Consider the following 144,179-nt stretch of genomic DNA (forward strand, 5'->3'; position numbering starts at 1 on the left):
CCTTGATTCATTGATCTTACATTCCAAGTTCCTAAACAATATTGTTCTTTACAGCATCGGATTTTCTTTTCACCACCAGACACATCCACAGCTGAGTGTCCTTCCGGCTTTGGCCCAGCCGCTTCACTCTTTCTGGCGCGACTTGGAAATTTCCTCTGCTCTTCCCCAGTAGTATATTGGACACTTTCCGACCTGAGGGGCTCATCTTCCGGCATCATATGTTTTAGCCTTGTGATACGTTCCATGGGGTTTTCTTGGCAAGAATACTGGAGTGGGCTGCCATTTCCTTCTCCAGTGGACCACATGTTGTCAGAACTCTCCACCATGACCTGTCCATCTTGGGTGGCCCTGCACAGCATAGCTTATGGCTTACACTGAATTACACAAGCCCCTTCGCCACAATAAGGCAGTGATCCATGAAGGGGGAACTTAAGTTAGTTGTGACTAACTTAAGTCTCACTCATTTTAAAGGGTCTACTCTATGTAGGATTAACATTGAATACTGCCCCAAAATTGACTCCTGGTTACCCCCCCAGCATTCTTCATTTCAGCAGTAAAATCGGGAGTGGGGAGTCATTTTGTTGTTACTATTGTTAAACAACGGGGAGTCAGAAATCTTTGCTTATCTGCTGCAAATCCCCAGAGATCTACCAGTAGTTCCTTATCTTCTGCCTGCTCTGTTCTAACTAACATTGACACTCAGACCTGGAGCCTTGACCTATGGTAGGTAGATCATGTTTGAATGTATCCTTTTATACTTTGGCAGTACCTGTGTCATTCATCTTTTAGTTATACTCTGATATAAAGGGCGCATGCCAACATGCAGTCCTCTCTGGTGGAAGTAGCCAGTATCATATGGGATCCTAGTTTCTTTTAAAAGAGGTGTTTTTAGAAAACTCATTGTCTTTTGCTTGACTGACTGACTGACTGACTTTGGTGTATGTAGTTAATGATGCCTCTGGATGTAGATGGGAAGGGACTGCTTGATCCTTGGCTGAGATGGGAGGTGTTTGCCAAACTCATGGAGCTGCAGTGATTAGTCCTGGAATAAGACTGTCAGTAATGCACTATATATGTCTGCTCAGAAGTAAGTTCCAGTGAGTTCAATGGGAATTACTCAGTAGTAGAGCACCTGCTTTGCATGCAGAAGGTCCCGGGTTCAATCCTTGACTTCTCCGAGTAGGGCTGGAAAAACTCCTGCCTGAAACTCTGGAGAGCTGCTGCCAGTCAGTATCAACAATACTGGGCTAGGTAGACCAAGGTTCTGACTCAGTATAAGGCAGCTTCCAAGGTCCCTATGGCCCTAGGTAAGTTGAGCTAGGGCTGCAAGCAGCACTAATCAGAGCTATAATAGCTTTAATTCAGTGCAGTACAAGTTATCTTTTATGTTTTGTGATTCTGATTTTCCTGTTTTCATAAATATTTTCCCCATTTAGTTAAGTCTAGCTGATCTGGCATTTCGCTCTGGGAATTCAAATAATTCTGACCCATGTTCTATAAGTCTTGTTGAATTGCTGGTGCTACCATCCAACATGTCGTTAATTCTTTGAGGAATGGATTGACAGAGACTAAAAACTACCCTGGTTTGTTCCCCAGGGCCCCTGTCAGCTGGGTTCTCAAACTAATGGTCAAGTGATGAGAGTGAACCCTCTGGTCTAAGGGACACCAGAGAGGGGACTAGGTCTGAACAAGAGAATTATGATTGCTTCATCTGGATTACATCCCTTCTCTACAACACTGCTAGTGCACAGGTTCATAATTCACTGGTTTTAGAGCTGACCACCTAATGTCCAATTACTACTGATAGAAGGGTGCCTTTGCAAAGGGGCCTTCTTCAGGGATTGCATATGCTTTGATCACTGCCATGTCACATCTGCATAGCAGATGTGGAAAGTAGGTGGATGAGTGAACTGCATCAGACCTTAGGCTGCATCAGACCTTCTGGTGACTTATTAAAGCAGAAACTAAAAGAGGCAGAGCCCCCCATGCAAATGTGACATAAGAAAATTTCAGAAGAAACTCCAGAGGAAAATGTTCAATATATCTCATTTCTGTGAGGAATGTGGATTATGGGTTCTGGAGAGCAAGGATAAATAGTCTCCTACCTCCCCACACAAAGGGCCTGAGATAGGAATAAACAACATAGCAGTCCTTTCTTCCTGATGGAGCATATTGCTGGCAGCTCTTTACACTTGCAGGACTACAATGCAAAGTGGATACATTAGAGACTGAATAATCTTCCACCAAAGTGCTGAAACTACAACAGTATCAAGGCTGCATTATTAGCTAGTCTTCTTCTTGGCTTTCTTGTGCCAGTCCCTGATTAATGCTGCCCATTGACAGAGAGCTGTGATGAGCAGCATACAGCTGTACAAGACCTCTGGAGCCATAATGATCTCTGCTGAAGGCGGAGCATTTTGCCTAACCTCTCTGCCTTTGAAGTGAATTCCCATCTGGATGCACTGAAACGACATATTGTGCAAGGTATGGGCTGCTCCTATTGATCTGCAAGCTGTGCAAAGGCTCTGTGAGTGCTTAGGTCAGATTGGGGCATAAATCCTTTCTATCTGTCAAAGCTCCCCAAATGTTTTGGAATTAAGTATAAAATGGAGACCTGAGCTACTGGAACTGGACTAAATTCCACTTGAGCCTACATGCTGGCACATTGTGTGGTTTAGCTGCTACCAGGGTTGTGTCTGCTCTTTAGACCAGAAAGCCGGTGATACACTTTACTGCTTGCCCACCATCTGCTTTTATGTAGTACAGTTGCTGTTGCTGTTATTATTTTTATAAATGGGACCCACCATAAACTGTTGCAATGGAATACTCCTGTTTGGGTTCCAGCCAGCCAGCCATACCCTCTTCCAGGAGACTCCATTCCACCATCACCCCTCCTCCCTGGTTTTCCATTTTCCCCAACAGACACCCAGCATTTTCTGGCCCACAGTATGCTTAGTCCTCCCCAGGCTGTTTTGGGGGGATACTTCCCCCTTAGGACTTTTTCCCGTAAGGATTTTTTGTACTTCTGAAAACCTTAGGATTCCCCCAAGCATGTTTATACCTCCCTCTTGTTTCTCAGTGGCCCTGTTTTGGCCACAGTCCTGCCACCATTCACCAGCTGAGTAGGCTATTGGAGAGAATTAAAAAGCCCCTAAAATGTTAAAGCACAGTATTCACCTTCTGAAGGACATTGGCTGCTTTGATTTGTGGGAAAATCTACATTTCAAATTTAAAACTGATTTAAAGCAGCTATAACTATCCTTGTTTCCCAAAATAATCTAATGAACTATAGTTCGGTGTGGGTGCTGCTGAGAATTCTCTGTTGGAGACTTCTAGGGGTCATCCCATGAAGCTGATTGGTGGGAGATTCAGGCAGTTAAAAGTGTGGCTTCTTCACACAGTGCATAGTTAAAGCTATGGAATTGGGACCACAGTACCTGACAGAACGCCCCTCCCCCAGCATGAAATGACTCGTACACTGCACTCTGCATCTAAGGCCCTCCTCTGGGATCCTCCTCCGAGGGAGGCTCGGAAGGTGGCACAAGGGAGAGTGCTTTTTCAGTGGTGGCTCCCCATTTATGGAATAATCTCCCTGATGAGGCCCGCCTGGTGCCAACACTGTCATCTTTTCGGAGCCAGGTTAAAACTGCCCTCTTCTCTCAGGCATTTGGCTGCATATAATGAGACTCTTGATTGTCTCTGGCTGATTGTTTTGAATTGCTTTAGATACATGTTGTTGTTGTGTGTTATTTGTTTGATGTCATTATGTGAATGTTTATTTTATTTTATTTATTTATTTCATTTCTATACCACCCAATAGCCAAAGCTCTCTGGGTGGTTCACAAAGATTAAAACCAAAAAGCGTAGGGTAAAACAATAGAAAATATAAAAGCATTAAAACTACAATATAACAATACAACCAGAATAAAACGTAGCAGCAATGCAGAGATTAAAATACAGATTTAAAACACCAAAGCTAAAAGACTAGAAAGCTAAAATGCTAAAATGCCTGGGAGAATAAAAAGGTTTTCACCTAGCGCTGGAAGGAATACAATGTAGGTGGCAGGCAAACCTCACGAGGGAGCTCATTCCACAGCTCGGGTGCCACAGCAGAAAAGGCCCTACTAGCCACCCACCTCACTTCCTTTGGCAGGGGCTCACGGAGAAGGACTGCTGAGGATGATCTTAAGGTCCGGGCAGACGCGTATGGGAGGAAGCAGTCCTTCAGATAACCTGGCCCCAAGCCATTAAGGGCTTTAAATGTTAATACCAGCACTTTGAATCCAGCCTGGAAATGTACTAGCAGCCAGTGCAGCTGGAAAAGTACTGGCATAATATGAGCTCACTGGTCAGTCCCTGTTAACAATCTTGCTGCCCTATTTTGGACCAGCTGAAGTTTCTGGACCATTTTCAAAGGCAGCCCCACATATAACGCATTGCAGTAATCCAGACGAGAAGTTATCAGAGCATGGATAACTATAGCTAGGCTATCTCTGTCCAGATAAGGGCGTAGCTGGTATAACAGCCTAAGCTCATAAAAAGTGCTATGTCCCACTGAGTTCACCTGTGCCTCAAGTGACAGTTCTGGGTCCAAGAGCACCCCCAAACTATGAAACTGATCGTTTAGGGGGAGTGCAACCCCCTCCAGAACAGATTGAATATCACCTAGCTGGGCTGATGAACCATTCACTAACAGTACCTCTGTCCTGTCTGGATTGAGTTTCAGTTTATTGGCCTTTATCCAGTCCATTACCATGCCCAGCCGCCTCTGCCTCACCTGGGTTTGATGAGTAAGACAGGTAGAGCTGGGTGTCATCTGCATATTGATGGCACCTCAGCCCACACCTCCAGATAACCTCCCCCAGCGGTTTCATGTAGATGTTAAACAGCATGGGGGATAAAATAGAGCCCTGTGGAACCCTATGGCACAATTGCTGTGGCAGAGAGCAATAATCCCCCAGCACCACCTTCTGGAATCGGCCATCCAAGTGGGAGCGGAACCACTGCAGTGCAGTGCCTCCAACTCCCAACCCAGACAACCTATCCAGAAGGATACCATGGTCGATGGTATCAAAAGCCGCTGAGAGGTCCAGGAGAATCAATAGGGTCACACTCCCCCTGTCCCTCTCCCAGCAGAGGTCATCCCACATGGCAAGCAAGGCAGTTTCTGTTTTTATATAATGTATTTTAATGGTTTTTAATTTTTGTGACCCACCCAGAGAGCTTCTGCTATGAGGTGGTATAGATATATAATAAATGAAATGAAATGAATTTGCTGCTACAAGATGCAGTGATGACCATGAATTTGGGATAGTTTTAAAAAAGGGAATTAGACAAATCCATGCAGGATACGGCTGTCAATGGCCACGTAGTCCTGATGGCTATATGCTACTTCCAGTATCAAAGGCCATATGCCTATGTACACCGGTTGCCAGGGAACATGATGAGGAGGGTGCAATTGCACTCATGTCCTGCTGGTTGGCCACTGTGTAAACCAAATGCTGAACTAGATGGTCCTTGGTCTGATCTAGCATGGATTTTCTTATGTTCTTTTGCTCTCCTCATAGAACTACAGCTCCCATGGAAATAAAACCAGTTGTTAAGTCTGTGTTGTGTACGTATGCTTCTATTCTCCTTGGTGAGGTAGCTGCCATAATAATAAGCAATGTTCCTGAGGATGTATAATACTGTCAACAGAAGACCCTGAAATGTGGATGAAAAACAGGGGAATTTCTCTATAAGGAGGAATGTAGAGCCACCCTAAGGATATCTAGGTTTGGCAAAAAATATTCTGTGTAAAGATGTACATAACTCACAAGAACCATAAACTGAATGTCCTCTTTTGAGATATCCCTGAAGTCTCCTCTGCTATTCCAACCCCCATAATTTCTCACAAGCTCTCACTTACAACACTTCAACCATGTGCTAGAAGCTGCTGTAAATATATAGAAGTGAAAAGAGACCCTGCCCACTGGGAATTGTCTTAAGTATATCTACTTTTTCCTGGTTTGCATCCATAGCTTTAGATGTGCATGCAGTGTTTGTATTCTGTGGAGTTTTATTGGATTTGGCTAGTGAAGAGTACTGAGCAAGGAAAGCTGTTGTCTGAGACAGTAGAGTTTAATTTGCACCTTGAAAAAGCTTGTGAGGCAGTGAGTCTCCAGCAAGTAGGTACATGGAGGAGGAAAAGATAGTGTTTTTGAGGAAGGAGAGCATAAGAGAAGGAAACAGGAGAGAGACACATGAGGACCTGTCAGCCTGTGCATGGAGCAGCTCACTGGTTAACACAACTCGGAGTGGCTGGTGATCTCTCAGCAAAGGTGATTCAATCAAGAATACAAAGTTTCCATTCAGCAACACCTCCCAGAGCCACTCACATGGGGTGGTGCTGAGTATGCAAAGTATGTGTAGCACCAGGCTGACTTTGAGAAGCACTTTAGAACATCTGCTACCTTGTGAGGTGCTGACTAGCTACTTTGCGGCTGCAGCCTAAGGGTAAAGATGTACACAAGATTTTAAGGGCAGTCAGAGAGGGTTCTTCACCTACAGTATGAGCCTGACAGTGCAACTTACCTTACAGATTGCCATTCCAGCAAGTTGAATGCTGGCTCAGCCATCAGTTGTGCACTTCCATTCATGCATCAGGTGGACTGTCCACTTTTTTTTTTAGCAACACATGTATATTTATTTGTTGATATATCCATCCTTCATTTTGCCAACTTTTTTTGGCATATTTTTTAAAAAGTTGCAAAACTGCTTTAACAATAGGCAGGGAAAGTGTGTTGGGGATATTACAGATATCCTATAGCCAGTAGGGGCCCTTCACAGGTGGGTTTTGCCCAGCTCAAAGTGACCATGCTAGGAATGTGTAGAACTGAGTTTTCAGGGGTCATCTCAAGACAGAAAAGGTTGTGTTTGTTTTGAATGCAGTGAGGGCACTTTCAAATCAGCCCCCAAAATGTTGTGTCTGTCTTCACCCCTTGTACAGGAAGTTCCTCTGTTCTGTGGTTAGAACAATGGCAAATGGGCAAGTTCCCTGGAGAACTTATCAGTGACTCAATGGCAGGGGAAGGCAATGCACTGCACCAGAATAATGGGTGAGGTGCAGTTGAGAAGCACCCTTCCTTCCAGAAAGGCATATTTCATTCAATTAGGGTTGTCAGCTGTCCTAATTTTGCCAAGGCAGTCCTGAAATAAATAAACTTCTCTTTCAGGACTAGCAGATGTCTTCTGTTTGTAAGGTTTGTACAGAAAATGAAATGAACATTGGTTGAGCTGTTCAGCAACAGAAATTCTATCTTCCATTTCCTAATGGAACATTGTGTCCTCATGTCTGCCCAATCCTACATGCACACACAACTTCAGAATCAATTACTAATCTTCTTTGCTCTCAAATAATCAGGTGCTTTGAAGAGGCCACTACCATTTTGCAGGGCTGGATCAAGACATGATGGTGTCTGAGGCAAAAGATGCCCTCCCCCATTCCAAGTACAAAACATGGATGGACTGGCGGTTGAATATTACTTCAACACTGGTAACAGGTCAGTGTCTTCCACTGTGCTGAAGGCAGCAGACTAGCTTAGGGAAGTGTAGAGAGGCTGTATGACACACACACCTTTGTTCTCCAATACCTTTCTGTTGCTCTGCCACCCCACCCAGCATCTACCGCCTGAGGCAGACACCTCACGCTGCCTTATGATAGGGATGGTCCTGCTATTTTGATCATTTGGCAGGTGAAATTCTATCTCCATGAATTACTACAATCCCCTCTAAAAACAAACTCAGTGATTTTGTGTTGCTGTCAGGCACTGGTTTTACATTTTATTTTAAATAATCTGTAGAAGTGGTGGTTGATATCATACTCTTTTAATAGATATGTATAACTAGTTCAGCCCTCATTCAACCCCCATGGCCTAACTCCATTACAGAATTCCGTAATCGGCTTAAAAAAAAGAAAAGACAGCAACCTTGGTCTGAATTAGAGAGACCCCACTGCTTTCTGCTTCCTACTTAGCCCTAGTTGCTATGGTCCATGAATTTTGATCATTTGGTCCTAAATTTTAGTAATTCCAGGTTGGAAATACTACTTGCACATTTTGTATTTCACCCAGAATTGCCAAGTCAAAATTCCCAACATAAAAAGTAACTATGGAGGTGTAGTATTCTGAAGCAAAAGCTGCACATTATGTTCTGTCTGGCTGTGCTGTTCTGGGGTACTGGACAATCCTTAAAATTAACGAACATCTGGCAATTCTCCTTTCCTCGCTGAGTTTCCAAGTCCCCCTGTGAGCCCAGCTCCCTTCTGCCAACCGGGAAAGAGAGAGGGCAAATGGTCCCATGTTGCCCTTGCTGCCCATATTTTTCTTCTGCATCACTTGCTGCTTTAGGAAACAAAATTAACTGTGGCGTTAATTGGTTGCTCAAATTCATTGAACAGACACCTAATTGTGCTGGAGGACTGATACAGACATCGTTTGGGAGGCCACTGTCATGCAAGCACTGCACCTTGCAAAACTTGCTCTTACTTCTGTTTGTTTCTAAAAGAGACCCCATAAATGAGAGCAACAGGAACAATTCTCCTTTCCCCACCATGCTTCCACCAGATCCACACCATTTTGTGAATGTCTTCAGTATCTGTACATTTCCTTGCTGTGCAAACATAGTGCTGGAGCAACTCTATTGTAAACAACAACATTGAGAAGAGTAATAAAGCTACCTTTCCACATTGCCCTACCATTTTATGAATTGTTAATCCTTAATAAATAAATGCTTAAAACTTTTTTCAGCAGCAGGGTGCTTCTCTCCTTTGGAAAGCCTTATCCAGCCCTGGGAGGGTGGGTGTGGAAATGTCCAATGGCAAAATGAATACCTGTGCCACCTTGCTGGAAACTCTTCGTCTCCAGAACTGAAGAGCACATCTCTCCCTGTTGTTTTCTAAGGGGCAGCTATTCCCTGCACATCAAAGCTACCTAGGTGTCCATTACATGGAACAAAATATCGTGCTACACAGTTTTGGTGAAGAATTGCAGAAAGGATAAAATGAGACCGGGGCACATTTTTTCTCATCATGCACAGCTGAATGGTGTTGCTCCAGTCATCATCATATTTATATCCCACCTTTTCCCCAATACTGAGACTCAAGGCGGCTTTACAACATTAAAACTTATACAGTTAAAACCTATAAATAGAAATATACAAAAGTTAAAAAAATAATTAAATCATCAGTAATACTAAAATTATATAAAATATCAAAAACTTAAAATACAACAAGAAATATAAACCATAGTATCCATCTATCATATTCTCACAGGTCCAGACTAGCTATCCCCAAAGGCCTGCCAGAACAAAAAAGTTTTTACCTGCCTGCAAAAGCATACCGAGGAGGGTGCCACTCTCCCCTCCCTGTCTTGACCTGCTCATTTCTAAGACCTACAGCAGGGATACAGAACATTGGGCCTGAGGGCCAAATCCAGCCCTACAGAGGTCCCCAGATGGCCACGCTCCCTTTCCCTGGCCCCCCTTCCCCCCCTTTCCCCCCCTTTCTTCACAACTTCCAAGCTTCGAAGATCATGCCTCAATTAGAAAAAAAAAACATTGCAGAGAAGCCCCGATTCTGCAAGGATAATGCCTTAATTTAAAAAAAAAAACATCCGGAGCAGGGGATAGGAGGGGGTAAAACTTAGTCTCATTTGAAGGGATACAACAACCCTCTGCTCAGTGCAGGAAGCCTGATTCCCAGGCAGTCGCCCATCCAACTACTGACCAGGGCCAACCCTGCTTAGCATCCGAGATCAGACAAGCGCACGCAGGAAAACAGCAGGCAAAGAGCACAGAGCTCAAGTGTGAACCGAGCTTGTGCATTCGATGAAACACTGCAACGGGGAAAATGGGTGAGTGTGAATAATCACGTTTTAATGCAAGAGCATTTAACCCGATGGGACACCGAATTCATTGCAATGGCGGGCACAATGTAGATCGGCCCACGCTCTGGAACACAGGAGGTGCCCTGGGGTGCGGGAGTTAGATTTTCTCTCTGTAAATTTTAAAATATTTGGTGCCACCTAGATGTGGTGTGGGAAGTCAGACATATATATTGTCTGCCCAGTTCTGTTTGTCTTCATGGATGAATGGTGTTTGCTAAGGAGCACTTCCTTTACAGTTCATCAAAGGTGCACAGCCACAGAGCAAACCATTCTGGCTAGTATTAGGCATCAAGTTGTTTGCACACACATAATTCTCAACAACAGCAAAAACTGTGCATCTTTATAGTTGGTTGATAACCTTGGGTAGGCCAATATTTTAGTTTTGTGATAAAAATACAGTTCTGGCTAGATTTTATAAAAGTGTGCACTGTAATTTTATAAATTATGATTTTACACCAATTTGCAGCTGCACTCAGAGACAACTGTCTTGCTGCCAGGTCTTCTGACACAATACAATGGTAGAGTAGACAGCTCCATTGATTGCTTTAGTATGCTCTGCCTGCAGCTGCTGTGTGCAAGTCATGTGACTTCCTGAGAAGCACTGAATGCCAGCTTTGATTTACACGGTGATAAAGTAACACTTTATGAGATACTGCGCTACAAACTCTACAGGCACAGGGAAAGAGATCCAAATAGAGAATACAAAACTAACAGTGACAGATTTATCCCCTAATAAACGTTCAGATGCTTTCTTAGAAGAATTGAGTCCACATTTGTGGTCAGACCCCACACAATAAATTGGATTTTGTCCCTCTGGATTTTGCATTCTGTTTGTTGAGATGAATTTCACAGGATCAGTAAATTCTGAATAAATATAACTAGAAAAATATTGAATTTACTTAAGCAAACAGAACCAGCAGCCTGGTTCTGACAGGGCCAGGTTAAGAAGCTTGGGGACTTTTTGCTGAGCCAGGTTCTGAGTCCTCAGATGAGTCTTCTCTGTCAGCATTCTTGTGCATGCATGCACATGCACACCAATGGAGTAGCACATCCTCTCCTTTTCATCCCATGTGTAAAAGTGCTGTTGTACAGAGAGCATGGCGTTTCCATTCAGAGGTAGCCTTACATGTATTTATTTGATTAATTGATTTTATTTAAAAATTTTATATACTACTATCAGGGTGGCTTACAAAAACCAAGATAAAATACACACGGGCGGTATTGGATACATAAACGGGAGATTCTAGCATGTGGGACACTGCCCACATGCTAGCAGGTTATACCGCTAGCGCAATGGGAAACTAGTGGTTTCCTAACTTATCCAAAATGAACAGAATACTCACTTCTGGAAAGACACAGATCAGTAGAGCTTGCAGAAGGGAGCTCTGCTGACCAGTCCCATTCTGCTTGTTTCTGTGGTTATTTTTAGAACCACTCATTCCCCATTGTGCAAACACTGGGTCCTGTGAGTACAATGGAGCCAGTAGGGGCGGAGCAGTAGTGTTGGATATTGCCCATAGATAAAATATAATAAATAAATAAATAACAGCACATTAAAAAATACATTAAGAGGGCTGGATGAGTAAAACAACAAGGCAGCAGATTTGGGGCACTGACACAGAATTTGTCTTAGGGTTTTTTATTTATTAACAAAAGTTTCAAAACAAAATCCTGCCCTTCCGGTGGTAGGGTTGGGGTACATCTCTGCTGTTGGCCATGTCTGTTTTGTCCAGGCTTCCTAGAACTCTAGGCTAGGAAGAGGCCATTGCTCAGTGGCAGAGCAGCATGTGGATCACTCCCTAGAATCTCCAGTTAATGTTCCTCAAACTGTTTGAACTGGGCAGCACCACAACTTGGACATCTGTTCCACAGGTGGATGTGCAGAAATCCTTGCTTGTCTCATTGTGCAAACAGGCTGCTGCTGCTATGTGCAAGGATCTATAGACTGAGGTAGTTATTCCATATGTCTACTGAAAGAGGAATAGAACAGGATAGCTGTGATGACCTCTTAAGGCCATGCACAAGGAAAGATAAGAACAAAGATCCCTTTTCCCCAAATCAAATTGAGACAACGAGGCTGTAAGGATGAAGTCAGCCACACCAATCCAATGTAGATCAGTGAGAGTTAATGGCCAGGGAAAACTTAATCCACTCAGGTCTTGGCTAGGGAAGAAGGAAAGCACTTCCTGCCTCAGAATCCTGCCCCTTCCTGAAACTTCACATGTATCCCTCCAGGTGCATTACAAACCATAAAGAGGCCCACCTCACCTTACAGGTTGAGAACTACTGAGTTAAAGGATCTTGAGCAGCAGGGCTTTGGAGGCCTACTGGCAGTCAAGAGTAAGCAACACTGGGCTATACCGCACCATCTTATAAGTCAGGGGTGTTGAACCTCTTTCAGCTTGAGGGCCGAATCAATGTCAGAGAAGCTCTTGGGGGCCACATTCTGTTGGTGCACACAGCCATAGGCAAAAGGTGCAGGGCCAAAACATCAAGAACAGCCTAGCATATTTTAGCTTAAAGGTCTTTCTACCCGTCACTAAGATTTAGGAGAAGCATGTTAACCTTTTAGGGCACAATCCTATACATGTTTAGACAGAAAAAAGCCCTACAATTCCAGCATGGCTGGCTGGGGCATGCCGGAAGTGTAGGACTTCTTTCTGTCTAAACATGCAGAGGACTGTGCCCTTAGAATGGGAAAAAATGCACAAAAGCCGGGAAACCACCAAACAATGGGCTGTTAGGGGAAAGGGCCCTAGAGGACCAGATTGGGACCCCAACCAGGCTGGATTTGGCCCAGGGGCCTGAGGTTTAATAACCCTGTTATAAGTTTCCCCCTTCTGCTAAAGGAGGGCTACCAGGGGCAGCAAAATGGAGAGGAGTCCAGAGAGAGGAGACTAATCATGGTGGGAGCGTAAACATTTTCCCCTTGAGGAAAAAAAGGGGTAAAGCTAGTCTTGCTTCCATGCCTCACCCTGAGCAGGTGACTGGCATTTCACATGTATCCATACCTAGCAATCCTGCCCACTGTTCCTCTGTTATAGAAGGTGGAAAAAGCATCTGTATTTAGGACTGTGATGATGCCTAGTTTAAGGAACAAGAACAGTGCACACTCCACACCAGGAGCTGCCCAGGCAATTCCACTTTAGCAGAGACTCAGTGCTGCTGGTTGATGAGGAAGAACATAAACTGAATAAACTAAATTAAAGCTAAACTACTTAATGGATTTTACAAAGGCTTGGAAATAATAATTCAGAGATTAGTTGCCCATCCCTGCTTCTCTTTCCTGTACCATTCCCCTGTCCCCCTTTTCTTCCCCTCTGCCTACATCCAACTACCAGCTATCATGCTTTCCCAAGAGCCATTCCTGGCTGCACACAGCCAGAGCAAGCATCAGGAATAGCCCTACATTTCTGTTTCCAGTTGTAATATATAGTGCAGAGTCCTGCCTGCTATGCATATGATTTCCCCTTTCTTCCCTCTCCCTTAAAAGGTCAGTGGCTTCTGTGCACAGAGCTGACATTGTCTTGTACAGCAGTTTTCTTAGAAATAAATCACTGTGCTATGGTCTCTCTCCCTCTCTCGCCTTCCTTCTTTCCTTAAAGGGCTATAAGCTGTTGATTATTAGTGTTATTGTACTGTATATGGTTTTAAAATAATGTATTATTTATATTGTATACTGCCATAGAATCTCATGTGATGAAGGGGAGGCAGAAGTAGCTGTGCTGTGCCATAGTTTTGGATTGGAAAATAAAACATGGGGCAATTAATGCTGCCACGCACAGTGTTAAACAGCAGAGGCATTCTCTTGGGACAGGATGGCAGTACAAGTAGGAGGAACCATGGCTCAGTGGTAAGAACACCTGCTTTGCATGGAGAAGGTCCCAGGTTCAATCCCTGGCATCTCCAGGCAGTGCCAGAAAAGAATTCTTCCTGAAACCCTAGAGAGCTGCTGACAGTCAGTGGGACTCATCACATGAGGCTGAAATCCCACATCCTTACTAGGGCTTTCTGTTTCTGACTCTTTGCCGGATTAAGATCGGCTACTTTACGCAGGCGGATATGTGCTTTGAATGGAGGACTTCCTTTCTTGGCAACCTCTATATGTTTCTCTATGTTTCATTTTACAGCCACTAGATAGCGCAGTGATTATTGTGCAATGCTGTCATTACACACAGCTGATAGAGCAGATTATTAGCCTTTATTGTGTTATCTCCAATCTTTTTAAAAGCAGACCTTTTTAAAAGGTCATAAACCGCAGGAGGGGCCCTGGAGGTTGACAACATCATGTAAAGGACCTGCGAACTTCCAAGAGCAACCAATCTTGATTACACAATATAAGCCCCATGTGGAGAAGCCCAGTGCCAACAATACTGAGCTAGATGGACCAAATGGTCTGACTCAGTATAAGGCAGCTTCCTATGTTCCAGGTTTGGAGGATGAAACAGAAGGACCACCAGATGGATGGGAAAACTACAGTCACAATTGGCCACTTGTCTGCTCACCTGGGGATCGGTTGCTACTCTCCACAGATGAGCAGAAGCGTGGCAAATTGCATTGTTGACTTAGCATAAAAGTTGAGTTTTGAGTTCTTTACAATTATTTGACCAGGGATCAGTTAGAAATATGCCATGTAATCTTGGTGTGATTCAAAATGCTTAAGAAAGTAAAATAAAGGAGAGTAAAATAAAAGGATAGTCATGGTTCAGTTCGTCCTTTCTGGGTCACGAAAGAACACCATGACAGCCCAGGGTATCTGCCACCCTGAACGGAGCAGGGGAAGGCTAAGTCAGGAACTGTGTGCAGGGTGCTGTCAAATACCAGACAGAAGCAGGAAGCGAGCACAGTCTTGTGCCCTGCTGATGAGTGCCCCTTGAATTGTGCTTTCCCAGGCAGCTGTATAGTTCGTCTGTATAGCTAAGCCACCTCTGCAGCTTTTTGGAAATCTTAACCATTGCTTGTTTTTTTTTTACATACAGGAGGTTTACATACAGCTGACCCTTGGGCCTAAATGGGGAAGGCAGAGGGCATACATACATACATATAAAAATAAATAAAATAAATAGTCAGAATGCCTCCTCTCCAAACCCCAGGAACTAGTGGGATTGGAGAACTGTTGTTGATGGCCTGATGCTACCAGGGAATATCCCTGGCAGCACAGAGCAAGGAGCAGGACAAATTTTCAGTACATAAAGTAGTAGGGAAATTCCCTACCAGCCCTCATGAATTCCTCACCAGTGAACTTAAACGTCACTATGACTAAAGTTCAATTCCCTCAGCCTGTTTGCTCCTCCATGTACCCTACTTGCCCCTCCTCAGTAAACTCAAATTCTCCCCCCCACGCCCCCATCCAAGGGTCCTTACCGCACCACTCCCTCCGAAACCTATTGTTCAGAGCAACAGACAGAAAGGACTGTGAAAACTGACTAGAAATTCCGTTGCTATTCCTGTTTCTTTCCTAGCTCTGAGCAGGATTCTTTTGCTCCTCTGCCAATTTTGATTCTTGAAATGTTAAATGTGATGAAAACCTGATGAAACGTTAACTGCACACTTGAATAGCTTTCTATGTTATTCAGTCACTTTCCAGGAAGTGAACAAAAGAAAGTCTGGCAAAGCAGTAGTTAAATTGCTCCTCAGTTCTCTCATGGTCCCAGCTATTTATTTTGCTAGAGGGGAATTTGGGTTGGGGGAGCAGGGAGAGTCTAACTCTGCCTTGCTAAACAAGAGAGTGTCTTGGGAGTCAAGTGGAAGAGAAAGAGAGAGCTTGCTTTCACTGAGTTTGGAGGTTCTCATATATTGCATTCCTTGAAACCTTTGTCAACCCCCCTTACCCTTGTTGTTGTTGTTCAGTCGTTAAGTCGTGTCCGACTCTTCGTGACCCCATGGACCATAGCACGCCAGGCCTTCCTGTCCTCCACTCTCTCCTGGAGCGTGCTCAAGTTCATATTCATTGCATCGGTGATGCTATCTAGCCATCTCATCCTCTGCCGTCCCCTTCTCCTTTTGCCTTCAGTCATTCCCAGGATCAGGGTCTTTTCCAGGGAGTTTTCTCTTCGCATTAGGTGGCCAAAATATTTGAGCTTCAGCTTCAGTATCTGTCTTTCTAATGAGCAGTCAGGCTTGATTTCCTTTAGGATTGACTGATTTGACCTCCTTGCAGTCCAGGGGACTCGTAGAAGTCTTCTCCAGCACCACAGTTCAAAAGCATCAATTCTTCTGCGCTCAGCCTTCCTTATAGTCCAGCTCTCACAGCCATACATTACTACTGGGAAAACCATAGCTTTGATCATACGAACCTTTGTCGGCAAGGTGATGTCTCTGCTTCTTACTGTGCTGTCTAGGTTTGCCATAGCTTACCTCCCAAGGAGCAAGCGTCTTTTAATTTCATGGCTACAGTCACCGTCTGCGGTGATCTTGGAGCCCAAGAAAATAAAATCTGTCACTGCTTCCATTTCTTCCCCTTCTATATGCCAGAAAGTGATGGGGCCAGATGCCATGATCTTAGTTTTGTTAATGTTGAGTTTCAAACCAGCTTTTGCACTCTCCACTTTCACCCTCAACAAGAGGCTCTTTAGATTCTCTTCGCTTTCTGCCATTTGCGTGGTATCGTCTGCGTATCTGAGGTTGTTGATAATTCTCCCGGAATCTTAATTCCGACCTGTGATTCATCCAACCCGGTGTTTCTCATGATGTACTCTGCATATAAGTTAAATAAGCAGGGTGACAATATGCAGCCTTGTCGTACTCCTTTCCCAATTTGGAACCACTCATTTGTTCCATGTCTGGTTCTTACTGTTGCTTCTTGACCCTCGTACAGGTTTCTCAGGAGACAGGTAAGGTGGTCTGGTACTCCCATCTCTTTCAGAATTTGCCAGTTTGTTGTGATCCACACAATCAAATGCGTTAGCGTAGTCAATGAAGCAGAAATAGACGTTTTTCTGGAATTCTCTTGCTTTCTCCATGATGCAGCGAATGTTGGTGATTTGATTTCTAGTTCCTCTGCCTCTTCGAAACCCAGCTTGTACTTCTGGTAGTTCCCGGTTCGCATACTGCTGAAGCCTAGCTTGTAGGATTTTGAGCTTAACCTTGCTGGCATGTGAAATAAGCGCAACTGTACGGTAGTTTGAGCACTCTTTGGCATTGCCCTTCTTTGGAATTGGAATGTAAACTGACCTTTTCCAGTCTTGTGGCCACTGCTGAGTGTTCCAAATTTGTTGGCATATTGAGTGCAGCACTTTAATAGCATCGTCTTTGAGGATTTTAAATAGCTCAGCTGGAATACTGTCATCTCTAATAGCTTTGTTGTTAGTAATGCTTCCTAAGGCCCACTTGACTTCACTCTCGAGGATGTCCGGCTCAAGTTCCATGACCGCACTATCATGGCTATCAGGGACATTAGGATCTTTCCTGTATAGTTCTTCTGTGTATTCTTTCCACTTCTTCTTAATCTCATCTGCTTCTGTTAGGTCCCTGCCTTCTTTGTCCTTTATCATGCCCGTCTTTGCACAAAACATTCCCTTGAGATCTCCGATTTTCTTGAAAAGATCTCTAGTCTTTCCCATTGTATTGTTTTCCTTGATTTCTTTGCATTGTTCATTTAAGAAGGCCTTCTTGTCTCTCCTGGCAATTCTCTGGAAATCTGCATTCAGTTGGATATATCCTCCCCTTTCTCCCTTGCTTTTCGCTTCCCTTCTTTCCTCAGCTACTTGTAAAGCCTCCTCAGACAGCCATAGTCTGTCTGAGACTTGAATTACTGTGACTTGAATGGTTTGCCTTGGATTCGTACTGAGATCATGCTATCATTTTTGAGATTGTACCCCAGTACTGCCTTTCCCACCCTTTTATTGACTATGAGTGCTACTCCATTTCTTCTAAGGGATTCTTGCCCTTACCCTAGTCCATAACAAATTATGGAGTGGTCCAATATGTATATAATTCCCTGCCCACTTTCAAACTGGTCTTGTCTCAGCTAGCTAGCTAGCTAGCTAGCTTGCTTGCTTGCTTTCTTTCTTTCTTTCTTTCTTTCTTTCTTTCTTTCTTTCTTTCTAGGCTTAAAGGCCAATAGGGAAGGATTCACTAGAATATGAGAGCCAATTAGAGTGCAAGCAAGCAACTGTATTCCCACTCTTCATATATGTGAGAGGGAGGAAGGCCCAGGCTGTGTCTGAGGGCTCCTTCATACAGAGCTTTTATCCTGCTATTGAGATTGCTCACTCAAGGAAGTTTGTGCGTCCTTTTCATGACAACATTAACCGCCAGAGCACATCCAGAGGTATTTTCCTGGTTACTTCGCTCCAAAAAGATCTGGAACTAATGAGCCATTTTTTAAAGTCGGCATGTAACGCGATTGAAACACCCCCTAGATGGCGAAGTTTCATTGCGTTCTATGGTACTTTGAAAATTAAAAGCTTCCCCTCTCAGCAATCACGTGGTTGCTGTCTGGGAGCCTGTGATAAACGTGGAAAGGCTCCAGAACGGGAGGACTATGTGTTTTTGTTTAGTGTAAAGGCAGCCTGAAAAGAGGGGTTAGGTCTGCAGCCAAGCAGCCAAGGAGGCTCGGTGAGTTGTATGCACAATGCCAAATGCTGAAAGAAATGTAAAAAGGAAACATATGGAAGTGTAGCATGTTGCTGCAAAATGTCTTAAATTATCAAGACTTTTCACCAAGCACTCTTCAGTTTTTGCTGCTGCTACAACTATTATTTCAGAGAAATACATTTTGGAACTAAAAGAGAGGGGTGATATACCTCAAAGAAAACAGAGAATACCTGGTCAAAATGAGGACAGACCATTCTCTCCTCCCTCAACAAAAAGTAGAATCCCAATATCAGAAGAAAGATATATTAAAAATCTGACCAGCAGTGCTGTATAAAAGAGGCAACCAATGAAAAGGGAGTGAGTTATCCGTCAGTATCTTGATATTACAGGGCTAAAGCTAAAACTAAAGGATCCTGACTGTACTGAGAATGATACTTTCCCCATTGGATATGTCATTACATGGAGGCAAATTCTGGAAAAGTTTTGTCTGTTTAAATGGCAGGTTTGCTGCAGTCCTATGAGGATGAACACTTACGGCTGCAATCCTACGCACATTTATGTGGGAGAAAGTCCCATGGTTGCACTCAGTGGGACTTAGCATCTGAGTACACATGTGCAGGCTGCACATTTTGCATCAAATTACCACAGCTGGCTGGAATTCATGTTAGTATAAAGTGGAATGAGGATAGGACTGAGGATTTGCACAGCATAGGACAAAAATATATTTCAGAAATGCAAATGTGGAATAGCTTGAATGTAACTACAGATGTCTAAAGGTATGGGATCTTACAATCCAGGCTGTTTCTGAAATGGTTTGTTACCTTCTTTTCCCAAAAGGGATGCTGTGTTCATCTCTTGCAGCAAGGACAACAAATATTTTTATTTCCCAGCCCAGCAAAGGTTGAGTCTATTTATCTATGGGCTTGTCAACTAAATTGATTGACCTGTATGGTATCTCTGCTTTCAGTATGTTTGCTCATCTTTTAATTGCATCTTGCAAAAAGTCCCACCCCCACCTTATGTCTCTCTCTGTACGTATATCCATTCTCTTCACTCTCTGATGAAGTAGACACTTGTCTCCACAAAAGCTCACACCACAATAAATCCGTTAGTCTTTGTCACAGGAGACTATGCTTTTTTAACCCATTCTTAGTGCTTTCATAGATAAAAAGCATAGAAGAAACTGAACTCTGGCTTGCAACCAGTCTGAAGAATAGCCATATGTGAACCTCTTGCCATTCTTTTTGCTGCTGCTGCTGCTGTTAGTTTTGGTTTTTGCAGGGCAGGGCTTTATACCTATTTAGCTTAAGTCAGAGATGACCATTTCGCAGCTTGCAGAAGCATCTGGCCAAGGATGTTGTTTTGTCTGGCTTCCAGGAGTTTTTGTAATGGGTATCACACATCATATTCCATGGGTGCTGTAGAGCTGAACAATGAGGTCTCACCCATACATAGGCAATGAAATTATAGCCAAGGAGGGAGCCAGTGACATGTTGTTAAAGGATCACAGCATCCACCTGCACACAAAATTATTATATCACCATCTCCACCATCATCTCACTTTCCCAGGAGTTCAAGGTGGCATATATAATTCTCCCTGCTTTCATTCTCACAACAATCCTGTGAGGAAGGCTAGGCTGAGATATAGTTACTGGCCCCAGGGCACCCAGTGAGCTTCATGGCTGAGTGGAGAATTTAACGTGGGTCTCCCCCGTCCTTGTCCAACAATGTAACCACTACATTGGCTCAATGGCAGTCCTCTCTTGCAATGGGTGCAAACTATCCTCTTGAGCCATTCAATGTGAAGGAATCTGCCTCGCCCAGAGTTTAAGATGTTGGACATCCCTACCTTATGTTGATGGGAAGCAGGCTAGTTAACATGGGCCAGGACATAATTTGAAGGCATAGGATACAGGAAATGTCTGAAGCCAAGAAGATCTGGGTTTGGTCAGTGCTTGGATGGAAAACTGCCCAGAAGCACCAGCAGCAACAACAAAAGGGAATGCTGAAATGTCTGAGGCTCTAAAGATCAGACCTGGAAGAGGAAACACAGTAGAATGAAGCCAGAATAATGTTCAAGCACAAGTAGGGTTATATATAGTAAGTGATGGAAACTAAGTGCGGGGGCGGGGGGGATGATGCCTCTGGAAGGGAACCAGAGAGGCTTTTCTAAACAAGTTGTAGGAATGTACCTTTGGCAATTAACTGTAATAATCTTGGCTATCAATGGTGTTCCATAGAATAAACTCTGGGAGGATGACCTAAGGATTGTTGATAAACAGAGAAGTAGTGAGCTAACACGACTTAGATTTCTGAGAGACAGGTTGTGATCCTCAAAGGACTAAGTGCAGGATAATACAATTCACTTCAAATTATTCTACATAAAATAGTATTATACTTGCTTTGACTAGCTGCTAAATTAATGAGAGACCACCAGATTTTAAATATAATAATGAAGCAACACTTAGCAATTCTGCTATTTTCTTTAGATTTGTTATCAACAGTGCTCAACTTGATTATCTGGCCTGTGTTGCAAATAATTCAAAGTAAATGCCATCTAGAAGAGAGAAAGTAGAACCCTTAGATCAACCCACCTGGTGCCTGGTACAAAACACATACACTTAAACCTACAGAATTCTGAATCCAGGAATTCATTTTGAATACTAGAACTGAACAGTGCTCCAGTCCTTTCATACGAAAATCCACTTCCCAAACTTTCTTCAGTTCAGCAGTATAATATAGGATGTTGTTGTTGTTTATTCGCTCAGTCACTTTCGACTCTTTGTGACTTCATGGACCAGCCCACGCCAGAGCTTCCTGTCGGCTGTCGCCACCCCCAGCTCCCCCAAGGTAGAGCCCGTCACCTCCAGAATATCATCCCTTGCCCTTGGTCGGCCCCTCTTCCTTTTGCCGTCCACTTTCCCTAGCATCAGCATCTTCTTCAGGGTATCCTGTCTTCTCACGATGTGGCCAAAGTACTTCAGTTTTGCCTTTAATGTAGGATACGGCAGTATAATTTAGCGAGCGGGAAAGTCATTTTGTCATTGCTATTATTAAACAAGGTGGAGTTAGAAATCCTTGCCAATCTACTGCATATCACCAGAGATTTACCAGTAGATCCTGATCTGATCTGCCCTACAGCTGTGGTATATACAGTGGAGGCTGGTGACTCCAATGTCAGTGGGGCAAAGAATCCGCTCCAGGTTTCAGTCAGAACCAGTTAGAACTCCAAATGAGCTATTCGAGGTGCAAAGCACCTTGGATAGCTCTTTTGGGGTTCTGACTGGTTCTGACTGAAACCTGGAGCGGATTCCCTGCCCCACTGACATTGGAGCCACCAGCCTCTACTGATATATGGAAGTTGGAAGATGGTTGAGATCTTAGCTCAGCTATTAACTCACTGGGTGGCCTTAGGAAGGCCATTATCACTCAGCTTCAGCTCCCCATGTGCAATAAAATTTGGGGATAATAATACTAATGACCTACTTTGCAGGGCCGTTGCAAGGATTACTGAGATGCGTTTAATATGTTTCTGCACAGAAAGATCTATTGGATGTAGTGAGAAAGAAAGCTCCCAGGAGCTCTCCTCAAAGTGTCCTGCTGCTGTGTAGTGGGACTTTGAACTAATTATTTGAATAACCATCTTTGGATTTGTGATATAATGATTCCCCCCCCCCCCCGCCCAACCCCACTCAACTTGATGGAAGTCTGGCTTAGGAAAGGCTAGAATGCAGATTTACATAATGGCACTAAAGCAGGATATTAGAAGAAAGGAGTGAAGCCTGGGGAATCCTGTATGGAAAAGGATTAGGGAAAAGGCCTGATGAGGGTGCATGTTTCTTTTGCCTTAGCGAGCCACTACTTTCAGAAGTAAAAGAAAACCTATCATATAGGCAGTTTCCCTCTCCAGAAACAAAGGCCAAATGCCTTAAATTACTCATGTGTTCCCCTCCTGTAGGCTTCCTGTGCTGTGCTGCTGTTTGCATGTAGGGCACAGGCTTGTCCATTCTATTCCAGGTTGGAAACAACTGCTGTAGGGCTGGGTTGTGATTCTGCGGCTTTTTTGTTGTTGCAAGTACGGGTGAAATCAGAGACATTTTCAACCTGCTGGTTCTTTTGCTTTATGTGGAGGAAATCTAGGAGCTGCCTGCAGAGATGAGGTGTATAGTTCTCCTGTCCAGTGGGCAGTTTAAAAAAACACACACAAACAGATGTTGCAGGGACTCAAGCCTGTCCGAACCTGCAGTCCTCTGATCCGGAAGCCCTACTTTTCAATCTCAGACATTACTCTGCGGTGACAGCAATGCACCCTGCACATGTTCAGAAGCACTGTTCCAGGGATGGGCCCGGGCTTGTAAAAGAGGTCCTGGGGTTAAGCTGCGGTGGACCCCTGCTTCTGGAGAAACCCGGGAGAAAGGCGAAGTAGGGCGCTGTATTTGTATGTGATTTGTTTGTTCAGCCAGGAGAGAAAAATTCTCCCTCGGCTCTCAGCCGTCCGGAGAAGGGGGTCGCTGTTGCCTCGAGGATCCGAGCGCCCCCTCGGGCGCCTCTCTCCGCCTTTTGTTCCCAGACCGTGCGCGTCACCGGCTTAGCGGCTGGGCGGAGATAGGAGGCGAGGGGAGGCAGGAGGCGGGCGGAGGAGCCGTGGCCGCTTCGAGAGACGACGACGAAGGAAGCATCATCGCGGCGTGGCAGCCGCCGCCGCCGCCGCCGCCGCTTAACGGCCAACCCAACCCGGTTTCGCGGGAGACCAGCGCACGCCTCACCCGCGGGGAGCGCATTTGGCGGCGGGGGCGCGGCGCTCCAGACGCAGCCGGGGCGCGCAGCGCAGCGAGGAAGGCTCGGCTTCCCGGGCGTGATCATGAGCGACTCCAGCCCGAGACGGCTCCGGGGGCGCCAGTGAGGGGCCGGCAGCGCGCCGCCCGCCGCCCGGGGATGGCGGCGCCGGCCGAGGCGGAGTCCAGCCAGCCGCTCGCCTCGGCCCCCGCGCCGCCGCCGCCGCCCGAGAAGAAGAAGCTGCAGCGCGCGCCGTCCCCGGCCAGACCCAAGGACGTGCCCGGCTGGTCGCTGGCCAAGAGCCGGCGCGGCAGCCACCCCGGCTCGCCCGCCTCGTTCTCCGGGAAGCCCGGCGCGGGGGGCGGGCACTGCCGGCGGCCGGGGGGCCTCAAGGATGGCCGCTGCGACAAGAAGGGCAAGGCCACGCCGCCCGCGGGGGCGAGGGGCGCCGGCAAGGGCTCGGGAGGCCGGGCCGGGGCCAGAGCGAAGGGGCGGAGCCGCCCAGCGGCGGCCGCCGGCGAGGGGGCAGCGGGCGCAGGCCCCGGGAAGGGCCCCGGCCCGGCGCGGCCCCAGCCGCCGCCCGCCCTGAGCCTGACGGACAGCAGCTCGGAGGCGTCGGACTGCAGCGCCTCGGAGGAGGCCAAGCTGCTGTCGCTGCTGGAGCTGGGCGGGCTGAGCGGCGGCGGCAGCGACACGGAGTCCCCCGCCAGCAGCAGCGCGCCGGCCCAGCCCGCCAGCGCCTCCGCCGACGGCGTGTCCCCGCTGCCCGAGGACCCGTCGACGGCCGCCTCGCTGGCCAGCAGCCGCCTGCCGCTCAGCGCTTCGCTGGCCTTCTCCGACCTCACCGAGGAGCTGCTGGACGCCGGCGTGGCCAGGGAGCTGGAGGAGCTGCGCTCCGAGAACGACTATCTCAAGGTGAGGGGGCCGCCGACGCCCCGGGGGCGGCGGGCGGCTTGTTCAGGGCAGCGGCCTGGCGGGAGGGCTCTGCACGAGCGAGCAGGCGCGTTGGCGCTGCGCTCCCGCGGGACACGCGGCCCTGTTTCGCGCCTGGCGACGGATTCGCGCTCGGCCTCTAGAGACCCTCCAAGCCTCGTGGACGAACTGAGCAGGCCCCCCCTCAGGCTCAGGAGGGCAGACAGGTCGGCCTCCTGTGGAGCAGACATCCCCTCCTCCCCCCCCGAAAGACGCCCCACAGGGAGAGCGGAGGATCGTAACGGGGATTCCCCATCGTAACGGGGAATGGAACAGGCGTCCCTCAGCGACCTGGAACATTTCTCTCACCTCTCTAGGGAAGACACCTTTCGGAATTAACACGCCCCTAGCCCTTTATCATTATCACACTGATATCCTGCCTTTTTCCTCCAAGGAACCCAAGGCAGCTTACATGATCCTCCTCTCAACTTTATCCTCTCAACAACCCTGTGAGATAAGTTGGGCTGAGAGTCAGTGACTGGCCCGAAGTGAGCTTCAGGGCCGAGTGGGGACTAGAACCCAGATCTCCCAAATCCCATTGCAACACTCTGACTACACCACATCGGCTCTTTAGATGAACATGTTGCTATTTCCCATACAAGACATCTGCCCTCAGTGCTGGCCCAGGGCATTTGGCTTCCTGAAGCAGAGCACCAAATGCTACCCCCCCCCCCAAGGCAGAACAAGCATTTTAGAACGTCTTGCCGCACCATTCAGATATCGGCTCCTGGCTTCATCTATCCCCCTAAATCCTGCTGCCTGAAGTGGTCCGTTTCACCCTGCAGCATGGGAGGGCTGGCCCTGTTTTCCCCTTGCAACAGATGTCTGCCAAATCTTATAGACCAGATACACTGTGTCGTTAAACAAGACCTGTTGCCACCCAGAATTTTTAGACTCCTTCCTTGGAGCAGCCAGTGTGGTGTAGCAGTTAGAGTGTTGGACTGAGACCCAGGAGATCCAGGTTCTAGTTCCGACTTGGCCATGAAGCTCACTGGGTGACTTTGGGCCAGTCGCTGACTCTCAGCCCAACCTACCTCACAGGGTTGTTGTGAGGATAAAATGGAGAGGAGGACGATCATGTATGCCACCTTGGGCTCCTTGGAGGAAAGGTGGGATAAAAATGTAACAAATAAATGATGAACAGGTAATAATGAAAAATGGTCTCCCCACCACAGCACCTGCAAGATGTTGGTTATGTGGAACAGACATTTTACATCCCTGAAGACACATGCCAGCATTGTAAAGCTCCTTGCAATTGGCATTCCTCTGCCTTGTGGGGCACACATGTGTCTCTAAGCAAGTTTTCCTCCCCCAGCTGAGCATTGACTCCTTGGAACAGATGCTCCATAGCATTGATGCCTTCCCTGTTCTAAAACCAAGTGAAAACATGTGAGGCCATGCATCACAGACCCAGCATATAGAATCACGTACCTCATAGACCCCCTTCTCTGGTATCATACAAAGCCATGATGGAACCAATGCTTCACATTCCCAAAGAAGATACCTTATAGCATCATGAAACCCCATGGAACAAATATCCCTCAGTTCCACCAGGCAGATACATCACATCTTTAGGGAAGGTATCTTCTTTCATGAAATTGGAACGAATTGGATTCCTCCCATCCCTGCATATATTGAAAATTTACAGCTACCAGAATAGCATTCTTTTAAAGGTGCCCAGGATTTTTTCCCCATGTAATAAACAGTTCAGCACTCTACTGCAAGTCTCACACCAGTGTTTCAAGGATGACTCTTCAGCCCTATTAAGCAAAAACCTCCAAGGACATTACAAAACTGCTTAGGGCTGGTTACAGGTTATTTTATCCCCATGGAAAGCTGCTAACCCGTGGTGACTCCATATCCAAGCTGTAACATCATATGGTGCAGCTCCTGATTGCATGGAGATTTTCCATGGCATTGCTGGATGCTTCTAGGAACACCTGAAACGGGCATGGAAAATCTAGGCAGAATATGGGGAATCTATATAATAAGAAGTGCTAGTTATGGCAGCTGGGGGGGGGGCATGAAGTAGTGCAGAAGTGGAGTGAATGTGTAGCTTGATATATGGACCTTAGGCGAAAATACACATTATCTAGAAAAAACATGGCCGCAGATCTGTGCTTGCCAAGATAACACAAATCCCCAAGGATGTGGGAAGGCATTTCCAGGGGAGGAATAGTGAGAACAGTGTGCGTATTAAATCATTCACATGTCTGCTGATTCTCCCCTGCAGCCCCCCTGCCCCGGTGACCATTTCCCACACCTTTCTGCAAGCTGGACTTCTGATTTCACAGCCTAGCTGGACAAGACATGATGAAAAATGGCCAGGGAGTGTGGGCATTTGCAGGGTAGGGGAATGCCTAACCTCTGGGGAAGCTGGGTGTGTGTGTGTATTTGCAGGGGAGAATCAGTGGGTGATTCTCCTCTGCAAGCATCCTCTTACCACTTGCTGATTCTGCACCCCCCCGTTGCATTATGAGTGAATTGTGGTTGGGAACCCCATGTTTCTATTGTAATGGGTAGTTCTCTTATAGCTTCACTTGATGGACACCTCCTAGTTCTGTATAATATTTTGTTAGTTTTGAACTTTGCAATCTGGCAACCAGAAGGCCCAATGTAAGGCAGCATTGTATGTATTCTTGATTATGGGAATTCGCCATTTTGAAAGGGACTGACTTTTTACAGGGTTTGGCATGATCTCAGAAGTTCCAGACACACCCTTTGTCCTTTTGGGTGTGCTCCCCATCCACAAAGGTATAGTGAATTTATATAGCTCTGGGCAGATTTTCAGAGCCCATCCACATGGATAAAGTCTTTTGGAAGTGCTTTCGATGTGCTTCTGAGCTCTCCCATACATCCACGTGTTGTTGCTGGAACTGTGGCAATCTCTTTAATGTTCCCAGTTGCAACACAGGACCAGTGGAGGTGGGGAATCCACTCCAGGTTTCAGTCAGAACTCTAAAGGGTTCTGTGAAGGCCCACTGATATCAGAGCCACCAGCCTCCATTGCACAGGACAATCAGATATCTGCATCAGCCATCCAGTCTACATGACTAGTGTACCTTCCGTCTTCAGAGTGGAGGAAATGTACCTACTTTGAGGGACTTTTCCAGTATGCTTTCCGTGCTTCTGATTTGGCTAAATTAATAGCCCAGAAAGCTATTTTGATGACATGCCCCCAGAGTGGTTTGGAAAAACCATTAGAGTCTGTTTGGGTGATGTAAGAATATTGCTTGACAGGTAGCCTTGCAGTGTTTGGAATATGTGGAGGGGGGAGGAAGGAGGGGGGAGTGATTGGGCTGTTGCCAGGTTCAGTTCCTGCCTTGATTCTCTTGCTAGTACTACTGAGCTATGATGGTTTTATTTTGCAGGATATGTTGGCATGGCAACAGTAGTAGGTGTTTATTGAATGGCTGTATATAATAACCAGCTCAGATGGTGGATTAGGTTCCTAGCTGAAGCAAGGGTTCTTAATGCCCCTGAGAAGTCTCCAGCAGGGTGGAAAGCAAAAGTCCCAAAAGTCCCTATATACACTTTTTTACAAAAAGGCAACCAATATGATGGTCTAATCCAGTGGTGGGCAGAAAGCTGATCAGGATCTAGTGATATGCTCTAGATCTGCAGCTGTTTCTTGGCTCCCAGTTGTTTAACAACAGCAACAACTAAAAGGCTCCCTGTCCCCTCCCCAAATTAGGCTGCTGAAATGAAGAAAGCTTGTGGAGGGCACACAACCAACTGGGAGTGGGTTTTTGTGTGAAACGACAGTGAGCTCTGTTCTGTTGCTGAAAACAAATTCTTAGTCTGAGTTACCTTGTTCTTTCATTCTGCTACGTGTGTGTCTGCCCACCACATTTTGCACCTGACTCTGGTTGGTGGTCCTTGAGGTTCTAGAAAAGAACCCAAGTAGATTCCAGAAGCCCAGCTACCCTTGGTCCAATCTGACCTTGTATAAACACCGTCTGGAAAAATACAATTAGATACAGAAGATGGTTGTGTTAACACTTTATCCAACCTGGTCAAATTCCTATTCTGCAGACCATTTGTCCTGTGCCTTTTTACTTAGAGGATGCATCGGTGGAGTTTTGTCTTTGTTTGAGATTTATCTTTCTTTTAGCATCTTGTGTCTGAGAAAGTCACTCACTGCCACATCCTCTGCTTAAGTACCCTTTTGGTGACCCAACCCTCCTCTTAGAATTGCTATGCTGGTCATTGTTGGCTCCCATATGTCTTCAATCTATGTGCTGGGAATGCAACAGTAATTCTAAATATCGTGTTTGGATAAGTATTGGTTCCTACTCTTCCTGTAGGCTTTCCATTTTGTTAGATAAATGTTGGGTCCATTAGAATCTAATTTGCCTATTTTGTGGGGGAAAATAAGAGTTGTTTTGGTGGCTTAAATTTGAAATGCCCAACTTCATATTCCTTGCTTATTTAGTATCCTCCTCATCCTAACTGTTGCAAACATTTCATGCCAGGAGAGACAGGGATGAGCTCAACCATAGAACTAGGCAGGTACATGGGGTGACATGTTTCAAGGGGCACCCACCTTGACACAAATCCAAGCTCTTGATCTGCCCCCTGCAGAAATAATGCTCTCGGTTCGTATATGCGTTGCTTTCCCTGGAGGCCAGCACTGTGTTCTTTCTCCCTCATCTGTTATGAGGATTTTGAATAATGTTCACACTGAGATTACAGACATATGGGGTGAATCCATTGCACTCACAAATTTTATGTTGGTGCAGTTCGTTCTGGTTTCAGAGGCTGGTGAACTTTTGGGCTAAAGGCTGGGGAGTGCTTATGTAAAGTCAGTTCTTGCAAATCCAAATAAAGTAGTTGATTATCCCCCCATCCCTTAACTAAAGGAAAATTGGCAGGAAGTCAAGACTTCATTTAGACTGGCTCTTCTCAGTATTCTGATAGAAAACGGCTGCGGAGATTCAAAATTGCCATAGCAATGTAACAGCATTTCACACTAACTAGAAATATACATGACACTTATGTTTAAACTATGGGCATGATCCAGCCATAGTTAAAAGTGCTCAACAGTGCAGTCCTGTACATGTTTACTCAGAAGTAAATTACAGAGAATTCAATGGGACTTACTTCCTAGTAAGTATGTTTAGGATTGCAACCTAATAGTGTGATCCTGTATATGTCTCCTCAAAAATTTAAGGTTTTGGTACTAGTGTACAAAGCTCTAAACAACTTGGGAACAGGATACCTGAGAGAGCACCTTCTCCCTTCCCAACCTAGCCGATCACTGAGGACATCAGAGGGCATGCTCCTGGTGGTTCCACATGGACCTATGTCCCGAATGGAGTCCACCCGGAGAAGAGTCTTCAGTGTGGTGGCTCCCGTCCTATGGAACTCCCTGCCTCTGGAGGTCAGGCAGGCGCCAACACTGGGTTGTTTTCAGCGACTCCTGATAACAGCTGTTTTCCAGGAAGCCTTCCTTGGTCTCATTGGTTTCAGTTGGAGAGAGTTAATTCTCTCTAATCTTTAGGACTTATTCACTCTTGTATGAGGGTTGATTTATCTTTGACACCTGCTAGTTCTACATGTTTGATGTTGCTCTGTTACTGTAAGAGCTCATTTATCTTCCTACTATTGACATTTATTTATCATCTTGTAGTTTGCTTTTGCTCTGGTCAATTTCAGCTATTTTTTCCCTATAGAGATTTCTTCTGTAATATTATTGGTAACTAGGATAAGGAAGATAAAGGTAGCAAGAGCTGAACTGCTATATTAAAGCAGAACTGTTTGCAGACACTCAGCTTCTATGTGCATTAAGTAACATGATCAAGATAAGCTTTACAAATATTCTAGAACATAAGAATGGAGTACTACAAATTAAAAAAAAACTTTTAGGCCATGTTAGTTTTAAAATATGGGAATGCAAAATTGATATTTTTTTTCTTCTAAAACTCAAGAGATCACAATGAATACACACCATTGGATTTACTTTCAGCACAGATCAGGAAGGCAGAGGTTTCTGAGTCAAGCATGCTTGAGCTGTCAATCATGGCACTCGAAGCTGATCTTACTTTTGATTCTGTTTTCAGTTCTGTGTACGTTGAATCATAGTCTGTAATTTGCTCCATCTGTGGGTAGTATCCCATGGTGTCCCAGTGCTAATGATGTTGCACTAGGATAAACCAACACTTGTTCAACGTATCTACCACCATGGGGAAAAAGTGGCAATATACCATCAAATGTCGGTGGTGCTGAATTTGTTCAACAGAAAATTGTCTCTTTCCCCTGTTGCGCTAGTTACATTGCGCAGTCGTTTGCTTTTGCTAGCACAGTGTTATTATTGCTAGCACTGGAACACTACTGGATACTACCCTTTGTTTACAGATGCAAAAACATTCACTGAAAGAACAGAGCATAGCATGTATGAGTGCCCATCCACTTAGCATACTTGTGTTCACTGACTTTGCTGCTCTCAACTGAGGGAACAAATTTTCCAAGTCATTTGATCTATTTCTCCCATTAGTGCTTTCTTGTGTATATTGTAAATGTGGTGCTGTTTATCCCCTGGAGCCATTTTCCAGGTTGGTAACTTAGCTGTCTAGTACACCTTTTGGGAATGGTGATGGATTGCTTCATAAGTGTGGAGTTGGAGGCAGAACCCTTCATCTGTAAGCAGGAGGACTGGATGGGTCAGGACAAAGGTGGAGGCAGCTTTAGAGTTCGATGTCCTACCAACCAGATGAGAATCCCACAGATAAATGATTAAATATTAAAATATTACTGGTTTTCCTTTTCATAATGAATTGTTGCACTGTGTATTTTACTTAGGCACCTCTGCACAAAGCAGGTAGTGCCTAGGTGCCCTCAGCTATGCCAACCTGATGGGCTGCATGGCTTGGACAGAATATCAACTTTTGAAATATTTGTAACTGTAAGAAAGAATGCATCTGCCATTAAACAAACAAACTTTCATCTAGACTGTATTGGCAACTGGTGGGAGCAGAGACAGAAAAAGGAATGCTGCTACTTTCCCCTTTTGCATGCCTTCTCTCTGTAGTTCCTCCTTGCATTTTGTTGAGATCAGTACATTGTTGTTTGCTAAATATGGATCACGGCTGGAAAGTCTTTCATTTAAAATAATGAGGGCTGGAAACTTATGGGGATTTTGCTGCAGAATCCATGCTCAGCATCGGACAGTCTCTTCTGTGAGTTTTGTGCTTTAAGCCATATTCAGGCATTCTATATGTGGATAAAGCAAATGAAACACTGGAAAATCTGTGTTCTGTCTCATGTGGAAAGCCTCCATGGATAGAGAAAACTGCCCTCTTCAGACTGCTGCCCTCCACACGTAGAGTGCAACGAATGCAATGAGGGAGAGAGGTGGGGCTGGAGCGCTCTCTCCCATTGCGTGTTTGATTTATCCACTTAGAGAATGCCTGAATAGGGCTTCTGAGAAACCTAGTTTCAAAATTGTAGGTGTAGCTAACTGTCCAGAAACATAAGCATTTTCCCACTGCCTCTTCCAACTGGTCAGAAACTGCAGATGGGCAGAAATGCATACTGTGCAGTTACATTTGCAAGGAAAGTAAGCAAAATGAAGAATTTTGCTTGGTTGTTTGAAAGAAAGTGAGAGGGTTCCTGGGATCTGGTTGGTAAACTGCTGTCTTTAAGATAGAGGGCTGGAGGTGAATTTTCTTGCCTTTAAAGGTCATCCCCCCAATAATACTTTAATAAATCACCCTTCCACAGCTGGCTTATTATCTAGGGCTCATAAAATATTTCTAAAGACCAAATGCTGTGGTTTTGCAGTGGTTTTTCTCAGTGGAAAATGTAGAACTGTAAAATATGATAATCCTAGGGGCAGTATCCAATACTGCCCACGCAGTTCCACTGATTATGTTTTACCAGTGGGAACCACTGCCAGCGCAACAGAGCAACCCCAGAAATGAGCCAAAACACTTGTCTCTGGAATGAGACAGGGCAGCACTGTTGTGTTCTATTCCAGAAATGAATATTTCAGCTTGTTTCTGGAGCTGCTTTAGGAAGCACTAGCTTCCAGTTGTTCAGGCAGTGGGTTCCACTGGTGCATAGGCAGCATTGGATACTGCCCCTAGTAATCTTTGTTGGGACTGTGGTGGGAGAGGAAACTTTCTTAAAAATCCTCCCCTCAAGCAACTTCAAGTGATGTATTCAGAGTTACATGTAGTTTGGCCAAAATTTTGATTGTTTCGTTTTTCCCGTCTCCACCCAAGTTACAAAAATGTGGACAAAGCAGAGTCAACATTACTCCAATGGGCTTGATTTAGAAGTCATTCCCTTGTTTCTTTTCATTTCTGAGGCTGTTGCTGGATTTTAGTTGTTATATCTTCTCTGGGAAAAATGCACAAGGTGGGCAGAAATGCCCATCTCAAAATACATTTCTCTGTGGTTTGTTTCCTTCTGTCTTACTGATCTCAGGAGCCCAGTGCAATGTGTGGGAGTCCTGTCCTAGCTCTGCAGCTGAAGTTTCTCTTCCTGTTTCAGAACAACTGTGCTGATTGGGGAAGAGTTAGCTGCTCTGTTTGGCTGTTGCAATAATAAACATAAAAGGATGATGCTGTGAGCACCTGCTTTGCTCTTTTCCTTCCAGGCTTTCCTCAGATATCAGAGACCTGTGAATGAAAGTGGACAGGAACATTTTCATACTTGGGAGCTGCTGTGCCTTTAAGAGCACAGCAGCTCACCACCTCTTTGTCATCCCAGTGTGTGGGGAACAAGAGCTCTGAGTCCCTGCTCAGCGGAATGGAAAATGTGAGATGTGATATGGCAGCAGCTGCAGGGGGATTTGAAAACAAAGAATGGGCACTGGAGATTCCATTTGTTGTAAGGCGAGGAGAAACCTTAAAGCCCATCACATTTCCAAATAAAAGGCATATGCCTCAGATAACTGACAGATGGGATTTGGACTGGCCTTAGCCCAGGGGTCCCAACTGGCCTTCTGCTCATCTTCCGATTCAGGCTTTTCCTGTTTTCAGTGTTGTCCTCCCCCACTCCTGTAATGGTATTGATCATCTCATGCCTCCCCCACCCAAACCTCCTTTCTTGCTGAAAAGCAAAACTTGGCTATGCGTCGGCCTTGTTTTTTCTTTTCCACCCAAACGTAGAGGGGATGTACAGTAGAAGAGAGCAACAGGAAATGTTCATCTGCAAATAGATAGTGCCCTATTTCTTGCTGTATTTATGCAGGTCCAAACGTCTGCCCATGGGAAGCCACAGTGGAAAAAATGATGAGTTCTGAGCGCCTAATTCACAGTGGCCACTTGTTCTTCCTATTTATGTTCACAACATGAAGTTGTGGAGCCTGGAAGATATGATAGGTGATACACAAAGCGTGGCCCTCTGCTAGAGCTACTGCTTCTGTACTCAGTCTGGAAAGCTGCACTTTAGAATTTGCCATCAGTTTGCATTGCATTTCATAATTCAGATAACTGGCCGTTGGTGTCATGGCACAACTGCAGTCAATATGCAATATTGATTTGGTGTAAAAACTTACTTGTGAGTTATATGTGTTCCTAATGCAGCATGTAATGAAAATAGCAGCTTTTGTCACCTTTTATTTTTGAGATGTATCAAGCTATTGGCACTAGGATTGCTTGAAAGGTCCTGGTTGTTTAACTGTTAATTTATACAGGAAGGTGTAAATCTGTGAGTTGATTTCCTCCATTTCCCCCCTTCTGCTCATAATAACATCTAAGCTGCCTGCTGTTTGTTGGCAAGAAAGTTGCAGGAGCTGTGCTGTGCACTGCAAGGCTTGATGGTTTGCATATTGCGTTACATGTCAGGAGATGGAAGATAGGCTCCTTGTATCCTGTGGCTGACCTCAGATGTTACACCAAACCATGGTGTGGGCTAATCATAGTTTAGAATTCAAAGTGTGGCTTGAGTTTCCAAAAATACAGGCAAGCTACTGTTTAGAGCTGTTTGTTTGCCTTTATTTTCTGACCCTGAAAACTCCAGTCTCTAAGTGGAGGAGCTGCTGTAACCATGGTTTGTCAACTCAGACATCACATCAAACCATAATTGTGCTTCCTTAATCATGGTCTAGCATGTCTGAATTGAGTCTGTGACCTGGTGTGCATGAGAAGAGGAGACTGAGGGGAGATATGATAGCGCTGTTCAAGTACTTGAAAGGTTGTCATAGACAGGAAGGCCAGGATCTCTTCTCCATCATCCCAGAGTGCAGGACACGGAATAATGGGCTCAAGTTACAGGAAGCCAGATTCCGGCTGAACATCAGGAAAAACGTCCTAACTGTTAGAGCAATATGACAATGGAACCAATTACCTAGGGAGGTGGTGGGCTCTCCCACACTGGAGGCATTCAAGATGAAGCTGGACAGCCATCTGTCAGGGATGCTCTGACTTGGATTCCTGCATTGAGCAGGGGGTTGGACTCGATGGTCTTGTAGGCCCCTTCCAACCCTACTACTCTATGATTCTATGAATAAGCATTGTGCCTGCATATTCCATCCTTGTGCTATCTCTTCCTTGCTTCTCAGCACACCATTATTCAACACTTCCAGAGTTAATTACCCATAGTTTCCGGTTATGTCTGAGTCGGGAAATATGGTTACAAGGGGAAAATATGGCCTGTTTCCCAGTTTGGACATCATAGGAAACTGTGGTTAACTTAAGCAGAAAGTGCTGAATGAGAAACATATTGTTTCTTGACATGCTGAGAAATGATGAGGGAAGGGTCAGCATAAGGATGGAGCACCTGGGAACAAACCTCAGTTTAACAAAATGAGATACTTCGAACTGGGTAATTATTATGTAGGCAAGGTTCCTAAGATAAAGCTACCAGCAAGGTTTCTGGTTTGTAGCTTTCTGCAGAAATTTGGAATAAAGGTATTATGAGAAAATATGCTTCAACTGTCTATATTTAATAAGGATAATCCTTTTTTTCTACTTCCTGTTCCTGGTAAATAGTTGGGGTATCTCTAATTTTGCCTTTTGGGGATAGTCTGTTTTTTTTATTAGCGTGATTTGCTAGTGTTGTCATTTTTCAAGGTTCAGCTACCTCCCCAGGTTCTTTAGACGTTAATCTTTAAATCTCTCATTGGGGAATGAATGCATCTTATTTGTAGTTCACATACATGCAAATGCATGCACATTAACACTAAGGCATCATGTAGTGCATTGGCTGCCAGGTCACACACTATACCTGCTGAATTTTATTTTGAACTGTAGATAACATATTGTAGGACATCTTTAAGCAACAAGAACAGTCACCATCTTGGCATTTATAACAGTGGATGACAACTATTGCAGAATCAATTGGTTGAATCCAGACCTAGTCCTGCTTAGGGTAGACCCATCGAAAGCAACAGGACAAGTTAGTTATGACTAACCTATTGATTTCACTGGGTCTGCTCTGACTAAATCTGGATCAAACCAAATGAATATAGCAGGCAGAGAAGAGCTTTTAGCAATGAGTAATAGAGGGTGAGGTGGCAAAGTGATTGATATAAGAATGCGGGTGTTACAAGTATGTCCCTATTTTCATTTTTGGAGAGGATACATTCACTCTCACAAGTTGCACTGCGTAGCCCAATCTGTTGGTCTAGCTAAGAGTTAAGAGTGCTATTGACAAAGCCTTTCTTTACACAGGTCTCTGCTGTGCCACTAACACAACCATCGATCTGTATTAAACCCCCTCTGCTTTCTCCCCAACCAGGATAAGCAGCGTTCTAGGAAATTAAACGTTGGTAGCATTTTTTGATGTCCAGTCAAACATTTATTATAAAATGCAAGAAGCTAAAATTGCATCCTGCATATTGGCATCTAGATAGATCAGAAGTTGCCACCTGGAGATACAACAGATTTAGCATTTCAAAGGCTCACCACAATGGCTGAAATTCCAAGGGAGGATCCTAATGACCACTTAAATATATATATATATATAGTAGATCTGACACAGATGGCCCCAAGGCTCTATAACGGTTCATGCTCCTTAGCAACAGAGAAAGCTCTTTAGGACGAGTCAGTCAGACCATTCATTTGTTTAGCACAGTATTGTCTCTACCAGGGGCCCCCAATCTTTTGGGGTTGGTGGGCACATCTGGAATTTTGAGAGTGTCATAGGCACTCACACAAAATGGCAGCCACAGGGGCCACCATGGTGGGCATGGCCAGTCACATAACACTCATTTCCCAGAAGACACACTGGTAAAAGAAAAGTAACTTGCCCAAGAAACTAAGTGCAAGGCAGAGATGGGGTCTGATCTCCAAAACATAAAACCACTCTTTTGAACCCAAATAAAGATGGTGCTGGAGGACAGCACCTTGCTTCACAGTGTGGCAGTGTCCCATATAAAAGAAGAAGTTAATTAAAACACACACACATAAAATAACAAGTAGAAGGGACAGAGAGCCTAATGAGCACCGAGAGGTGTCTGCAGGCATATTGGTGCCCACAGGCCCCACGTTGGAGACCCTAGGTCCACACTGACTGGCAGCAGCTCTCCAGGGCTTCAGACAAAGGTATTTTCCAGCCTTCCCTGGAGATGTCAGGGATGAACCTGGGACTTTCAGCATGGAAAGCATGTGGTCTCCTACTGAGTTACGGCCCTTACCTGAACCTCTCTGTTATTTTACTGGCCACCACAAAGTTATTTGTAACAGGCTCTGTTTGGGAAGCGGTTTGTTTTCGGGATCACATTAATCCACTTGGCCTGGAGATCCTGACACCGCTACACTCAGAGAACCATCGTAGGACTTCCCTGTGGAAATCTTTTCTTATTATGTCCTGGTAAATTATAGCACTGTTCCTTCTGTCAGTCTGTGGCTTGGAGTTAATTGAAAGCTGCTGCTTTTGTTCCTTTTAATCTCTAAGGAAAAGTTCCCCTTGTTATTCCCTGATGTCGATTTCCGTGTTACAGGGAGAGATCACAAGAATACCACTTCTGTACTAAGATAGATCAGTGCAGCATTTCAGCTTCCATGTTTTTCAAAATGTGGCCTCTCTGAAATTCTGTTGACATAAACAAACAAACAAACCCAAACCCTTATAAAAATGGCCTCACGATACCATAACTACTTTTCTTCTATCTTCCTACTTATTAGGCATAAGTCATTTTCACCAACATTCTGGACGTAAACTTAGAATCAGTGCAAAAATATTTCTCAGATGAAGGAGAACAATTACGTTCATTTAAACCAAAGTAGGGTAATTTTTTCTCATTGCATTAGTGTCCTGTCATGACCACAAGTGGGAGTCTACGGGGGCATCTGGCCGCCAGCCCTGAGTTACCAACGTGTCCATAGAATGTCTGGAGCCCAGCTGAGCCCTTATGTATACCACCTCAGTTTGACTATTCCCCCTAGGCTCCATCCACTTCCTGAGAAGTGAATAGCCTTAAAGGGGTAGATGTCTGGCCTAGAGAAGTCAAAGCCGGGGGGGGGGGCAGGATGGAACAATTCAGAAAAAAACAGTCTGCCTCCCCCTTTCCAAAAATCCCTGGAAAAACAATGACCCCCCCTTTCCCCACCATTTTTTCCTGTTTTTTCCTCCCAGGTGCTCTGGCTCAGAGCACAAGCTCCTTGCTGGCAAGTTCAGCCCCTGACTCTGTGTTGGGGTCTAGGTCTGGGTCCAGCACATCTGCGGCTGGTGCCCCTAGTCCTTCTGGCTGGCTTCTCTTTTGGGTCTAGCTCACTGCTCAGGGTTGAGGTTTTGACAATTAGGGGATATTCTTGTCATATAACAGCGTATTCAGCACTGGTTTATTAGCCCATAGCTGACAGTAACCCCCTCTGGGAACGAGGTAGCTTCCTGATTGCAGTATTGTTTGTCTTTTGTTGCTTAACACAGTTGTGACGTGCAGTATTAAATAAGACAGTTCAGTTATTCTAGCCCCGTGGATCTTTGTACAATTTGTCCTGACCGTTTCCCCAGTTCCTCTCCATTCTCCCCCTCCCCCCAGATATGTAGCACAAATGCCACTTATTATGGCCCATTTATTTGCCAAAAAGTTAATGGGCCATTCATGTGTAACATGCAGATCTGCAGATTGGAATGACAGTGATGTGGAGCTGGGGTTGTAGACAGGTTGATGGATTTATTATTGACACTTTGGAACACACCCCGATCCCACAGTCAAATTGCTGCTGCTAGGAGGCTACCTCTCCCCAGTGTGTCCTCCCCTTGACCCCTTGAGAACACATGCCAAGGCAAAGCAAACCTTGTCTAGCAAAGGAGCACTCAGAATTCTGGGTGGGTCTCTTGTGTACAGCTGTTTCAGAATATTCAGTAGCAGATTGACACTGCCTGTGGCAGTAGTCTAGCACATTAAATGTGTATTAGGTATGTACACGTAAATAGGTTTTAATATTCACAAAACCAATACGCCAGTTTCTGCTTAAACCCTTACTAATAGAAGGAAGACTTGGTATAAGTGTTTCTTAAGCAGCTAGCCCGCGGTTGTTAAAAGCAATACAGTTCTGAAATGGCTTTGATGCTCTGTGGGAGGTGGAGTGAGGAGTATTCCTTAATCTCATTTAAGTATAAAATATTGGATGCTAAAAATAAGCTAAGGACAGAATTGAATTATTTTTGAAAACACTGGAAGAGATTCTTTGCATTTGGGAGCTCAGAGCACAAGCTTTGTATGCATAACGTCTCAAATCCAATCCTAGCATGTCCCACCAAAAGGCTATTAGGTGACAGGGTTGAGAAAGGCTTCTGCCTGAGATCCATGGCCAATCACAGTACTGGGAATGCTAGGAAATGGATATATGCATGTTTAATTTTGGAAAAAGCTTGACAAAATGTATTTACACTTTTTCTGAATTATTCTAATGTCAGGCTTTGGCAGACCTCTTTGGGAATTCCATAATTGCAATGGAATTGATGGACAGAACTTGAAGCAGGCCTAGAACTCAGATCTTAATGGAAGGAGGAGTTCTCTTACACGTTTTGTGGTTATGGATGGAATTTTGAGTTAAGTGGAGAAAGTGCCAGTTTTCTGAGATATACTGAAGTTTTTCTCCCCCTCTCAATCCCAGTGTAACATGAAAGAGCATTTGTAAGCAGAACAGTAGCTGTTACCAATAGTTATAAGGCTCATTTTGGCATTACTAATATTTCATGAGTGCCAGAGACTACAGTATCTTAACAGTGACTATTTTATTAACTACAAATTAAAGAACAGTTTTAACAAACTCACTAGTGCAGGCTTCTATTTCTTGTGCTTCAGTCCTCCCGCTTTTAGTTTCATTGTTTCATATAAGGCAATGGTCTGGTTTGCACATAGCAACAACCCAGAGTATGGGTTGAGTATGGGTTGTCTTTGAATCGTGGGTTGTCGTTACATGTGAACCCTGTGTTATGATTTAACTAAGGGTTGTTAACCATGTACAACCCAGAGTTCACAACCCATCTGCAAATCATGGATTCTCTTCCTGGCTTGGTTGTGCTTAATAACCCATACTTAAACCATAATGTAGTGGTTCCATGTAAAGACAACGCACGATCCAACAACAACCCATGATTCAATGACAACCATACTCTGCCAATTCTTTGAGTTGCTGTTTTGTGCAAACCAGGCCTCTGGTTGAGTATGGGTTATCATTGAATTGTGGGTTGCTGCTGAATGCATTTCTAGCCATGAACTCTCAGAGTGGTTATTTACTCTCTTTGCATTGCTTTGGCATTTATTAGAATTTTAAAACCAATATTAGCTCCTATGCTGGACACCTCTACTCACTCACATTAAGATGCTGCTGTGAGAATTCTAGTTGTTCAGTAGTCTTACATTTCATTGGGGGTGGGGGCTTCATGTCTGGCCCAGTTTGCAATAATGGCTTATATGGGCCTTTGTGAAGCAGCAAATTGACTTTTTCTACAGTATCCAGAACAAATCAGTCTGTCCCTTTTGTTCACAAAATATTTCATTTGCTTTTTCAAAGCAAGCCTGTTTTGTCTGCCAGATGTGTTTCTCGTTACCCAGGCCTGGCTATTTGCATGTGTAGGCATTAGACATTTCTTCCTTTTAATCAAAACAACAACTCAGTATTTTGAAAAAGGGTGACAAACTTTATCTCTGAAAATGTGATGGGGTGGTTTCCTTTAATAGATTTAATCTTGTCAAAGTTTGAATTAGATTAAATGAGACCTATGACAGATGTAATTCTGAAGTCTGCTATCAAGGCAGTTGCCACCAGCCTAACAGGATTCAGAGACTGTTGCACATTCTAGCCTAAACTGACAGAAATAGTTTGAGACAGTTTGGGTCACAAGGAGACTTCAGGTGTGTTCCTAAATCCTTCCTAAAGTGCAAAGTGGTAATGCCAACTCATCTACACTGCCCCCCCAGACACTCTTCCCCCCAGCCATGGGTCATTTGGAGGTTGTCAAACCCTCAAACAACTCCTGCCGCCTGGGTTTGCGTGATACGACAAGCCACGGTAAGCCGGCCCGCCCACAATGCAACAGCCCCCATGGGTGAATCAAACCACAGTGGGCTGCCATTGTCATGAGAACCAGGTCAGTCTGAAGTGGCAGAGCCCCCCTGATAATAAAAGATAATAATTTTGCAGATTTGCTGTAGTTTCAAGTCTTTTGATTGGGGGTGGGGGGCATGTCTCCTGCCTAATATTTGAAGACTGGTTGGTCCTCTATCCAGATGTGTCCGTCTAAGTCCAGTTTAAAGATAAAGAATCCTGAGAAGGGAGAGCAGGGGCCTTGAAGTTGCCCATCAATAGTTAGCACCCAAATAGTAGACTGAACAGGCACACAGTTCATCTGGCCTTTGCCACTGTGGTGAGATTTCTTGTATTTCTGTTTAAATTATAGTAATTATTTTTAAATGTGCATCTGTCTGTGTAAATTAGCATGTGCAAATTGCATGCAAATCTGTTAATTCTTTTTTGGTGATGTATTTCCTCTGTTCTGGCAATGTGCAAATGGCCACCCAATTTTCGAGGTTTGTCAGGCTTCTGGAGCTGTATTTGCCTGCCCAGGTTGAACTCCGCTAGTAACAATTTCCTGCTCCTTTGTTGTTTATTGCAGCTGTGCGAGCAAAGGCATTCCCCCGCCCCGCCCGGGCCACCATCCTCCATAGAAATGAATACCTGCTTTGAATACCTGCTCTGCTACAGAGCTTTGATGCTGAAACTGGTAGAATGATGGGTTGAATTGCTCTGCTCCTTTGTGCTTTTTTATAGTTCCAGCCTCTACTTTGATATAAGTATCATTCAGAGGAGGGCAAGCATCATTATGATATGGCCTTTAATTATAGCTACCTATTGAAACTTGATCAACATAGTTCAGGCAGTGCTTCTTTACTGAGAGGCTTTGTTCAATAACAGTGAGCTCTGGACAATGTAGGTTTCTTTTCAGAAGCGACCTTTTTTCTGAAGTCCTTTTCAACAATGGACCCATCTCATGCTCTGCTGGGACACCCTGCCCCCTAGAATACTCTGATCCAAATAACTAGCAATCTTGTGCATTCTTTTCAGTTTATACAGACATACCTGCCCAGCCACTCTCATTAAGACTCTTCCTATGAGTACAGACCAGAACTGGTCATATGATTTAAATGCTGTCACAATTACTTCGTTTTCAACTTTGAAGGCTGAGCTTTCTCCAGAATGATTTGAAGTTAGCCTCTTTTTAAAGTCTTCTACTATGCTTTTTGTAAATTCTTGCAACCTCTAGGTCAGCCTTCCCCAACCTGGTACCCTCCAGATGTTTTGAACTCCGGGATTCCTGACCATTGCCCATTCCGGCTGGGGCTGATTGCAGTTGACGTCCAAAATATCTAGGATGGCACTGGGTTGGGGAAGGCTGACCTAGTTTTTTGCTGGTCTCCTTCTACAAAGTGGGCTCCTTGGTGAATGGTGTGAGGAGGAAGCACCTCTGGGGAGCTTGCTCCATTTTTCCAGCCGCAGCCCTAACAGGGCAGTCCTCCAGGAATGAGCTACTGCCACCTGGAGAAGCTGCTTCCATGACCCATATCATACTGTTGATAAACCTGGGAAAAGGAGTGATGTGTCCAACCCACCTGAGCCTCTACAAAGCTCTGGGAAGACATGCAGGGCCTGGCTGTGCCTTGGTGATAAACTTGGCCAGCTGTGGAGTGGTTCCAGACCAGCCAGGTGTCTTGTTTCTCTTCCTCCTCCTCCTCCTCTAGCATGGAGGTAGCGTCTTCGTAGCTCCATTCCCACAAGCGGGCCAGCCAGGTCTCCTGCTTCACTGCTGCTGGGAGAACTGAGCATCCCCTCTGGAATTGCTGCTGCTCCTTCTCATCAATTACTGGTTGGGACTGTGATCCAGACACATTTAAGAAGGAGTCCACTGCCCATGTAACTGGGAGGAAGACCTAGGATGATGCTGGTAGCATTTTCCAGTGTTTCTGACTGGCAGTGTTCTCCTGCCAGGACATGGAGCCCATCAGGTGCCTGATAATGCTGACCTTCCCTGCTGGACCTGCTGATGATCACTTGCCGATTGTACTTTTTACTGCATGTAGCCCTGGTAGTTTTACTGAATGGCAGCCTAGAAATTTCCTAAATAAATAACTCAGTGGGATGAAATTTGCTCTTGGAACTGGTTTTTGAGTAGGAAATAGGGAATAAAAATCCCCACTCTATTTTCTGCCTTTCTAATCTTCACTCTCTCTACATTTTTCCTTGAGGATGCAGATATGCATTGGTTTTGTTCTGGCATGTGGGTGTGATTCTTCTCCATTGTTCGGACAACATTTGTGCAGATCTGGCTAGGAGCTGTAATGTCACTGTATAGAGCCCAAGGTTATTTCTTGTCATCTATGAAGGAAAACAGCAGCTCCCAGATTGGCTTCTCACACAGCAGTCTAGCTTGACTTCTAAACTTTTAAATATTTCTCAGGTCCTTGAAATAGTTTGTGGTCAGTATGTTTACATATGAAAAAAGTGTGAACCAAGAGGAATGGTTTCTGAGGGCTGTTTCACAGATTACATTTTTGTTGTTGGTGGCATATGCAAAAATCATTTTTGTATACCTCAAAAATGTAAAGAATATGACAACAAAAGTCTGTATCATGCAGGTGCACATGCCAAGAAGCTGGGATGTAGACAGCATGGCTGATGCTGACACCTAGCTCATCTTCTGTCTTGTGGAGTGCCAGGAACAGAAGGAAGATCGGTGCAATACCAGCATCTCCATGGCTGTATATGATGCAGGATTTTGAAGAGTATCAAATACATTTACTACTTATTTTTATCCTGCCTTTCTTCCATCATGGAACTCAAGGTGGTTCCCATCAAAGAACTGACCAGTCCCATATCTGTTTAGTTTCAGCAAGATTGCAGCATTATGTCCTTTAGAGCATTTCCAAATCCTCTATGGAGGTGTGCACTAAAGAGCTATTTGTGTTTTATTCCTCTCCAAGCCTGAGCTCACAGACCTTTCCTGTTGTGTGTATTTGCGCCATGTTTTGCCTGCTTAAGAGGTTGAAGGTGATTCTGTGTCTATGGAGCGGAGCAAACAATGGTTGCTGTCCACTATAGTATGTTGAATGTCAGTGTGTGGATCTTGCAAATGGTTCAAGGGTTCAAGCAGTTGCTGTCAAGATAAATAGGGCATTACATGCTGGGACCTGGAGATTTTCTGGTGTAAAAGCTTTAGGGTGCAATCCTATGCATATTTAGATTGAAAAAAAGTCCTACAACTCCTAGTGTTTGAGAGGTGTAGGACATTTTTCTCTCTAAGCATGCATAGGATTGCAGTCTGATTCACTTATTTATTTAGTAAATATTCAAATATGACTGGCTCTTGGAACCAATAAAATTTCAGATGTTTGAAGCCAGATCAGCATTTCCCAGATAAGTGACTTGTATTTAACCCTTAACTCTTTTACAATGTCTTGCTTTGAAAGTTGTCCCTCCTTCCTAGTTCACAGAATGAAGCTTGGGAGTATTGGGAACAAAACATTTGCCTTGCTCTGGAGTAGAAATTGCTCCCAAAATACTGTTTGTCTTTGTGGCTGAGTGTGTGCAAGTACCACTCTGCTGTTGACTCCATTCACAAGGCATACAACCAGTGGGAATTCCCTTCTTTTGCCTTGCATGGGGAATATTTCTGAAGGCAGTCAGATTATAGCTGCCCCTTTAAGAGACAAGATTCGGATGTTTGTCATCTAAGATTTTGCAGCTTGTAGGCATGCCGAAAGACTGATCTCTGTCTAATGCACATTTGTAGTTTGTTGTTGTTGTTCAGTCGTTCAGTCGTGTCCGACTCTTCGTGACCCCATGGACCATAGCACGCCAGGCCTTCCTGTCCTGTGCTCTCTCCCGGAGCGTGCTCAAGTTCATATTCATTGCATCCGTGATGCTATCTAGCCATCTCATCCTCTGCCGTCCCCTTCTCCTTTTGCCTTCAGTCTTTCCCAGCATCAGGGTCTTTTCCAGGGAGTTTTCTCTTCGCATTTGGTGGCCAAAATATTGGAGCTTCAGCTTCATTATCTGTCCTTCCAATGAGCAGTCAGGGTTGATTTCCTTTAGGATGGAACATTTGTAGTTAGAAAGGACCAAAATGTGGTAGGGTGCATGGCGGTATACTATGTGGACACCTTCTGCTTTGGATTAAAATTTCAGACAGGTAATGAGACTGGGTAAAGGAATAGCCCATCATATTCAAAGGCCACAGCAGTGAGTTGCAGAGAGAGCTAGAGTGACTACAAAGCCATGACTGGTATATTTTAAGAAATGGAATCTGACATTTGCTCACTGTCAGGAGTGTTCTTCATGTACTACTGTGTGTATGAAGAGAGTAGAAGCTTAACTTTAGTGGACCCGAGTATTGAATCAAAATTTCTGGCCACATCCCTCATATGATCCCTCATCCCTCATACAGGCATACGCATGCCTGTTGCACAGACTTGTGGAATGTGGGTTCTGCTCTTTGAGTCATGCTTACATATTTTATCAGGTGATACAAGGTTCTTAAATATTGGGACCTTGTTTTTGTAGAATTTTGTAGCAGTGATTATGCCTGCAGAGTGTGTATAAAATATCACCAATCTGGAATTTTAATACCACATTGTAGTAACAATTGATGCAACCTTTATATAAATGGCATATGAAGAAAGGGAGCAATTTTTTCATGCTTCCTTGCCACATTAGCTAATTTTAAAAATCTTAGCCAGACTTCCATCTGACTCTATTGTATCTAAAGCTGACTAACTGTATCTAGTAAAAGGTTATCTAATTCAAGTTGCAAGCTGAGGTTCCAGCACATATTAGCTCCCAGAAAAGCCTTGCTTCTGCTGTCTCCCAGCCACTCAGCCTGATAGCACTAGGCATGATAGCACTAGCCTTTTGTATACTGCCCAGAGAGCTTCGGCTATGGGGCAGTATAAAAATAACAATAATAATAATAATAATGTATGTGAACTGTAATATACAGGATTCAGCTTTTGGCACACTACTGCAACGTAGTGCATGCTCATGGTGCATAGTTATGACTGGCTCAGCGCATAATGGCTCAGTTTCCAAGCCCAATTCAAGGTGCTGGTCTTGACCTATAAAGCTTCATATGGCTTGGGACCGCAATGCCTGATGGATCACCTCTCCTGGTATGAACTTACCTGTACACTGTGATCAGTATCTGAAGCCCTCCTCAGAGTGCCTGCTCTGCGGGAAATTCAGTAGTCAGCAACGAGGGGGAGGACCTTTTCAGTGGTGGACCTCTTCCCATAGAATGCTCTCTCCAGTGAGGCCTGCCTGGCATCAACATTGTCATTTTTTCCATGCCAGGTCAAGACTTTCCTCCACTTCCAGGCATTTGAAGGCCTATGATAGACTTTTAATGCATCAGTTGTTTTGGTTATGGTCTGTACTGAAGTTTTAGTTGTTTTATTATGTTTTAGTATTTTTAATGGCAATTGTTTTTTAGCTGTTTTATCTTTTGTATGTGTTAATAATTTTGTTGTATGTTGTATGTTTTTTTAAAGAGAAAGGAGACTAAGAAATTAAATACATGATGATTAAATAAATGATGGATAAAATGTTTCCGGTGACACACTGAGATGGTTGTGCAAGCAGGGCCCTTAGCTGGCATACTTGCAGACTTGCAGTCTGGCTTTAATGTGTATAACCCAGTGTGTTCATAGAATAGTAGGGTTGGAAGGGGCCTATAAGACCATCGAGTCCAATATGTAATTAATACATGTTAAAAATGTATTCATTTCCCTGTCATGAGCCCATCCCATAAATCAACAGTCCCCAACCTTTTTGGCACCAGGGACTGGTTTTGTGGAAGACAGTTTTTCCACGGACCAGGGGGGTCCATTTGTGTCTGTGTTCTTTGCAGTAATAGGCTACGTAAAGATTTATGTAGCCTATTACTTGAAGAACAGGGATGCAAATGGCGTCTGCTATGCGGATGCCATTTGCGTCCCAGTGGCTGGAAGTCCGCCAGCGGCTGGAGCTGGCCGGCAGCTCTGTGAACTCGCTGCGGAGCGGAGCTGGCCGGGGCCGGCGAGGATTCTGGGGGGGAGGGAAGGATCGCCTCCCTGCCCCCGCGGACCCAAGGTAAGGGGGTTTTGCACACCCCTACGCTCACCTCCTGCTGTACGGCCCAGTTGCTAACAGGCCACAGAACGGTACCGGTCTGTGGCCTGGGGGTTGGGGACCCCTGCCATAAATCATATGTACTGCTGTTGTTAGGGAAGCTTGTGAGATCTGTTATTTTTCACAACAAAGATTTAGATCAAAAGGCAGTAGGGTGAGGAAGACCGCTCTGCAATTGCAGCTTGCTGGGCATTGCAGAGAGCTCTGAATCCTCTGGTGCCCTTGGAGATAGATGATGCCTCATTTCATCATTGGATTTGACATGTTGACTGGGAGGCAGGCTTGCGAAGCCATTGTTTGTGTACTCTTTTTGCTGGCTTGCTCAATAGGAAGGCTTCCTAAGGGGTGCTGGGGGTGCTGTTCTGGCCATTCTGTGATTGGCTTTCTTCTATGGATCATAAGCAGATAAACCACTGAGCTGTAAAGGACTAGAGGGGATTTATCTACCTGTTCCCAGCCTCCAAATTCAAATGGACAAAAGCCTTAAGGTCTCCCAGAGAGAGCAGGGAACACAGCCAGACAGCAGAGGAAGTGGCTGAGAAAGCTCAGCCCCCTTGCAGGAGAACTACTGCCAGTGAAACAGGGAGCAACAGATGGCTCAGAGCACAGGGATACTGGCAGTATCCCTGGACTTCTAGCAGTAGGCAAATGGGCTCCCTTGGGTCTCAGTACAGCCTGTCCAGTGTGCCATCTGGTCTTGTTTTGTGACACCAGTATGTGGAAGTGATTTTGGATTTTCATTTCCTTTTATTTACATGAGCTGTTGAATATGTTGCTATGCCAGCCTGCAGGCACTAGAGGTCCAGGTCACTTGACTGTGTCCGTACCATCCCTATTTGGGATGAAGTCCCAAATAGGGCAAGATACAGAATAAACTCATTGCTGGGTTGTTGGATGTGGGATATCCCAGTGCATTGGTCATCTGGAAGAGAAGTGTAGCTGTGTTGATATTAATTTTCTAATAGTTACATTTTTGTGCATGGGGAAAAATGTTACTCATCAGTAGAAATAAGTTGTGGTGTAACTTTGGGTGATATTTTTAAGGGTGAGCAGCTCTTATTCCAACTTCTGGTCCATACATAGAAGCCCGCACCTCCTGAAGTGAAAGGTCATATAAAGGAAAGGATCCATTCCTTAATAGAATGATACTTTACTAACACAAACCTCTGTGTGTGTTCACTGAACAATAAACGTAAACACACATGTTAATTCTGTAGGTGTAGATATTTACATAAATGGGTCAGACTTTTTCTTTTGTTTCTAAATCCAAATACTGACAATTCATGAGAATACGCTTGGCCTGCTGATAACGTACATAATTTTAAATTTGTATTGAGTTTTGCTTATCTAAATTGAGTTTGGCTTGAGTAAACTCACTTGTTGAGGCTGCAAAATGAGTGCCACGTGTTTTTCTTGGTTGCAAACCAAAGGCAGCATGCTCACATTTCTTTACCTTGCATCCCTCTGGGTGAAGTGCTGCTGTCTCTTCACAAGCTGTTCACACACCTATCCACTAAGAAGGAGTTTCTCCCCTATGGTTGACCTACATTTTTTTTGTTTAGCTGTTTCTCCTATCTAAGCTTCACATTGAGGAGAGTCCCATCTCCACCCATGCTTTCCTCTTTATCTCCCTGTACAATATTAATAGAAATAAGTATCTCTCTCAAGCCACCCTCGCTTCAGGCTCTTTGTGTTTAGGGAGTTCCCTTCTGGTATCAGAGTTATTCTTCCAGACCATCAGGCTTGTTTATGTTTCAGGGGTTGAGCTGAGTGAGGGAAAGTGATGTGCTGGTTGTTGAGCTGGTCAAATGTGTCAGCCCTGTATGTATGAAGGCCGTAGATTTAGTTTTATGCATATGTAAAGGAGATACAAAGCACCGGACTGGCTGAAAGAATGTGCACTTTGAAGCTTAATAGAGTTCTTCATTTCTGGGGGCCATCCTGGTAATTCTGTCCAGTACCCAGAGTGGCTTTTCCATGAGGTCAGGCATGGTGGCAGGTTGTGGACAGTGGAGTAGGAGAGACAGACTTGACCCATGGGCATAATCTAGCCTTCCCCAACCTAGTGCCCTCCAGATGTTTGCAACTATACCTCCCAGGATTCCTGGCTCTTGTCCATGCTGGTTGGGGCTGATGAGAGTTGAAGTCCACAACCAGGTTGTGGTTGTGGCACCAGGTTGGGGAAAGCTGGCATAATCCACCAGGATTCCAGGATGTTCTCCACAAGACTCACTGAAATGAACAGGAGTGGAGGATTATGTTCTCTTATTCTGGAGGTGACAGACTCAACCTTGGGGGAGCTGGGGGTGGTGACGGCCAACAGGAAGCTGTGGCGTGGGCTGGTCCATGAAGTCACGAAGAGTCGGAAGCGACTGAATGAATAAACAACAATGTAGGTCCTCTAGCAGGTCTCAAGCCAGCCTTGGCACTGCCATACTATACTCAGTCTCCAAGAGAGTTGGCAATCCTTTAGGCACTGTTGCATGTTGATTCTTATGGGTACCAAGGCTACTGGTGAGCTCCCACTAAATATCAAGTTGCACCCTTGTAGCATGTATTGTGGAAAATAGTAAAGCTTTTCAGGTTAGGGTAGTCTGAAGAAAAGACAAGAGCTCTTCAACAACATGGCTTCTGGACAACTCCCAAGGGAGCTTTTTCTACTTCTATCTAGACCAATATGTGATGATAGTTTTAGTGCTGTCAGTTTTTAAAAGAATGGACACACTGGTGATCTGAATGTCACTTAGGGAGTTGGTGGAGAAATGCACAATCGAATCCTTGAACCTGGTGTACTTTAGATGATAGGCAATAGTTCGCAGATATGGCAAAATGAGCGAAACCTATGAAAACATATGTAGTCAAAACTCCCTGGCTGGCTTAAAAACGTGCAGATGTTCTCCCACCCGATGGCTGCTCTGTACTGGAGGTTGCTGAAGGTGCTTGTGAATGTATACACATTGTGAACAGATCTGATCTGAAATTTAAAGCAATTGGAGATATTTTATAGCTCCTTTGTTGTTAGGGGCCTGGGCCATAGGAAAACTTGGCAAACCAGGGTTCCAGGCCCTATTGCTACATGGAGCCAGTCCACTACTGGAAGACCGCGTTCATGGTTAACCATGACAGATCTGTCGTTGTCCAGGACATTGCTTGTTGGTATTCCTGCAGGTATTCCTGCAGTTCTCTACAGCTCCTGTGTACTGAAACATTAGTTTATATTAGTGTGCCCACAACTTACCTTGTTTAACTACCATCTTTAAATGCATATTTCACAGTGCTGTGTTTGTTTCCCTTTCACACTCCCATTCCAGGGCACTTGAAAAGGCTCCCTTGAGGCCCTGGAATGTGCCCACTTTCTCTGCCTCACTGCGTTTGTTTATATCATTCTTTGGGTGGGTCTGTCTGGTTGGTTTTCCAGGACTGGGGAAGTACAGTGTTGTGACAATTAAGCTCTGACAGTGGAAACATGGCTACCGGAGAAAGATCTCTTGTTTAGGTGCTAGGTATTTCTGTACTTTTGAATGTTGCCACCTTTGCACCTCATGGATGTCCTTTGCCTAATTTCCATGGCCTGGGGAGTCATAGTGGCAAAATATAATACTATTCCATTGCTTGAGCTGTCGTCGGTGGTGCTCAGGGTCTCAAGTTCCCCCTTGAGTCCTTTGGTCTCCCTGGGGGCTAACCATACTTCTGAACACCATCTTTTTGAGCAAGTGGCACTTTCCTCCAGCTCTGCTTTGCATAGGATGTGGTGATGGCCACCAACCTAGATGGCTTTAAAAAGGGATTAGACACATTCATGGAGGATAAGGCTATCAATGGTTTCTGTATATGCTTCCTCCAGGATTGGAGGCAGCATGCCTCTGGATTGGAGGAAGCATACTGGGGAACAAGTGTGGGAGGGTGCTATTGTGCTTATGTCCTCCTTGGGGGCTTCCTATAGGCATCTGGTTGGCCATTGTGGGAAACTGGATGCAGGACTAGACAGGCTTTTGGAATGATCCAAAAGGGCTCTTCTTATGTTCTTATGGAGTCCAGAGAAATACATCTGAGAAAGACATCCTGTAGGGTGCAGACTGGTTCAACGGATGTTGTCCCTGTTGGCTTTTGCATCCTAAGCGTCTAGACCAGGGGTAGGCAACATAGCACAGGTGGGCAACTGTGTGCCCTCGGACACCTTACTTGGAACCTGCTGAGGTACCCTACCCCTTCTGCTTAAATCCCCCCCTCAATTATAAAGATTCTTACTGCCAGCTGGGATCACTTCAAGGCAAAGTGAGGGCCTCTAGCTGCTCCCGTCTTCTTTTCCCATGAATGCCTCTGGGCCACATGTGAAGCTCAGAAACTTTCCTAGGAAATGAAGATGGCAGGTGGCTGCAGGCTGCTACAGTGCACCCATTTTGTGGTAGTGCCCAAGACAGTTCCTCAAATTGCCATATGTGCTTACGGGCCCATAAAGGTTTCGTACTGTGTAGCATGTATTAAAGCAGTTGTTGGAATATAGAGGTTGTAGAAAATGACCGCCCGTACTCTTGCACAATAACACAGAGCTAATAATAAACTATTTTTCTTCTCCCACTGTGTGTCTGTGTAGGACTTATTTCTATGAGGAGCAAATGTCTTCCTGACCCACAACCACCTTCTTGCAGACAGTTCCTTGCAGCCCTCTTTTGCTCTCCCGTTACTTTGAGGAATTTGTAAACTGCCCAGAGAGCTTTGGCTATGGGGCATTATAGAAATGTAATAAATAATAATATGAAATGTGATAGTGGTTGGTCCAGTATTCCATGGATTGGCAGAACCTCATTAACCCCCTATCATGTGTGGACTTGATGGTTAGCCATCACAAATGCTTCTCTGTGCTTTGGTAGATCTCCAATCTGGATATTGTCATCAGAACAATGCACGTGGGGGCAATGCTACAAAAGGAATACAATACAATACAAGTAGTCATATCACTGCTAGACTTTGGCTATGGTTAGTTGCTGTCTGGTATTCCTGTGTGCCTTAAGATTCTGCTTTGTTACAGAGTTTTGTTTGCCAGTGGTTGTCTTTCTGCTGATGTGGATGCTAGCAAGAAGGGCTAACATTTTATGCTATTAGTGACTATTATATAGAAGTGGAGGGTTCAGAGGAGGGCAACAAAGATGATCAGGGGACTGAAAACAAAGCCCTATGAAGAGAGACTGAAAGAACTGGGCATGTTTAGCCTTGAGAAGAGAAGACTGAGGGGAGATATGATAGTGCTCTTCAAGCACTTGAAGGGTTGTCACAGAGAGGAAGGCCAGGATCTCTTCTCAATCATCCCAGAATGCAGGACACGGAATAATGGGCTCAAGTTACAGGAAGCCAGATTCCGGCTGAACATTAGGAAATGTTCTGACTGTGAGAGCAATACGACAATGGAACCAATGACCTAGGGAGGTAGTGGGCTCTCCCACACTGGAGGCATTTAAGATGAGGCTGGACAGCTGTCTGTCAGGGATGCTCTTTCTTAGATTCCTGCATTGAGCAGGGGGTTGGACTTGATGGTCTTTTAGGCCCCTTCCAACCCTACTATTCTATGATTCTATGATATAGCACGTCATATTGCCAAAAAAGAGAGCCATTGCCCACTTGCTACCCCTACCTCCTGTATTGATAAGTGGCTGCACAATATGTCAAATCCAGTTCTTGTTATGAGATAAGTTCCAGGTGAAATGCATGCTCTTGAGCATGACAAGGTAAGATAACCCAGGGGCTGACAGAACAAGGATAGAGCTGTATTGGGGGGGTCCTCTTGGCCAAATATCTCCTGTGATTTGAAATGCATTTTTGGTCATGGGCTGTTAATGGCTTTTGGAAGCCATTTTGGAGCCCAGTGCTGTAATCTCTTCGCAGCGCATTGAAAGGCAGGGACACTGGGAGAGAGCACTTGAGACTTCCTATTGATTTAGGGAGGCTGGGTGCTCCAAGAAGAGCATAACCCAGACTGTAGGTATAAGGATAGAAATAAGAATGCTGCTGCAGGTATAAGGGCAGTGTGTGCTGTGGCTCAGGGAGATAAATCTTGGCCCTCATGACAGGCGCGGTGCAGCTTTAATCTTGCTGTGCAGTCTTTCTGCCTAGCTTTATGTGTGGCAGGCGCTCAGTGCATTTGCAGCTAATCTCCTTGGGCTAATTAGCTGGAATGGCATTGGCATGCAGCTCTCTGGTGCAGGGTGGTTTCAGAGCCTTAAACATGGGATTTCCCTCCAATCTTTTCTCTGTAAATGGTGGATTTGTAGCTGTTAATCTCACCCATTACATGTTGCCCAAATGCAGTTGCTGTATCCAATAAGAGCAGCTGAATAAAGTACAAATCTTTTTATTTAGAAGTATAAATAGCAAGGGTAGCAGAACTAGCAGCTATGCCTAGAACTAAGCAAACTCCATTGCTACTTCCTATTAACTTTTGTAGGCTGCCTTCCTTCACCTGAGTATAATACCAGCTCTCTTAAAGGCACAATGCCTACAGAATCACCACAGTAGCTCTGAACACTGCAGCGAGGAGATCTGGCATATGAGAGCTGTTTCTTAGTGCTGTGCTTGAAACATCTCTGGAGTGGTGGCAGCCTGTGCCAAGATTGCATGGGTAATTTCCGTGGACCTGCAGGTGGCCCTTCACTTCTGCAGAAAAGTAGTGGACCTGTGATTTTCCTCTTCTTTGGCATTCATTATCGAGAGGCAGAAATTCATCAGTGGAAGTTGAGAAATCCTGACTTCTTGTTGTTGTTGCAAGCTTCACCACTGATTACTCATACAAAGATAAACATGAAATAATAAATAATAGTAAATAATAAATAATAAAACCATTTATTTAAATAATTTATAGCAGATAGCAAATGTATCATAGGAAATAGGAAGTAATAGTACAGCAATGGAATATTACATCTGTGTTTAACTCTTAGAGGAATGTGCTTTAGGACCAGGATGTTGGGGAAGGGAGCTGAAGCCCATTCAAACCAGCCGTCCCCAACCTGGTGCCCTCCAAGATGTGGTGGACTGCAAATCCCATAATTCCCAACCAACATGGGCACTGGCCATGCTGGCTGGGAATTATAGGAGCTCCAGCCCAACATGCCTGGAGGGCACCGGATTGGGGAAGGCTGATTTAAACAGTTCTCTTGGCACCTCATAATAGTTATGTAGAGGCCCTTCTCTGGTTTCTTCTCCCTTTAAAAAGTGAGGTGGGTGTCTACTAGAGAGAGGGCCTTCTCTATGGTGGCACCCTGTCTTTGGATTTCCCACCCTAGAGGAGTTTGCCTAAGCACCTTGATTATTGCCTCCAGGCAAAGTAGTTCTGTCTTGTTCACCTGAGGTTTTAACTAGCACCAGTGGCTTTGGTTGGCTATTTTTCATCTGTGTGGTTGCTTTTATAAAATAGCACTGCTGTTCTAATTTGTTATGGTTTGCGCTTGTATTTTTTAAAGTTGTGGTTTTTGTTGTAAGCTGCCTTGAGGACTTTTTATAGTGGAAAGGCAGGATAGAATTTTTAATAAATAAATATACACACACATGTATTAACTTCTCCTCTTTCCCCCTGTAGTATGTTTTCCTGATATCCCTCACATGCAGACTTTGTGGCTTTTGCCATATCAGTCCTTTGACTATTGTGTCTGTCTTCCTCAGGATGAGATTGAGGAACTACGTGCTGAGATGCTGGAGATGAGAGATGTCTACATGGAAGAAGACGTCTACCAGCTACAGGAGCTCCGACAGCAGCTAGACCAAGCCAGTAAAACCTGCCGTATCTTGCAGTACCGTCTGCGTAAGGCGGAACGACGCAGTCTTCGTGTGGCACAGACTGGCCAGGTGGATGGAGAGCTCATCCACAGTCTTGAACAAGATGTCAAGGTAAGCCTGTGGGCACACATTTTCTCTCCATCAAAAGGGAGGAGACAGTTAAATGGTCCTGGGATATGTGTCTGCTGTTTAGACCATTTGTCCATGTAGCCCAATACTGTTTGTTCCATCTATTGGCATTTCTCCAAGGTCTCAGGCAAAGGCCTTTCCTAATTCTAGTACCTGCAGTCCTTTAACTGGAGATAGCAGGAACTGAACCTGGGATCTTTTACATGCAAAACATGAGCTCTACTACTGAGCTATGGCTCCTTCTCTACAGTATTTGGTGTACATTTCATGTATCTTTTGAAAAAATTGTTGCTTATAAATATCTTACTAATGAACAAAGCTAGTGCCATACTGGCCTAGAGGAGCACTGGAGAGGATCTCTTGGAAGATTTGTGAAATGCTGATGTGTATTTTAGCTATTTTCTAGAAGAAGCCACGAGCCTTGAATTCCTTTGCACAAATGTAGTCTACCTCTTACTTGTCAATAAAGTCAAGATAACAGCAAGTGAGTAAAGTCAAATAAATGGAGATCATGCATGGAGTCATGGTAAAGTAGGCTCGAGCCATTGCCCTCTCTGTGTTTGTATATTTCACAGTGTCATGATTTCCCTATGCAAGCTTTGAAACTGGCATTTGATAGAGAATTCAGCTTTTTAACAGAGGCATATTTCTGGCCTTTATGACTGCGAAGATAGGCTTTAAAATGTGTGGGTAATGCTAAGTAAAACCTCAGATGCCAAATAGGTGGAGTGAGAAGATCAGGGTTTCAGTGCTTGGTGTAGCTCTCTGCCTGTCACCATGAGTAACAGAAGAGGAATAAACACATGCAAAATAAAGTAAAAAATGCAAATGTGACTGTTAATGTACATAGATGTCTTGGAACTGATCTTTTCTTAGGGCAGAATTTGAGTTACCTTGGTGTAGAACTTCATTTTGTTAATTTGTTTCATTTAAAAGCACAGAGAATACACAACCCTAGATTGGATCTTTCTGGTTCAAGCCTCGTTGGCGAGAGTAAGGGGCACCTTGCTCTGTTTGAAATGCTTTTGAGAAGCAGACCGCCCTCCACTCTTAATTCTCGCCTAATTTACTGTGCAATTTTGAATTGGCCAATCCTGGAGTTACTAGGGAGGGGCTATGTTTACATTGGTGTCACATTGCACATGCTGCAGTGTGGAGTGGAGGGCAGTGCCTGTCTCTCTGCTTGGGAGAAGAAATCTTTTGATGGTCTTTGTAGAATCCTGTTACTCTCACAACACCCTAGGCTGAAAAACTGATTTCCCCAAGGCCACCCATTGTATTTCAAAGCTGCCTGTGAATCTGAACCTGTGTTTCCCAAGTGAGGCGGCAGACTTCCAGTTGCAGCTGGACTTCTACTTCTCTCTGCTTGTACTCCCAATTCATTCCTCTTTCCAGGTTTTATGCTCCTAGAGGATGTGCAGGCCAGGGAAGGGCTAGCTATAAGAATATGCATTCTTGTCAGCTCAGTTTACAGTCATGAGAACTAAGCAGCTGAGCGAAGCGGCTGAGCCCCTCCCTTGAGCTGCCTGAGGGCCTGAGCTAGTTCACCATGATGGTACCGGCCAGCTGGCTGGTGCATGTGCTGCTTTCATGTGCTGCTTTCATGTGGTACTTTCTTGGCAGCACACAGCAAGGGACTCTGGAGGAATGCCTCCTCACTGCCTGTAAGGCTTGTTCTGTGGTCCCTTGATGACAGCTCCTATACCGGATCATATAGGTATTTGGCAGGGGACAGACGCACAAGCGGCCGGGGTAGGAGAGGGCAGGAAAAGAGAGCCTGCAAAGTGCTTTGGCCTGCCCATGCTGGCTGGCATGACTGGAATGAGAGAAGAAAAGATTGAGCAGATTAGAGTGCTTGGAGATACAGACAACGCTGTTACGATGGCTGCGTTTTTAGAAACTCCTTTTACCATGATTACAAAAGCAGGAACCTTTTTTACCATTCTCCAGGGTGACTTGGGTGAATATCCTCCACAAAAAACACTGCCTAGTCTTGATCATCTTCAAGCAGTAGACTTAAACTCTTTGGGCAAAATCCAACATAAGTCCTACTTTAAGTAGACGTATTGAAATGAATGGGACTTAAGTTAACCATGGCCACTTTAAACCCCTTTCATTTCAGTGGGTCTACTCTAAGCAGGACTTATGTTGAATTGTGCCCTTTGCTAGTTTCTTCTCCTCCCCCCCGCCCCTCGCTTTTCAGTTAATGCTGAACCTGCAAGTTCACCAGAGGAGTTGCTGCTTCCACAGGGGCTCTGTGTGATTTCCCCAATGGTGTGTAGATTGCGTCTACTTGAGAGTAGGAGGGATTCAGTGCCTTATTCCAGGTGATAGGATGATCGTCACACTTCTTAGTCTGTGGGCTTTTGCGCTCTGGACTCTCAGTGAGTGAAGTGAAGGAAGATGGGTTCATTCAGCAATATGCTGTGTGAGGATTTGGCCATCTCATGGCCCTACAGGCCTGGCAGTCAGATGCACACAACTCTTGTCCTGCCAAGCCACATGGGCAACCCTTTAAATGAAGCAGACTTCATCTGCTTCATTCTGATTGGCTGAGAGAGAAAAAGAGAAAACAATAATAAAATGTAGATGCAGTTTTTGACCTTCCTGGAAAGACAGTGCAGGAGAAGTATGCCTTTTTCCCCTGTAAAATAAACTGTTAAGCAACTTTAACTTGAAAATTTTGTGTTGACCAACCCATCCATCTGGGGAGAGGAGAACAATCAATGCCCAACACTGCTAATAGCTTCCAGTGGGCAGCCCTTACTTGTAACTTCTTGTGTAGCAAGCTTCTATGCTTGCCTCGATCTTGGCTCACTTGCGAGTAGCAGCAGCAGCAGCCTCTCCAGTTACACTGGCATGCCACTCTTCCCTGGCTACAAAATGCTTTTGCATTGTTGCAATGGGAAGCTTAGCGAAGCCTGAGAGGGAGCCAAGCGATGGCCTTTACACAAAGGAGTGAATCTGCTGCCAAGTGCCCCAGGCTCCAGAAAATGGCTGATCCTGGAAGTGAAGCGTGCCACAAGTGACTGATGACAATCTCCACCCAAGCATCCACTGCTAACTGCTCTATAATTAAGAGGATGTGCTTGCATGGTTGTTAAAAGTAAATATAGCCACTATCCACACCTGCCAGAGTCCTGTAAAATGTGTTGTTGTTGTGATGTGCACTAGAGTGAGGTAGTCGAAATCCTGTTCTACTAACACCACGGTCCTCTTCTGCCTTCTCCATTTCCACCTAGAGCAGGGGTGAGCAACGTGTGGCCCTCCAGCTGTTTTGGCCTACAACTCCCATCAGCCCTAGCCAGCATAGCCAATGGTGAGGGCTGAGTTGTAGGGCAAAATGGAGGTCCACAAGTTGCCCAGAAACCTCCTGATTTTGCTGCCCCTCTAAGCCTGCAAAAAAAAAACATGGTTGTCAAACACCAGGCAGATCGCAACACATGTCTGGTGGGCTGCGTGTGGCTACATGTTGAGCATCGGCCATTGCTCAGGAATTTTCTGGCCATGTGGGAAGTCTACAAAATGACATTTTTTGCTTTATATTTAACAGGAATGTTGGCACATGGGATTTTCCCCAGTTTTGCTATGGGGTATTCAGATTTTCCTTCTGGAGCTGTTAAGGAGAGGAGGACTATGTTAATTATCCTTTGTTTCTGCTCATATAATTTTCAAGTTTCTTTTTATGAGCTCCCTACAAGGCTAGCAATCCTTGGACCTGGGCATGCTGTTCCTGCTATTTTATTTGGTCAGCAACACTGTGGCTTTCTGTATGTGCACCCCGCATTTCACATCCTCTTCTGCAGTTAGCTCTCTTTCTGGCGAAGTCTCTGCGTTCAGCCTCATATCGCCATAAGCAGGGGCTAAGCTTACCTGTAGAGCTTGGTGTGGTGTCCAGTTTTCATGCATGCTGTGTCCAGCTAGAGTGCTATGCATCTTGATCTGTGAGCATAGGAGCTGATATTTTTATTGCAAAAGAAAGAAAGAAAGAAAGAAAGAAAGAAAGAAAAGAAAATGTACAAAAATGCCACTACAGTATATAATACACAAGATATAAGAGTGTGAATTTTAAAGAAGAAATAATAGAAATGTTAAGGACATTAGAAGCATTAGTACATCCTGTAGCCGCAGTTAGTGATACACAAACACATCTCCACCTTACTTATATCACATCAGATTGAGGTCATTAGGAATGTTAGAAATATTAGAAATGCTAGAACATCTGTTAGCCACAGTTAGTGATACAGGGACTGATGTTCGTTGTAGGAGTATAGGAATAAGATTCATTTGGAACAGCATCCAGGATTCGAAATATGGCATTCATTTTGCTCCCTCAGCCCTGTTGTTTCATCCATACAGGTCGTTGCAGGGATTGGTTCTCTTCTGAGCTGGATACGGTGTGATCGCTCCCATATGTTTGTCAGGCTGTATTTTTCCACTCTCCGCTTATCCTGCAGCCAATAACAGCTGCCTCCTAGTTGCCTTAGCATTCACTATGATCAAGTGTTCTGCTTGCAGAAACAGGAAATAACTGAAGCTTTTTTTCTCCTTGACGGTGCTGCTAGAGCTTCAAGCTGAGCTGATTCCATAGTAGTAACTGTGGTGCCATTTGCCTCTGCTAGCTCAATTTTCAGTTCCCGTAGTTGGGATGCAACTGGGATTTGTATAAATTACTGCGAAAGGTGAAGCACAGGCCAGCCGCTTCTCCACCATCAGCTGCATAGTGGCTCATTGCTTGCTCCCCCCACCCCATTACCCACTACAGCATCCTTTCTTTTCCAACCTGTTGTGTCCATCATGATTGCTTTGGTAGCGCACTAGGTTCCTGCCCTTTGACCTTTACATTTGTTCTGGTCCAAAATCCATGCCAGCGTACTGTCCTAGCAGGGAGGTCTGCCCATTTAATCCAAAATCCCCACTCCAGATTGTCAAGTGTAGTGGCCTTCTCCAGTCTTTGCAGTTGTGCTATGATAGGCACAAGAAAAAAGAGATAACTTCACTTTAGTTTTCCCGGAGAGTGAAGTCGTACCTGTATAATTATGCATAGTGTACACACTTTTAGCTGTGAGCCTCCTCAGGAAAGACTCTTAAAAATACTATTTTATACACAATACTACAAATATACAAGTTAAGTATGATAATCCCTTCTACACTATTAACCATTAACATGATGGAGATTCATTTAAATGAATAATTTGAGACTGCTACTTCAAAAGTAGTATGATATGTCAATGAGTCCTACTCTGATGTTAGTTTGGTAGTTTTATGTTGACTTGTAAAACTGAAATAAAGGATTAATATATCTGCCTCTGCCTTTCCTTCCAGAATTTCCCTGTAACTCTTGATTTAGACCATTTTTAATAGTTTGCTAATTTCTGTTAATTCATACTTCCCCAGATCTGCATATTGCCCAAAACACTTTTACCTTCCAGCTGCTCAGGAAAGACTCCTACCACATTTTGGGTACAACGTACCATCTCCCTTGCCCCTACACCCACAGTTGAGCTCAGCACTGATTGGCTGGCTCTTGTGTGAGTCACAAAGCCACTTTCCCATTCTTGGAGCATTTTTTTTTTCAAGTGGAAAAAACTTTAAATAAATCAGCAAACAAATATTCGATCAGATAAATGTGCAAGGTGCTTGAAGAAGAAGAAAAATGCAGACAGCCCACCTGATGCCTGGGGAGAAGGGACAAAGAAAAGGAGGCAATCAATATACAGCAGTCAGTTTGCACTCTGCATGTGTGTGAGGTGCAGGATGGGAAACAGAATTCTCCAGGTTTTGGCTTCATGCAGCCTAAAAATTGCTTATAAGCTCAGTATTGTTTCACAGACAACTCACAGCATTCCCTCAGTTTTATTGGCAGTGTTTTCCATTGGGACCAGTGCTGGATTTTGAAAGTAAACGTTGAAGTTTTGCCATCTGGTCCCTCCTTCCGCCCCTCCTGGTAAAGGGAAAGGTCATTTTTTGTGTGAAGGTAATTTCTTCCTTCCCAATGAGGAGCCTGTCCTCTTTCCTTGGATGTTATAAAGGAATACCCCTGACCCTAGTTATCAGACAGACCCACACTGTGAGTGCATTATTGCCAAAGAGTTCAAGCCTTGACTGTCCCCGGTTACCAGAATTCATTGCTTGGGATTTGCTGGAGAATGTTTGCAAACATCCAGTTAATCAGCACTGTGGCACTACTTGCAACTTCCTGTGTCTGCAGATGTATTAGGAGATATCCTCGGTGCGAAGGGTATGGCCTCTAATTCGGGGTTCTGTGGCTCCACGAAGCAGACAGTAAAGCTCTACTCCCACGCCCCATTTCTGACATTTTCATCTGACACCCATAGTCTAAACAGGATCCCAAGTGTTGGAGGTACAGTTCTGGCTGTTCAGCAGATTCACATTAATTTAGTTTCCTCTCATTTTAGGGGTTTGACGTTAGACGAATCCTTTCCCTAGAAACAGCTTTCTCCAACCTGGCAGTGTTGTAATCCAGCACAACTGGTGGCCGCTAGGTTGGGGCAAGCTGTGCTAAATGTGACCCGAGCGCTTTTCCTGGCTACATCTCAGTTGCACAACCTGTTTGAATGCCATTGCCAAAGCTTGTTAGATTCTGGTCAATCTAAGTCAGAGCATTTTGTTTTTTTATACCCTTGGCCATTGCTGTAGGAGCAGTGGCTAGTGCTGCAAAAATCTCTAGGCTGCCTGTTGCCCCATTAATGTCAGCTTTTGTGAACCTGTTAGCAGCTTGTCTAGGGCATGCCCTTTAACCTTTGGTCCATGCTCTTCACTTCAGTCAATTAAAAAAAAATAAAAATGTTTCATTCTGACTCATGGGAGAAAGGCCTCGGAGGATAACATAGCACCAGCAGCTTGTTACCCCTTCTGCCTCGGCACGTACTACTGTTCTGCTGATGGGAATTTCCATCTAGATCCCTATAATTCATATTTGAGGCTCTTTCTGAAATCTGCTGATGTGCATATCTGAGACTTGCTGATGTACCTGGTAAATATGTCTTATATATGGCAGTTATCCCCTCTCCTGTATCCTGGGGAGCTGGCATTCAAAGTACCATTGTGGATAGAGGATCTGTTTTTCAAAGGCTCTAATTTTCTTGGGCTGTGCAGCAAAGCATAAAAGAATAATACCATTGAATATTGAGACGGACTTCACATGTTTCAAGGATGGGCGAGTTAAGAGGTGACTTTTTCTCTCCATACTTCTGGTTGTTATGCAAACAGTTCATGCATTCCCCTATTGGGAAGATGCATGAATCTGTTGCACATTATCCAGAAGCACGACTCATTTGCACTTCCTCTTTCAGTGCTTGTCTTCTTGTTAACATATGCAAAGCCACCCTGTGTTCACTAGATCATTGCATCCTTCATAAGAACTAGGCCACAAGGTATTATCTGCAGTAGAAGTGGGGAAGAAAGCCTCAGTGGAGGCTGTAAAATTTGTCTTGACAACTTTTCATATCTTGGATATGATTATGTGAGTGCAACTTGAATTAATGGGTTTTAACAATGACATTGTTGCAAACTGGTTAGTTTCCACTACATGCTATAAGGGATGCATGGGTCCTAGTTGGGCATTGCTGAATGTCGGCCTGCATTTTGGAAGAAAACCTTGCTCTTTCTGAATAGATTAGGGAAGCTGTTTTTTGCTCAGTGCTAGTAAAGCCTTTCTATATGAGGCATTTATTGTGTGCTCATGATTCCTCCATCATGGTGGTTTGTAGATGCTTTACACAATGTCATCATCCTCCAGAGCCTCTCCAGTTCTTTGCAACCATTAGAGCATTTTTTTGTAATGAGAAAAGTCTGGGTGTTTTCGTGAATGGCAGCATGAAACCCTGGTGTAGTTATGCAATTCCGCTACATTACAGTGCCACCTAGTGGTTGTGTAATAGAACATATAGAAAGGCAGAGAAAGACCCCCCCCCCCAGAAAAAAGCACGTGTAAGGGAGTTGATCTTAATCCCACAAAGAACTGGGAATCAGAAGCCTTGGTAAAGTGATGGGTTAAAAGCCTCATGTAGCAAAGTCCTGAGACTGGTGAGCATTTTAGAGCAGAGATACTCAGGGTGGGGTACATAGCCCTGATCAAAAGAAAGAGTCAGAAGCCCAGTGTTGGTACTGATGATTAACTTGAACTGGAGCATGGTGCATCAGGTCTGGGGTCCAAGCCTCATGCTGCTTCTTTGCTGTGTCTGCAGGTAGCCAAAGATATCTCTGTGCGGCTCCATAATGAGCTTGAGGCAGTGGAGAAAAAGCGCATTAAGTTGGAGGAGGAGAATGAGGACTTGCGCCAGCGGCTCATTGAGAGCGAGTTGGCTAAGCAGGTGCTGCAGAATGAGATGGACAAGCTGAGAGAGGTAAGTGCCTGCTTTTGGGAACATTTTATTGCCTTTGTGGTCCACCTTTTCTCCAAGGAGTTCTGTCCACACATGGCCGAGCCAAAAACATTCACAGTGTTCTGGCGTCACAACAAGCCCATGAGGTAGGTTAAGCTGAGAAGGAGTGACCTCCTCAAGGCCCTCATAGTGAGCTTCATGGTTGAAAGGTGATATCAACCAAGATTTTGTTCATCCACACTCAACCAGCCAGCTGCTGCACCGTTAAAGAGCCCAACAGCTCTTTGTTCTGTCAATATACATAGGCCATGCCATCCTTTCTGTTTCAAACTACAAGGAATGCCGGAGACTGCTACACTGCCCTTGGGAAGCCCTCCAAACAGCTCATCTGCATGAATACAAAAGACAGAACATTGTTTCCATAGGTTACTGTTTCTCAGGCAAAGTGTGTGTGTGTGTGTGTGTGTGTGTGTTGGTAAATTAATTCCTAGGAGAGAAATCGCCCAGTCCTGCATGATTTTTGGAATCCATAACATTACAACCTCTCCGGTGTCCTAACGGCTGCTTTCCCATTTGCAGCTTCAAACCTGTATTCTTAACATGTGTAGGGAAGTGGTTCAAGCTGGCAAAAGACTTTCGTCACATGCAAAGACCTGGAGGAGAAGGCTATCAGTGGCTACTAGTCCTGATGCCTCTATGCTGCCTCCAGTATCAGAGGCAGTATGCCAATGTACACCAGTTTCTGGGGACATTGCACTCATGTCCTCTTTGTGGGTTTCCCACGGGCAGCTGGTTGGTCACTGTGTAAACAGAATGCTGGACTAGATGGACTCTTGGTGTGATCCAGCAGGGCTCTTCTTATATTCTTGTGGATGAGAATCCAAGATGCCTGCCAGTCAAGACTCCTCCCTGATGCTGTTCCACTAGATTGGCATCCAGCCACCAGCACAGTATAAAGATGTGTATCTCTGGTCATTTTATGGCTTCTCTCGTACTTTTGCCTTAATGCAGTATGCAGTTGAAGAATGCCAAGAGGGAAAAATAATATAGAATATGGTCCATAGTCCACATGTCAGTCCCTCAGTAGCTACAGGGTGTCTTCGTCTAGCTCTGCACCTCATTGTATCAGGTTCCTTTTGGAGTGAGCCTACTCCCTCTGGCATGGATGGGGAAGCTGTGGCTGTGGGCTGGATGTGGTCTATGGCTTCCGCTTCTTGGTCCTGATTCCACACACAGCAGTTAGGATTTTTTAGAGGTTTTCATGGGTGCCAGCTAGGCAGGACCATAGCCAGGGAGGGAAGGTTTAACCCTTCCTTCCCCACACTCCCTTCCCCACACACCCCAGGGCTCCCACTGGCTCCCACTGTGGCCAGATCTGGCCACTGTGGCCTTCTCCAGGAACGGGCATAGCTGAGGTACTAGCTGCAGCTGTTCAGAGGTGCTTCCAGCTGCAGCTGCTACCTGAGCATCTAGAACAGCCCTTCCCCAACCTGGTGCCCTCCTGGTGTGTTGGACGACAACTCTTATTATTCCCAGCCAGCCTGGCCAGTGGCACCAGGTTGGGGAAGGCTGATTTAGAAGCAATGCTGGATCCAGGTGATTCTCCAAGAGGAGTGCGAACCCATCCAGAATGAGCTGTACACCTAACCCTAAATTAGCTTTCCTACTGCCAAGCAGCACCTCTTGTCTTGTCCTGATGTATTTCCAGCTTATTTGCTGACGTCCAGTCTCTGTGTGTTCAGGCAGTGGTTCAGAACCTCTACCCCCTCTCTGGCACCTGATGAAAAGGAGAGATAGAATTGGGTGTCATCTATATATTGATGGCACCCAACCTCAATCCCAGGATGATCTCTCCCATTGGCTTCATGTAGATATGAAACAGCTTGGAGGACAAGATGGACCCCTGAAGAACCCCAAAGGCCAGTGGCCAAGTGGTTGCCTTCTGGATCTTTTCTTCCATATAAGACTGGAGCCACTTCAGAGCAGTGCCTCCTGGTCCCCTCCTACTCAGGTGAAGTGGAGGTTCTCCTGGGAGGCAGGCAGGGAGGGAGGCCTTCCCTTGGGCTTTACCCTTTGGTTCCTTGGAATTCAATGTTCCTTCATTTCTGGGAAAGCAAATGCAAACAGCTCCAAGAAAAAGAGAGCTGTATATGGCTGGTTAGTCCTACAAAGCTGAGGAAGAGGGGAGCATATTGGAATGCTGGCCTGCAGGTGGGGTGACAGAGAGCTTTGGGCTAGTCATTTTGCCCTTAAAAATATATTGTGTCCCGCCTTTTATGCCTGCTCTTTTGGCTCTTGTGTTTGCTCCCAGCAGCTGGAAAGCACCATAGCCTTGCCTTCTCCAAGGGCCAGTAGGAATAGTTTAGGCACTTCTCATAGCTATTTGATGTCTTGCCATCGAATGGGCTCATGGAAGTGGAAGAGAGCTTCAGGCTCCGTTTCTGATCTGCCAGCATAACATTCTTCTGTCACCATGATGCAGTCCACATGTAATGATGCTGTGTTTAGGTGCTACAGGGCACCAAAGCAGCAATGTAATAGAAAATAGCTTGGGCTTGCTGAAGTGATGCTGGCAAAGCTGGCAAAACTGGCATGTTCCGCAGCTCCCTAGACCTAGAGGATGATCTTGAGGAAGGGGAGCCCATTCTTGGCGTGCACAGGCTAGCCAAAAAGTGGGGCTGTAGAATGGAACTGAGTGTGATATCAGGGCAGTAGGCCAAGTGGAATCTGGTTTGCAGTTGCAGCAGTCTAGTGTCTGCAATGTGGAATTGCCCTAGTTGGAATTGGGCCAGGCAACCTACTATCCTGATTCTTTTTGCATTTTAAAAAATCGCTGCCAGCTCTCCTAGCCCAAGTTTGACAGACTTTGGTATTATCCGTCTGCTATGAAATCAAACCTTTCCAAAACAGTGCTCCAATGCCGCCCGCTATTTTTGTATTAAATTAATTTTTGAAGCAGATAAAACTAACACCTATCCAACTCTGCCATGCCCTTCTGGTGGGAATGCCCAGCCATCTCTTCTGCATGGTACAGGTTATCTTTTTGCATGACTATTGGCCTTGTTGCTTGTGGGTATGGTGCTGTGCAGGACACCTGGGTGATTACCTTTCCTCAAAGAATCTGAGCTCTCTCTTTGCAGATGGGCATGGTTTTGTTCCTAATCATTTGAGTGGCTAAGAATTATGGCTTGCTCAGATTGCTGAATTCCACCACACAATGGTGTATGGGGGCATGCGACCGCATGAAGAAAGGCTAGTGTAAAAATAGGCTGTCCGTGCAGTGAACCTAATCAGCCATTTCCCTGATCACAGCTGCTGAAAAATGAACAGCTATGATGACAGAGATGGCTGCTGGATCACGTCTCCCACTAATTTTTCTCCATACAATCGCATATCGACTTGCACAGTTTTGTGGGGAAATGTTAGTAGTGCAAATGGTCTGTAAACGCCACATGTGATTTGTCTGGGACAAATTTCAGAGCAGAGTCAATGGCCATGCAGGCAGTTTAGAAGCCTCAGCCCTCCCTGACCATATTGCATGGGATTGGTTGCTTTTGCTTTCAGTACTGCTCTCTAGGCAGCCTGTCCTACCCATCCACACAGCTAATGGGCATGAGATTGGTTTCTGAGCAGGCTGAGTGCATGATATGAATAGTAAATGAAGAGAAGTGCCATGGCTGTCACTGAGAGGTAGGGCTGGATGGGAGGAGGGGTTTTCTGTGGCCGGCAAGCCAGACTGGAGTCACATGGTGGGTGTACACAGAGACCGGATCAGTGGGGTTGCATACAGATGATTCAGCCCTGTAGCTTTCTGGAGCAGAGCTAGACAGCTTGCACTGTTTGAATTGGTCTTGTATTCTGGCTTGAGCGTCCCCATTTTTCACATGAAGCTCCTCCTTATATGCCAGCACTGTGGGTGAATTAACTTTTTCAATCTGTTCTTGGTTAGCATCTCTTAACCTTGCATTGACCAGCGTGTTTGTGCCTTTTCACTTGCTTCCTTGTGCTCCCGTACTGGGATTGTGTCCTGGGAGTTGACTACAGTCGCATTCATTCTGAATTACCAGAGTCTGTGCAGAAATGGTTAATTTGTTTGTATTATTTATTATTACATTTATACCCTAACTTTTTTCCTCTTGCAAGGAGTCCAAGGCGGCTTACATGGTCCCCCTCCTCTTCATTTTATCCTCACAACAACCCTGTGAGGTAGGTTAGGCTGAGAGCCAGGACTGGCCCAAAGTCACCCAGTGAGCTTCATGGCTGAAGTGGGGACTAGAACCCGGGTTGCCTGAGTCCCAAACACTCTAACCACTGCACCACACTGGTTCCCTGGTTAAGTCTCTGCCCTCTATCCAGATCCTTCACCCATTTCCCTTTTCTAAATCATAAAGAGGTTGAGAGCCAGGTGCTGTGCTGCTGTCTCTGTTCACCCTGTATTTGGCCTCCAGAGCAGCTTGCTACAACTCTCTGTCTGAAAGGTATTTCACATTTATCGAGAGCCCTCATATAGAATCAACCCAGGGCCTAGTCTAAGGCACACGATTTAACGATCTTCCTAAAGCTAACCAGGTCTGGGGCTGTTCATTGCCTGGGTGGGAGACAGCCTGGGATCCTGTTTATGTTGCCTTGGATTCCATCATGGAAGGAAGGCAGAGTATCAATGTACTAAATATATAATGTTGGAGAAAGGAAAGAGCCCACATCCAGTCTACCCTGTGTTGTGTGGCAGATCCCTCAATACTCGAATGTTCCTATGTTCCTAATAGGGTTACAGTTAGGGTTATGGTGAGGTCAAAATGAGAGTGAGAGTATAAGCATCCCATAGTCTCCATCATCTCCATTTAAAAGGAGCAGGTAGCAGGTGATGGAAAAAGCTTCTGCCTGAAAGGAGAGCCACTGCCAGTCAGAGCTGACATTGCTGGGCTAGATAGACGTAATGGCCTGGCTTGTGTCATGTGATCATATATGTCCATATGATTCAGTACAGCCTTTCCCAACCTGGGGTCCTCCAGATGTGTTGGACTACAGCTCAATAACAAACCATTGGTTAACTCCAGGCACTTGAACCCCTAAACTTACCAGAATGTCCAGGTTCAGGTGTTCCACTTACAACCTACGAATGGGGTGATTATAGGTTGTTAATTGAAAGCGGAAGTGAGGAATGTGTCGGAGGCAGCACGCACTTGCTCCCACTCACCCCCGCCAATTCCGGGGTTAAATAACCCATGATTTGGCATTATGTGCGAACCGGGCCTTAGACTCCTTTGTAACCTACCACTTTTTTGTATGTGCAGTCTGTGATGGGCAGGCAAGGAAAGCTTTTCCTTCAGCTGTGGATGGATGGATGATGGATGGATGGAAGCTCCCTCTTCCAGGAACTCCGTATTGAATTCTTTACTACTACTACTTCTTCTTTAGTGCAGGCAGTAGAATTATTTGAGTGATGGCTGGCCCTGAAATCCAGCTGGCATCCCAAGAGGAATTCACACCTTTCAGCAAACTTATTTATATCACCCTCCTTGGCATTGGTTTGAACTGTGGCACTGTCCTAGGCTGCTCTAAAGAAGCAGCTAGCTGGTGCATTTATGAAACTGCTGTTTGTGTGTGAACCTGGAGTAGTTGCATTTCTGAAACATTGCTATGAGGTAGAGCCCCCAAGAGGCCTTTCAGTCTTGGGTCTGTTGCCTGTAGTGCAGCTTCAAGAATTTTACTGCCTGTCGAATTAGTACTTCTCAATAAGGGGATTTGTAGTCCTTTGCTATAGCTTGTTAACAGGCAGATGCGATCATGTGCACGTGCACGCGCACACGCGCGCACACGCACATAAATTGCCCCTGAAAGGCTCTGAATGATGCACGGAGTGGGGTGGGCTTTCTCCTAAGGGGATTATGTGCTGATTATTCTCCAGCTGGAGGGAGCATCTCTGATAATTGGATAAGTGTTGGAAAGGCCAATTAATTGTCATGCTCTTGCCCATTTGCACCTGTGGCTTCATTTGTCCTGCAGGGAGGGATTCAGAAGGGCTTGTTTATGCTTGTGTGAGCCATGTGTGAGCCATGTGTGTGTGTGATTGAAAGAGATCTTATGCGTACGTCTGGTAGTATCAACGTGGTAGCAGTCAAATCTAATCACATTTGTTAGTTTTTGCCATGTGAACAAACCACAGCAAAGAAACACATCAGAAACAGCAGGGAAGGCAAAGCAGCTATAAAACAAGCCCAATCCAGTTTGTCTGATGCTGATGGCAGTCAATTAGGCAATGTAATCCTGGTCATGGTGCCTCCTCGCTGTGATGACAGAGCGCCCATAACCATTATGTTGTCCTGCACTGCTGATGAGGCATGTCCATTGACAGGAGGTTTCTCTGGGAAAAGGCAGGGGCATTTTCCCTTTTGACATCCCCTCACACAGTGTGAAAAGCCAACTGTTTGTACTGCACCCCCTCAGCTAGTTTTTGCCAGTTTATGTGCACTGGCAGCAAAGCTGTGTATACTCTGTGATGAAAATAAATAAATAAATAAATGACTTGTAACTCCTTGTCATGGTGATTCATATGCTGCTCCCAGGAAAGCATTAATCTGCAACCTGCAGCCTGTTTTGCATTCTGCACATATGCCTATAATCTCTTATTTGCACAGTTCTGCTTCTGGCAGCTATGGGGAGGGCCAAAGAGCTGTGCTGTGGAGGGCACCAGAAACCCACCTCTTGAGTGTTGGAAACCTCTTTTGACCTCTTCTGCCCTCTGATCTTTCGGCACACATCATCCCCTCGCTCTTCAGCCTTTACAAGGCAAAGAATTCACACTCTCGGGATGCTGGAATCTCCAAAAATCACCATCTCAGCACGGTTGTGCAGTTGCTGGAGAGTTCCAGCGTGGGTTGCAGTGTCCTGTGGGGGGCTGGAAGTGCTAAAACCTGATGAGGAATTGTGGAGTGTTGCAGAAGGGGCTTCTCAAGTTGGTCCGTCCAGTGCACTGAGCCAGCTTGCCTCCATCCCCCGGCGCCCAGGCTGCTTGCTGCGTGTGTTCTTCATGTTGGTGACACTCCGATCCTTGGCATGTTCTTTTTTTGGCTTCTATGGAGGGTGGGAGCTGGAATGGCTGGCTCAGCCACCTTATCAGGGGTCACTTACTGTTGTGGTGCAAATGTGTTGGATTTCTACAGGAGCCAAGGTCAAGCAGCAGACACTTTTTGTGTGCTGCTTTCTCCATACCGTACCCCTCTGTTGGACCTGTAGCTCGATGGCTGGGGTGTGCCAAGCCACTGCGAGAAGCTGGGGCGTTTGAAGGATAGGTTTGTCCTTAATAGGAGTGTCCTGGATCTCAGGAGCCTTGGCACAGGCACTGGCTCACATTTCACAGCTGCATTTCTTGGCTAGGGAGTTCTAGCGCCAGCTTGTGAATGTTTTTGGCTCAGCATGTGTGGACAGAACGGCGTCCAAGGGGCACTGCTCCGACCAGTGTTATGAGTTATTGATGTGCGTCTCCTTGCTTGGTTTACTAAACACTTTCTGAGGGTGTTGGCGGGTGGAAGAGGCAGACTGGCTTTTCAGGGCTTCATTATAGGGAGCTCTTTAATAGCGCTGGCTGTGTTCCAACTCTCCTGCAGCAGGGGAGATGCTTGTTAGGAGGAAGAGAGACATAAATTAGGTACGGAGAAACTGTTTACTGGGGAGTATTCACAAGCGTTTTTGAGCTTCAAAAGGTGTCCCAATAAAGTGATCATCTTACCTAATAATAGCATAATTTTAGTGCATCAAATGTCTTGTAATCCTAGAAGGGATTACAGCAACCTTGTGAGTGTCTTATTCCAGATACACAGGTGGGGCTTGAGCAGTGTACCTGTTTCTGCCCAATGAATTCCTGGCTGAGCTAGAACTTTAAGCCCAGGTCTCCACACTCCAGGACAAATGTGGTGCCTCCTGAACCACATTGGCTGCCCACTTCTCTGAGGCAAAAGTTGGTATAAGATGATACACTAAGCCAGGCTTCCCCAACCTGGTGCCTTTCAGATGTGTTGGACTGCAACTCCCAGTCATTGTGCAGTCCAGCACATCTGAAAGGCATCAGGTTGGAGGCTGAACTAAGCTGTTGTTGTTGAGGAAGAGGAGGTTGTGAATCAAGCACAGGAGAGGTTTCAGAAGTCACTTTAAATTATTGGGCCATTCTTGGCCCTTTGGAATATGAACGTTAAGTATTACCTTTTGAATCAGACCAAGGCAGGGTATGAAGGCAACAATTCTCTATGGTTGCTTATCCTGAACTTATGGTAATCATCCTGCCTCTGGAAGCCCCATCCTTATCTCTCATGGCTTGTAGACATTGATAGAGTCCCTTGTCTATGAATTTAGCAAATGAGTGGCCATTGCCACATCTTGTGGCAGTGAGTTCCCCAAGCATTTTGTGAAGATGTACTTCCTTTGTTGTCTTGAACCTACTGCTAATTGGTCTCATTGTATGGTGGCCCCCAAATGAAATACACTATTTCATCCTCCATCAGAAGTAGTTGGTACTGACAAATTGTTTTCACAAAGGGCGCTTATATTGGTTGTCACAGCTCCTGTTTGTAAAACTAACAAAAAAGCTACAACAATGCTGTATAATCAGTTTAAAAATTGTGACTTGGATGAATAACATTGAAGTGGTACATTCCAAAGAAAAAGGTGAAAGTAGCATCTCTTGTGAAAATGTCTGAACAGAGGACAGTAGAGTTTAGTCAGCATACAAGGGGGTGGAGAACTTCCCAAAGATAAGTTAGAGTGGCTGGTGGTCTGTGTTGTGTGTTGTAAGAAGAGCCTTGCTGGAGCAAACCATTGGTTCATCTAGTCCAGCACCCTTTTTCCCACACTGGCAAATCAGATGCCTTGCGGAGCACAATAGACACTACTTACTCCCTTTCTTCCCTTCCCACTGGTGACAGGATATCATTAATAAGTTAGATTGTGGAGCTGGGAAACCTGCAGAAAGGGGCAACCAAAATTATCGGGGTGAGAGAAAATCTCCTACGAGGAAAGGTTATAATATTTGGGGCTTTTTAGCTGTAAAAAAAGCAACTGGGGACATGATAGAGATGCATAAAATTATGCATGGTATGGAAAAAGTACAAGAAAGATGTTTCTCTCATGATACTAGAACCCAACAGGGTCATGCAGTGAAGCTAAATCATGGGAGATTCAGGACACACAAAATGAAGTACTTCTTTACACAGCACATAATTTAACTATGCTACAAGATGTAGCAATGGCTGCCAACTTGGACAGTTTTAAAAGGGGATAAGAGTTAGTTTTATCTTCAATGAATTTGTCTATCAGTTGCTACTAATCATGATGGCCATCTGTCTGTCTGTCTATCTCCAGTCTTGGAGACACTATATCTCTATATGCTAGTTGCTGGGAATATGAGTGGGAGGGTGGTGTTGCACTCATCTCCTGCTTGTGGGCTTCCCATTGGCATCTGGTTGGCTGCTGTTGAAACAGAATGCTGGACTAGATAGGCCTTTGGTCTGATCCAGCAGGGCCCTTAAGTTCTGATGTTCTAATGTCACACATGCTCCCTAGAAAGAGACTGAGTACTTGGTCCCATTTAAGGTCCATTAATATAAGCTATGTCTTCTCTAATGTTCATTTCAGAGGATTATTAATACATGCCTACAAATAATAACATTGAACAGCCCACTAAGTCTTTCGCTGTTTGTTTGGTTCTGAATAATGATAGCTTTCATTACTGGGAGTTGTCAGTTCCTGTACAACATAACGCACACACAACTGTTTTGTTCGAGTTTGATGGCTTCAGTACTTACCTCCCCCAGGATCAGTTCTACACCCTACTGGGCGTGTGAAGAGACTCTCTGCATAATTCTGACTATCAGAATTTTGTTGTAAGACCAAAACACAGGAATGTTTAAATTTTACAAATCTGCTTTGTTAACTAGATTTAATTCCCCTGATCTTCTCTCCCTGTCTCCTGAACCTCATTCTACTTTAGAAGCCTTTGATTTTAAAAAGAAATTATGAGAGTACGAGAGACAGACCCTCTCTCCTCCAGTTATCAGTGAGCACAGGTTCCTTTGAAATCTTCTTTCCTTTCTGGAGCTGAGAAATGTAAAATACCTTCATTGAGGAGTGCTGCGTGAGAAATGAGTAGCACTTTAGGCAGACCTGGTTTTTAAGTTGCTTGCTCATCTTTAGCTCCTTGAGTGTTAACATTGTTTCAAAACATTATCATGTGCAAGTGGGAGAGGAGGAACCCCTAGTCTGTGTGGTGAGCTAAGTGACTTAGAAAGGATAAGGATGTAATAATCTTCCAGCTTGAAAGAATTCTGTGTTTTTGTCTGAGCCTTGCAAAGGTGGTTCATCTGCGCAGCTGCAACAAAGTGATTCAGATGTAATCTCTTTTATGGGGCCTTGCACTGAGTTATGTTTTTCTCCAACCTGAAAACACATCTCTTGGGTGTGAATAGTCAGGTTGTGCCTGAATGATCAAGAAGTTACAAAGCATTCCAACCCTTTATAAAGAAATCCCAACCCCTGATACAGTGTTTTTCTTCTCTCTCTCTCCCTCTCTCTCACCCTCTTTCTCTGTAGGATGTATTTCTGTTGTTCCTTGAACATCAGAGCTATGGAGTTGTGTTGAATCCCATACACAGTGGTTCCTATTTTCCTGCTTTGTCCAGGAAGCTGGAGTCATTTACCTATGCTGTACTTTTGCTCTCACATGCAGGGATTGTGTCTCTCCAGATCAAAATGACAGATTTCAGGCAGAATCACACACTGATTTTCATGGGCGTTAATGATCACTTGGGAATATTCCCCTGCTTCAGTTAATACACAGAACTACTGATCACAAGTTATGCCTTTGTTGCATTAAACGTCAGCGCACACACTCCATCTCATGCAGGATAAGACATTCTACACTTACCTACCCCAGATACTGACGCACACTCCACGAAAACTAGATTTGAATGTAATCTTATTGTGAAGTGTCCGGTGATGGTTAATAACAGGTTATTTTACCAGACTGTCTGCTCCATTGTTATTTCCTTTACCGTCCCACCCACCCCCGCTCTGGGTTCTGGTGAAAGTGTCAAGGTCAGGAAAAGCCTTCTCTGTTTCACCCAAGTTGTTTAACTTCACTCTCCCCCTTCCCTCTCTTGAGTCTCATGAAACTGACAAGGCTTGAAAGAAAGTCTTGTCAATCTCACTAAAGTATTTATTATGTGCGCTTGCACTGGAGAACAGACGTGCTCTTATTGTGGGGTGGGGGTGGGGGATCCATGCTGGAGAAGTTGACCACAACCTTGTCAGTTTCACTAGAGGGTTGGGTGTGTGTGAAGGATGAAACTCATCATTGTGGGTGGCTACCAGGAGAGTGTTTTCTTCTGTGGCACCCTGGCTGTGGAATGAGCTCCCTAGAGAGGTTTGCCTGGCACCTACGTTGTATTCCTTCCGGCACCAGGTGAAGACCTTTTTATTCTCCCAGGCATTTTAGCTTTCTAGTTTTTTAGCTTTGGTGTTTTAAATCGGTATTTCAAATCTCTGCATTGATGCTAGGTTTATTCTGGTTGTACTTTATATTGTAGTTTTAAGCTTTCACATTTTATATTGTTTTTTAAGCAATGTCTTGTGGTTTTAATTTTTGAGAACTGCCTAGAGCTTCGGCTAATGGGCAGTGTAGAAATAAATAAATAAATGGAAAAGGAGGAGGAATTGGTCAAGGGCTCCATGCCAGTTAATAGTGCTCTACTGTCATTTGCATTAATCTTTAATGAGCTTCTGTCGTGCATTAAAAACGTTGTTCAGGCAGGCATTTGGGGTGGGTTAGGGTATTTTAGAAAATGTTTTTATTGTAGAATTTTATTGTTTTAAACTGTTTTTATTGTATGTTGTACATCGCCCAGAGTGGCGATTAATAAATTTAATAATAAATAAATAAATAAAATCTGTTCATTCTTCTGTTTCAGAATTCTTTGAAGAAAAGAGGATCACGTTCTCTTGGGAAAACAGACAAGAAGTCATCTGCCCAGGTGCATATTGAATACAGCTGGTTTCCTACAACAGCTACCCTTCTGCAATGCATCTCGCAATGTGTGCTTAAAGGCAGCACTGCTGGTTACTGTGACAGAAATCAAGTTACTTAACCAGATACTTGAAGACGGCTTTCCCGTTCTCTTAGCCTCATCAAGGGAGGACTTGTAGTTCAGTGGTAGAACAACATGCGTTGCATGGAAAAGGTTCCAGGTTCAGTCCTTGGCATCTCCAGTAAAAAAAGAACTCTGGAAGCAGTACTAAGGAAGATGGTAACCTCAAACCTGGAGGTGAACTGTTAGTTTGAGTAGATAGTAGAGGGCTAGGTAGACCAGTGGTTTGAGATGGTATAAGGTAGCTTCATGTGTATATTTGGGCTGGCAGTCACAGTGCCCAAAGTCACTCAATGAGCTTCAGGGCTGGGTGAGGACTAGAACCCGGATCTCCTGAGTCCAACCCTCTAACTGCTACACCACACTGGCTCTCATATCGTTATGACCTGGGAGTGGCCCATCCTACAAATACGCGGGATAAGCAGGGCTTTTTTTTTGTAGGCAAGGTCTGCCTTGCTTACCTTGTATAAGATGCCACTTCAACTGTTACGTATCAAGCAGAGGTGTGTTCTGTAATAACTAAAGCCCTGATTAGAAATGGGCAACAGGTCTGTACATTTTCAAATGCCCCAGCATGTCCACCTGGTTCAGCATATTTACCAGTTGCAACATGCTCTGCTAAATAAGTATTTTTTGACTTGCTAATAAATGGAAGGGGTATTATCTTCTATATGCTCTTAAATACAGTTGGTACCATGATGCAAACGATCAAAGCTGATGCTGAAACCATACAGCAGTAACACTTTTGTTTTGTCGCTTGTGCAATTCCTTTTTTTATATGGAAAACTAATGGCCAGATTTTAATCAAGTTGAAGGATAACAGGTTGACAACATCTTTTAATGGTATGTGGGTTTGACTCTTGGATTGTAGTGGTTAAATGCTCAGCAGCAAATTGGCTGACCCTGAATAGCAGTGAAATATCTAGAATACATTATTCAAGTCCTCCGTAACAACGCCAAGGGGTGGCATTAGAAAGAAGCAGTGATGCAAAGGAAATAGCTTGGTGGCAGAGCAAAATGAGGGCTAGAACGAATTCCAGTCTATTGCATTTCACTGGTAATTTTTAAATTGAGTTTATGCCCCTAAGTCAGCACTGAAGCCAAAATTGATCTTGTATTCTGTGCACGACCATTTGTTAGATCAGTAGCTGGGGAATATATGCATAGTGGTTTTTTTTTAATCGGTGGCACCTTCCTGATTTTGGCCAGTTATGTAGCTTTGCTGATATATTCATGTTTTGTTCAGTGACCTTGGGAAGAGAGATGCATGCCTACATGTTTATAGTGCAGAACAGATTGGAGCAGTAGTAGCTTTATCTTTCTAACAGAAATAATCAGAGGGATGTGTTGTCTTTTGATAATCTGTCTTCCTCAAACTCTTGTACACTGGGACCAAGGCTGGTTCCCTTGTTCTGTGACAAATTCTGCAGTTTTATGTTGGTGAAAAGATAAGAGGGACACAAATATTAGCCTCCATCCCACACCCTGGGTACAGTTGTCAAGTGTGTGTGTGTGTGTGTGTTTGAAACAAAGCTTAAATACTAGGCAATCCATGTGAAGTGCATTCCATGTATGAATGTTGTAATTTTTGAAACAGTATTTTGAAGATGCTCCATTTGTACACTTACAAAGGTATTGTCTGAACATCTGGTGGGATGATCTAGTCAGTGTTGCATCAGTTCTTTCCCTCCCTGCCACTTCTGTTATTGAAGAAAGAGAACAGTTATGTTCAGGGAGGACATAGCACTAGGAGAAAGATTGTGCGCTGTGATTTGAGTCAGTTTGATTTTAATTCTCAGTCGCCTCACTCTTCCTAAGAATACTTAGACTACCTGCCCACTTTTGTTGGCCTGCTGTATTGCAGTATATGATTTCTTTGAAATGAAAAAGAACCTTAGCAGGAAATTACAAGATCCATATATCTTCTGTATGAGGGTCCTTGATTGTCATCTTTGTGATTGGTAGCACAACAGACTGATGTTTTAGCAGTTGTTGTAGACAAGTAAAATATATCTCAACTTTCCCTGGGAATTGGCTTTGCATTTAGAGGGTTTAGGAATTCTAAACCCCAAATGCCAAATTCTGCTCTTTGAAAAAATAATGCAAATGTACAAAATGTACAAAATGAGCTCAGTTTAAATGCTTTGTGCAATATGCTGAACTGCATATTTTAAGTGATGCTTAGAAAGATTTGTTTTTTAAGCAGAATGAAAGGAGAAAAGGGATGGAAGGCCCGAAGAAGTATATGGGGGAGATATAGATACGTGAGTACTGGAGGATGGGACTTATTAGAAGGGACTTGACTAGGACCTACTGGAAGGAGTTTAAAGTTATGCTTTGTAAAAGTACTTTCCCCTGACCAATTGACTGAATCACTTGGTTGATGTTCTTGTTTTTTCATTCCTCTGAGTTTTATTGTATATCTTTATTGTTGTTTTGTAAACTGCCATGAGATAAATATTCATGTAGGGCAGTATAAAAACCCTTTAAATAAAGTTATCATCAGAAAGAATTAATATGTGTACATGCAATATGTACTTTCCCCTCACAACGAAGGAGGCCACATTTCATGCTTGGTGGTACAGTATAAATAGTATCTATATAGGTAGATAAAAGAAGACCATATGAAGGGTTGCCCAGACAGCACCAGTTGCATGACTCTCAACATGGTTCTGGTGCAGGTAATGGTTCTCTCCCACCACATTATACTTACTTGTGAGGGGAACCTCTCCAAAATGTCTCACTTGGCAATAAAGCGCTAAACTGGGATAAGCAGAAAGGCACACGCCCGTATCCATATGTCCTCAGTCTGAAGTCTTCTTGATCATTAAACCCTGTGAAGGATGCCGAGTATTTGAAAATCAGGCCCCGGAAGCATTCAGGATAAGAAACTGCTTTGCTGTGCAAGGCTTCTATTGAACCCCAGTGTGGAGGCTGTGCTCAGAAACCTGAGAGAGCATGAATTTTCATAGTTACTGTTTCCCTTCTCTTTCAAGGGAGGTTTATTTTCTCTAGTGAATTTCTGATGGAGATCTGGTGCAGTGAATTTTTGTAAGCATAATACAACAGCGTAGGACATTTTAGAGGGTTAATAATAGCTGCATTTTTCAACTGTGGCTGATGCAATCTCAGGCATGACAGTTGCAACTGAATGCTCACACTGTACTGGACATCTGGAAAAGGAGGTCTTGAGTGCCTGGTGGAGAGTTTCTTTTCTGGGGAGGGATTTGCCAGAGTTTTCTCTCCCTCATTCAGCTATGGGAGCAGGAAATGAACTAATTTTATAACCAACGGTCACTTTTTATGAGGTAATATTCCTTGAGGGGAAAAAATTCAAATCCCCGTAGTGCCACAGGGAGTTCAAGCAAAGACATCTCCAAACTATATAATATTTCCTACTGCGTTTGGAAGGTGGGGGATTGGAAAGTCTGTAAGAGCAGAGCTGAGATTTCTCCCTGCCCTCGTCTTTTGCAGGAAAATGAGCAGATCCAACAGTTAGCAATGCATATATAGACAGTGGTTTAGTCATATTTCCCTCACTCTGTTTTGGAAGGAGCAAGAAACATACTTCTAACTGTAAAAGCTGACGTCCTCGTTCCCCATCATGCCATGGGGCCTTTCAAAGGCAACTGTTTCCCTCTGTTTCTGCATGTCTCTGTGTCTTGAGGTGAACGTAAACTGACAAGAATTCACTTTGGTTTCTTCTGCAGGGCCTATAGAGGAGCTAGTCATAGGATTATAATCCCCCCAAGGCCAAGCCATCAGTTCTGCCCCCTTGACTCAAGGTGGAATTTTACCTTTTCAACTCCCCCCCCACCACTGCAGTCCCTTCCCCAAAGATCATTCTCCACAATCTCAGAGCCAACTTAAATGTGCAGAACAAGCATGTGGAACAGTCCTTCCTGACTATACCACTTCGTACTGTAGGTCAGGGAATTGTGCTGCCACAATTCCCTGTTTAAAGTTAACATGCTGCCAGAAAGTAGGCTAAGTGCTTTGCTTTTTGTGATCACCAGAGCATAAGCATTTTGGTGGGAGATTTGAAGATGGTGCTAGACAGAGAAGAATGACGGATATTCTTGAATTTGATCCAGTTGGTGCCAGCTCTCTCCTGTTTGCTAAGTTGAGTGATTGCAAGTTTTACTCCTTGCAAGATTATCTTTCTTTGGAAGTTGGAGGAGGGGAGGTTAATGATCCTCCCCCCATATGAAAATTCCCCCCGCAGTGGCTATTAGTTGTGGAGGGTACAGTAGGTACCTGTATCTTTTCTGCTCCATAGCTAATAGCAGCTGAAGGTGGTGAGGATGTGATTTGCATTGGGAAAACAGTTCAGGGGCATATATGTTTAAAATGATTTAGAGGGGACATTCATTCACATGGGCTGGTTCGCATGATCTAATAGCCCACCGTAGCTTATTTAAGCCACGGTGGGCTGCAGTGTGTGCTGGTGCAGGGAGGCGGGCTATCATTTTGACTATTGAATGCCCAGCTGTGGCTTGTTGTGTCATGCGAACCCAGGTGTTAGGGATTGTGCGAGGGATAAACAAACCTTGCATAAGTCAACAACACGCCATAAGTTATGTGAGGGTTATTTAGCCCTTGTACAACCCCCAGCACCCTGATTCACATGACATGAGAAGCTGCAGCTAGGTTTTGAATATTTAAATCCCTGCTGGCAGGCGCTGCAGCCCACTGTGGCTTAAATAAATCATAGTGGGCTGTTTTGATTGTGCGAACTGGGTCATTCTGGGGTTGTTCACACCTCATGTTAACCCATGGTGGTTTATAAGCTGTGCACAGTAGCTTGTTTTGCGAATAGCCTACTGTGCCCTCACAGACAATCTGACAAATAAGCTGCACAGCATAGTCTATTCCACCCCCCCCCCCCAAGTTCTCCCACCCAGCCAGGCAGGTATCCCAGTTTCTTTTGCAGTGGAAACCATATCCTGCCCCCCCCACGCTGCCGCTACATCACCAGCCTGCCTCCGATTGGCCCGCTATGTGCTAGGGGCATCTTCTGTCTGTCATATCTGAGCACACTATCCCCTGCACTTGGGTTAAGCAAAGAATATAGGTCTATGTCAGATCCAATTAAAAAAAATCAGGGAGACCCCACTGTCTCTTCTCCTGGGGTAGATGGTGTTCCTTAGGCCTGTGTTAGGCAGGTAGACTATGTAAGGACCCAGAGTTTGGGGCTTTGGGGTTGCAGTCCATACTTACTTTGGGAGTGTTACATTGAGCATAGTTGAGCTTACTTCTGGGTGGATCGCACTGCACATGTATTTTAATGGATAGTAATGGGAGTCTGGGCTAATTGGTGATCTGTTTGAGAAGGAATGGTCTTTTCCACCCTAGTATTGGACTTGGGAGACATTTTTTCCTCTCTTTCACATCCCCTTAATTATAGAACTGCATGAAGAACCAATTGCTTAAGGAATTGGACTGTGACAAAACCCTGTTTGTTAGGAGCCATACAAAAACCAGCTTGCGTTCTGAAAATGTACCTCTGGTGATTTTGATTCCTTCTCCCCACCCTTCCAAACAGCATTTGTGATTATTGATGTAAATTATACAGCTTAAAAATGCAGTTTGTGTGTCTCGGAGGGTTTAAGCAAACTTGAGAAGGTGAGCAGTGCCATGGACCGGGGATAAAGCTGTTCTGTTGCTAGATTTGGCCATTCTGTTTTATTCTACAGAACATGGCCCAAGGACAGGTTTCCAGTAATTGAAAAGGGTGATCATTCTACCCTTGAGGACTGGGCTGGCAAGATGGAACACCTCTATGACCTTACTTCATGCCATGGGGCACTGAAGGGGCTACCAGTTAGGCAGGAGGAACCAGCCTGACTGGCACCCCTTTTGATGAACGGTTTGAGATCTTCCAACTTTCGTTAAAGGTTCATTCAGGAAGTCTAGGGTCTGCTTGTTCCACACTGTAGACTTCTAGCTTCCTACTCAGTGTTCTACCAAGCAATCCACTAATTCCCCAGGCATTCACTTATTCTGTCACCCAATTATTTTTCTTCTTGGGCATTTTTCCTGCAGGACAATTGCAGTCCCGGCTTCTCCGACGTAAATCCATATGAACTAGCATCTTCCAGATGGAACCCCCTAACTCCCACCTCCTGTGAGCCCAGGGCAAAGGTAGAATCTGGCAGATAATTACTGGGTGAATAGTGTCAGGATACGGCCTTTTTTCCTTGAAGCTCTAGCTTTTTAGGATGGGGTTGGACATTTTATGGGACAAGGAGCTATTATAACATGCAATAAATAGGACTTTCCAGGGTGCCATGCTCAAAGCTGCAGGTGGGATCAGGAAAAGTTGGACTTGCGTGTGCGCGTATGTATGTGCATGTGGAATGACTATTTTAGATGTTTCATGCACACAGAGCTTTTTGGACTCTACGTTTTGCATTGATTCTGCTACAAATTATCCTTGTCTGTGCTTCCAACTGCTTTCCTAGCATTGTTTTTTAAGCCTGTATATCTAGGAATAAGCAGACATTTTCAAAGAGCTGTTTCTAATGTAGCTAGTAGTTATTTATTGACTTATTATTTATGAAGTCCCTAATGTTACACATTTAGCAAGTGCTCTGCAAGGTACAAGATGGTTGTGTTTGTTATTTTTCTGCTGTTTTAACCTGATTATTTTAACTGCATGGTTTCCAGCTATGCTGCTGCCGCTATTTTTGCACCCTAAGAGCTATGCTGATAGTGCAGGTATACATGTTCTTAACTGTTGTTGGTTTGTTTATTATTTCACTGTGCATATATGTAATAGAAACAATCACAGCTCTTTGCAATATGTACATGTGGGGGAAACATGTGAGGTGGATCCACCTCAGTGTTTTGGGGTACACTACAGATATAGGCACTGAACTTTGTATTAAACCCATGAAATCTGTAGTATAGGAAGACTTGCACAATTATCTTAGATGGGGTGATACCATCATGACACACAATCTCACCCCAAAGGGAATAGATCCTATATTTTATTTATTTGTTAGATTTATTAGCCGCCCATCTAGCCAGCTACCCAGCCACTCTAGGCAGCGCACAATACTAATAACAAATTTACATAATCAACAAATTACAGAACAACATAACAAAACAAAACTGCTCTGAAAAACCCTAACCCACCCCAAATGCCCGCCTGAACAGCCAGGTGTTTAAAGCCCGGCGGAAGCTCATCAAAGAGGGGGTATGGCGGAGGTCACTAGGGAGGGAATTCCACAGAGTGGGGGCCACCACACTGCCAAAGCAATGGGGAAACACAATAAGCTGGCATCACTGAGATAAAGAGCTTAATAACTGGAAACAAATATTTGGCAGTCCCCCCCCCCCTTGGCTTCCCCATGTGACAGGAATATAAATAAAATAAACTGCATGCATGCAGTGTGTCAGTTGCAACCCTCGTGCTGGGTGACCAGCCAGATGGGCGATTAATAAATTTATATATATATATATATATATATATATATATATATATATATATATATAAGAGATTTCCATGGCAGTCTTTTCAGCACATAGTAGCTAAAGTGCAATTTTTTGTAATGCTTGCACTGTTTGTCTTTCTGAATCCTAGGAGGACAACGCAGACCTCAAGTGTCAATTGCATTTTGCTAAGGAAGAGTCTGCTCTCATGTGCAAGAAACTGACCAAGTTAGCCAAAGAGAATGACAGCATGAAGGAGGTGCTGACAAAATATCGGTCCTTGTACGGGGATCTGGAGAGCTCCCTCTCCATTGAGGAGCTGGCTGACTCCCCTCATTCCAGAGAGGCAGAGTTGAAGGTCCACCTGAAGCTTGTTGAAGAAGAAGCCAACATCTTGAGCAGAAGGATAGTCGAGCTTGAGGTGGAGAACCGAGGACTGAGGGCAGAGATGGATGACATGAAGGGGCAAGGAGACAAAGAACTCCTAGGAACAGACATCCAGTTTGCCTTCTCCATGGCCTGTTGTGGGGACTCTGGGGAGAGCGTGGTGGAGCTCCGGCGGCATTTGCAGTTTGTGGAAGAGGAGGCGGAGCTGCTGCGGCGCTCGCTGATGGAGCTGGAGGAGCAGAACAAGCTCCTCATGAATGAGCTGAACAAGTACAAGTCAGACCACGACCTGGACATCACTCTGTCTGAGGACAGCTGCTCCGTGATCAGCGAGACCTCCCAAGAAGAGCTGGCCACCGCCAAGGTCCAGATCAGTGAGCTCAGTGGAAAGGTCAAGAAGCTGCAGTACGAGAACCGCGTTCTGCTCTCCAACTTGCAGCGCTGTGACCTCGCCTCCTGCCAGAGCAACCGGCCCATGCTGGAGACGGATGCCGAGGCAGGTGACTCTGCCCAGTGCGTTCCAACGTCGCTTTGGAGAGAGATGCCTGTTGGGGGAGAAAACGATGCGAAGGAGAGAGTGCCTGGCAATGGTTTCAGCAAGTCTCACGACAGCAGCAGCCCTAGCAGATTCCTCAAATGCAAGGACTTTGAGACCCTCCTTGACATCAGGGACCAGGCGGCGTTGGTCAGCAAAGCCATCGATGTCCTGATCTCCGATGCCAACGGCTTCACCTCCAGCCTCAAGCTCTGTGTGGACAACGATTGCGCCGAGCTGGTGCTGAGTGAAGCCATGGATAACGAGGGCACCACTGACTCTAAGCTGATCAGTGCCATTTTGATGCGGCTCGGCGTCCTCCAGCAGGAGCTGAACATCTTCATGAGGAAGGTGGACCACATTGGAGATGGCCTGAAAGACCAGAAGGACTCCCTGCCAAGCTGCAGCTCCCATGATCCCACAAAAGAACCTCTGCGGAAAGGGCATAGCTCTGAATTCCAGGTGAGGGTTTTCCTGAGTTGTGGACAGTGATTCCCTTGCAGTGATTATTGCTTTATTTGCCATGCTGTTTTCTCCTGCTTTAACAAATCAGAACCTGACCCTGTTAATGTAACTTCCCTTTTCTGCCTCCTCAGAGTGAAATGACAAACTAACAACTGGCTCCCTGCATGGAACTGAGACCAGTGACAAGATAGGACTCTGGTTTAGCAGAGTGTGCGTGGGACAGGAGATGGATTGCCTAGAGAAGTGTATACCATATTATGATGACTGCTGACGGTTGATTTAGTGCCAAGAAGTATTGTGCAGAACAGAGATGTTGCACAGTCCCTGCCCAGGGGGGCTTACCTTTGATAGGCGGGCTCATGCACTTATTTTTGGGGTAGCGAGGCCCACGTGTAATGACCTTTACAGCTCATTTTCTCATGTGGAGAGAGCTAAGCTGAGGTAGCCTTCCCCACCCCCCATGAAAATCTCCAAAGCTAACTAGGTGAGAGGAGATCCTAGATTTGATGGTTTTTCTCTGACATGATAATTTTGGAGATGTTCACATGGGGATCACCTCAGACAAATGGCTTCCCATGTGAAAACACGTTGATAAAGTGTCAGCTTAATCAGCTCAGATATAAAAGCATGATTGACCCAAGGTTAGATGGAGATGAGGACTACTGTTTTAAGTTATCAACTACTATCAAATTCCCTCAAAATGATGCAAGTGAGGTGCAAAGTAGATATGATTCAGGATTAGAACCTTGAATGGATTAGAATCTCTTGCCAAGCAGATCAGGGAAATGGTACTCTGGGAGAGTGTTTTAACCCTTTACTCTCATGCCCTTTCTCCGGTATAAGTCTCCCCCCCTTTCACCTCCTTTGTGGTAGAAGAGAGACAAGAACAGTATCTATACTTGCTTTTCTGCCAGACTAACCAATTAGCAGCAAGGGAGGGGAGATTTACATTGGGGAAAGGGCAAAGGAAGAAAGAATGTTGCTCCCCTAAAGTAGGATTCATGAATCTCATCTAGTGTGGTCTTCTGGTTTGGAACGTTTTATTTTATTTGAAACATGGAGCATGAGATTTTGAGTTACAGAAGCCAACATAGCTACTAATGCTTGATGTCAATCAAATGAGATGCAGTTTAACTTTAAACTCTACATTCGCCTGGAAGAAAGAGGAGTGGGGGAAGGGGTTCTTGAATGCAGGCTGCTGGGCTTTCCTGCAGATCCTGAAACATAACCCGGGAGTGCTACTCACCTGGCGGAGATTTTTTCCAAATGGGCTGAGTCTTTCTTTTTCTTTTTTTTTACACTTTTATGTTTGCAAGGGTTGAAGAATATTTATGATTGCCAGCTGGAAGGCTTGGATTGTACTTCCTCCCAATAGTAGGATGCATATTTGAAAACACTGGACCTAAGAAGGTAATTTTCAAGGCCTTTTAAATAACTGCTGAAGAGACTGGGAAGCACAAAAGACTACTTCTAGCTTGACCCAGAGTGTTGTCTCAGCTGCCTAGCTCAACAAGCTGGGAGAGTTGCTCTGTGAGCCCTTGGAGCATCAGAAGATAGCCATTGTGCTCTAGTGCTGAGCTCAGTTGGTTAGATCTTTTCTCTGGAAATTCATTTGAGCCTACTGAAGGAAGATTTTTGTTGTTGCTATATTGGAAGGCTTGCCTGTACTCGCCTCTATAGAGTGGAGAGATGGAAGGGTGCTCAAAAGTGTCTCTGCAAACAAATTATGGCTCTGGTTATACATCCATAAGTTTCCGTCCTTTCTGGCCTGCCTCTTATGCATCAAGAAGACATGTTTGCTTGAGGACATGTTTCCTCGAGGACATGTTTGCTCATCAGGAACTGGTGTTCCAGTCTAGGGTAAGACCTAAGAGAGGTCTCTGCTTTGAAGGGAGGGGTTCTGGGAAGTTGGTTGGGTTGCAACCTCCTGAAGCACACTCCAATTTTTCAGAGTTCTATTTTTGTGCATGCACTGGCCCCCTCCCAAACCCAAGTAGCCCCAATCCCACCCCTGGCACTGCATGGCACCATAACTGGTGTTTGCACATTTTTTCCCTCTCTCTCTTTTTCCCCTTCCCAAACAATCCAGCCCACATGTCTGCTCATTTTGTGTCTCCTTTTGTTTTCCACTTTGTCTTCTGCCACGGTAGTGAAGCTCCTCCTCCTCTTCATCCTTTTTGTTGTCTTGTAGCTCTCTTTATTGTTCCTGAGACCCATTGTTTTGTTTGTTTTTTCTTTTCTTTTCTGCTCTTTTGGTTTGTTCTCATTAACTTGCCCATGCATGCAGCAGTCTGACTTTAGGGAGGCCCCAGACTGGGATGTCGGAGAGAGCAGGACCTCTGATCTGTACCGCAGCAGCAACGCTACAGCCATCGATGTGGATCCCAACATGGAACTTGACCGGAGCTACAAGTCATATCAGCCAGAGGAGAAGGATTCTTATGTGTCTGAGGTATGTGCTCATGTTCCGGGAGGGAGGGAGGTGGGCAGGCAAGCAGGCAGGGGACTCTGGGGAGAATAACTTGGCTGGAGAAATATCAATTCAGTGCATTTCACAGGGTTGAAAAAGATAAAGATATTGCCTCCCTGTTCATATCATGTATTTTTAGCCACCTGTAAACCTTTTATGAGATCTAAATTGTGAGATTCAAAATGTGGATGTAGAGTTTGGGGTTTGAAAGAAGATGTACTGGTTCCTTGAGGGAAAATAGGAGTTTTGCAGTTGTGCATGTTCAGTGCATGTCCAGAGGAGTCATGTATGCTCACTTACCTACGTGTTTTTTCACAACATGACCATATGGCTGCTGAAGACATGGGCAGCAGTTTTATTAAACCATTATTTAGACTGACTGAATGTGTGATGATTTAATAAACCTGAAATATAGGTAAATGATAGGGAAGCAATGCTGGATTGCATCAACAATATATTTATGACCAGCACTGAAACTTAAGTTGCATTGCATATTTGTTCAGCTAGGTGTATTCAATGGCTATAACATTTAAACTGTAATTTAAGGTTATAATATAAATGGACCCAGCCAATAATAAACCAGGTCAGCTCAGTATTTCCAGAATTCCTTGTTTCTTGTTACTTTTCAGAGTTCTCACATTATTCCTTGGACACATTTAAACATGCACACATAACACTGCAAATAAGAAATTGTGGAAATTGTGGAAGTTTGTATGTGCACAAGGTCCCTGAAAGAATAGGATGATGAACATAGGCCCGGGTCACCCCCTGCCTGACTGTGGCTGTGCTTCACACATACCATTTTTGGGGGGAGGCAGGGAAGGCTTCTCCCAGTAAGCACAGAAAGATTTGTGAGGATGTCCCCTTTGACTATTTTTGGCTTTTAAACTCCCTCTGCAGATCAAGGAGTTGCAGCTCGTTCTTTCAGAGGCTAATGAGAGCTTGAGGGGCCTACAGGAACAGCTCTCCCAGGAGAGGCAGCTGAGGAAAGAGGAAGCAGAGAACTTCACCCAGAAAGTCTGCCAGGTCAGTGAGGTTTGCCTGGAGCCACTCTCCAGGCTGTGAGACAGGCATACAGCAAATGCACCAGAGGGCTCAGATATGTTTCAGGTATATCACAATTGCAGCAGTATGTGAAAGCACAGGACAACTCTGTCCTGCCCTCTTTGGCTGCCCAGGAAGAGGCAAATGCCTCCAGCTGACACCTCCATAGGTTGGGAGTATGTTACCCAGGAGCAGTCCATAACAAGCCTGCAGTGATCACATACCTAAACTATGTTCCCTGGTAGTTACATAGTGGTTCTCTAGCAGCCAAACAGAATTGGTGGGATCAGACATGGATGCACTTACTTCCTAATAAAGGTAGCCATTCTGGACCACTTCTGTATGTGACCATTTGCCATTACTTCTTTCTCTAAAGCCTGCCTTGGCTTGAGCGAGGCACAGGTTGGAACTTACTGTTTACCCAGAAGCAGTAGCCAGAGAACTAGTGCTGAACTGGAAGCTCTCTTGCAGGTCCAAACAATCAGGGGTTGCTTGGCTTTCCAGGCCACGCCCCCTGATTAAATCTTGCAGCAACATGTATAGGCAAGACATTGTGGCAAAAGCCCATTTGTGGAAGCTATTAATTAGGCCTCTTTGGGTATATGGGAGGATCGTCTCCTCCCATATGTACCTGCCTGGACCTAAGATAATCTTCAGTGGTCCTTCTCCTGGAACCCCTGCTAAAGGAAGTGAGGGGGGTGGCTACCAGGAAGAGGGCCTTTTCTGCTGTGGCATCCCAGCTGTGGAACGAACTCCCCAGAGAGGATCGCCTGGCGCCTACATTGGGCTCTTTCCGGCGCCAGGTGAAGACCTTTTTATTTTCCCAGCATTTTAGTCTTTTAGCTCTGTTGTTTTAAATGTGTTATTATATTTTAACTCTCTGCATTGCTGCTAGGTGTTGTTGTGGCTTGTACTTTATATTATAGTTTTAAGCTTTTACATTTAAATTGTATTTTATGATGCATTTTGTGGTTTCAATTGCTGTGAACTGCCCAGAGAGCTTTGCCTATTGGGTGGTATAGAAATGTAACCAACCAACCAGCCACCTGTGAACATTGCATGGCCCAGCTATCAAATATGAAATGCAGCTTCCTGAATTTCAGTTGGAGTTATTAAAAAGAACAAACAATAATTTCAGAATTCTGGGAGTCCTGGTTTCAGAGAGAAATGTGAAAATGTGGAGTGTCGATGGCAAGCTCAAGAAATTTAATGAGTTAGGTGTCAGGATGTGTGTGATGATTGCATCCTAGCCCAGAAGCCATCTTCATGGCTTTTAGTTGATATCCCTCCTACCATATTGTGTACACAGACCTATAATGCTTCTATCCTTTTTCTGTTCCCTGCCTACTTGGGTCCTTTTCAAAATATTCCAAATTTATCTAAAACTAATTTATGTCCATGAAATAGATACTAATTAAAGTGAATGTAAGAAAATGTCCCCACTCCATCTTGGGACTCTGACACCATAATTCCACCACTGAGCCAGCAGTTTTTCTTCTGCTGTCTCTCCCCCACCCCTGCTTTTTGTAACAACATGCCTGATGAAGAGATCTGGAGATCTTGAAAGCTTGCACATTTTTAGTGGCCTTTTGGTTGGCTAATAAAGGTATTATGGACTTCGGATTTTTTTTTATGGCCAATGTGACAGGCTTTGCTTTTTAAGAAAATATGCATGCCTTATACACAGTGCCAGCTCCAGGTTTTTGAGGGTCTTTGGGCAAGAGTTGCTCTATGGGCCCCCTCCCACAGTGAGTCTGCCTTCTCACCACCATTGTCACCAGCTGCTATTGCTCCTCATCCTCCCTCTCATCATTGCTACCACTTGCCTGCTTGACAGGCAGAGAGCCAGGGAGCTCACAAGCAGTGGCATCTACTCTCCTCCTCACCATCATCATTTTTTGGGCCAGAGCGAGAGGCAGGTGAACAAGGAGGTTGCAGTGGTGAAGAAGAGGAGCAAATCCAGGGGGCTCTTGCCAGTGGGCCCTTGCTGGGATATGGGACCTCAGCAGGTGCCCAACCATTCCTACCTTTGACACTGGCCCTGCTTACACCCCCTGGGTTTTCTTTGGCCCACAGTTCTTAATTGCTTTGGTGTAAAGTGTAGCTGGCCCTGCTATTACTTCATTCTGTGTAATGCATTTGTTCTCTGTCTCTTCTCGTCCTTCATCAGCTGAAGGAGGATCACCAGAAGGCCCTCCTGAGGCGAGAATTTGAGCTGCAGAGTCTGAACCTTCAGAGGAGGCTGGAGCAGAAGTTCTGGAGCCAGGAGAAGAACCTTCTGGTGCAGGAATCCCAGCAGTTCAAGCAGAATTTCTTGCTCCTTTTCATGAAGCTCAAGTGGTTTCTGAAACATTGGAGGCAGGGGAAGGTCCTACAGAATGAAGGCAATGACTTCTTGGAGGTATGGCAAATGTTGAGCATGAGCTCTTTTGCTAAGCAGCTGGAGTATCCAGTTGCTAAGCAGCTGGAGTATCCAGTTGACATCAGTTAAAGCAGAGAACTGTGGCCTTTGCCCTTGAGCAGGCATTTGTGCTTCTGTTAATAGCCTTGATTGAGTTAAGACAAGAATGGGTGACGTCATGGCTTCTCTCTTTGGGCTCTATCAAAGCATGCCAAGAATGGAGCTTATGTCAACTCAGGCTTACCCATTGCCTCCTATCTATTATATGTCTGCTCTTTGGAGTCAAGAGCTGCTATCCAGTCTTCAGAACGTCGATTACTTTTCTCAGTGTAGTAAAGGTCAGCCACTGAGATGCAAGGCAATTTCACATGCGGAGCTTAAATCGGCTTTGTTTTAGATTCCTAATGCAATCGTTAGGTTCCTCATGCACATGTGAAGTTTACATTGGTTGAAGTGTACGTCCTGTTTCTCCTCCAATGAATTATCCTACCACATGAACCACATTCGCAAGTGACACAAAAATAGCACAAGGGAGGCCTAACTGCACTTTTGAGTGTTGCAGATTAAAACGCTGTAAGATAATTGACTTGCAGCATAAATGCAGAGAAAGCTGTGTAATCAGTAAGCTGCCTAAAAAGTGTCCTAGAGTAGCACCTCCACCCCTCTTCATAGCCTGCAAGCCCCATTCTAGCATGCAACCTCCTATCCTCACGGCTGGTTAGAAATTGATCATTTTTTTTACTTGGCCATTACATCCCTATCAAGTAGCCTCGCCTCTGAATGTGAGGAGAAGGGAGGCTTAGTCTGATAGATGAATTAAACAGACCCTTTCCACCACCACAGCAACAAATCCAGCTCTCATTAAAGTAGAATACATGCTCTGTGGACAGCTGAGTGCTTGCAGGCTTGGGAACAACAGCCTCTTTATAAGCCAGCCTGGGCCAGAATCCAAATGGTGATTCTGTCTAGGCACAAATGTACTGAAAGGTGCCTGGTACAGAAACGTCAGAGCGAGGGTGATGATGAAAGGAGCTGTGATGATGTGACACTGAAGCATCTCTGTGAGGGTGCGCACTCCCGAGGGCCATCTTGTGTTACAGGATCTACTGTTTATTTCACTGCTGATTGTCCTGAACCTGTTACATCTGTCTAAAGGACAGGGGTGGGCAGCCCTCTCCCTGTCAAAGGCTGTGTTCCCTCGCAGGTATCTGTTGGGGGCCTCACGTTGGCCGTGGGTGGGGCTGAAGCCAGCAGTGGGCAGGGCCAGAGCCAAAAGTGGGCGGGCCATCTCCTTTTCTCTTTTTATCACGTCCTTTTCTCTCTCTTTGTGCCACCTCTCTCCCTCTCTCTCTCCCTGCCCAGCAGGCTGCCAGGGAGGGGACAGATTGCTCTTGCCAGAGGTCTGTACTGATTGAATGGAATGGGCTTTTGAAATTAGACTGAGGGCTACATGAAATTAGACTGAGGGCTGCACGAAATTAGACTGAGGGCTGCACGAAATTAGGTTGAGGGCTGGAGGTTGCCCACCCCTGCAGTGGGCCAGGTTCTGCCCAGGTCCTTTTCTGTACATGAAGCAGCATGTGGTTGCAGCCACTGAAGACTCCCACTCAGTCTTCGCCCTGTCCTGCGCCTTCCAGGTGAACAGCATGAAAGAACTGTACCTGCTGATTGAAGAGGAGGAGCTGAATCCCCAGCAGCAAGCTGATAACAAGTCATGTACCGGAGATACCTGGTCTCAGAACACGGTGAGGCGGGATGGGGTGGGGAGGCAGTGGAAAGAGGGAGATCTATGTTGATGGAACTTATTTTATTTATTTATTGCTATACCGCCCAATAGCCGAAGCTCTCTGGGCGGTTCACAAACTTGTTCCATTGGGGACTCCTGCCAATGTATTTATTTTATTTATTTATTACATTTATATCCTGCCTTTTTTCCTCTTGCAAGCAAGCCTCTCCTCCTCTCCATTTTGTCCTCACAACAACCCTGTGAGGTAGGTTAGGCTGAGAGACAAGTGACTGGCCCAAAGTCACCCAGTGAGCTTCATGGCCGAGCAGGGTCTAGAATCCAGATCTCCTGAGTCCTGGTCCAACAATCTAACCACTATACCACAGTGGCTGTCTCAATGTCTCCCTAGGACAGGTTCAGCTGCTCTTGTACAGGACTAGCCACTGAATGTATGAACTCACTGCTGGATTGAGAAGTGTTCTGTTTGAGGTGATGGGACAGTTTTGTCCATCGGGTTGGTCTGTGAACCACTGCAGGCAAAGCTTTCACATCACCTCAGACAGTGTGCTTTTCACTGAAGTCAGTTCACACATTCCGATGCAGTCCAGATTCAGTCGCATGCACAAGCAAGGGCAGCCCCAGCCTTTTTGCTGCGAAGCGACCATAGCTCAGTGGTAGAGAGCGTACTTTGCATGCTGAAGATCACCGCTTCAACCCCTGGCACGTCCAGTTAAAAGTAGAAGAAATACCTTTGAGACCCTGGAGAGATGCTCTCAGTCAGAGCAGACAGACAATACTGGGCTAATTGGAGAAATAGCCTGACCTGGTATAAGGCGGATTCCCATGCCTGAGTAATCCTTTCAGTTTCTGCAGAGCACCAGAGAAGAGGGGTTGTGCAATGCCTTCCAGGAATCCCTGGGTGAAGGACACAATCATTGCCTTCCCCTGTATCCTGCATGTCACAGAGAACGAGGAGAGAGAGCAACAGTTGGTTCACTTCCCCCAGGGTTCCTGGGACGTGAGGCAATGCCATGGTCCTTTCTCTTCTCAAATAGTCGTGCAAAGCAAAAGGATCCCCCCTCCTGTTCTTCTGCAACAGCATGCAATAGATGTTACGTGCTTGTGGCTCATAGTCTGCATTGCTTACTATGCAGTAGCTCAGCCTTTCCCAACCTGGTGCCCTCCAGTTGTGTTGGACCACAACTGCCATCTTCCCGCGCCAAAGGCCAGCCTGGAAAACACCAAGCTGGGGAAGGCTGCACGAGCTCATCTGCTTATTTCTTTTCCACGGGCAGAATGCAAGGGTGGCTGCCTGTGAGTGGCCAGCCCCGCTGATTCTGTTCCCGAAGCAGTGCCCACCACTTGTGCCATGGAGATTTAGTGCTTCTGGGGGCAACCCAAAATGAGTAGAACCATTCAGCATGGCTACACCTGGGATTCCAAGGCTGACATCTGCACTTAGCAGGATTGCCTTGATTGGTCTTGCTACAGTTCACAAAGTGTTAAATGTTCTTTAGATCCCCTGGCCAGAGGAGATGCTCTTCACCTGTAATTTCAGGCTGCTAACTCAGCATCTGTTCTGTGGCACTCCTGTCAGTTTCAGTTGGGCTGCTTATTCTGCCTGCTTTCCCCACCACACACACCCAACAAGCTACAGAGGCCTGCTTTCTGAGGCTGGGCAAGGTGAGAATGTCTGCCTCTACTGTTCCTGAACAGGTTATCAGACTGAGCTAACTTCCCCACAAACTCAAACTTTGAGAAAAGACGTCTAGTTCAAACTATATTTTTACTTGTTAATGAGCTACTTCTTCATTTGTTATTTTTACTTTATTTTATACCCCCCTTCCTCTCCCCCTTTTATTCTCAGAACAACTGTGTGAGGTTGGTTAGGCTGAGAGATGGTGATTGGCTCATGGTCACCCAGAAAACCTCAAGGCTGAGTGGGCATTTGAACTTGGGCCTCCCTGGTCCTAGTTTAATACTACAGATGCACCATGCTGGCTCTCAGTAGCTCTCCCTGGCATTAGTTCACAGTGCACGCTGCTCCTTCCGTTTCCTCTGTTTCTGACTCTGATAAGGATCCCAAAAGGTAGCAATGGCAATATCTCCATTGTCCAGAATACTGCAGAGCCCACTATAGGCATGGCAGTCACACTTCTTTCCTTTTCATATTTCTCGTAGCCCAATGAGTACGTCAAGACCCTGTCAGACATGAAGGTGATCTTGAAGGAACTGTGCACAGAGCTGCGTGAAGAGAGGAGAGGAATGAACGAGCTGCAGCAACAGTTTGCCAAGGCCAAAGCTACCTGGGAGGTGGAGAGGACTGAGCTCAAGTGTCTCATCGCACAGGTGAGACACCAAAGAATCACTTTTTGCCCTTTCTAATAGCTCTATAAAGATGATCTTGCCTTCAAACAAGAAGTAGGCCAGGTTCATGTGCAATAGCTGAACCATGGTTCGGCCATCGGGCCCGACCCTCGTTGTCCGCCTACTCTCGCATGCCTTTAATCATGGTTTCCAACGTTGGTTTTGAGGCCAAGTGCAAACCATAGTTTGCCTGTTTGGATGCAACAGCAACCTACGGCTTGTCTGACCAAGAAAACGAGGAAGGAAATCAGGGTTCACAAGAGGAGGAGGGAGCACCTGAGCCCGAGGATGCCATAGTTTGGCATTACATGTGAACCAGCCTGGTGTGTGAGAGGTCTGCTGAGCCCTTCAATCACCTCCCATGATTTTGGGGCTCTCTGGAATATAATAGGTGTTGTCTCTTGGTGGAGTGGAATACCAAATCCAGGGAATTCTGGGGCATGTTTGCAGCTTGATAAATTGGGCATGGGTGAATCCACCTGCTCATGATTGAGAATTGGACTTGGCTTACAGATATTTTCCTAAAACGTTAGCAAATAAATCAGTTATTTGGGAGGCCAGTTATGAGCCATTTTCAAACCCTGGTGCACTCTCAATGGCATTATTGGGAAACAACAGCTCCAAAACCACTCTCTTCTTTCTGACTAATACAGAGCATTTTTATGTGTTGTCATTGTGCTGTGCATCTCTCCTCCTCTGCCTCACTTAATCTGACCTGCTAGGTAGAAGTTGGGAAATGCACAGCGCAATGATGACACATCATAGCCCTATTCGGGCCTTATCCTCCACTCAGCCTGTGGGTTGTAAACCATGGGGGGAGCAGGGAGAGCCTAAGTGTGTGGAGCAGGTTCTCCTTTTCAGACCTTCCCCAAATGTGGGGAAAGGAGGTCATGACAGGGGACATGACAGCAGGGGTAGGAGCAGCAGGCACGGCTGCACAATCTTCTTCCATGTGATCATAACGGTCTGGAGGATGAAGCCCAAATAGGACTCATGTGTTGTTTGTATTAGAAGGTAGAAGGCTGATAGAGTAAAAACACAGGGAGCAACAGCAACCTTGTTTCTCTTGTAATGTTTAATTTGGCTGTTGTGTCTAGGTGGTATAGATGGTACATGCATGAGATTGTCCAGAAATTGTTGACGTAGTTCTGCTTTTTGTGTGTTAATATTTCTCTCCCTCTCTGCTGTGTACCATATATTAAGCAAGAAAAGCCTCTTGCCAGCCAACATTGCATCAAGACTAATGTAATCTGGCACAGCCTTGGAGTAGTTTTGTGAAAACGCAGTAAAACTCACATCTCTTCACTGTAGCTGTGTGGGAGCCTGCTGTGGAAACGGCTGAGTGACGGTGCTTCTCCCCAACAAAGAGCTCCCTTCAGAGGAGGCTGCCAGCTGGATCACAGGCTTTCCTTCCATGTGTTCTAATGCTCTTTCTCTGTTGATGCTCATGCGGAAACCACCAGATACATACAATGAAGTGGCTGCAAGCCTTGCACTTTGCCTTATGCTCTTTAGAAAGACAGGCTCTGGATACAAATCAACGCATAAGTAGAGATTCCTTAGCAGATCCCATGGCTTTTGTAGGCTGCTTCTGCACCTGCTGAGGATTTCTCTGTGCTCACATGCAGCACCGCAACCTGGGGGCATCCCTTATCCCCTTTGCTTGCTTGCTTTTGTTAATGCAATAGTCTGGTTTACACAGTCTACCCTGGGAGCATCTGGGAACCCCAAATGTCCAGGGTGGTTTGGGGAGTGTTTGTGACAGTTCTGTAAAATGTTCAGGAAAAGAGAGTGTACAGAGGCATTGCTTGAGGGCCCTTAAGATTATTTCCCATACCCTTCCTGGCTGTTGGGGTCCAGCTAGCTGTCAGTAAGAAGGAGAATCAGAAGAATCTCTCAGGAGAATCTATCATTCCCTTCTATGACTTCCCTGCCCTGGTTGTTCCTAAACTCTGGTGCTCTCATTGTTCCTACATTTTTGTGTCCATAGGCTGGATACCTTTTCCTTCTCCCATAAAAAAAGAATTGATATTTTAATGTTGTGATTGTATGATAGCAGCCTGTCCAAGAACCTTTTCCATAATGTGCATTGGAACTGATGTCTGAAAATCTCTCACCCCAACATCATAGGGCACACTTTTTTGACCCATGTGCATGCAGGTAGGTGCATGCCCAGCACTGATGTTTCAGGCTGCTTATGCAGCAGCTTTCTAAAGCATATGTGTGTTGGCCTTGAAGAGGAGGGAAGTATGTCTACATCCTGGCTGGTTTGTGGCTAAAATGAACAGTAACATCATCACCCATCTGAGGTGCTGAGTCATCTTTTTATTTCCCTTCCCCAGAAATAACTTCCAAAGATACAAATCCACATCCTGCTGTGCAAATAACACTTTTGGTTTTGCACCCACATCTGCACAATGCTACTGGCAAGGACTTCATGTCTTCATAATAACAATGTCATTTGGATCTTTCCTGCATGCTGTATTACTCTAGCACCTTTCTAGCACTATATGAGAGAAACCCCAAGGTTTCCTGCCGCAAGAGGGAAAAGAAAACCTTGCTATAAAAACAAAACAAAAAACACCCATTGTTGGCCTCCCTGTCTGTCTAGCTCTTAGGAAAAAAGGAACTCAAGAGTAGTGTCTTGAGACAGTGTGCCAGGTTTCTGACAGTGCTGGACAAGGGAGTTCCAGTGAACCTCTGTTCCCTTCTCCATTCCTGCTGTTCTTGATCAGCTGGAGCAAGCCTGGATCATCTTCTGTAAAGAGAAATAGAACCAGAATGCGTTGCTAGTTGTCCAGCAGGCTTTGAGGAACACAGGAAGCTGTCAGATCATTGGTCCATCTAGCCCAGTATTGTTGGCACTGACTGGCAGCAGCTCTCCAGGGTTCCAGGCAGGATTCTTTCCTAGCCTTACCTGGAGATGCTGGGGATTGAACCTGGGACCTTCTACATGCAAAGCAGAGGCTCTACCATTGAGCTACATCCTCTCCAAGCTTAGGCTTGGAGTCCCCCGTCCTTAAAACAACCCTTCAGCTTTACTCTGGAGCTGCAATTTAAAAATAAAGCTCTGGAATAAAGTAAAAAAAAAAAATTAAAAATTTCATTTCTATACCGCCCAATAGCCAAAGCTCTCTGGGCGGTTCACAAAAATTAAAACCAAACAACACACAATAAAACAATTTAAAATATACAGAACATTAAAACCACAATATAACAATACAACCACAATAAAACCTAGCAGCAGTACAGGAGTTTAAAATACAGATTTAAAACAGCAAAGATAAACATTTAGAAAGCTAAAATGCCTGGGAAAATAAAAAGGTCTTCACCTGGCGCCGAAAGGAGTACAATGTAGGCGCCAGGCGAACCTCACTAGGGAGCTCATTCCAGAGCCGGGGTGCCACAGCAGAAAAAGCCCTCCTCCTAGTAGCCACCCGCCTCACTTCCTTTGGCAGGGGCTCACGGAGAAGGGCCGCTGATGATGATCTTAAGGTCCGGGCAGGCACATATGGGAGGAGGCGATCCTTCAGGTAACCTGGCCCCAAGCCGTTAAGGGCTTTGAATGTTAACACCAGCACTTTGAATCGGGCCCGGAAATGGACTGGCAGCCAGTGCAGCTGGAAAAGTACTGGCATAATATGAGCTCGCAGGCCAGTCCCTGTTAACAATCTTGCTGCCCTATTTTGGACCAGCTGAAGTTTCCAGACCGTTTTCAAAGGCAGCCCCACGTATAACGCATTGCAGTAATCCAGACGAGAAGTTATCAGAGCATGGATAACTGTAGCTAGGCTATCTCTGTCCAGATAAGGGCGTAGTTGGTATACCAGCCTAAGCTGATAAAAACTGCTCCGTGCCACTGAGTTCACCTGTGCCTCAAGTGACAGTTCTGGATCCAAGAGCACCCCCAAACTACGAACCTGATCCTTTAGGGGGAGTGCAACCCCCTCCAGAACAGGTTGAATATCACCTAGCCGGGCAGACGAACCACCCACTAACAGTACCTCCGTCTTGTCTGGATTGAGTTTCAGTTTATTAGCCCTCATCCAGTCCATTACCGTGCCCAGGCACTGGTTCAGAACAGCCACTGCCTCACCTGGTTTTGATGAGAAACAGAGGTAGAGCTGGGTGTCATCCGCATATTGATGGCACCTCAGCCCACACCTCCGGATAACCTCCCCCAGCGGTTTCATGTAGATGTTAAACAGCATGGGGGATAAAATAGAGCCCTGTGGAACCCCATGGCACAATTGCCATGGCACAGAGCAATAATCCCCCAGCACCACCTTCTGGAATCGGCCATCCAAGTAGGAGCGGAACCACTGTAGTGCAGTGCCTCCAACTCCCAACCCAGACAACCTATCCAGAAGGATACCATGGTCGATGGTATCGAAAGCCGCTGAGAGGTCCAGGAGAATCAACAGGGTCGCACTCCCCCTGTCCCTCTCCCGGCAGAGGTCATCCCACAGGGCGACCAAGGCAGTTTCCGTTCCAAAACCAGGCCTGAAGCCTGATTGAAATGGATCTAGATAATCCATTTCATTCAACAGTGCCTGGAGCTGTCCTACAACCACCCGCTCAAGCACCTTGCCCAGGAAGGGGATGTTGGCCACTGGCCTATAATTGTTAACATCCTCTGGGTCCAGGTTAGGCTTTTTCAGGAGTGGTCTAATTACTGCCTCTTTTAAAGCGGCAGGCACCACTCCCTCTCTCAAGGAGGAATTTACAACCTCCTGGACCCAGCCGGACAACCCCTCCTTGTTTGATTTAATAAGCCATGAAGGGCAAGGGTCAAGCACACAAGTGGTCGATCGGACTTGGCCAAGCACCTTGTCCGCATCCTCAGGCCTCAGTAACTGAAACTCATCCAATAAAACTGGACCAGACGGTGCTCTGAACGCCTCTACCAATGGAACTGCATTAATGGTGGTGTCCAATTCATGACGAATCTGAGCGACTTTATCCTCAAAGTGCCGCGCAAACTCGTCACAGCGTGCTACCGAGGGTTCCACCGTCTCTCTCCCTGGCCCAGAATGTAACAGGCCGCAAACCACTCGGAAAAGCTCCGCTGAACGACACTGAGAAGATGCAATGCTGGTGGAAAAGAACTGCCTCTTTGCCACCCTCACCGCCACAGTGTAGGCTCGATAGTGGGCTCTTACCTGTGTTCGGTCAGACTCAGCACAAGTTTTCCTCCACCTGCGTTCTAGCCGTCTCCCCTCTTGCTTCATTGCCCTCAGCTCAGGTGTATACCAAGGAGCTGGCCGGGCTCTGCTCAGAGGGAGAGGGCGCTTGGGCGCGATCATGTCAACCGCCCGAGTCATCTCTGCATTCCACAGAGCGACCTGGGCTTCGACAGGAGCACCAGCCATATTCCATCGGAATCCATTAATCTCCGGGGGCAGACCATTTTAATAGGTCCCCCACCCTTGCAGAGGGGAAAGGCCGCCAGAAGTCTAAACGTCAGCAGGAAGTGATCTGACCATGACAAAGGGACAGATGTTAATTCCTCCACTTTCAGATCACCATCCTCCTGCCCAGTCAAAAAAACCAGATCAAGCGTGTGTCCTTTTATATGCGTTGGGCCGATGACATGTTGGGACAGCCCCATGGTTGTCCATGAAGTCCTGAGCCGCCCCAGATACAGCGGCCTCGGCATGGAAGTTGAGATCCCCCAGGACCATCTTCCTGGGGGTCCTCAACACCAAGTCCGAGACCACCTCTGTCAGCTCAGGCAGGGAGTCTGATGGGCAGCGGGGTGGGCGGTACACCAACAGAATCCCTAATCTGTCCCGGGTACCCAACACAAGGTACAAACACTCAAGATCTGCACTCGAATGAGCAGGAAGCCTGGAGAGGGAGATTGAATTCCTATAGACCACGGCAACCCCCCCTCCCCGACCCTCAAGTCGGTGTTGGTGCTGCACCGAGTACCCAGGAGGGCACAGCTGGGAGAGAGTGACCCCTCCCAGTTCCCCCACCCAGGTCTCAGTAATACATGCCAGGTCAGCCCTCTCATCCACAATCAAATCATGGATGAGGGAGGTCTTATTTTGGGCTGACCTGGCATTCAGCAGCAGCACCACCAGACCCGAGGGCAGACTGGTAAGGCTGCCAGGAACCATCAGGTTGGGGGAAGAACCAGAAGAGGGGACAGCTGTAAGGTGTCTAGCCCCTCTTCTCCTCAGCTGGCCTGTTAATCCCCCAACGCCATACCTCCCCCTGCCCGTGACCACAGTTATGGTGGCACCTACCCCACCCCCTGAGTTGCCCAATAGTCCTCCCAGGCACATATTAAAATGTTAGGATATAAAATGCACAACAGTTTAAAAGAATATAAAAGATAAGAGATAAAAGAGAACAGCAGCTAAGAAGGAGCAGATAGTCCACGTTTGCCCCTTCCCCTTGCCTTTAAAGCTGCTGCCCTCTGCTGCTGCTGCTATTTGCTGCTGGTATTGTGGCTGCTGGTGTCTCTGGAGAGGCAGGTGGGTAGATCTTCAGGTCCTACGCGACTCCAAGTGCGACGCTAAGTCACACTTAGCCAAGTAGCCAAGTAAAGCCAGAGGCTGAGAAGTGATGGATAAAGTGTAAAAGGAGAGGATGATCTGTGCATGCAGAAAGTTGAGCGAGCTTTAACAGGGTAACATAACAAGGTGTGGAAAGGAAGTGCTCCAATAGAGGAACATGGCCTCTCCTTCCTGTAGCACTTCTACACAGCAATGGTATATGATTATCTTGCTCTGTGGCTTACCTTACAATGTAATGGCAGAAGGATGGTGCATTTCCTGTGCCAGCTTCAAGACCTGAAAAAAATCCAACTACAGAATAGACAGTACACTGTGACAGCACATACTGCTCTGTTTCCCTTTGGTAGCTTGAAAGATGCTCAGGAAACGATTTGGTTGCTGGTACAAAACCAACCCCATTTCCTTCATTCAGTGTATATGTAAATGCCTCTGCAGGTGTTTAGTGGAATAAACGTTTTAGTCACTGATACAGGCAGTCTTGACCCTGATCCCACAGACAGCCAAAGTAATCTTTTGTCATATATATGTGTGCGTGTGCATATATCTATCAATATCTATGTCATGTACATCTGTATATCCTGCCTTTGAACTTTAATTTTTTTTCAAGGCAGCTAACTAACAGGTAAAAGCAAATTTTAAAATGGGGAAAATAACAATAAAACAACAGAGGCAAAATAAACGTGGAATAGCAGCATAATTTTAAAAAAACAGAAACATCATCAGCAAAACACAATTAAAAACACAAATGCAGTAGCACAACATAAAATGATTTAATTTAAAGAACAGTAATGGTATAACCTAGTGGCTAAAGATTAAAATGGTAGGCATCTGAGGAGAGCATTCCACAAGTGGGGCTGTCCACACCGACCCCCTACCTCTGATCGCCACCTACCTTGCATCAGGAGGTGGGAGGCACTTGGAAGATCTTAAGATATTTATGACATCCTTGTGATAGGGTTTATCACAGATATTGATAGCTCAGAGTGAGGTGGAGCCGTTTTTGCTTCTTGTCTTCAATTCCTCAGTCCAACCAGTCCCACTCTTATTTCTCTTTTAGAGCACACTAGGAGCTGTCATCAGGGTGACTGATCCCACAAGATTTCCTAGTGCTGCCTCAGCCCAGTATTGATGATCTGTCTTGCTAGGTGTGCAAAGGCCATTCCATTGTCTTAGTAATGTCAAATGGTATCTGCTCCTAAAGAGTACAGCATTCGCTTGACCCCACCTTGCCTTCCATCATCGATTCCTCCTGCCTATAAATACTCCTCTTCTAGCCAGCCAAGTGTTCAGCACCACATTAAGCATTTGGGTGCAGCTCTTGAGCTGTTGCTATTTTAGCCTGGATTACTGGCATCATCAAAATCTTAATGGTAGCAATTGAAGCTACCAAATGCCTATTCATGCATTTTATTGATTCCCCACGCACACACCCACACACACGCGTGTCCCTGTTTGGCTCACATGAAGGGAAGATAAGCAGCATTATGTGTATCACACCCAGAGTCTCTAGGGGAATAGGGTTTGTTAGGAGGCAATTAATAGACATGTTGTCCTTGTTCAGGGTTATGTGGATCAATGTTGATTGCTCTGTTGAAGAGAAACTGCCAGAGAGAAACTTGGCCATCTCATGGTTTGCAGCACTGAGAGATGTCGAACTTGCTCTGGGCAGAACAAGATAGTAGGGGCATGATGCATATCTTCCAACAGAGGAGAGTAGGCACATTTATTTTACTTTACTGAGTGGCCATGAGACTTATGGTGAAGAGCAAGCCGCGTCTGTAGGTCCTGATGGGCATGTCTTGTCAATGCCAAAATCACTTTTTTCATATTTGAATAATAGATTTGTTTATTTGTTTTATTGTCAGTGCTCCCATGCCATCTACATTTGGGGGTATAGGCTTTTGGGGTATAGGCAAGTGCTCTATTTGTGTTTTGATTGATTGTGTTGATAGTTTTATTGTATTTCATTAAATGTTCGTGATGTTAAGAGTCTTGATTTCATTTTTATGGTGGTGTACTGTGTTTTATATAGGTTGTTAGCTGCTCTGGGCTCTTTGTGAGGAAGAGTGGGATCTAAGTCAAATAACTAACTAAATAAATTACATGTTCAGTTGTAGCAGTCACAAGATGCAGTTCCTGAGCTGAGGCTGGCTGTGCTCCAGGCCATTTGTTAAGAATCGTCTCTGAGGCATGCGCAACCATCAGAGAAGCTTGCTCTCAAACTATGCAGCAGCTTCCACAGGCAGGGCTTTCCTTCTCCCCAGCATGCCCCTCTCATTGAAAGTGCTGGTGAGTCTTTCATTAGTAAGCTTCTTGGACACTGCATCACTCACATGAGTTGGTTGCCTGCATGAACTGATATTTACATATATCAGAGATCATTCATAACTTACCTATGTGTCACACTGGCCAGAGAAATATAACAAGTGGAGACTTGCAGACACAGGAGAAAACAGGCATAGGAACTTAAGAGGTGGTGTGGGGGAAAGCACGTAGCAGGCTCCCAAGTCTCCCAGCCTAAAAAATCTGACCCACTTCCTCCACAAGCAGGTCTATTTATGGTAAAGACCCAGCTTCTGAGAGATTCCTGCTTCTTAAGGGTAGTTGCACATGCTATACATCGGAATAGTTTCAGGGATGAATTTGGGTGAGTGGGGGATTTTTGCAAACCTTGAGGATCCACTGCCCAGCCCCCTCAACTATCATCTTTGGCTGTCCACACAGATGGCCAAGGTTGCTAATGGGGTATTGGTTGGCATATAAGCTGCCGTTAAGAGGAACAAATTCACTGCACCCAAGCAATTGATGCTTGTGATGCTAGTGAGAAAATGAATATTGAATCTACTAGAATAGTTAACTAGGGCATGTCCAAATGCCACTAATGTAGAGTATTAAGAATGCTATGTGTATTTCTGATCTCATTGCATTTTAGCTGTGTGGACCATTTCATCTTGCACTGGCATTTAATGGTATGCACTGTGAACAGGGACTTGGGCTGTGTAGTGTGTGCAGCAGACTCCACATGAAAAGTATGGCAATAACCTGGCAAAAATGTGCCCCAGGATTGTAGAAGCTGCTGTCTGGATGAGTCCTTAGAAGACATGGCAGTGCCTTACTTAAGTCATCACTGCAAGGGGCCCTGCTCTATCAGTCTGTGAAGCTTGGAAGGTTTCCTGTTCCTGATGTGGGTTTCCTTCCACCCTTAGCCTGCTGCTGTATGGAAGAAGGAGGATAAGGAACAGAAATACAAGTTTAGTAGCTCTTTGCCATCATAATAATCTCTCAGATTACTTAGAAAATGAGGTGGCCGCTCATGGCTGAGTCCTTGTAAACTGATGCTACTTCTGTTTGATTACAGCCTCATTTCAGTGGCTGCATGAAGATACATTAACGTTATTATAATGAAGTCTCAAGTAATAATGCACTTGCTGGTGCTTTGCTCTGGAGATGCCATTATTAGATCTTCCCTGGGTTCCCCCAGATGCCCATTATCTGTTTGCTCACCCAGAATGGCATCTGCACTGAACTGCTGTTATGCATAAATGCAGCAAACATGTCCAATTATTATCTGATTAGAATAATAATTTCCTCTTCAGCTGTCTGTGCTGACAGGTGCCAGTGGGCCTGGGAATTGGGGCTTCCTGAAATAGCTCACTGTTCTCTGGAACTGCTGCGGGAGGGCAGCGCTGAGGCCTTTTTCTTATTGAGGCCTCTGTTTAATTTGCCTCCCTCCTTGGACACCCAGCATCTCCCCAATGTGGTTGCACAGGCATACCAGGAAGAAGAGATGGTTCTTCACTTGCAAATTGCCTGCCGTTACCTCTGTCGCACTTGTCCAATCTCACATACACAGAGCAATGGGCAGGCAAGACTCTTGAGTATTAACCTCAAGGATTCTGTGTCCTTGCTACTAATCTCCCAGATAGCATATTATGCAACAGGTTTCCTTAGTATCAGCATGTAGTTAGTCTCTTCCTTGTCATTCCTAAGCAGTTTTGACAGAGACTGCAGTCTCACCTTCAATCTATTGTATACAGGGAAGGGCAGTTGGAGCTTGTCTGACCTCTGGGTGACCATACCTCGGTTCTCCTGTTTGTAAGTGGATTACAAGAGCTCACTTAATGATTTTGGGGTCCTGCCAGCCCAAAAGGGAATTGATTACACTGTTGAGCCCACCAGTCCTCAGGCTTAGGCACAGGCTGTGTTTGTGAGCTAGCATTTGCTTTGGAAGTCCCTGGTCCCATCTTGTAGTTCAGTCTCTTACAGGTAGTAACACTTCCCCCTTTTGAAATGGTAGCTTGTTGGAGAACTTGGGCTTTCAGAAGCTGCTGCATCTATTTAGATTCACCAACTAAATGCTCTTGCCCCATCGATGTCAGCAGGTTTTGCCGGCATGTTTCTTTTAAGGACTGTAGGATTGCTATGAGTTATTCTGTTGTTCTGGCTGCTGCACTGATGGTAACCAAAATGATTTCAAATTCCATGTTTCTTCTGTCTGTTTTTCACCTGTGAGATATTTACCATCATGGAACAAAGCTATTTTACTAACGTATTTGGCATTCTTCAGAAGCAAGAGTGCTCTTTGCAATGTTTTATCAGTGGGAGGTAGGGTAGGTGAAGGACTGTGATAATCATCCCTGTGGACACTGTTACATGCAGATGAACAGTGAAGATGATGTATTGAAGTGGTTTTCAGTGGGTCTTAGCACTGTAGCTGGTGAGGCTTCCAGAGATCTATACTGGCCAGTCAGGGCAGACTAGAGGAAGAGTGGGGAAAGTCAGGCCCAGGGGCCAAATCCGGCCCTCCTGAAGTCTCAATCCAGCCTCTGGGATTCCGCAGATGGCCATCCTCCCTTCCCCTTTTCCCCAACCTCTGATCGTTTGATGATCTTCCAGTTTTTGTGCGGTTTTTCCCCATTCTGAAAGGTTGAACTGTCTTAAGGCTTAATTCCTGGCAGTAAGAGATTAAGCTACAATATGCTGGTATTTGGGGGAGTGTTTTTAACCCCACCCCTTTTGCCTTGGCCCTGCCCACTACTGGAATGTGACCCACAAGAGCTTCTCTGAAATTGAATACAGCCTTCAGTCTGAAAGAACTTCCCTGCCCCTGCCTTCGAGGTATTCTTGAGTCTTGTGGTATTTCTTAAAAGCAACAAGCAAATAAAGTTCTACTAGCTGAACATCTGTATGTAATATCTTTATAAGGATAGGAGGGCTCACTAACTACCCTTTGAGCTATCTCTTCTGCCCTGCAACAGTAATTAATCTATTATATTCAAAAGGGAGATTTCATAACTTCTGTCTAGTTCGGGCCGGTTTGCAATTAGTATGTTATGAAAGCTAGTTCCCTAAGTGTAACCACTAAAAGCTGTCCTCTAGAACCTTCACGTTGGTTCTGGACTCACACTTAGCATTTATTCCTGCTAGCGATGGGAAATTATTTGAAGCAGCACTGCTAAAAAAATACGAGCACCCCTGCTTGAATTCGAGCAGCCCAGTTTTAGTTGGATGCAGTGCCCCTTTGAGCTTGCCCAGACTCAGGTTGGTGTTCTCACTCCTCCACAGTCATTGCAGCCAGAGATCATGAGGCTGATCTCTGGCTGCAGCTCTGTGCATCCCGGGAAAAGCCATACAGAGCTGTCAGAGTTGAAACGGGAGATCATGGGACTTGCCAGTCACACAGTCCCTGGCTGCATGGAGCTGTCAAACACTGCAGCTGGGGATGCTGGGCCTTGCCAGCTGCAAATGGTAGCCCCGTGCAGCTTTTCCTGGGCTGCATGGAGTTGCCGGCTCTGCTGTCCTGCCCAATGCTGCCTCCCCCCCTTCCGCAAAGTAAGAATTTTTGTTCTTGGGGAAGGACCAGGAACTGGCAAGGTGAGTGGGGGAGTGGAAGTGACAAAGAGTAATTGGGCTGCTTTAGCATTCAAGTCAAACATGAAAAAAAGACCCATTTAGCAGTCAAATTGATTTTTGGCCTGATTAAATAGCTGCTTGCCCAAATCTGATTTCTGCCACATGCAAAACGAGGCCGCATAAGCAAGGTTTTACTTATTTGGACTTACCTTATTTTGACTCTTTGACTTCTCTGCCTCTTTGTATTGCTGCTTTGGAGAAAGTATTTGAAATGCTCCATCTCCCCAACTCCTTATCAGTAAATAGGGATGTATGGATTGTGTGAAATCTGCTCCATCTGTATTTCGCAGATTGTCAGGTGCCTTTTGTTCCATCGTCTGCTCACAGACGGATGTAATTTTTTCCCTGTTGTGTGGAAAAATACGCAAATAATTCTGCAAGAGGGTTCACAACAATTTATATAATTTATCTTAGTATGTAACATTTAGCGTATTGTCTCCTGTTCCATTGAACTTTTCCTCACGTATATTTACCAGTCTCAGCAGAAACTTGTGTATTTTCCTACGAATAAAGGTGCATACATTTCGGAAAAGTAAAAAAAGAAAGAAAGAAAGATCCGGAAGTCCACAGATTTCCCATGGCCTGAGGGGGTCAGCAGGTTGAATTCTTAGAAATCCGACCTCATTTTAGTCCGTGTTGAATTTTTCCAGCATCCCTATCAGTAAATTCACTCTGTGAAGGCATGGAGTCTCTCAGTTTATCTGCCTGTCTGGGTTTAAATTGGGACTGTCCTTCAATTTTGTTTGTTTAAGACATTTCTTGGCCACCTTTCAGGCCAGGTGCCCTCCCAAAGCAGTGTACAACAATAAAATTCACATAATGAAAAACAATAAGGTAATTAAGGGAGCAATCCTCTACCGCTAGTCAGCGGCTAGATGACCATAGGATATGTAGTTTTCCAGGAACCGACCTCGGAGCCCGCACACCGAGGTCGGTACACGGAGAACTGACCTTCCCCCCCCTTCCGTGCTGCCTTGCAGGCAGTGTGGAATGGCCCCATGCTCTGCACTTGGAAGAGGAGTGCCCAGCGGCCAAAATGGGGTGTTCTGGGGGGGCATTCCACAACGGGGAGGACAGAAATGCTGGTACAACACATCCTATGTGTTGTCGGCAGTCTCCTCCCCTGCTCCGGCTTCTCATTGCTGTCTAGTCACAAGTGCAGGGCAGGAGAAGCGCGGAGGGAATGATCCCCTCCGTGCTTCTCCTGCCCTGTATTGGATAGGTGGTCACCTCTGAGTTTGGAGGCAGCTGTCTATCCCCATAGGATTGCACCCTAAAACAATAAAAACAGCACATCAATAAAACTCACATAATAAAAACTGCCACAATAGTAAAAACAGCAACAGCAGCAAACATCCTAAACAAACACCAGCATAAAAAAAACCCTACCACATACAACTGCAGCTACAACCCAGTCTTGTAAAACATAATCAGGAGAAAGCCAGAGTAAAGTAGTAGATTTTCAGGGCTTTCCTAAAAGCTTGCATGAGGCCTGGTGGACCCCCGATGACAACTTATTCCAGAGGTGTGGAGCCACTGTGGAAAAGGCCCTTTCTCTGTGGAAAAGGCCCTTTCACCGACCTAATTGCCCTCACAGATGGGCAAATGAGAAGGGCCCCTCTTGCTGATCTTAAAGTACGGGCAAGTTAATATGGGTGAAGGTGGTTCTTCAAGTAATTTGGTCCCAAACCATTTAAGGGTTTAAAGGCCAAAACTAGCACTTTAAATTGGGCTTGAAAACACACCAGTAAGCAGTGCAGCTGGTTCATGCAGGTTCCTCTTCTTCCCCCCCCCCACCCCCGGCCAACACATGAGAAGAATTACTACATGCTTTTGAAGACTGAAGTTGCAGAGTTTTTTATTACTTTATTTATTCATCAGTTGCAATATTTATAAGCTACTTTTCAGTTAAAAGCCTCCAAGGTGGCTCAGAAAACAGTAAAAAAAATCATACTAAGAACATGCCAATTTTTTAAAAACCCCGATAAAAATTAATTAGCAACAGCAACATGCATTAGGCAGCAGAAGTGAGAAAAACAGTAATCAGGGCAACCCAAAAGGGCAGTTTGGGCCTGGTGACCAAAAGCCAAAATACAAATTCTACCAAGAAGTGAGTTCTACAGCTTTGGTGCCACCACAGAAAAGGCCTTCCCACCATACTTCATGGGCACAGGAAGCAGGGCCTGTAAGGAGGATCTTAATACATGGAGATTCTTATAGGGGAGCAAGTGGTTCTGCTTCCTTTGCAGACTGCTGCTTCAGTTTGGCACCAGCTACCCTGGTCCCATATTCCCTTACGGCAGCCTTCCCCAACCTGATGCCCTCCAGATGTTTTGGACTTCAGCTCCCAGCATTCCTGACCATTGGCTGACAGGTGTTGAAGTCCAAAACATCTGGAAGGCTCCAGGTTGGGGGGAGTCTGCCTTGGGGAGTGAAATGAGTCTGCTCACCTTCTAGCAGTGTCCCCCTACCCACCCTCAAAAGGTGTTGGACTATTTCCCATCACCTGCTTCAAACGGAGGAGGTTCAGCCCTGTCAAAAAGTAAGCTGGAGCCTTTGATTTAATGGGGTTCTCTGACACAGTTGCTGTCTTGGTCCTCACAGCTGGAGTCCAAGGCTGGGAAAGGCCTGACGGAGCGAGCTCTCTCTGACTGGAAAACAGCTCTGAAGAGAGAGCGGGAAGAGCATCAGCACCTCCTGGCTGAGTCGTACAGTGCTGTCATGGACCTGACCAAGCAGCTGCAGATCAGTGAGAAGAACTGGGACCAGGAGAAGCTGGAGCTTCTGGGCCGTTTCAAGGATGAGCAGCAGCAGGCAGAGCAGCAAGTCAGGGAGCTGCAGAACAAAATTAACCAGGTGGGAACTGAGGGGGCATCTTGTGTCTTAGACACAACTGATCCCCCCTGCTCAGCTCAGAATATTACAGCAAGGGTGAATATCTGCACATGTTTATCTGACTTAATACAATCTGCCCTCTGTCATTGCCCCCACATGGGCACATGCCTGTGTACAGACCTAGGAGGCTGTAGTTGATAGAATGCTGGCCTTGGACTGGAGAGTCCTGGGCTTAAATCCTTGCATAGCCATGAAGTTCACTGGATGGCTAAGGGGGCCGCGGTGGCTTAGTGGTTAAGATGCTGAACTGCAGACTGGAAGGTCGGCAGGACAGCAGTTTGAGACCCGAGTGCTGCGTGACGGAGTGAGCTCCCGTCTTCAGTCCCAGCTTCTGCCAACCTAGCAGTTCGAAAGCAAGAAATTGCAAGTAGATAAATAGGTACCGCTTTGGTGGGAAAGTTAACAGCGTTCCGTGCACCTCGGTGTTCAGTCATGCCGGCCACATGACCATGGAAGCATCTTCGGACAGCGCTGGCTCTTCGGCTTAGAAATGGAGATGAGCACCACACCCTAGAGTCGGACACGACTGGTTGGGGACACCTTTACCTTTTTACCTTTTTATCACTGGATGACTTTGGCCACTCACTATGTCTCAGCCAAACCTACTTCACAGGGTCATTGTGAGGAAGAGAACCATGTATGCCACCTTATCCCCCTTGCATAATAAAGATGGCGACAGCAGCAACAACAGTAGTGTTGTTCCATGCCATCCATAATGATGGCATGGAACCAAGCATGCCTTTCCCCTAGACTTCCCTGTTCCCATTAATGCATGCATGTGTTACTACACACAGTAGGGGGGTACACATGGCCTCCTCACATGTTCACCCTATGTGTGAGGAGGTCATGGGGTCCCGCTGCATATTCCCCTCCCCCACTGGCAACATGTGTGCTGGTCATGTGCCTTGTTGGTTGCACTTCTGGAGGCCATGTGAAGGGGCCTTATGCACATATGTATGCACATAGAACTCCTCCATGCAAGGAGAGATAGCGGGCCAATCGGGTTCCCATCCTGTGGAGGAGATCTATGCGTATACAGCTGTATACAGTTAGGGCCCCGTCACATAGCCACCAGAGGCACAGCTGGAAGGGGCAGGGCTATATAGCACAATCCCACAACTCCATTCACACGCTATTTCAATGCATGAGAGGGCTTAAGTAAACCCTGCTGATTAAACAGAGGCATAGATGCTGCCCCAAACAAAGAACCTGAGCAGAAAAGGTGGACCGCGGCTGTTTGTAGGGGATGGTCTGCACCCCAAGAAGCTAAATCTGAGACACCAAAAAAATGAGATGCTCCTTCTCAGCAACTGCATCATCTGTAGGTTTTCTATGATCAACAGTGTTCAGGTAGATCCCTCTGGCTCCCAGTGGCAGGCTGAACTTACACCTTTGCCAGCAGTTAATGTTCCATTGACACATCCCCAGCCTGACTCTCTCAGAATGGATCCTGAGCTAGACAGCTGCCCCGAAGCTCCAGTTTTTGTATTAGAGATTGATTTTTAGAACAGTGCATCTGCCGGATGTGGGTCCTGCAAGGGGCAACCAATATTTCCCTAGTATTTCCATGTCAGTGAGAGGTCCCTGCAGGCAGTCAACCTTGCAATGTGCTCACTGGAAACTGAAATAAATAAGGTTATCATCCACGCCAATGATGCACCGAGGACAAATAGGCTCTTACATGCAGGCTGAGCACCCAAATTACTTTCTTTTGTACACTGTCTTCCAGCTGCAGAAGGGAGCTGACCGATGGGCTTTGAAGAACTCTGAAATGGAAAAGCATGGCAGTAGCTGGAAAGAGGTAAGCTGGACAGGAATGGCCTAGGTTAAAGTATCCCAGTTTTGGTCAGGATAACTTTGAGAGCAGAGGCAGGAATGGAACTGGGACATCCTGTGCTTGTAACCGTACAAGTCTTTTTGCCACTGAAGTGCAAGCAAAGCGAGGCCTTCGGTTCACATGGGGAGCTGACACTGCTGCCCTTATAGCTGAGCTTTTCTAGGCCTGCCCTAATGTTGTGAGGCACAGCTGATGATAAAGGCATCTCTGATGTTCTTTCAGGCTCTTAATGAGAAAATCACCGACAAAGAAACTGTTTCTGAAATGGACATCAAAGGAAGTAATTTGAAAAGGTGAGATGTGTGCCGGGGTTATTGCAAAGCTCCACGGACCAGCTTTGTATGCTCTGCTCCTTTCTTCAACTCCTCAAAATAGCCAGCTTGCTCCTTTCCTCCCACCTGTACTTCACCTGCAAAGGAGAGAAGCACACCCTGGCCAAGGGATGCAGCAACACTGGCTTCTCCTGTGCATACAAGAGGTTGTAGTTGGCCTTACCCGACTCCACGGAGAATTTGTCCTACTCAGCTCAGCCTTTGCAACGGGCTGGAAGATGTGGGATGGTGGATCATCCCCATCTGGGCCAAACTGCTTGGCTTGCCAGCCCCCAACCCTCTATCTTCCGTGAGTGCAAATGTCCATAATACATATGATCATGTAGCTGTTTGACCCTCTTAGGGTGCTTCCAGATAGAGGGCTCCTAGCACAATCAGAAGGGATTGTGCAGCTGTTCCGCCTTTCCCTCCTTATAGGATTTTTTGTGGTAAGAAAAAAGATGAGAGAAGCAGTGGGAAAACACGGGTGGGTTACAAATGGGAGATGTCATCATCTAGACACCCACCCCCAGTAAAATTTAATGAATGAGGCAGGGCCATTGCACAATGAAAGCCACATCTAGAAGCACCCTTAGTATTTTGCAGTAGCAAAAACATGCACAAACAAATGGGGAGGGATGGGCTTCCCATATTTCTTGGATTGATGATACTAGTGTTTAAAAAACTAGTGTTTTTATTCCACTCTCTTGCTGAAAGCACAACATGTTATCTTGATCATTCTATTGTGTTTCAAGTACTAGTGTGCTGTTTAATTTTGCCCCTAGTCTCTATTGTGTCCCATGCAGCTGATTATTTAGGGAAAGTCTGTAAAGTACAATGAATAACCCCAGCTGAGCAGGAGCAAATGAGTACCCCATTAATTTTTATAAGGGGTTCTTAGTGCAAATGGAGGTGTTTCCCTGCCCACATTGTACAGAGCAGGGGGTATCTTCTCTTCTCTGGAGCTTCATAGCAGTTCTGTTGTAAGAAAGGTATTCAATGTATGGAGGCATGGCTATGAGACGGGATGAGAGTCCGAGGTGCCTCGTGCAAAATATTACGCCTTTGCACTTCATATTAGATAATCTAGTTCCATACACACAATCATTAGATTCCTCACATCACACGCAGATAAGCAGGCTGTGCACTCGCTACAGCAGGAATGTTGAACTTCTTTCAGCCAGAGGGCATGTTCCATTTTGGAGCCACTCTCGGGCCAGCATTCCAGTGGTGGGCAGAGCTGAAGGCAAAAGAGGTGGGGCCAAAGACAAAAGGGGTGGGGCCAAAAATACCAGCATATTGTGTCTTAAAGCACTTACTGCCAGTAACTAAGCCTTAGGAGACGCATTTAACCCTTTTAGAAGGAAAACTGCACATATTCTGGGAAACTACCAGTCGATTTGGTGGACAGGTGTGGGGCCAGGGGAAGGGTGTGGGGCCATCTGGGGAATCCCGGAAGGCTAGATTGGAACCCCAAGAAGGCCAGATTTGGCCCCTGGGCCTGATGTTCCCCACCCCTGTGAAACAGTTACACTCCCTTCTGTTATGGGGGATGCACAGCCCATACATCAACTATGGATCTGAGGATCAAGTTCCCAACATTCCTTTTCCTACTTAAATTTTTGGGGACAAAGGAGGGGGAAATGATGGAAAACATTGTAATGTCAGCATGTCCAAATGCAAGTTTGTTATTCCAAACTTGAAAGGTAACTGAAGCAGGTCTGCAAACTCCATATATACATCTCTCCTCTGGCCATGCTGACATTAACTAAGGCATGTCTTCCATCATGCTTTCCTTGCCAGGCATCCTAAGAGATGAATAAAAAAAAATAACAGGAAAATTGACCCATATTGGGGGGCAGAAAAGTAGATATAGCCCAGCCAGGAAAAAGCTTCTTCTTAGGAAATACAGAGCCAGGAGACAGAAACAAGCCACCTTCCCTAATACATGTTGTACTCACTCCTTTCTCTTGCCTCTCCAGGACAAAATCAGTTTCCTCCATGTCTGAATTTGAAAGCTTGCTTGACTGTTCTCCTTACCTTCCTGGCAAAACCAGTCCTGTGGTCACAGACAATGCCCACAGCCAAAAGGGGTCTCCAGCTACACAGGTGTTGCCGGACACTTTAAAGGACTCAACGGGGCCCAAGAACTGTGCCTACGTGAATAGTGAGCAACGTACACCTGAGAGCCTGACCCCCAGGAAGCTTGACATCTCCGCATGTGAGTGCACCCAGACAAGCAGCTTCTCCATGCAGGATCAGACCCAGAAACATATGCAGAGGAGCTACACAGCCCCAGACAAGACGGGGATCCGCATATACTATAGCCCACCAGTGGTACGCAGGCTGGAGCCACCTCTATTGCACAATAGAGAGGGGAAGATCATGGTGGAGCCTGGTTTCTTGTTCACAATGGCCAAACCCAAGGAGGAGTCAGACAGCTCGGAAAGCATGTACAGCCAGTGGCTATGCAACTTCTCCAAGCAGCATCGAGAGCTACTTGATGGCGGTACAGTTAGCGAGAAAGCCGTGGCCCCCGTCCCCAGATTTCCACCTTCCCTGCATGACCTTGAAATCTCCGGCAACATGAGCGATGACATGAAGGAGATCACCAACTGTGTCCGGCAAGCTATCCGCTCCAGCTCCCTGGAGAGAAAGATTAAGAGCACGTCTAGCCAGACGGTGGGATTGGCCAATGTTGGTACCCAGACTACCCAGACTGTCAGCGTTGGCTTGCAGACGGACATGCCCAGGGGCAGCATCCACAGCAGCAAGAGCTGGTCCCCACGAAGCTCCTCCCTTATGTCTGTGCGCAGCAAGCAGATCTCGACGTCTCTGGACAAGGTCCACTCCAGGATCGAACGGCCCTGTTGCTCCCCCAAGTATGGCTCTCCCAAGCTCCAGAGAAGGTCGTCTTCTAAGCTGGAGAGTTCCAAGGACCGAAGCCTGTGGAACCTCCATCAGAGTAAACAAAACGGGTCAGCCTGGGCTCGTTCCACCACGACCAGAGACAGTCCAGTTCTCAGCAACATTAACGATGGCTTGTCCAGCTTGTTCAGTGTTGTGGAGCACTCTGGGAGCACGGAGTCCATCTGGAAGCCAGGCTGTCCAGAAAGCAAAGTCAAGACGGAAGCACCCAAGTATGGGATAGTGCAAGAGTTTTTCCGGAATGTATGTGGCAGAACTCAGAGCCCCACTTTGGTTCCCGAGAAGAAAGATCCTGTAGCGGGAGACAACGCCAGCAAGAAGCCAGATCATTCCTCCTCAGCTGTGCTTCAGCAGTCTGAAAACACCCCCAAGACTCTTGACAAAAAACCCTTAAAGCCCAGCTGCAGTGAAGAACCAAAGCTGTCTGTCCCAAGCCAAGGCAGCAAGGATAGAGCCTTAAAGGAACTGGACACCATCTCTGCTCCTATTGCCAATGAGGTAATGTTTGTTAGCTTTAAAACAGGGGTTTTGAATCTCTTTCATCCTGGGAGCCAAATTCAATTTCGGAGAATCTCTTAGGGACTGCATTCCTGTGGTAGGTGGGGCTGAGGCCAAAGGCAAAGAGCTGGGCCCAAAAATGCCAAAACACCATCATACTTTATCTCAAAGCTCTTACTGCTAGTAAGGAAGACTTAGGAGAGAGATTTCAACCTTTTAGAATAGGGTGGGTGGTGGAAACCAAGCAAACGCTGAGAAACCACCAAATAATCAGCAGTTGGGGGTGGGGTGGGGCAGGGGCAGGGGGCATGGCCATCTGGGGAACCCCGGAGGGCTAGATTGGAAACCAGGGCCAGAGTTAGCCTACAGGTCAGAGGTTCGACACCTCTACTTGAAGACGTAACATAGGAGCCTTAGAAGCAGAAGCTGCCCAGTTCCTAACCTGCCTCCAAAAAGGCACCTTCTGAACATTCAAGCAGCCAGTGGCAAAAAGACATTGACAGCCTCCACCATTTTAGGTGTGGCCACCATCCAGCATTTAAAGAGCGATATCCAAATGGGGCTGGAGGTCAAATCTGACAGAAGGACCCCTGGAAAGAGATCGATCATGCCTGTGTTGAGCCATAGGAGGTATTCATAACACACACTGTACAGGCCCTGCAGCTTCCTATTTCCAAATCAGGGTTTACTTACAGATTAAGCAGCGTTGGCTTCAACAACTGCTCATCCTGCCTTCTTGCACTTTCTGTTCTAGCAAAGAAGTTGCGGCCATAGTGTACAAATCTCCTTAATGAGGAACACAGGGCACAGACCGCACAATACAAGGCAGACTAGTTATCAGGCTGCACCCAAGCCAGGAGCCTTGCTTGCAGCACAGCCATAGCAGTTGCTGTTAGCACCCCACAGCGGTGGGGGCTGGTGAGTCCGATGTCAGTGGGGCAGTGAATCCGCTCCAGATTTCAGTCACAACCAGGCAGAACTCTAAAGGGGCCATCCAAGATGTGAAGCACTTTGGATAGCTCCTTTAGCATTCTGACTGGTCCTGACTGAAGCCCGGAGTGGATTCACTGCCCCACTGACATTGGGCCACCAGCCTCCCCTGCTCCACTGCATCCCTGTGAGGTAGGGCTGTTGCTATCTCTGTATTGCAGATTTGGGGCCAGGGGTGGGAGTGAGGACATCGTTGCAAGCCTTAAGGCCATTTGGGAGTTTGTTGCTGTGGGGACATCCATGCTCTTGGCCCCCACACTATCACAGGTCTCAGTCAGTGGCATTCTTTCGTGCCCATCCTTTTTCAGCATGCCGCCCTTTTCTCTTTGCAGGATGTTGGCTGTGACTGCAGCTCTCAGTCGCTGACCTCCTGTTTTGCTCGGCCGTCACGCTCAACTATCCGCCACTCCCCTTCCAAGTGCAAGTTGCACCCCTCTGAGGGCAGCCGGGTGGAAGAGAAAGCAGGCCCCCCGAGTGAGTGAGAGGGCTGCACTTGCTGATGTGCTGATGGAAGAGCAACTGTGCCCTGGAACCAACCGCCAGTCCCGTTGGCACCTATCGGACCGGCGACTTCTGAGCCAGCTGCAGCTGAGGGGCTCTGCTCTTAGATATTCGGAGCAGCACTGTACAGCATTGCCTGTCTTGTCTTAGCTCAGCAAGGATACCTGCAACTCAGAAGCTGTGTGCTCTAGCCAGAGTGCAGAGTGGGAGTCTTGCTAGGGGTGTGGTTTCTTGCCACTGGAAGCCTTTCTGTCCCTTCCCCGCCTCCCTCAGTAGGAACATGATCTCCAAGAGCTGGACGCTGCCAGAGTCTAGTGAAGCAGTCGGTGCTGTTTTCACGGCATTGTGTGTGTATGTTTTAAGGAGGTGTATCTCCCTCCTTTGTGAAAGACCCATCACAGTGAGAGGTGTCCAGGTGTGTTGCGAAGTATCAGTGAAGCCGCTTGGCCATGTCTGCCTGGGTCTGAGGGAAAGGGAACACCAGAGAGCTGATTTCAAAGCCGTAAGGACTCTTAAGAACAGCTGTGCTAAGGGATTGTCCCAGATTGGGGCCCTTGCTGAGGTGTACAGAGAGGGAGGATTGGGGGATGGGGGAGGATGTTGTCAAATCTTAGGTAAGGAAATGCCACCACAGCATAGTGCTCTGGGGTGTTGTGTACAAGTAGGCTGGAAGCAGGCTGGTTTTGCGACCGTGTTTCTGTGGGCAGTTCTTCTCGGGTGTGCTCAACCTGCAGTGCCATGACTGGGCCATGTTCCCAGCCTGCACAGCAGTTAAGTATTGGCACGCAGAATGGTCCTATAGAATTGATGCCAGCCATGAGCCAGCTCTTGATCAAACAAGGGCCACATATTCTGCAGCTTGAGTGCAGGAGGCAACAACAGTGCCTCGTGGCCCGGGCTGCCTTCCTGTCCACATGCACCATACTTCCCACAGTTACTAAGGGGCAGAAGTGGAGTTGGGCTTTTCTCTTTAGGCCGCTGATGTCATCTCCCTAGCTCTGAACAATGGTTGCTTTGTTATATCAGCCTCTGCCTCTGTTCTTGGCTGGCCAGGGTATAGTTGAGTCCAGGGAGTTTGCAGAATGGGAAAGCTATCCATCCAGACCCAGCCTCATTCCCACTTCTCCCTGTCTCACACAATGGGCAGCTGCAGCTATTCCTAAGGAGAGTGGCTTCTGTCTTTTTTTTTTTTACTGGAAATCTCAGAACCTGTGTGACTAACAGGCTTCTATAAGAATGATTGTTTTAAGGGAGAAAGGGCTCATTGCAGAGGTGAACAAGCACAGATCCAATAAACTGAAAACCCTGGCGAGACAGTGGATAGGTAGAAGAGGTAGCACCTTTCCAGTACTGAGAAGGGTGCAGAACATTCCAGATCCCTGGGAGGTGTGTGTGGCAGCTTCACATCTCAGGGCAGGGCTTCTCCTGGGTCATACTCTCCATTTGTTGCTGCCAGCACTCCACTTACTCAGCGGTTCGATGCTTGGTAGCTCCCATGAGTTTACCTTCTCTTAGGGCAAAGGTATCTCTTGGCTTGGTGACCTTTCGGCTGCCCATGTCTGTGTGTCTGGCATTATCTGCTCACATGGACAACTTTCAGAGCCCCAACAGAGGATCTCACTCTGCACTGACATTTCCTCTTTGCTTTGCTGAGGGATTGGGGAAGGGGGGGAATTCTGGTGCTCCCCATTTCTGTAGTACAGGTTCATTGATATTGCAGCTCCTCCTAAGTCACTTCTGCAGGGCTATGGTCTGAATGTGTAGGACAGTGCTGCCTCACAGTACTTAGTGCAGCCTGAAGTCACCTGGAGATTTCAGTGACGTACACCACCAGCATCAAACTGTAGTGCCTCATCACTGCGTAGAGCACCAGCCGGACCAAGCACTAGATTCTTAGGAAGTATCTTTCTAGAGAGGGACAGCCCACTTGGGCCTGTACCACTTGAGAATGCAGCTTGGGAATTAGAGGCTTCTCCATGTAAAAAAGAAAATAAAAATCAATTTAAAATTCCCTGCATGTAGAATACTTGCATAGCAGGCAGAAGACTAGGTTAGAACACTCTCCCTGACATGTCAGTTTTCCAAAGTTGGGAAACATTTGATGTGAGAGAGTGTTCAAACATGCCACACATCCCCACCTGTATTCTGAAGTGGTATAGTCCCAGGGAGGGGCTGTACCATCTGGTTTATATAAAAGTGTACATCAGCCCTCAGAGAGGATCAGGGAGGAATGTTCTTTTGTAAAGGTGCAGGAGAATATGACTGATCTATTTCAAAAGGTCAGATGGTATTGCTACTACAAAGCAGCTGGTCACTATCATGGACTACAGAGAAGATCAAAATTGTCCTAGCCTCCTCCATCACTCAGGTCAGAGAGACTTTGGAAATCTCAATGAATATGGAGCTTCTCAAATGAATTGTTGCAAACAACAATTTTCTTTGAATATCCCCCTTCTGGAACCTGTGTGAATTTTGGCTGTTTTTTAATACACTGCTGCATTTTTATCTTGCAGTTTGTAATTTTAATTTCTATTTCTCACTAATGTCAGATAAAGTTTTGGTCTTTTATGTGAATAATTTAGGAGTTCCCAGTTCAATTAATTACCTAAATAATTACTATTGCAGCAGTATAAATATATGTGACATCCTATTATCTAAAATAACAATTTGCAAATAGGAAAACTATTTATTTTGCAAACTTTGTGACATGTTTACATTTGAAGAGAGACCGTAGAATTAAAAATACAGCCTAAATTCTCTAGTAAACTAAGCTGAACTTTGCAATGTGTAAATTATGCTAAATATATTAGTTAATTTTGCCTAATTTATTCTGCTAGTCCTAGTCACAGGGAGGGACAAAAGAGCTTTTAAAGTAGTCCTTCCCCTGGTACTTTGAGATTCTGCTAAGCCCATCTTCTACCTCCTCAGATTTCACCAGAATGACCCAATCCATTGTCCACACACTTGCAAGCATATCTTCACTCTTAAGGCCTAGAAACTGATTGCAAAATAACATTTTTGCACCATTTTATTTCATAAGGTCAGTCAAATATGGACTGAGCTTTGGACATTTATTTCAGCTCTAGCCATAGTATTAAAACCAAACCAATACCCAACCACTAAGAAGGGAGATGGAAAAAAACACGAGTTGCGTCAGCAGGTGTCTGTATCATCTAGAACAGCCTTTATAAGAGCTGGAACAGAGGGGTCTTGTTGTTGCAACCTGGCCGCCAGCCCCCCGCAAAAAAAACTAGGGACATTTCTGATGCTTAGACTCAACCTTTGCAGCCTAATTAAGACAAACAGCAAAGTGACCTTGGTGCTTCCCTTGAAGCTTCTGCAATGGTCAGCTCTGTCATTTCTTTACACAAATATTAGCTGAAAAAGACCAAGAAGCCATTCATAAGGTGGTGATTGAGGGATGAATGATGCCTCTGGGATGCCATTAGGGATGTCTGAGTGTGCTCTATTACATATTGTTCTCTTGTTGAGTGGTATACCCTTGCTGCTATTGCAGTCTCTCTTGCTCTGACATGCATGTCCATTATGATCCCATTTGTAAGCAAAGATCAGTGTTGCCATTTCTAACAAGGAAGATGCTTCAGGAGGACCTGCAATTTCACCGTGTGTGTGGAAATAAGTCCATTTGAATTCAGAAGTGCTTACCTCCAAGTGTAGGATTGCAGCTGAAGGGAGATGGAAAAAAACATGGGGAAACTGGACAATTTATGCCCCATAGTATTCCTGTTGAGGATGTCTCTGTTTGACTTGAATTAAAAACAAGAAAAGCAAAACCAAATTAGGTTAAAAGATGCTTTCACCCCTGCTTACTGCAGTTATTCTTGGAGTGGGATTTGTGGGACCCTCTGTATGGCTCTTGTCAGTTTTACAAAATAGAAGTTTGGATAGCCCCTTCAGCCAATCAGTTTAATTTATTCTCCCCCCGGCCCCGGTCATTGTGCATCTTCAAATTGTATTAGCCCATGCAGCTAAACTGAAGCCTGGTGATTGCTAAACAAAATTATCTCCTCCCTTATTCTGTCTCTTTTGATGAAGTCGCAGGCTATGTTGAGCACAGACCAAAGGGTGGGGAAAACAGTGTAACTTTAGATCCTTGATCTCCTTTTAAAGGAGTTTCTTAAAATACTGACATTCTCTAAATTTGGAAGTAGGGAGGCAGGTGAGCCAGGTAGAAGATTGGCCAAGATAAAAATACCTATTGGATTATGGGATTGCAGGTGCAGAGTGGCTGGCACGGTCCTTGGATGATAGTCTGGGGATATGCTTGCTTGGTTTAGCAGGAAAGTGAGTTCATTCTCCGGGGAGGCAACCAGTCCAATCCTAAAGATGGAAGTGGTAGAAAAGACTGGAGGGGCTGCAGAAGTTTGGGAAGTGACACTGCCAAATGCCCTCTGAAGTCTTCAACTAAAAATCAGCATCACTTGCGCTGGATATGGCCCAAATAAACATGTGCTGCACTGTGGAGAGACGGTTACACTGCCTGGGCAGAGGGAAAGGAAAAAGGACCAGCATGCTATTGCCAGAATTCTTCAAGAGCCGGTTCCTGGGTTACTTTCATTGCATTACTTACAGGAGCACGTGTGCTTTCTGCATCCCCCTTTGGATGTTGCAGGAAGCACGTTTAAAGTGACATAAGAGCTGACTCTTCGTAAGTGCTGAATGTCAAAACCAGAATAATGTACAGCTAATAAGGGTCAATGGGCTAAAAGCATGAGGAATGGAGTCAGGCAAGAGCTGCAGCCAGCACATTACAACCCCATGCCCTCAGGCAGTGGGATTCAGCGTTCAGGGCTGTGGGCTCACAAGATGCTTCAGCACAGCCTCCTTAGCTTTAATCCCAGCGAACTGCTACATCCTGTTCCTAGGTAGCTGAGCTGTTTCCTTTTGGCAGGCCAGCAAAATTCATGCAAATATCACATCTGTGGCCTTCTTCTCAGTCTATACCCAACTGCGTGAGTGATTCTCTTACCACTAGCAAATGAGGCATTGTCGCCACCAAGCGCCTTACCGTGCCAGGGAAATGGAGATACTGTCTGCTGAGTTCTTGCTGTCTTCTTCCATGTACAGAGTTGGGTAGAGCCTGTTCTCATCTGAAGAACAGAACGCAAAGCAGACATTGGCAGCTGACCAGCTCCGGGCTGGGCGGCTTTTCTGGGGCAGCCCCTTTCTATTCCTTGCATGAGTTTGTAAAACGAGGTGGGCAGGGAGCGGGTTTAAACATGCTTGCTAACTCTTGATGTAAATACTTCCTTTGGGGATGGTTTTTAGCATTTTCATTGGGAACTTTTTTTGTTAAAGAATCTTCTACTTTTTGGATTGTGATTTTTTTTTTTCACTTTTACAAATGGCTTTTAATTATTTGTATATTCTTAAAAGTTTGTCTTACTCTGTAAATAACTGTGTTGGATATTCTGAATATGGAGTTAATGGGACTTGGGACATTTTGTCATTAGCAAATAATAGCCCCGTGCCTCAGGCATGATAACCTGCAGCGTCCCCTTTGCCAATAATGCTCCAATGGCCAATGTGTCCTGATGCTTGCAGCAGCTGGGCTTTATCTTGGCACAGTTGGTGGAAGGTTTATGACTGGGTGCATCATGAGAGATGGACCATGTGCAGTCAACAGCTTCTGTAATGGAGTGTTTTGATTGTCATTCTCCACCCAATTTGGAAGAACAGAACCTCCACATAAACTGGCCCAGACTGAGTATTGTCCTCATGGGAACGGACATAGTAAAAATGGTTCTATCAAAATTGAACATGTGCTAATTCAACCACTAAGCTTCCCACCTGCACACCTGGCTAAGTCGGTCATGGCCTATTTTCCAGTCTCCCCCACCCCCATCTCCAAGAAAGGCTGTGTGTACCTGAAGGTGCTGATCCTTCTCCATACCTGAGCATCTCACTTTGCTCTCACCTCACTACTTCATTTCCTTATGTGAGTGTGCAAAACCCAGCAGAACTTAGGTACAGCTAGATGACTAGTTCAGTTCATGCTAAAGTCTGTCTACCATCCCTTGCTCATTCTTGTGACTCTCGGTATTCCTGCAAAAGAGAGAGAGAACAAACCCCATTATTTCAAACTTGAGTTGAAAAGTGCCTCAGGAGGCTGCAATTTTGAGCACTGGAGATATAATACTTAACTCTTTCCTTAAGAGCTGTTTTTCTCATAATCACCTCCTTGCTTTTCCTCCTGAGGGGTACTAGATGCATATTTGCAAGGGTAAATATGTATCTGGAAACTCATAAAAGGAAAACAACTTGGGGGGGGGCATTTTGAGTGGAGCAACAACTGACAGGGAAAGAGTTCATCACCACTCCCCACCTCCACAGCAGCTTTCTGAAAAACAAACAAACAGAAAAAACAGCCTGCCAGAGGGGTGCTCCATTACACACAATTGCATATAACCTGTAGTTTGCCCCTGCCACTGGCTTTTTTCAGCAGGGAAGGGGGTCAGGGAACTGCGTGACAAAAGCTCTGCCTGCTGTTTTCTCCTGTTGCTTCTGGAAGGCTGGCTCATGCTTTTTGTTTCTGAGGTGGGGAGGTCCTCCCACAGTGCCTCTGCTCTTCCCCACCTTACCCACTCCACAAAGGGGGCTTTTTCACACTGCCTCCATGTGAAAACGAAACTTCTCCACACACAGCCCACAGTTTATGGAATTCTCTGCTTCAGTCTGTGGCAATGGCCACTGCCTTAGTTTTCAACAGGAAGGAGACCACTTTCATGAAGTTTTGGCAGGGACTAGCCATGATGCCTAAATTGAGCCTCCTTACTCAGAGGCGTATGCCTCAGGATACCGGTTACTGGAGGTCAATGGTGGGAGAAAGCTGTTGCATTCATGCTCTGTTTATGGGCTTCCCAGAAGCACCTGACTGGCCTCTTTGGGATGGAGGATGCGAGACTAGATGTCCATTTGTCTGATCCAGCATGGCTCGTATTATGAAACTTTGCTCAGAAAGAAAGCTAGTTTTAAAGGACCCTTTCTGAAGCACTGTCATCAGGGGGACCCTTTCCATACCGACAGCTGCCCACATGGAACTGAGGCAATACATTCACCAAGTGAGAACTTTGCCACCTCAGAAATGAATGTTGGGGGGCTGCGTACATCTTCTCCAAGTACTGCAGGCAGTATGGTAGAGCCATGGTTCCCTGTTATTACGCATGCTCATTTCCTTCCCCCTGATCCTATAGTCTCTAGTCAAAATTGGTTTTGTAGATTTTTGAAGCACTACAAAAAATGGCAAAATCAGTTTCAAGACAGGCTGTAGCAAATAGTTGTGTTCATATGTGGTGCTAAACTGTGGTTTAAGCATTATGTATATGAGTAGCAGCGTGTCTCAGGCTCATGTGCTCACACCTCCTATCTCTGGCACAGCCACAAGGACAATGATTGTTTTTAACTTACAGTGGTTACTCATTATGCCTAAATGGAGAACCGCAATTAGTGTTAACTATGGTTTGGAAAGCAAACAAGAATCATTAGCCATGGTTTGAAGCTGACTTATTTCTCTGAACTATAGTTAACACTAGCCACAGCTTGTCCAGGTTAGTTGAACCACAATTAGTTCAACCACCGGTCAACTATTTTTAGTTGAACCATAGTTCAATCACAGTTAGTTGAAAATGGAAGTGAAACCTTCCAGTGTCTTCACAGGTCTACTGGAGGTAGTTCAACTGTGGATAAGCAGTTCAACGGTGGTTAGCTGAACCACAGTTAATTCAGCTACAGTTAGTTGAAAATGAAAGTGAAACCTTCCAGTGTCTTCACAGGTCTACTGGAGGTAGTTCAACTGTGGATAAGCAGTTCAACGGTGGTTAGTTGAACCACAGTTAATTCAGCTACAGTTAGTTGAAAATGGAAGTGAAACCTTCCAGGGTCTTCACAGGTCTACTGGAGGTAGTTCAACTGTGGATAAGCAGTTCAACGGTGGTTAGTTGAACCACAGTTAATTCAGCTACAGTTAGTTGAAAATGAAAGTGAACCCTTCCAGTGTCTTCACAGGCTTGTGCATGTAACCATGATTTAGTCTTAACGTGCGAATCGGGCCAATGTGTGTACTGCTGCCAGGCGGGGGGTGAGGGATAACTATAATACTATCAAGTCTCTGACCTGTTAATTGTACACAGCTTGACTCTGCTTTCTATTTTGCTTGAGTTCCCCAAACAGCCCCCTGAGTTCCTCCGACTGCTCTTTGCTGCTTTGAAATACCCCCACCCCCAAATTACTTGGGCAGTTTTCTACTTGCAGTAAATGGATTTTTGGGATCATTTAATGCAGTCTCTACCCCAAGCTGGCTAGCTGTGAGAGGGAATGCCACCTTCAATCTTCACTTCCTAGATCCCATTTTTAAGGCAATGATGCCTAAGAGATAACATTTTAAAGCTGGAAGGCTAACTTTTATAACCTAAACATTTCTTCCGAGGGCATTCCTGCCACAGAGTCCATCTAGATGACCAAACGGCCCTGGGCAGAGGTCTGTTCTCTCAAAATAGCTTGGCTTGTATCATTCTGTGAAGTGCTAGGGAGAGTTTTATCCCACATTAGATGCACATGTGTGATACAATCTGATGTGGCAAAACAAACACCTTTTATAGGGTCAGCGACTGGCCAACTTGAGTTGACCAGTGTGTATTGAATCCCACAGAAAGTTTTGCTCTTGCATAATCTGCTGGTATTGGGTGGCTTGTTCCCTGGACTTCATCTCAACACTATGCTCTGCAATTGAACACTGGTCCTAAATATAGCTATCCCAAGCAGAACATGCCCTGGGCTTTCTGCCTCCTGCTGGTAGAGTCTGGGCACTCGCAGCTGTCTGGCTTTTATAAGGAAGCCCTCCCTGCCCTTTTAATAAAAAAGAATCAAGTGACAGCAGGTACTCACACTTTATCATGCTGCCACCTTAAAACTTAGAAGGGGCCAGGCAATGGCTGAACTCTGGTTACAATCATCCCTATTCCATAAAAGAATAAATGTGAGAGGTCTTATCATATAAGAGACTAATTCCTGGGGCTTCAAGTGGGAACAGAGTCCATCTTAGCCTTCATCCCAGACTTTGAAGGAGAGGCATGTCTCCAACTGACCAGATGATTTCCCCATTCATGTCCAATTTAAATATAATTTTGGGCATGCTTTTAACCAAAGCGTACCCATGCAGGGTTCCATGCTGCTAGTATTATGGTTCACCAAGGCTGCAGGTGTATGCCTAGGATGCATGGCCTGGGTGTATGTCATGCTGGCATGCTAATGCAACATACAGAGGTTACGTGGTTTAAATATGATGCCAGCCACATGTTTTTTATAACATGCTGAGCATCATGTTTCAACCAGGCTCCACTCTCTTTGATTTTGCAGTCTTCTTTCATGGATTGCCACCTTCCATTTTTAACAAATCCCTTTCTTTTTTCTGCCATCATTTCACCACCACTTCTTGGGCTTCTCTCCCATCACATTCCCAGCTGCCACCGAGTCTTGATCTGATTCGCTCTGCTTTTCTCATGATGTGTCTCCACCCTTGTTTTCCTTGCATTGTTCCCACCATGCTTCTGTGGGTCCCTCTGTTGATTCACTTCTTTGGTTACTATGGTACTTCCCCTCCCTTCTCTGTATTGCTTCTCTTTTTCCTTTGGTGATTTGATCCTTATTTTCCTCATTCTAACCCTCTTCCACTTCACGTTTTCATTGCTCTTCATGACCCTGCTAACATTCCTCATCTCCACTGTAAACACCACTGCTGTCTCAGGGCTGGTTCATGCTGAATGTCTCCACATAATCCACTGGGCCTTGTAGTCCAAACTGTTTATATCTCAAACCTTTAGTTACATCAATATTTTGATCTGCCATTTTACTCATCCAGTGTTAATGTATCATGTTCATCCCACTGCATCCTCCTGAATCAGTCCTGGAATGATGGCCTCCTTTCTTTCTTTCTTTCTTTCTTTCTTTCTTTCTTTCTTTCTTTCTTTCTTTCTTTCTTTCGATATCACTGCTCCTTTGTCCTTCCATTCCTCTTTTCTGTGACGGCTCATCTTTTCTCCTGTGCTTTACTCCTGTTGTCTGCTGATGCATATTTTTTTCCATGTCCACTTCATATGCCTGTCATCCATTAGTTCTTGATCTCCAGTCATAGTTCTTGGTTTTATAATTTGACTCTAGAACACGTACATGTGTGCACATTGCTCTCTTTTGCTTGCCTTTTCTGCCCAAGAGTCTGAACACCACCCTACCTCAGCCTTCTGCTCTCACTGGCTGGGTTCAGATGTAATGCTAAGCCATGGTGGGTAAGTGGCCCGAGCTGCCCATGATGAGCTACTCTGTCATGTGGGTGGCATTTTTCCTGCCCATGATGGGTTAATTCCCCTGATTAAGCTACCCTCAGAACCCACGCTCTGCAGTAAGGGTTATTTTACCTATGGTGGCTAGAGTGCTGTCTATTGCGCCAGCATAGGTCACGGAGATCGCCTACAGAGCTGCTTGGCAAGAGTGGCCAAAAATGTTGCAGCCACTCTGCTCCTCTGAAGTGATCCATATTCCTGCCGCCTGGGGCGTCTGCCCGGCTGGGCAGGAGGACTACAGGGGGAGGAGGGGCGAGGGTGTGTGTGTGAAATAAACTGCTCTGTGTAGCTTGTTTGCCTGATGGTCTGATAGGAGCACAGTAGGTTGTTTGCATAGCCACCTACCCAGCATCGCTTGCCACCCACCATGGGTTAGCGTGACATGTGAACAGCTCCATTGTCTTTCCCATTGGGCCATTGTAATTCCACATAAGGGAACACTTTGGCTTGTTGTCATTTCCAACTCTACATACTCAGAGAGCACATGAAGGGCCATAGCAAAGTGGGAGAGCACCTGCTTGGCATGCAGAAGGTCCCAGGTTCAATCCCCAGCATCTCCAGGTATTGCTGGGAAAACTCCTGCTTGAAACCCGGGAGGGCTGCTGCCAGTCATTGTCAACAATATTGGGCTAGATGGACCAAGGCTCTGACTCTGTATAAGGCCCCTTCCTGTGTTCCCATGCTTCCTCATCTCTTTCAGCCATTCCTTTACTCTTTCCTTGCATTTAGTTATTTATTCCCCTTGTTTTCCCCTCTGCTGATGCTTTGCGTATCATGCCTGGTTCCTGTGCCTCCAGTTCCCACTGTTTCCTCACCCACCCCTTTCATCAATCACTGGCACTGTGTTTTTCTGTCTCCCTGTTGTAATCCAATCTCTCCCCACCCATTACATGGTATAATACTCTTTAATCCAGTGCTTCACTGGGCCAGTTTGCATGATCAAATAAGCCACCTTTGGGCTGCAGCATGTACCTTTTCGAAAATTCAAGCTGCAGCTTATTGTGTCATCCAAACCCAGGCAGTGTGGGTTGTGTGAGGGTTAAACAACCCTCGCAAATCCTGTGGCCTGTTCTACGGTTGTGTGAGGGTTGTTTAACCCTCGCACAACCCACACCGCCTGGGTTCGGACAACATGACAAGCTGCAGCTTGAATATTCAAAAACCGCCTGGCACATGCCGCAGCCCACCATGGCTTAAACAAGCTACAGTGGGCTGCGGCTATTGTGCAAACCAGGTCATTGTCTCTCCCCATTGCCCTCCTATCTCCTGCCTTTCTGAATATATCCTCAAGTTGTCATCACTTATCTCCAATTATTTTGCTGCTTTGTTCTGCTTTGGCTTTCTTCCTTAGTTGCTCATCTTGTTCACTCTCCCTGATTCCTCACATGCCTATCTCTTTATCCTTCTTAATGCCCAGGCCAATATGTATGCACCCTCCTTCCCCTCACTGTTTCCCAGCACCTCCATCTGCTTCTCACTTTCTTCTGTAGCATGTTCTTCCATGCACACAACTCTTCCTTTCTCATTGTCCTGACATTGTGCCCTTCCTGCCACAATCCCATTTTGCAGATTTTCCCCAACCTGATTCTCACCAGATGTTTTGCACTTCAGCTACCATCACTGCCCATCAGTAAGGCCAGTGGTCAAGAATGCTGGGAGTTGTAGTCCAAAATATCTAGCGGTCACCAAGTGGGGAAAGGCCGCTATATTACCTCCCAGATCTTTTTAGCTCATACTAGTCCCCATGCTCATATGCTCTTGCCTCCTCCTCTGTGTGCATTCTTTATTTGGTTCATTACCTCTTTACTGCTCCCATGATGTTGGTTACTGTGCTCCTTCAGTTTCACTGATAGTAAATACACACACAGAGTGGGACTTGTACCATTACCTTGTGTGCATGTGTACACACATCTGTCTCATTTCCCTCTTCCTGCATCAGATTTTATAGATCCCTGTTTTCTAGGAACAGGGCTGCCTCTCTTAACCTAGTCTTTAGCGGTACTAGTATACATTCTCCCCAATCCTTTCAGATAGCTTCAGGTAGATACTGTAGGCTTCTTCCTTTCCCTTCCCCACACCCATTTTCCACTTGTCTACCTTTCCTTGTCTCCTGGCACCTGATCAAAAGAAGCCCTGATTAAAATAACATGCCACTCTTATTACACTTCAGAATAATATCAGGAACCCATTATGCTGTGCAGCCTTTGAGGGAGAGGCATTTATTGTGCATTTCCCTTGCACAAAGGGCTATGTTGTTATGCTTTGCACGACTCTCTAAATTATCCTTTGTCCATATTCTCATGTAGGAGGAAGTCAGGCATCCACATCTGCCTGGAAAGCCACATTCCCAAAATGTGTCATCAGCGTTCGCACTTGGGACCATGTTTTATTTTTTGCACTGGGGCTGCAGACCTCAGTACAAAATGCATGCTTGCCCCATCAAGCGTTCAGGGCATGTGCAAGTAACGTTGGGTGTGCGTCTCTTTACAAAAATGAGATGATGTGGCTCCATCCTTTCCTGGCTGCTATTTCAGGACTTGTTTCTTTTAAAAGAAATGCACATCTAATTCTAATGTTTTGGAACCAATGGGTTTGTTTGTGCTATATGAGTAGATTGCAAGTGGCTCTCATAGTTTTCTGGTTGACAGCTAGAACCTGTTGTCCCTGTTGGGGATCATGTCTTTGCTGCTTCCAGGGAAATCTTTGCCTTATTTATTTATTTATTTATTTATTTAGTTATTTACAATATTTATACACTGCTCCAGATCAAAGATTTTGGAGCGGTGAAAAACAAGATAAAAGAATAAAACCCCATAATTAAAACAACATAACATTTAACTTGGGAACCACTCACCCACAGGGCTTCCATCTTGCCAGGATTCAGCTTCAGTTTATTGGCCCTCATCCAGCCCATTACTGAGTTTAGACACTGATCCAGGACTTGCACAGCCTCTCTTGATTCAGATGTCACAGGGAGACAGCTGCGTGTCAGCATACTGATGCCATTTAGCTCCAACTCCCCTAATAACCGTTTCCAGTGGCTTCATATAGATGTTAAACAACATCGGGGACAAGATAGTACCTTGCGGCACCCCGTATCTCAATTGCCAAGAGGCTGAGAAATAGTCACCCAATATTGCTCTTTGAAATCGGCCCCATAGGTAGGATCAGAACCACTGTAACACAGTGCTTCCAGTACCCATCCCACTGAGTCAATCCAGGGGGATACCATGGTCGATGGTATCAAAAGTCGATGAGAGATCAAGCAGAATTAACAGGCTGCACTCCCTCTCTCGATAATGGTCATCCATGAGGGCGACCAAGGCTGATTCAGTCCCATAACCAGATTGAAACCCAGACTGGAATGAGTCTATATAATCAGCAAGGCTTGCTGGCTTCCCTACACTTCTTGATAGAAAGCTGGGAGTGTTTGGATGCGACCTACAATACTCCAACTCTTCTATCGCAGGGAGAGAGAGAGATCAGTTTCCATTATTGTATTCCTGAGATCTCTACCTCTGTATTCCAGAGATTTGAGTTACTTCCCCTGGTGGCTGCACATCCTCCAAGCTCTATTCTGTGCCCAGTCAATGCTTTCCCATGCCAAGAAGATTGTAAATATTCACTTTGAATTGGGGCATGTTTTGCTATTGTTGTGGCAAGGGGATTTTGTGGGAGGAGGGCTGTTTTTCAAATCTTTACGTTGAAATGTTCTGTCTGGTCAATTTCTTTGGGGTAACTACCTGTGTGAAAAGGCAAATGGACTAATTGTGGAAGCCGCACAATGCCTGCAAGCTGGATTTTTTTTTTTTTAAACTCCAAATTCTCAGACACTTGTATATGGTCTCGGGGCTTTTTACACTGAATTGTTGTAGAAAATGAGAATCTAAAAATCTGTTGAAAGAGCCATTAAAAAAACTATTAAAAATAAAACTGCATCCACATTGTCATCTTACTTAAGTTGCTATCAAGTTGTTGCTATAAATCTCATTTCTGACAAGTTCATTAAACCTTGGTGTCTTCTGATATCTTAAGGGATCTTATGGAACCCAAAGGATTCCATCATGTATAGAATACCCAACAGGTAGAATACCCATGGAACTGGTGTTCTAATGCCCGTATGAAGTCCATCATCCACTTTTAATGCATGGCCTTGTACAAAGGTGAGGAATGTTGTATTGGAGAGCTGATCTGTGTGTCCCAGAAGGTTTACATGTCTAAAGAACACCAGTGGCAATCAATTACGTGGGTGTTACTGGTTATGTATAGACCTATTTCTTTACCATACGTCAGTGTTCATTTGTGTCTGTTTGTAATGTGCATTTGGCAACCAGATGAACCTTGTATATACATGGCCACTATATGCCTAGCTTTATCTGCACAACATATAGGAATTAGTGCAGGGTTGTGTTACCGTGCTGTAAACCACAGCAGGTTCAAGGGGGGAAATCTCTATTTCACCCAAAACAGATTTATAGTCTATTTTGCACAACTGTTCAAATTCAGTCATAGTGAAGAGAAATTAAGCACAATTGTAATTAAAACACAGGTGTTGCGTTTTCTCTCTCTCTCTCAAATCATGATTATTCTTTGTGCATTGGTGTACCTTCAGCCATAGTTGGTTCTATTATAAGATATTTTTCTTAAAAATCTTAGATCCAACAGTGCTGGCAAACAGCCTTCTCTCCTATATCTTTTTGTGATCTTTAACATCGTAATCTTCTTAACAGCCCTATCTAGAGACCACATTCCAACACACAGGCATTTAGAGATGTGGTCATGGTGGCCGCTTCACAACTGTGGGACACTGGTCTTTAAGAGTCTTGCGCCAAAGGCCAAACCTGCGCCTCTTTCAAAAGTAATGTGAACTTTTGATTTGTGGTAGAAACAATAGCATTTGTTACATTCCTTAAAACATGGGTGAGCAGGCTTCAGGCTTGAAAGAGCTATTTCATTGTTTACTAGAACCCAGAGGTCCACTAATCAGAGGGAGGTGCCAAATCGTGAGGAGAAGTGTTGCACTCCATCTGTTGCACTCCATGAGCCCTACAATGTATATTCAATTAGAAGCCCACATCTGGGTTACTTACTATAGATCAGGCCTTCTAACCCAGAAGTAAAATAAATGTGCCCATTAGAGCCACATAAAGGCCTGGTCAAAGGCAACCAATTAAAACTAATCTTTTACAGGTGTGGAACACTCAGACAAAGAAAGAGGTGAGCAATTAGCACTGGTCCAGGGCTGGTAGAGACTTTTTAAAAGTTGTAATTTTCTTTGCTGCTATTAAAACTATTGGAAATCAGTAATCCTTGCTGATCTGCTGTTAATCACCCAGGGATCTACCAGAAGATTCAGTCTACCTTCTGCCCACCCCTGCCTTAAAAGATCTACTGGAGCATTCACAATGAAACAATGCAAATATGTGTGCAATTGTGCAGTTTTCTGCAGAGATTTTCTTTTGAAGAGAGGACTAAGGGGATGACAAGAGTCTAGAAGTCACAGCCATGCATTTTGGGGGGCAGGCCACTTGCCTCGGAATGACTCGGCTGTGTCTGGTTGCCAGTGTCGTGTGGTTGCAAAAAGAACAAAGCTATTGAGAAAATGGCAAGATAACAAGCCCTGATCCAAATGCACTGAACCAATACCAAGTCAGACAGAAGCATGTTTACCTGCAGTGAAGGTAGTTTTGTTTTTTTTAAATTGGATTGTTTTATCATCGATTGATGCCTCAAGTGTTTGGAGCAGCAGCCTATGCATTTTTAAAATAAATATATACTCAGAAAAGTTGGAGCTGCAACAGGTCTCACAATTTTTGGTGTACAAAGCGGTGGTATCTCCATTTCATATTACCCATAGAATCAAATCTGGTCAAGGGGTTGTGGCGTTATGAGTGCTCTCAATTAACTGTAGCTGAGTGGAAAACACATTAGCATCTGCTACAATAGGACAGTGTCTATATATAACTACCTTACATCCCACCTCCTGCTTTTTTTTAAAAAAGTCACATTGCTTTCCTCCTCTTCCTCCAAAGCGTTCATGGACGGTTTCTTTTATTGGCAGAGACACTGAAGGATAATAAAAGGTAGGAGCAGAAACAGATCTCTGGTTTTTGTTTTGGTGTGTGCAGTTATACCGTTCGGAGACAGCGGAGGTGGAGGACAAAATAAATAGTATGAGTTTGTGTGTGTGTGTGTGTGTGTGTGTGTGTGTAGAAATTAACTGTTGCTTTGCTGGCTGTTTTAAGATATCAAGGAGGGAGGTGGCCAGACAGTTCTGGGGCAAGAAGTTCCACAATGTCGGTGCAACCATGGAGAAGGCCATGCACTTGGACCAGCACTGACCAAACCTGGGAATATGGGATCCAGAGCAGAGTCTCTGGATAACCTCAAAAGCTAAACCTCAAACCTCTGGATAACCTCAAAAGCTAACTTCAACAACTGGGAAGGAAAATATGGCAGAAAGTGCCCTTTTAGGTATGGAGGGCTCATGCCATTTAGAGCTTTAAAGGTCAAACTAGCACCTTGACTTTGGCCCAGAAGCTCATCAGCCAGTGCAGGGGAACCAGAACAGGAGCACTACGCTCTCTGCAGCTTGTCCTGGTGAAAAGGCAGGCCACAGAATTCTGCATCAGCTACAGCTTCCAGACTATCTGGAAGGGCAGCCCCACACGTTATGCTTTGCAATAATCAAAGCAGGGTCATTTTGCATAACTTAAATATTTTCAGTACTCAAGTTCTACAAGTAAGTCTTCATTTTGTCTTGAGATGTGGTGTACCCAGACACTTAAGGTTTATGTTAATTGTCCTTTAAAAACCGGTTCCAGGGAAGGAAATTCCATAACTACCCTGGGCTGCTTTTTCCATTATTCAATCAAGTACAAATGAAGTATACCTAACCCACTCCAACACACACACATACATGGCTAATTTAAATCTTTCTCTGATGCAACAGTTACAGAGTGAAAAAAATTGGCAGTTGATGGGGATTACTCCATAGGAGGAATTGTGCATTGGTGGTGGTGGGGGGGGATTTCTTTTAAAAAATGAACAAAAGTGCTTTGTGGAGGAGGAGTGGCAGGACAACGGCTAGAATGTGGAACATGCCGAGACACGTGTTGAAGCAAACACATGAAGGCAACAGCCCACTAAGAAAGTTTCTGTTTAATGAGATTATTTCATCTGTCCCCCTACCCCGCAAAGGGGTAGAAGTTGTACAAAATATGGAATGAGGGTTGGATGCATCAGTTAATTGCAATATATTCATGTACAAATCATAGGGCTGGGTGGTTGTTTGTATCACCCACAATAAGCACAGCAGAAGGCAGAGGGGGAAGCAAGTGTGTTTTATAGATCTGTTGTCAGGAATGTCATTTAACAAACTCTGCACTGCAGTGCCGCCTTGATTCACAGAAGCTTCGGTGGCTTGCCCTCCTTGGAAATGCAGCCCAAACTGCCTGTATTATACATGTCTGGGGGTTTCATACAGATACTAGCTGTACGTAAGGGTGAACACAACTCAAATGTCTCTCCCATTTTATCCCACCGTATGCATACTATTAAGCACAACTGCATCTCTCAACACTTCTATGGGAAGTCTGCTTCCTTTCATCTTCCCCATTTGGTTGCTCATTAGCATCTGCCTGCTTTCCTCAGCTCTCTGGCGTCAAGATGCTGTCAGTTTTCTGACACCTGGTTCGCGCAATTAAAGGCGCGGACCACTTCCAGAGACAAAAAACAAACCCGTAGTGATGGGATACAATAAGCTAGCTTTTAACCATGACAGCTTCAGTAGTGAGGCATGCAGTGCTGCTGTTCTGCTTCAAAACAGGGCTCTTTGGATAGAAACTTGAGCTTGGATCCAGAATCCTCGTTTTGCCAGCAGAAGGCTACCACTTGGGGAACAGGACTTCCCCCTGCAGCCACCCCGTGCCCCTTCCAAATCTGCTCTGGAGGGTTGGGGGAGCCTTTGGAGGAGATTTAGTGGACATTTGGGGGGCTCCAGGGGGGAGGAGAGGATGCTGAAGTCCTGTTCTGTAAGTGGTATCCTCCTGCTGGTGGAATGAGGATTCTGGATGTGTGCAATGGTTCTTTGGGGTGTGCAATGTAAAAAAGTAGAAGATACTGTCAGTCGTACTGTGCCAAGTGTACCATGCCAGTGTAGGTATAGGGTAGGTGCTCGAGCCCTTTAATTGTGGGACCCCAACAGATTATCTGCAAGGAAATGTGGCCCTTGAAAGAAAAAAGGCTGCCCACCTCTATCCTAAACTCATTCCTGCTCAGCTAATTTCCTCTGCTTTCCACCTTTTCCCAACTGTGAGCCAACCAAATTCCCACCCCACAACTGTCATTCTGTGTGGCCTCCAACTTCTCCTCCCAATGACTTTAACATTCCATAGTCCAAGCAATCTCTTCTCCTCAAATGAAAAACTCAAAACATGGTTCATTACAACACAGGTGGGCAGAATTCAGGCTTGTCAGATCTACTTTGTTCTTTTACTAGAACCCCAAGATCCACCAAGAACCCCAGAGGGTTCTCTGTGCACATCCTGAACCTAGCAGTTTGTTTTCAGTACCAGAACTAACCAGATTCTATGAGCTCAGTCACTGAATCATAGGGTTCGAAGGGGCCTACAAGACCATTGAGTCCAACCACCTGCTCAGTGCAGGAAGCCTAATTCCCAAGCGGTCTCCCATCCAAGTACTAACCAGGGCTGACCCTCCTTGGCTCCCGAGATCAGATGAGATCGGGCGCATCTAGCCCTTTCCTTTCACACAAAAGCTCACTGCTGATTACCCCAAGCATTTTTCATTTCCTCAGTCTAATTTAAGTGGGAAAAGTTGTTCTGTTGTTGCTACTGTTAAATTATTGGGAGTCAGAGCTAAAAAGAAGTGCTTTGTCAATCTCCTGCAAATCACACAGAAATCTACCAGTAGATACTGATCTACCTTCTGCCCATGCCAGCGTTACAATACAATTTCCCTAAAAATGGTGAATAGACTGCTAAATCTTTTAGCTTTATAGCTTGGCTGGATGATACCTCTTGTGCATTTCTGTTCTTAATCAGCATCCCAGCCTCTTCTATGATCAATTCACACTGGCGAGAAAGTGATCCATCCTCACCTTGTTGATAGCAGTGACATTTCTAAGAATTCTGAGAATTCCTGGCCTTTGAGACTAACCTACTGTGTTTCCCCAAAGTCCAAAAGGCTGAGAAAAGAGATTGCCCACTGGTGGGACCAAAATGGGAGTTTGGAGAGCAGGATTAGCTCAAGGTGTTTTCTGCTGTACCTAAATTGAAATGAGTGCGTACACACACACACACACACACACGCATCATGTTTTAGTGTATACGAAACAACATAATAGACCTTTAAGAAGTCTTAAGAATTGACTGGGGCGATACATCCTTATTTCCATTTTTTATGTCAATAATAGCTATCACATCATTTTGCTCCTCGTTACTTAATCTGGACTAAATACTACTCTTGGGTTCCTGGGTACCATCATTAAAATAGATTAGAATCCCCATGTCACCCATAAACATGCACTGAGAAAGTAGTTAAATCCCAAAGTGCAGGACTCTCTCTTTCCCCGAATATATTTCTAGGGCTAAGGCCAGCATCCCTGTCATTTTAGTACCTCAGTTGTTTGCCTCGTTTGCCTCTGTGGCTGGGCCAGCCCTGCTGGAATCTTAGTCTCTGTGCAGCACCGACAATCCAGAAAAACAGTGTCAGCCTAGCCTGCCAGGTTCTGATATGCCTCCCATCCTGGCATGGAGGGAAAGTGAAGCTCTGTGCTGAGCATTCCTTTACAGTGCATACCCAGGGGGGCACTACTAAGAATATACCTCAGGAATTCCCTGAGGTGTATTCAGGGCTGGCCCAAGGTCTTTGCTGCCTGAGGCATAGGAGAAGCTCCCCCCACACACATATAGAAGCTGACTGGACTGGCAAATGGACTGGCATAGAAGCTGATTGAACTGGGGATGGGACATTACCCTCCACTGTACCTGAGAGCAGCAGGTTAGTTCAGGGGCGCAGGGCAGGCTGCACGGCACACACAGTTCTATCCTCCACAACACCTCACCACCTTTCCCAGCCCCCCAGAATTTGCCACCTGAGCCAGCCACCTCATTCTGCCTAATGGGTGGAACCGCCCTGGGTATATTTCAGGGGGTATGGGCAATCTAGTAGTGACAATTGGACAATATTTCAAGCAGCCAGTGTGAGGAAACCCCATGTAGGACAGAACCACATAAGATGCAGGTAGAAGGCAGGGGGATGGGGATCGTAAGTCTTTAACATCCTCACAGAAATGGGCCAGGCTACGTTGATTCTTAGTCGTACATGGAGTAGCAACACCTCCCTATCATTTCATTCAGATTGCTACATGCACCGTGGGTGGGAGAAATTCTAAAAGCCACAACTCTGCAGGGATTCCAGCTCTCCCCCCCCCCCGCTTCCATTTCTCCTTCACTCCTGTTTCCATAGAAGCCACCAAATCTGTTGCCATGGAGATGACGGCAATTGTTTTGAGTTCAGCGCAAGGAAAACAAATGTGGAGACTTGACAGAATTGCAAAGGCTCAGGATGGGAAGCAGGCAGTACTGGAGGAGGAATCATCAAGGGAGAGGCACCCAGGGCAAGCCAGCCTGAGAGAATGGAGCTCGTCTGGACACCGAGAACATGAGCAAGAGGGTGCTGGACAACAAGGGAGTCTTTATAACCAACGGCTGTGTTGATTGCCCTGCTATACTCTGATTGGGGACACGGTGTCCTGGAGCATTGTGGGGCAAGAATAAGGACTGGCATTTGTTGTTGTTCTTATTATTGCTGTGTGGCAGCTACTCTTGTAGCTAATGTGCTTATGGCACATGGGGTCTTCTGACTTGATCATCATAGGCAAAAGCTGAGATTTTGTATGCAACCCTAACCACCTTGATGGGGTGGGGGGCAACAGCTGAGAAGAAGGGGCATGTAAACTTCAGGTTCTGTTGGTGAATGAGTTTGTGAATGTGCCAAGTGATTCACAGAGGGAATGTAATGCTTGTAGCACATCTAAGCCGGTATTTCAGAAGGCCTAGGATTAGTCACAGGTAGTCCATCCCAGGACTTGCACAAGACTGGAATGGACAAAGGCATTCTGGAAGGAAGAACCAAGAGTCTGATTGTCTGATTGATTGATTGATTGATTGATTGATTTATAGCATTCTAATCCTGCTTTTCAGATGAAAGGATACATAAGATCAATGAAAACAAGACAGTCCCTGCTCACAGGTTTACAATCTAGAAAACACGACACAAAAGGAAAAAGATGAGGAGGGAAGAGGGCAACAAGCCAATTCACGTGTTAATTCTTGAAGTTACAGTACATATAGTAGTTCTTATAATGAGCAACTGGAATGGAAAAAGTTTAGGGTAGCCTCCCCCAACCTGGTGCCCTCAGCTGTGTTAGACTACAACTCCCATAATCCCTAGCTATGCTGTCTGGGGATGATAGGAGTTGTAGTCCAATCCATCCGGAGGGCGCCAGATTGCGGAAGGCTGGTTTAGGGAGAAGAGGAGCCAAGCGGAGTTGGTCTCTCAGCAGACCTGATGGAAAGGCCTTGGTACTCATCTTTGTTTCAGCCTGATGGAATAGCTGTTGTCAAGTGACAGTTGGCATAGGAAGGAGCCTGATGTAGCTAGTCTTTCCTCAGAGCTGATGGAGTGGACCCTGCTTCCCATCTCTCCCTTTATCCCTTCCATCTATCCTTTAAGGATAGAACCTGAAAATTATATTCAGCATGTCCCGAGCCTATTTCATCCTGATTTTTATTCTGAGAGAGCCAGGACCTCAGTCTACTACAAGGAAAAAAAGTGCCCCTGCAAGCAGGGCTATCTTGTGCGCAGAAATCCAAAATTACGGACATGGCCCATGATTTCTGCATCCCAGGGGCCTACGGTTCTGCACTTACCAAGGAGTCTTTTTAGCATGTACTATCTGCTCAAAAGTGGCATGAATCCTGGAGAGAGGTAAGATCTTACAACAGACGCTGCAATATATAGAAGAGGAAAAGAATTGGTCTCGTGGAAGATTGCAGATGAAAAATCTATTAGTGGGGCGGAAAACCCACATGGATTTTACAGGCGTGATCTATGAGCTGGATATGAATGTCTCCTGCTGAAAGGTCTTTCTTATAAAACATACGTATATTCAGATGAACTTTTTTTTTAGTGTATTTTGCCATGGAAATCAGTGTGCACAAATATGGTTTAGTATTGAGTTTTACACACACACACCTGTCATCTCTGTTACCCTTTCAGGACCAGGTGAAAATGTTTTTATTCGCCTTGGGTTTTTAAGAGGTGGTTTTGTTTATTTGTGTATGGTTGTACTGTATAAATCTTTGTTGAGACTGTATTGTTTCAAACTCTGAAAAAGGTTTTGGAAACCAAAAAGTGCTTAAAACAAACAAACAAATCTCTCTGATGTTACAAAGCAGGGGTGGGGAACCTTTTCTGGTCCAAGAGCTGCATTGCCTTGTGGCTAACCTTCCAGGGGCTGCATACCAGAGGTTATGCACTTGCAAAAAGTGGACAGGGTCAAAGATAAAATGGGCATGGCCACCCCCATTCTCTCTCATATACACATGCAGTCATACACATCCACACACAATGCACATATGTGCACACATGAACACGTGAAGATGCCCCTCACAGCAATGAGGCTGGGAAAAAAGCTTCCCACTGGAGTCAATTGCCACATTGGGGGGGGGGAAATCGGCATGTGGGTTAACTCTCCCCCAGCTGCAACCCCTCAGTTGTCCCTCCCTGCAATTAGCCTTGATAAAACTCTTTCATTGGCTCTAGTGGGAGGCTCCCAATGATTGCACAAGGGGGATTTTTGGCAGGTGGGAATCACAGCACACAGCTAGGAGGGTTAACCTTTCCTTCACCTTTTCCAAATCCCCCAAATCACTCCCATGCCGCAATTAGGCTTTTTATCAATGGCTGCAATGAGGAGCAGCAAGGCAGGAAGGGATGCCTCATGGATGAATGCACCTCTTGGCTTAGGTGCTACAGTTGCTTGGCATCCCCGCCCCCCAATCTAAGGCTTGCCCTGTTTGTATATCTGAACCCAGAGTGTGCAATGTTAATATCCAGGCTCTGGTTTTTATTCTCATAATAGCTGTTTTCTTTAAAAGATCCCTGCTGCTTGAAATGTGACCTTGACATAATCTGAAGGCCAGGGAACTAAATCAAACAAAATTACAGACTTAAAAGGGCGAGTCATTTTGCACAAATGACATACCAAGCAATCAGCAGGCCGGGACAGAGGGCTCAGAGGTTGTGACCCTGCTTCAAGGCACGTGGCAGCTTTGCTTGTGGCAGCAGCTGTTTTGAGGCCATTGCTGATTGTGCCAAATGGATCACTTGAACTCTCTGCTGCAAGCAGAAGCACAATTTTGCAGCTTGCCCCAAATCTGTGTGTGCATTCAGGAACTCCAAGCTTCTGCTTGTGGCCATTATATCTGTTTGCCGGGAGCAAGAAATAAACAGCCGCTGCACCATCTTGTGCATCAGCTGTGACACCCCAGCAAACTACACTCTATGCTATAGTGTATAGACAATTTTTTTAGCTTATTTCTTGAAAGTTTCCTTGGGTCACGAAAAGAACCAGATGTGATGTTGTTCCATGTCAAACATGAAACCAGGGCTGGCCAGGAATAGAGAAAGTACAATCACAAAAGCTACCCACTGAAAATACTAATCATGTTTTTACCTTGTTTTGTCTGTTTTTAAAAATCCAGTTGGAAAAGCTGTACATGAAGCAAGATTCCCAACTGTTTACTGCCCTCTGGTGTCCAGTAAGCCATTTGTAATGAACATCCAAACAGTCTCTGCAGAATCCATAGCAACTAGGGCAGAGCTAGGGAACCTTTGTTCCTCCTGATATTGTTAAACTATAACCCCCAGCATCCCTCACCCATCATTGGCCAGGCTACCTAGGGCTGATGGGAGACGGAGTCCAACAACATCTGGCAGACCACAGATTCCTCAGCCCTGAACTAGGGCTTATTCAGGCAATGGCCTGGCATGCTCTTCATTCAACACTGTGTATGTAGATGGACTATAAGGAAGGCTGAGCGCCGAAGAATTGATGCTTTCGAACTGTGGTGCTGGAGAAGACTCTTACGAGTCCCCTGGACTGCAAGGAGGTCAAATCAGTCCATCCTAAAGGAAATCAACCCTGAGTGCTCCTTGGAAGGACAGATACTGAAGCTGAAGCTCAAATATTTTGGCCACCTAATGCGAAGAGAAAACTCCCTGGAAAAGACCCTGATGCTGGGAAAGATTGAAGGCCAAAGGAGAAGGGGACGGCAGAGGATGAGATGGCTAGATAGCATCACCGATGCAATGAATATGAACTTGAGCACGCTCCGGGAGAGAGCGGAGGACAGGAAGGCCTGGCGTGCTATGGTCCATGAGGTCACGAAGAGTCGGACACGACTTAATGACTGAACAACAACAAAATCACCATTGACCAGAATGCCTCAACTCTGCATTCTCTTCTGTGTGAACACTAATCAGCACAAGAGAGGCTCAAAGGTGATTTAAGCCTCGTCTTGAAGAGGCCCCCCAGTGCTTGCATTTAGCCAAGTGTGCATCAAATATTTTTGCCTCCCAGCAGGATTTGTTTTTATCCAACAGAGGGCAGTAGAGTCCATTTTTTCTGCTGCCAAGTTGACCGTACTATTCCTATACAAATATCTTAGGATCATAGGATAGTAGGGTTGGAAGGGGCCTATAAGACCTTCGAGTCCAACCCCCTGCTCAATGCAAGAATCTAAGTCAAAGCATCCCTGACAGGTAGGGATGGATGAAAGGGACTTACCTTGTCCCGCAGCTTGCTTCGCGGTGGGGGGGAGGCGCTTCGCTTCTCCCCCCGAAGTTCAGGTGAGCGGGGGGAGGCGCCCCGCCTTGCCTGGCTGAAATTCAGGCCGGGGAGGAGCGCCCCGTCTACCCGGCCGCGAAAAAAAAAAGTAAAGTAAAAAAAACCAAACACACACCCGTGATAGGCTACGTAACGATTTACGTAGCCTATCACGGCTAGATTTCCAAAGTCAGCCATGATAGGCTATGTAAATCGTCACGTAGCCTATCACAGGTGACTTTGGAAAAAAAAAAAGCGTGTACGCAAATGGCGGCGCCCATGGGGCGCCGCCATTTGCGTTCCTTAGTTTGGCACGTCTAGTCTACGTAAAGATTTATGTAGACTACGGCGAAAATAATGGAACGCTATTTGCGTTGCCCTTATTTTCACTGTAGTCTACGTAAATCTTTACGTAGACTAGATGTGCCAAACTAAGGAACGCAAATGGCGGCGCCCCATGGGCGCCGCCATTTGCATACGCACTTTTTTTTTCTTTCAAAGTCACCCGTGATAGGCTACATGACGATTTATGTAGCCTATCATGGCTGACTTTGGAAATCTAGCCATGATAGGCTACGTAAATCGTTACGTAGCCTATCACGGGTGTTTTTTGTTTTTTTTTACTTTACTTTTTAATTTTGCAATGGCGGCGGCGGCAGCCGGTCAGAAGACCGGCCGCTGCCGCCACCCCTGCCGAAACGCCGCCGGGACCTGCCGCCGAAGGGACATTCGGACGAGGTAAGTCCCATTCCGGGGGGGGGGGAGCGGCGGAGAATTTCACCACCAATTTCGGGGGGCCGAATGCGTTGGCATTCGGCCTCCCAGAGATTCATGGAGAAATTCTCCGCCATCCCTACTGACAGGTGGCTGTCCATCTTCTTTGTGCACACCTCTAGAAGGTGTTTCTGATTCAGTTTTCCCCCATCTGGTACCCTCCAGATGTGTTGGACAGCAACTCCCATCATTCAGTCTGGCTGGGAATGATGGGAGTTGCAGTCCACCACACCAGGTTAGGGAAGGCTATTCAAATCAAAGAGGTTACTATTTCAAGAACAGAAATAAACAACAGGTTTAGATGATGCTATGTCCTATCCAGATTCTTAATCATGACAACTTTGGGGCAAAATGACAGCTTTACAGTCCTGTGGCACCTTGAAGGACAAGGTGCTTCCAGACAGGCAGCTCCTAGTGCTAATTATTGCTCTTCACTTGTAAGGTACAAGCGGAATTGCAACAGACTTTCTGTGTTCTCAGGGATATTTCAGATTTTTCTATGTGCATAACTTGCTATGTTCCATCCCTGCCAATGGGCATGATAGAGCTGCTCTGGGTAGGAAAGGGAAAGGTTCAATTCACCTGCCATATCTATAAAAAAAAATCTGAGCAATCCTTAAAGAAAAAATAAACATAGCATGAAAATACTTCGTTTACACGCGATTGCCTCAATACCATCCATGAAATACCTAAAAATGAAGTGTTTAACATTTGTTTTTGATAAGACGTGTGGATCAGAAGTGTTTAGGGGAAAAATGCCAAATTGGTGCTGCCCGATATTTTTTATATCCATTTTTAAAATCAACATTGTAGTACTATAACACTCTTCATTTAAGCACTATTGTACAGATATTTTAATATTTGTTAAAATATATCTGGAAAAGTATTTTAGAGCTAAATGAAAGATCAGTTAAAACAACCAGTGATAACAGGGTCCACACCCCCAGCAGGGGCCCACTTATAAGAGCCCATTGGACTTGCTCTTGAAGAAAGCTTTAGCTGCCAGTCCAGTCAGTTTCTGGAGGTGTAATAGGAGTGAAGTGCTGTTTTGTCCTTTGGCACAGGTACTGAAATGTCCTGGGTGGCCCCACCTCTCTCTCCAGCAGTTTCGCCAGGGGAGTTCACACTCACCCACAGACACATGCACACTCTCAAGACATTGATGAGAGAGGGCTGCCTGCACAATGAAAGGCAAGGATGAAAAACTCAGGGGCAGCTTTCTTTTAGTTGGTGTCCCTACCTGGCCCATAAGAGGACTCCACAGGTTCCTTTGGGATGACCTTGAGGCCTACAGGGTGCCCGGTTGTTTTCCAAAGGGTCACTTCCTACGTTCTCTCTGTATTCATCCTGTGTGGCAGAATTTAAGCTTCCATTGGAGAAGTTGGCCTTATAAAGGCAGGCAAGGCCTGTTCTGCATTAGACCCAACCTCCTCAAAGGAGCCAGCTGTGTACAGTGAAGGGACCTTGCCTGAGTCTGTATTGTTTGGTTTCTTTGAGGTCTGATGGAGGGGCTGCTGAAGCCTTGTCCTCCAAACCCAAGATTGGTGCCAGGGCGACATCCTCCAACTGGGAGGGCACAGGAGAAAGGGTCTCCCCTGGGGAAAGTGGCCTGAATCTTGTCCCTATCTGAGTCTTCCTCAGAGCACTGTGAGGCCACAGGGCCAGGGGCCATGACAGCTGCCTCTTGTCATCAGCTTGCATATTCTGCTGATCCTTATTGGGGCAACATCGTCCCATAGTTCAGCTAGCAGGGCC

The 144,179-nt window shown here is 45.5% G+C and overlaps 1 protein-coding gene across 3 annotated transcripts; it reads left to right on the top strand.

Annotated features, from left to right (window-relative positions):
* The first annotated feature begins 23,055 nt into the window (after positions 1–23,055).
* MTCL2 (microtubule crosslinking factor 2) lies at positions 23,056–118,358 on the top strand. 3 transcript variants are annotated; one of them, XM_084853796.1, is made up of 16 exons: positions 23,056–24,152; positions 54,422–54,646; positions 62,875–63,033; positions 74,970–75,032; positions 81,192–81,290; positions 82,735–83,967; positions 86,258–86,422; positions 87,341–87,466; positions 89,655–89,885; positions 91,523–91,630; positions 93,793–93,960; positions 109,023–109,274; positions 111,043–111,114; positions 111,373–111,443; positions 113,444–114,887; positions 116,210–118,358. In XM_084853796.1, the coding sequence occupies exons 1-16, from the start codon at positions 23,397–23,399 to the stop codon at positions 116,357–116,359; spliced, it is 5,322 nt and encodes a 1,773-aa protein (XP_084709922.1). In that variant the 5' UTR covers positions 23,056–23,396; the 3' UTR covers positions 116,360–118,358. The 3 variants fall into 3 exon arrangements, with proteins under 3 accessions (XP_084709922.1, XP_084709920.1, XP_084709921.1); XM_084853794.1 differs by having other exon boundaries at positions 23,311–24,152; positions 86,261–86,422; XM_084853795.1 differs by lacking the exon at positions 81,192–81,290 and having other exon boundaries at positions 23,311–24,152.
* The last annotated feature ends 25,821 nt before the right edge of the window (positions 118,359–144,179 follow it).

The sequence above is a fragment of the Heloderma suspectum genome, chromosome 4 (genome assembly GCF_057233095.1).
Source record: "Heloderma suspectum isolate Gila_16-S chromosome 4, 16-S_ref, whole genome shotgun sequence".
Lineage (NCBI taxonomy): Eukaryota > Metazoa > Chordata > Lepidosauria > Squamata > Helodermatidae > Heloderma > Heloderma suspectum.

What these genes read in the sequence shown, in the direction of transcription:
- MTCL2 (XM_084853796.1), top strand. Translation starts at nt 23,397, where the DNA reads ATGGCGGCGCCGGCCGAGGCGGAGTCCAGCCAGCCGCTCGCCTCGGCC. An exon ending in AGGATTCTTATGTGTCTGAG is followed by an intron (nt 86,423 to 87,340) that starts GTATGTGCTCAT and finishes CTCCCTCTGCAG; the next exon opens with ATCAAGGAGTTGCAGCTCGT. An exon ending in AAAGGAAGTAATTTGAAAAG is followed by an intron (nt 111,444 to 113,443) that starts GTGAGATGTGTG and finishes TTGCCTCTCCAG; the next exon opens with GACAAAATCAGTTTCCTCCA.